The sequence below is a fragment of the Silurus aristotelis genome (assembly GCF_946808225.1).
Source record: "Silurus aristotelis genome assembly, chromosome: 20".
NCBI classification, from domain to species: Eukaryota; Metazoa; Chordata; class Actinopteri; order Siluriformes; family Siluridae; genus Silurus; species Silurus aristotelis.
In genome coordinates this window covers 14,551,077-14,692,913 of record NC_139593.1, presented here as the reverse complement: position 1 = coordinate 14,692,913, position 141,837 = coordinate 14,551,077, and the positions used below count along the sequence as shown (strand labels likewise).

The 141,837-nt window shown below is 38.3% G+C and overlaps 5 protein-coding genes across 21 annotated transcripts; 2 read left to right on the top strand and 3 right to left on the bottom strand.

Moving 5' to 3' along the window:
* The first annotated feature begins 23,093 nt into the window (after positions 1–23,093).
* On the top strand, positions 23,094–27,060 carry LOC310715471 (protocadherin 8). The gene is made up of 3 exons (XM_083521914.1): positions 23,094–25,699; positions 25,839–26,046; positions 26,288–27,060. Exons 1-3 carry the CDS (start codon positions 23,279–23,281, stop codon positions 26,617–26,619), a joined length of 2,961 nt encoding a protein of 986 aa, XP_083378040.1. The 5' UTR covers positions 23,094–23,278; the 3' UTR covers positions 26,620–27,060.
* Positions 27,061–28,354: 1,294 nt separating this feature from the next.
* On the top strand, positions 28,355–39,783 carry cnmd (chondromodulin). 2 transcript variants are annotated; one of them, XM_083522458.1, is made up of 7 exons: positions 28,355–28,511; positions 28,893–29,033; positions 31,514–31,654; positions 33,252–33,365; positions 35,317–35,467; positions 36,863–36,954; positions 39,162–39,783. In XM_083522458.1, the coding sequence occupies exons 1-7, from the start codon at positions 28,443–28,445 to the stop codon at positions 39,384–39,386; spliced, it is 933 nt and encodes a 310-aa protein (XP_083378584.1). In that variant the 5' UTR covers positions 28,355–28,442; the 3' UTR covers positions 39,387–39,783. The 2 variants fall into 2 exon arrangements, with proteins under 2 accessions (XP_083378584.1, XP_083378583.1); XM_083522457.1 differs by having other exon boundaries at positions 28,358–28,511; positions 39,159–39,781.
* A 1,180-nt stretch (positions 39,784–40,963) lies between these two features.
* sugt1 (SGT1 homolog, MIS12 kinetochore complex assembly cochaperone) lies at positions 40,964–68,607 on the bottom strand. Of its 4 annotated transcripts, none has more exons than XM_083522449.1 (13): positions 68,469–68,607; positions 68,334–68,382; positions 61,759–61,849; positions 60,409–60,478; positions 59,724–59,794; positions 59,087–59,161; positions 53,742–53,770; positions 53,353–53,375; positions 53,049–53,145; positions 51,823–51,930; positions 44,353–44,449; positions 44,076–44,248; positions 40,964–41,494 (listed from the first exon to the last, which is right to left on the bottom strand). In XM_083522449.1, the coding sequence occupies exons 1-13, from the start codon at positions 68,480–68,482 to the stop codon at positions 41,393–41,395; spliced, it is 999 nt and encodes a 332-aa protein (XP_083378575.1). In that variant the 5' UTR covers positions 68,483–68,607; the 3' UTR covers positions 40,964–41,392. The 4 variants fall into 4 exon arrangements, with proteins under 4 accessions (XP_083378575.1, XP_083378574.1, XP_083378576.1 ...); XM_083522448.1 differs by having other exon boundaries at positions 53,353–53,378; positions 68,469–68,606; XM_083522450.1 differs by having other exon boundaries at positions 53,353–53,378; positions 59,087–59,140; positions 68,469–68,606.
* A 3,029-nt stretch (positions 68,608–71,636) lies between these two features.
* On the bottom strand, positions 71,637–89,451 carry LOC310715717 (ETS-related transcription factor Elf-1-like). 13 transcript variants are annotated; one of them, XM_083522376.1, is made up of 8 exons: positions 89,235–89,451; positions 83,084–83,372; positions 82,626–82,770; positions 77,279–77,392; positions 74,960–75,058; positions 74,787–74,861; positions 74,500–74,692; positions 71,637–74,375 (listed from the first exon to the last, which is right to left on the bottom strand). In XM_083522376.1, exons 2-8 carry the CDS (start codon positions 83,153–83,155, stop codon positions 73,325–73,327), a joined length of 1,749 nt encoding a protein of 582 aa, XP_083378502.1. In that variant the 5' UTR covers positions 83,156–83,372; positions 89,235–89,451; the 3' UTR covers positions 71,637–73,324. The 13 variants fall into 13 exon arrangements, with proteins under 13 accessions (XP_083378502.1, XP_083378499.1, XP_083378491.1 ...); XM_083522373.1 differs by having other exon boundaries at positions 74,960–75,061; positions 89,235–89,427; XM_083522365.1 differs by having other exon boundaries at positions 74,960–75,091; positions 89,235–89,424.
* Positions 89,452–112,183: 22,732 nt separating this feature from the next.
* On the bottom strand, positions 112,184–124,968 carry LOC310715749 (endothelin receptor type B-like). The gene is made up of 7 exons (XM_083522421.1): positions 124,221–124,968; positions 122,232–122,344; positions 121,398–121,602; positions 120,557–120,706; positions 116,610–116,743; positions 115,224–115,332; positions 112,184–113,789 (listed from the first exon to the last, which is right to left on the bottom strand). The coding sequence occupies exons 1-7, from the start codon at positions 124,584–124,586 to the stop codon at positions 113,652–113,654; spliced, it is 1,215 nt and encodes a 404-aa protein (XP_083378547.1). The 5' UTR covers positions 124,587–124,968; the 3' UTR covers positions 112,184–113,651.
* Positions 124,969–141,837: the final 16,869 nt, after the last annotated feature.

Genomic DNA, 141,837 nt, shown 5'->3' with positions numbered 1-141,837 from the left:
TCTCAGCTAATGTCTCTAGCCCTGTTGCTAGTCACAGGTGCCGTCTGCTAACTACCTTACATAAATGCATGTGAGTGGATAATCTGATATCTAAAGAATCTTCTTTAGAAACCATAATGTGTTATGGTTAAAAAAAAAACATTTCCTTTTTCAAAATCATTTCCTAGACTAATTATTGTCTTCTTTTATGTGCTTCAGTCTACTGACTTACAAACCCGATTCCAAAAAAGTTGGGACACTGTACAAATTGTGAATAAAACCAAAATTCAATGATGTGGAAGTTTCAAATTTCAATATTTTGTTCAGAATACAACATAGATGACATTTCAAATGTTTAAACTGAGAAAATTTATCATAGGCAGCCATGATGTTGTAATTGATGTGGTCTGGCATTGTCATGTTGGAAAATACAAGATCTTCCTTAAAAGAGACATAGTCTGGATGGAAGCATATGTTGTTCTACAACTTGGATATAACTTTCAGCATTGATGGTGCCTTTCCAGATGTGTAAGCTGCCCATTCCACACGCACTCATGCAACCCCATACCATCAGAGATGCAGGCTTCTGAACTGAGCGCTGATAATAACTTGGGTTGTCCTTATCCTCTTTAGTACTTACGCACAGAGATCGTTCCAGATTCTCTGAATCTTTGGATGATATTATGCACTGTAGATGATGATAACTTTAAACCTTTTGCAATTTTTCTCTGAGAAACTCCTTTCTGATATTGCTCCACTATTTTTCACCGCAGCATTGGGGGGGGTGATCCTTTACCCATCATGACTTCTGAGAGACACTGCCACTCTGAGAGGCTCTTTTCATACCCGAACATGTTGCCAATTACCCTAATAGGTTGCAAATTGGTCCTCCATCTGTTCCTTATATGTACATTTAACTTTTCCAGCCTCTTATTGCTACCTGTCCCAACTTTTTTGGAATGTGTAGCCCTCATGAAATCCAAAATGAGCCAATATTTGGCATGACATTTCAAAATGTCTCACTTTCAACATTTGATATTTTATCTATAATCTATTGTGAATAAAATATAAGTTAATGAGATTTGTAAATTATTGCATTCCTTTTTTATTAACAATGTGTACAGTGTCTCAACTTTTTTGGAATCGGGTTTGTACATTGGGGTCCACATACCAGACTGCTAAATTAGATAGAGGCGTATGCTTGTTTTTTTACCTCATGTATTTTCACAATGCCAAAGCAAATTTATAATTAGTTTTTCCATTCAAAAATATTGTTGTTGTTTAACCGGCTTAGTAAGCAGAGAATGGAACTTTTGTGTTTGCCTGCCCCTTATTTCATTGCCTTGGTTACTTTGTTAAATGTAAATTGGCAAATAAATATTGAATAATGAAAAAAGACACCAGTGTACATATGTATTTCACATAAAACCGGGAAAAATAATGAATAAATCATTTCCAAAAATGAGTTCGGCTGGAACTTTTGCTGAGACCTGGCAACCGTTGATTTGCTTTTAACCCCAATAGATGTAAAAAAAAAACAGCAAACCAAAGGTGCAAACAATGCTGCAAATACAGTATATTTGCAAGACAGACTGCGACTACATATTGACACACACTCGGAACACGGATGCAGAAGTGAGTTTGCCTGAATTTGTAAGGTTTGGTGGAGAAATGTTATCATATTATTTTTTTATTAGTTCTTTATTCATGTTTGTGGTATTATATCTCATAATGAATTGATTAAAAGAAAAGCACATGAATGCTTTGTCTGAAATCTCTCCCTATCTCTTATATAGTCAAAAAAATTAGACTACTGTAATGCTTTACTGTTTGGGTGTTAGATCAAGTGCATAAATAAGCGTCAGTTAGTTCAGAATGCAGCAGCAAGGGTCCTTACTAGATCTAGAAAATATGACCACATCACCCCTGTTTTAATCAGTCTACACTGGCTCCCAATCAAATCTCGCATTGATTATAAAATACTACTACTGACATATAAAGCACTTAACGGTCTCGCACCGCAGTATCTGAGTGAACATCTGTACCAATATGATCCTCCATGCCTACTTAGATCAAAAGGTGCAGGCTATTTGTTGGTACCTCAAATAATGAAGACTACAGCAGGGGGCAGATCTTTCTCTTATAAAGCCCCACAGTTATGGAATAGCCTTACGATCAGTGTTTGGGACACAGACACAGTCTCAGTGTTCAAGTCGATGCTGAAAACGTATTTATTTAGTCAAGCCTTTTATCAGCAGATTTGTCTTAGGTAAAGGAGCAGATCTGGAGGGAACATGGATATAGAGTGTTCAGTGAACTGGGATATTTGTATGCTGTCGCCCCCTCACTCAGGTTTGTCGACGGTGGTGTGGTGGGTCGTTTCTTATCCCAGAGATCCCTCATTTCTGCATTACCTTCTGGTTCTCACTTTTAGTTGCACTGTCATAGCGAGTCTTGCCGGAGTCCAAACTGCACAGTGATATTAACTTTCATACAACAATAAGGACACTTAATAATCCATATCCTTCTCTTTCTGTCACCCTCTTCTCTCTCTCTCTCTCTCTCTCTCTCTCTCTATCTCTCTCTCTCTTCCTCATTCAGGGACAAATTAACACTTCTAAAGAAAATCTTATATCACCACATTATCTATGTGAAGCTGCTTTGAGAAAATGTTCAAAATGTTAAAAGCGCTGTACAAATAAAAAAGAATTGAATTGAATATAGTGCACTATGTAGGGTGTCGGCCTTTTTGTAGTGGTGTCTAAAATTTGAGTGAACAACATTCGCTCATTAGGTTGTCCCAACAATGCACTCTGATTTTTATTGAACGTTCCATGAACACTCAATACCACACTATTTCCCATAATGCTTACACAGCGCAAAAAAACATCTTCTCCTCAGGAAAAAAAGTTTCACCAAAACCAAAAATTAGCTAGACCAGGTAGATTTGATGGTGTGTAGCTGTGGAGTTTCAGGACACCTCTCAACAATGTTCTGTACAATATTGCATTGTTTATATGCTTGTGTTTATTCTGGTTTATTTTCTGTTGTTAAATACATAAAATTACCGTGACTTAATTATTTATATACTTATTGTATTTTTGTCAAATAAAACACTGTTTTAGGATACACTGCAGATATTAATACAGGGAGTAGGTCTAACACTCATGACCCAATTGTTCGCAATGCCTCTCCTCTCCGACAAAGAATATTTACATCAGTGTAAAAATTCCATAGCTCATTTTCAAGTCCTATATAGTGCATGCGAGTTGAGTTCACTATATAGGACTTAAAAATGAGCTATGGAATTTGGACTGTATACTAAAACAGTGTTTTATTTAATGATTTCAATGTGGGAGGACTGAACTTTGACATACAGTCATGGATAAATTCATTGGTAATTAAAAGAACCCACAATTTTCTCAAAAAGAACTTGAAATGGACAGAAATAACTCATAATCTTTTATATATAAACACCAATATATAAATGATTTCCTTTTTATGATTCAACAGCATATTTTTCTGCTTTCAAGTCCAGATCTGTAGCAGCTTAATCTAACTGTTTTATATAATCATCACCCAGCAACATATTTCTCTGATCTCTTGTCTCTTTGCTAACTGTTCCTACAGACAAGTGTTCTTATTTCATCTGTGTGAGGATTATTAAACACAAATTCCAAAGCCGAATGTTACTCTTCTTAAATTAAATTCGAATAGGAGGTCTGTAAGCACACGATATATACAAACACAACACAATGATTAGTACTTAAATCTACAGTGTGCAACATTACTGATTTGGAGAAAAAATACATGATGTTCCTGAGCTGCTGTGAGTCACTCTGGCAATTACACAGTAATTCACAGACAGAGCTATCAGGTCTGAATTGGCAGCAATTTTCAAACACGTGCCATATAACCAGCTCACATACGTCCTAAATCACTGTACCTAAAAGAAGTAGCGCTGAAAACCTGTCCTTTAGATTTCTGATATGGCTTTACACGAGCAATAGGCATAGTACCATAGAAGTCTTTCCAAGTTTATTTCTGGCAGATAGCCTAAAGACACACAAAGTGCCATAGAGAGCTTGTGAACTCACTTAACAGACCTGAATTACCATTAAAACACAGAGGCTTCAACAAATCCTTAAGTAGTATCAGGAATACTAGCATTCTCTGGCTAGATTGCTTTCATTGGCAATATCCTGTGGTCTGAGCTTTTAAAACATGTTTATAGACACCGTTAGCTCTTGTGATTAAGCTGGTAATCTTTTAATACAGTGCTACAAGATGGAAAAAAACCAAACAAGCATATTTTCATTAATAGTTAAGGTATGGGTCAGGCTTGAAAACAAAAACAAAAACAATTAAATGTCAATGCCTTAATTGACAACTATTAATAATGTGTATATGTTTGTGTAAATAGTAATGCAAAACCTTTCTGGGTTACTGTTGCGCATGCCTGAACAAAAAATAAATCCTTGGAGAGGGTCCCCATGCGATCTACGATGCCCGTAGTGTCTTTTCTGATCAAGGAAGAATCACACAGCACACAGAATGGCGCATATGTTCTTTAATGCAGATAACAGACAAGTATATACACATAGTGGAAAAAACCCAGAGCCCAGACAAAGACATTCTTATACCTTACATACTCATTTCGTAAAAAGACCCTATAGACACTGAACAGACAACATAGGAATGTGTGTTTAGAGAACTAGTGTGAGGCCCATCCTAATACTAACAGTTACAAAAAGGTTCACGTTTCAAAATGAATTAATTTGATGTTATACCTGTTGTTCACCAAGAGCTGTTTCATACCTGGTAATTGCATGTTTCTTTCTCTTTTGCGCTTGTCTGAGGGGGCTGGTTGTTGAAACTGTGCTGGTTGTTGCATACCATCCTGGAATACAGCATACAGCAAAATGTTATTTCATTTGAGAAGAAGATTTTAGGTTATGGTCTGGTTTCTGGTTTAAAATCTAAAAGTACAGGTCAGGTTGGGTCAGTTCAAATGATCTTTGGTTTGGGCTGGGTTTTCAATTTCTTTGTTATACAGATATGTAGTCAGCACACAAGCTAAAAAAGAGTAGCTTGCAATACCATTTTTTCAATGAAGAACCGAATTTCAAAATCTTGCATCTTGGAGCTTATAGCAAACATAATACAGAAATGTCAAAAGCCTCACTTTTGAAGCCTGTCATTAAACAAAACTCTGACAAAAAAAAATAAAAAAGGAATAAATGTATTTGGGTGCCTTCCTGAGAACAGGAGCATCACAAAATTGTTATAAGTGAACTCAATTACTGCAGCATTTGGCCATAACAACTCTTTCCACTTGAAATTCATTGTCAACTGGATGCTTTACTGCTAAGTTTCAGGATATCTCAATTTAAATCAGGTTAAATTTAAATCCGCTTTTTATCCTCACTAACATATGACTGTAAAATGAGATCATGATTGTACGAAATCACAGTGATGTTAAAAAATACTTGTAACAATTTCACATATCTATATAATATGGAGAATGCATGTGAAACTGTGTGTTATACATTATATACAGTGACCAGTGATAAAAAAAAAAAAAAAAAAGTGTTTGCCTTAGACTGCAACAAAATGTCTTTTCCACAAATGTGATTTCTAAAGTGTTTTGTTCAGACCAGAAGACAAACTCAGGTGTTAGCTTAATGCCAGCATTCTAACAACCAGGCCATTTATAACATTAATTCAAAAAGACATTAAGCTAGCGGGGGTCAGGCTAACACTGTTTCCTGTCAGAAAACCGTTTTAAAGAAATGAACCGGGGGATATTTTTAGGGGACAAAAAACATTTCCTGAGTCAGTGCTGTTTTATTTATCAAAAAATAAATCAGTGTTTATACACATTACTTATGCACATGTGTATTTGACTTAACAACACAGCTGATTCTGGGACTGAGAGTGTGCACCGTGGACGCTCATGTCTATCAACAGAGTCCTCCTCATAGCCTTCCTTGGATGGAAGATTCTCTGTCTACAGAAAAATAGACTACTGGGAGTTTCTTTCTAGGTTCAGCCCTGATCTCAGTTGCCTCTAAAATGCTAACTCAGCACAATCAAACCTATAACATGGTTGCATAGCATTAAAGTGTATAATTATCATGCCAGGAAAATAAGCAATGATAATAAAAAAAAAAAAACTAGAAAAAGAAACCATTAACCATGTAGGACTGCAATATATGGTGTATATAGTAAATTCTCAGTCATTATTTCAACCAATTAAAAAAAGTTGTATTATTGGAATGAACTAAAAATCCTTGAAAACAGAGGGTCCTGACCATGCTGTATATGTAGATCTCACCCTATTTTTTAAATTTCCTCTGCTAACTGCAATCATACCAATCAAATTAAGAATGTGGTTATTCTTTTTGGAAGAACTCTTCCAGCTCCTTTTTTTGTAAAGGTGAAAAAAAAAAAAGATCTAAAGCAAACTCTTCCTCCCATGACAGGAACTGGGGACTTAAGCACACCAAGGGTGTCCTCGAGATTATCCCTGGCTGTGTGCATTCCAAAAAAAAAAAAAAAAAAAAAAGAAATCTAAAAGCTTTTCTATTTCATTTGGACAACCTTTAGCGTTTTCAAACTGCTGGACTACAAATGGTGGACTGAGGGAGTAAAAGGAAAAGTTTTCTGCTCCACATTGTTTGGCGATTTGTAGAAGAATTGAAGAAGAATAGATCTTATAAAATTCTGCTTCATCTATTGCTCTAATTCTGTACACGAGGGGGTGCACTGCAAAATGTATAAGCCTACGCCATAATTAATGGCTCAAAGAGCTTAAAAATCCAAACACAGCATTTTTTTTAACCCTCTGTGTATTTCTACAATAGCACAGGCAAAATCAGTTGCACCATTAACTACATTTTTTTTTCCTATATGCACCATAAGGGTCCTTGGTTTCAGGAAAAGGCTCAGTGCCCTCAACGTGACACATTTGGTCAATTAATGTCCAAAATGATTTACTACACTGTACAAAACTAGCCATGAATAGCAATTGAGCAACTGAGGGCCAGGGAGGAGGGGGTAGTTGTGTCTTCCATTGAGAATGGTGGAGGTAAAAGCGAGGACTTTGAGGCAACATATGGCCAGGGTGAGGGTCAGACAGATAAAATGTTGCCAGGCCAGGACAATTGTTAACCACAGCACGAATTAAATTCTCTAACACATCCACACAGAGTTGCAGATAGATGTCAGGAAGGCGGGCCTGCCTTTTTTCTATGTGCAAGGATGTGGGGAGGGCAGAGGTGTGTGTGTGAGAGAGAGAGAAAGAGAGCGAGGTTTTGAAATGGCCAGACACTCCCCTTTCCCTTCCAGCTCATTGCTGCCTTTGTGCTGAAGCAGAATGTGGGGTTTGTCTCTGTCTACCCCACAATCTGTGCCTCTCCGCTCTGCCAGCTTTCTAATGATTTTCCAATGATTATTTAGGGGTGTTTCTATGTGTATGCATGCGAGTGTGGCGCAGCATTTATTGCACGTCCATTCTCGGGTGTCTTCCTGACAATGTGCTCCCATTCATCCCCCAGTCAAACCCTTTCTCTTTGTGTTCTTCCAAGATTGATTCAGTTCCTCCCCACAACCTTACTGACTTAACTCACTTTAACACATTAGAACGTGTTAAGGTTTGTGTATGTCTCTACAGAAATGCATGTGGCATGTTATAGACAGGCATTTACTTAATATTCATAGCCTGGTGGGCATGCCAGAAAAGCGAGCATGTGTACGAGATTTCAGAAAAATGCCAACCCTTGACATGACGAGTGAAAGTGTTTACAGTTCCCCACCCCCTACCTCTACACACAGAGCTCATAGGGCTCACATTTCACACATTGCACTGCTTATTATAAAGGAAAAATCAGCATATATTATAATATATTTCCGTGTGCTTTTAGTTCATTCGACTTTAATTCAAATCCTGAGCTTTTTTTGCTTCTATAATGTAACTGATGCTATAAAAAATCCTCACCTCACAATTCACTGGCTTGTCCTTATTTTCAACCTGATTGCATGTTGCTTTGTGCATTTTTGCCTTGTTTTCACATTGTCAGTATCAGCAACAATATTACCATGCATCCAACTCTAAAAATTGGCCTACAATGACTTGCATGTGCAACACGTGTGAAAAAGCTTCTGAATCCTTTTGTACCAGCCATCCATCATTTCTAAATTCCCTGTTACACAATTGGGATTTTGAGTGACGCTCAACTTTGCCTCATTTTCCGAAACTTTGACCTCTGATAGTATTCTGAAGATCCTATCATACTTGCAGGCTATTGAATTGTCAGGTGTATTTGCTGTCAGACTGTGGGGCAGATAGAGGCTGCAATCTTGTTGTTCGCATTTGTGTGTGTGTGTGTGTGTGTGTGTGTGTGTGTGTGTGTGTGTGTGTGTGTGTGTGTGTGTGTGTGTTTGTATATGTGTGTGTTCTTCTGCACAGCATATTCACCGGGGCTCCTGCAGAGAGCTAGGAGTGTAAGTATGCGGCACGATGAAAGATTTACAAAGTCTCACGTATGCTACTGCATTACAAAAGCCTTCCATTTAGTTGCCCCTTGCATCCCTAATTGGCCTCGTTTCCCCTAGTGCTGGGAAGGAAGCAGACAGCAGGAGGAGGGCCGAGGTATGTTCGCTTGCATCTCCATAATATGCGTGAGTTGTTTTCCTACTTAGTGTTCTCTCTCTTTTTTCTTTTTTTTTTTACACTCTTTCAATCTTTTTCTCTTTGTTTTTATTTATCCCCAACTAAACATACTATCTAAGACCAAACATTTTTTTTGTAGATAACTTGGGTTAAAATGTCTCTTTTGTTCAAAGTGTATGATCCTTCTTAGCATCGAAAAGCAAATTTGCCATATTGCATGTAATCAGAACCTGGAATTGTTTACAGTCCAGAACTTCTTTCTTCTGTTGAAGTGATAAGAAGACATGACTTTGAACAAAAAAATGGTATATCTCTTTGAAATATTCAAGATTAAAAAATGATGAATGGATTTCTAAGACAACCCAACAGAAGTTCAAAGGGCTGCAGAAACCATGATGGGGAGGGTAAAAAAAGAGAGCACGAGGAAGAAAGGAGTGCAATACGAACACTCCACGAACCAAAAGCTTTAATCAGAACCTGTGACCCCTCCACCCCACCACCCCCCAGAGAAGTAGTGATGGATTTTCCCTCCTCTCTATACACGGGCCTCCTTTATGCTCTGCAGTATACCAAATTTTCATTGTAAAGCCAAGGCAATACTTTCCTTACCTTTAAAAAAGTCTATTCAGAGCCAGTGCTGGGAGGGAAAACTCTGAACCTGGAGACCTTTTTTTTTCTTGACAGCCTTCCATAAATTGCCCTGCTCGTTCAAGTCTACCCTTCCAGCCCACATCAGGTGCCCTGTCAACCGCTGAAAGCATCTGAAGTCCAATTGATATCTTTGGTTTTTGTCCCAGGGATAGATAAATATATAAAACCAACTATAAGTGTATGTATTAAATTGAGAAGCCTCAGTCAAGCAGACTCAAACTGCAAAACAGCACTACAGAAAAGAGAAGGGCACCTTTTTATCCTCCTCACGCTTTAATTATACACCATAGCTTTCAATCCTAAATCACAGGCCAGCTTATTACTGTGTAACAATGACAACATTCTTAATTACCTATCTAAGATATCTTAGTTTAGTATGTTGGCTGTAATCATTTTAGTTCATTTGGTGATGCTAGTAAATGCTAGTTACTTACATGCTAGATACTGCTAGCTACTTACTGTTACTACTAGTTACTTACTTGCTAGTTACTGCTAGCTACTTACTGTTACTACTAGTTACTTACTTGCTAGTTACTGCTAGCTACTTACTGTTACTACTAGTTACTTACTTGCTAGTTACTGCTAGCTATTAACTGCTGGTTACTTATTGCTAGTTAATGCTAGTTACTTACTTGCTAGTTTTTTTATCATCTTTATCTGTATGATATGTAGCCTGATCATGTGTTTATAATGCTGGTTTGTGGTTGTTCTTCACTATAACATTAATATGTGGGTTCACTATAATAAATGTCATATTGACTCATTAATGTAAACCAGAAAATACTAGTATTACAGGTGCAAGTCATACTAGTCTTGCTGTGTTATGCTTGTACTGATATACACTGTATGGCAAAATGTTGTGGACACTACGCAAAACTGCTGGCACACATTTAGAACCACATAATTCTCTAGAATGTCTTTGCATCGTTTCAGATTTTCCTTCACTAGAACTAACAAGCCAAAAACTGTTCCGACCTGATAGTCCCTCTATGCATAAAGCAAGCTCCATGTAGTTTGCCAAGGTTGGAGAACTCACGAGTCCTGACCTCAATCCCACTGAACATTTTTGGGATAAACTGGAACACCAACTACACCCCAGGCCTTCTCACACAACATCAGTGTTTGATTTCACCAATGCTCTTGTGGCTGAATACATACAAAGTACCACAGACACATTCCAAAATCTGGCTGAAGGTTTTTCCTGAAAAATCATATTCAGGTTCAAATAAGCTTGTTATTATTCAACATACAAATATATGAGAACGTTCTGTCTACGAATAATAAAGACCAAAAAAGGATTTTGTTGCCACAACTCTGTGTTTTAATCCCATAGACCAGTGGTCCCCAACCCCCGGGCCGCAGACCGGCACCGGTCAGTGGGTCACTTGGTACTGGGCCGCACAGAAAAAATACTTAACTTACATTATTTCTGTTTTATTTATTATCTGATTTTGAACGATGTTTTATTTTGGAAATTTGGAAATAACAGATTCTCTTCGCCACATCTGTCTATTAGTCACTCTGGATGCATGTCATGATGCCTCGGTCACATGTCTTACCTCCATCCGCTACCTTTTTAAAAGGGCCGTTTCGGCCACTAACACATAATACATTACCGCTAAATTGAAACCCCCAAGCTAGAAAAATGAACAAAAAACAACACAGTTGACTCACGTTTATTATTATATTTAGAAAATACCAGTTTTTATTCCGATTGTATCATTTTATTTTGTTGTATTTATCCGCTACACCTTAAAGGCCGGTCCGTGAAAATATTGTAACATTAAACCGGTCCGTGGGGACCGCTGCCCTAGACCACCCCCTCACCCCTTCACCAGACTCTCACAATCTAGTGATGAACACTCCTTTATGCAAGTTAGAAATTATACATCTTCCCCATTTTTAAAAAGAAAATAAAATTATTTTATGAAAGAATTTTATATACATATCGATTTAAAAGTAATTTCATAAAAGTTTGAGAATGAGGAACAGCCAATGATATCTATGCTGCCTCAACCTTGGTGCCAATGATCACCAGCTGACTTCCAACCTCGTATTCTCATTCATTCTTGCTGACGTAGACCAACGGGGGATGCATATTAAACATACGCACTATGTCTGGCATTAAGTATTCATGCCTGACGTGAAGTCCCCAAATGAAGGTGGGCTCAGCATCTCCAGAAAGATTGACAGGTTCTGAGCTGGGACCTACTGCCTCCTCTCAAATATTGATGCTAATGGGAAGCGGTGGAGGGATACGTGTCAGCGGGACATGCCACAAATCTACACCGCCTGTCAGGCTTGCCAAGCCAGATGGGACAAGGCACTGACAGATGAAGGTCTGTTTTGTGAAAGCATTTCTGTCTCGGCCATCTACAGTTGCCTTGACCTCGTTGAGGTTGAAGACCTTGGAGAGTGGGGCAGTAGTCAAATCGAGTCATTAATTCTTCCAGTGTGATTGTTGGTTGACCTTACACATGGTAGAGACAATAAAAATGGAATTACAAATTGAAAACATGTCTACGTTTTGAATTACAAAAATTTAATTTTTGAAATGCCTGAAAGTCAGATCATGATGCTGAAATAAAGCTTGTTTGTATATCTCAAGGGGTTACTCATGTTAGCTTTAAACAGGGATGCCAGGCCATCGTTTTTACATGAAATCATACTACTATTGGGAAACATTGGAAGTATGCATGCAGACATTTTGGGTTAAGCTTGAAAAAGGGCCACAACCACCAAGATCTTGTTCTAATGAAAATAATGTAAAAAAGGGAAAGTGTAGACAGTGTAATTACAAATGTACAAAATAATTGCTAGTATATTCTGTTTTAGGCAGTGATTAAAAGGCCACAAATCACATTTTTCACAGCTGTTTTCCACATAACAACTGATAGAAAAAAGAAAAGATTCTCTCTCTGTTTGATATCCCAATTTTGGTGGTATAGTTTCAGGCCATCTGGCAACCATTCTGCCAAATTATTTGCCTTCCTCGTGTACACATACCAGTTTCATCTCAAGCTGCTATATCTTAAAATCTTCAACATGTCCTGATTCTATATAGATGAAGATGAATGCAAATAATGATATTGGTCCATAAAGCCTTCACAGGTTCTGAAAGGTAACATTTAATTGCAAGTCAACGTGTTTACCCTGAGACATCTGTAGACATGTTACAAACATGGTTACAGGAAGTCTTCTGAAATACTGGCTTAATGTCACACTCATACCTTCTTGTGGCGAAGCAGGTTTCGAACATGCCGAGACCTGCGTATTTCGTGTGGGCAAGAAAGCCCATTCAGTGGGAAGTTGCTTTTCTTTTTTTAAATCTAATTAAATGAGGTGCCACAAAGACGTGAAGATTAGCTGTGCAGCGAAAGTGCAAATCCCTGGGCAGTCAATTTTGATGAAAATCACATTTATTGCCAGGAGCAGAAAACTGCTTGTTAGAGCTGCTTGCCTGAAGTCATCCAACCCAATGCCCCCCCAACACCAACACATACATACACACACATACACACATATACACATACACACATACAATATTGAGAATGTGTTTGGCAGCTACAATTAATATTCTTATATTTGTCTTGTTTGCTTTGAGTTAAACCATTAAGTGAGGATTTGGATTTGGACTGTAGTTAATGCCAACAGTTTGCTTCATTGACTCAGGACTACAGTCACTGTACCCCTTAAAATTGTTTATCTGTAATAAATGGACATTCGGTGCAACCCTGATGAAGATGGGTCTGGTTCCTCTCAAGGTTTCTTCCTTATGCCATCTGGGGGAGTATTTCCTTTACTCAGTCGCCACCGGCTTGCTCATCAGGGACAAACTTATAAAGAACATATTCATTTTAATCACCACATTATCTGTGTAAAGCTGCTTTGAGACAATGTTAATTGTTAAAAGTGCTATACAAATAAAAATGAATTTAATTTAATTAAATAAATTGAATTGGTGGTGGAGCCTAACCATGGAACACTAAGCACCAGATAAGAATAGGTATCAGAAGAAAACCCACATTGAGAGCATGCAAAATCAATCTAAGATTGGACTAAGGACATCTAAGATGTCTAAGGACATTTGGCCTAAGAAAAAAACCTACTGCACCACTGTTGCTTGGTAGGTAATTATTATTATTATTATTATTATTATTATTATTATTATTAGTAGTAGTAGTAGTAGTAGTAGTAGTAGTAGTATTTTTCTTTGTCTTTCTTGTAGTCTCACTCAGCATAAATTGTGAATTTATTAATAACCTCTTCATGAATCTATTTTTGTTTCTCTCCACATTATTGCACTGCAGAAATAAAAAAAAAAATCACTTTTTAACCCAGTTTATATTCTTCTAAATATAAAGCATGGCCTGCTTTGTGAAATGAGCACCTCTGCTATGGTATAAAAACAATAATTGAAGGAAATTAATGATTTATTTAAATTAGATTAATAAAAAAAAAAAAAAAGGTTCTAATTGATCTAGGAAAGTGTTCGCAAATGCTTTCTTCAGGGTATTGAAATGGGTCTAGATGTTGCTCATTGTTTAATACTCAGTCCATATATTACCATAATATTATATTTCTATTTCAGTAGTTTACTTCTTAAACACAGGATGGTGTGATTAACCTCAGTTTTCAAACGTCGCAGAAAAGTGCAAAGCATTTGATGATTTGAGTAACACCCCTTCACCATCATCGCCAGATAGATGTAAACAAAAAGTCACTTGTTTACACTTTTTTAGTCCCTGCATATGAGTTGTAATGATTTTCTGTCAGGTTCTGAAATAAAAAAAATACATCACAGCAAGCCCAGAACCATACTGTGAAATAAAAAATATACTCTGTCATGTCATGTGTAAGAGTCGTATATAGTGCAGCACTGTTTAAAAGCCGCACCTGAAATAATACAACCATAATCACATAATGACTGTGGTAATGAGGCTGCTCTTGTCAGTAATTTTCAGTCATGTTGGTCTTGAATCATATGTTTGTAAAGCTATTTGTCATGCTCAGGCAGGGGGATGACATACATTTCCTTATAACAAATTATTTTCAGCTAGAATTCTGAGAAAACCAAAGTTGTCTGCCACTGATAACACACTGCGCCCTTGGTTTTTATAAGGTTCTATCTGGTTTATGAATGAATAAACCCCCGATGTTTAGTACTAAGGTCATGTCTTTGCAAACCACAGTAACATTTTTATTCCAAATCTTTCATTTTCTCTTGACTCAAAGTGTTAAAGCGATTTCATGTTCACCTATTATGAAAATAAAGTGTGTGTCTAAAGTGGTTTCTTTTTTTTCGAAAGGTTGGATAATTACAGAAACTTGTGTGTAATCCCATGGGTAGCTGGTAGCATCTCACTCCTCCAGAATCCTTTGTTCAATCCTGCACTCAGATTACTATCCATGTGGACTTTCTAAATATGTGTGGGTTTCCCCAAGGTTCTCCGATGTCCTTCCACCTCCCAAATATGATGCCGATATACACTATGTACATCGGATAGACAGAAAATAGAGGGAATGGTGTCCATTCAAGGTGTGATCCCAGAGGAGGCTCAGATCTATTGCAGTCCTGATCAGGCTGAAGCACTTAATTGCAATGAATAAATGATGGGCGACATGGGAATACACCCTGAATGGGATGCCGGTCTATACACACTCATTAAGAAGCGGTTACATGCTGCCAAACCTCTGGCATGTTTTGCGAGGTAGTTAGAAACTGGAGAACCCAGAGGAAACACTGGACAGAGGGAAAACCAAGGAACCCTGGAGCAACAATGGGTCAATGCTAGCTGCAGCACCTCCATGGTGTCTATTATTTTCCATAGTAAAAGTACATTTATCTCAACAAGAATTCCTAATTCACCTAAATGTTATATTTTGTTCAAAAGCTATGGCTGACTATTTGTTTCAGTGTCTGAGCATAAGTATGCAGTCCCCCCAATCAGAGACAAAGCCTTAACCATTGTTCCTCTGGATTGATGAATGAAACACATTAGTAAATATTTAACCCCTATAGGACTGAAATGGTGGATGAGTGTGTAGGCAACTTGTGTAATTTGTTGCTGTGACACACAAGTCGGCATGCAGGAACAATGGGACCATATTTATTGCCATTTCGTTTTTCGATTCCAGACCAAAAAACATTTAAAAATAACCTAGATTTTCTCAAAAAGATTTGTTATGGATACATAAAAAAGTTAACTATTGGTAAGAAAAAAGCACACATTCTACATGATGTACTGAACGTCTCTATGCATAGGGTACATTTACATTTTTTTCAGTTTATTCATAATTTATGTACGCATATATATTTTTTTAAAAATAGCATTAAGAATAGCAGTAAGAAATCATTCCAGATCAGGAAGCTGACACAGTTTTGGAATGGGCATGCATAACAGGTTCCAAATCAATGGGCGAGACAACGATTTCCCCATGTATAAAAAGTTAAGGGACCCTCTGCAGTTTATTTAAATGACTATCTTAGCTTCCCACAAGTCTGTTTTTTGAATAGCCAGCCCAAGTCAAATCAATGCTTATGCTGTATAACAATAATCAAAGCAGAATTAATTATTTTTCTTAGTTGATGGAAATTGGATTTAGACGTCAAACAATTAGAAAAGGCATTCATGAATTTTTTTTCCGAAGACCTATTCCTTGAGGTGGGTCAACCTCATACATGCCGACCACGAAAAAAATGTGTCTTCTATCTTCTATGTACCCAATACTTTCACCATTATGCCTGCAATTTCAATAACTCCTTTCAATTCAGAAATACTTCATCTAGGTTTCTAGGGATTCCCAAATACCTTCTCCGCATTTTTAGGCTTACCATGCTCTAGGCCTTGACATGAGTCAACTCTCAAATACCTACCACAAAATGGTCACCTTCAATCTCCTACTCGCCCAATACCTTCACCATTATTCCTATTACATTTCCAGTTTGCACTCTTTTCAATAAAAAGGCAAATATTTTCTCCAGGTTTATAGATTTACCCTGCTCCTGAGGCCTTGAGATTGGTCAACTTGTAAATACCAACCACAAAATGTCTTCTATTTCCTACGTACCCAATATTTCCACCGCTCCGCCTATTACAATTTCAATAACTCGGTTTTCACTGTGTCTGCGTTTCTATTTGCATTTATACTCTTTACTGTGGAAATGTTGCAACGTGCATACAGGCGAAGCGTTTTCTCAACACGGATTTGACCACATTTATAGAAAAAGAGCCTGTAAATGGCAACAGACAGCCATTTATTTATAGTAATATTCAATAAGAGCAACACTAAAACAAGGACATGATTGGTTAAATGATTTCTTCAATGACTTTGAATCATCACTCTTAGTCACAAAGCATGATGATGATGATGATGATGATGATGAAGTATTATGAGTGGTGGTGCCTTAACATGTGAGCCTTTAATCAGCATGCAGTTATTGTATTAAATCATGAGTAATTAATAAGAACGTTAATGGAAATGCACAAGACGCTTGAATCCTATCCATACGTATTGTTTGAAATATTCTAGTGGCTCTAGGGGTTACTTTTCTTGGAGGCTTTGTTAGTTGGGGGTCTCTTAAAACACGTAATTAGGTTCTAAAAATTCTTTGACGGCTTTAATTCAGACGTTAAGTGGGCCAGTATTGTTGAAAGAAAAGCGATACCCTGCGGCGGTGTCTTGAGTGGGGAGAATGAAGCCCACGCTGCGCGCGCGCACTGGACGCGCAGCACCCGCGCCGTCCCGCAACGCGCTTTTGTGCGCGTTAACGTGGACGAATGATAACCACGGCGACTAAACGCCTCAAGGCAGAGCTCATTAAACGAGACTAAAGTTCACCTGCTCGTCCTCTGGATTGTTAGTAACTAGATGTTTCTCCTCAAACACAACCCCCCCATACACACATACACACACCCCGTGGTGTGCAGCAGCAAGACACCACGATGCTGTTGCTAAATGGTCTCACAAATATGTCCAAGGAGATGTGCACAGCCCAGTATCTTACTATAATAAGCAACAGCTCCAACATTATCTCAAGATCTTCATAAGGATCTGCATGATCATCAAGTGGTTATTGGTATCCAGAAAGAAAAAATAATAATAATAAAGAAGACAAAAGGTCATAAATGGGTTTCTTTAATAATGTGATAAAAAAAAAGCACATTAAAAACACATTAAAAATGAACGTTATATGCAATGCATTATAAGAAATAGTTTTATCCAAATCAGGATGCACTTTGATTCACTAATATTAAGTGCATATAATATTTCCTGCTCTCAACTAGTCTTGAAAATGTCACTGGCATTATCATAGCCATTCAAGAGCATTTACTAAAGAAAAAAAAAAAAGATTATGTCAGAATAATCAACGGATTTGGAGGTAATCTATGGCTTTGTCATGCAGGGAAAATAGAGGTTCCCTTTTTTAGAACTATTCCATCAATGCGTCATGAATATGTCCACATGAGGCCTTTCATGTCATGGGGTAATTCATGCAGTAATGACCCAGTGGCCTCAGAGAGCCGGGGCAATAAAACGTGCATTATTGTTCCTGTTGTTGACACGGTGCATTACTGATTTTACGCTCCATCTTGACCGGGGTTCTCTGGTGGAACATGTGGACAGAGGGACTCTGTGTGTGTGTGTGTGTGTGTGTGTGTGTGTGTGTGTGTGTGTGTGTGTGTGTGTGTGTGTGTGTGTGTGTGTGTGTGTGTGTGTGTGTGTGTATCTGTGTGGAGGGTTGCCCCCAAGATCTCGGTCCATCTGCCGAAAAAAAATGCTTCCCATCACATGGAGCTCAATTTGCATAATTGCATTCAGTCATGCAAGTTTTCACCCAGCTATTTAGGTGGCAAAGGAAATGCAAACGAAACAAATCAAAGCTAATCCCTCATCATATGTTCAGCACCAAGTTTCTAAGATTTATAATGACTTATTTTCTATACCTGATTTACACAACTTTGTGCAAAGTCCATACCCTAACCCATCCTGTACGCATCTTGTGCAGCTCTCAGCATCGTCGAGACTCACTTTGGGATTGTGGATGAACCCTACAGCAGGACAGGCTTTAGACCTACGTACGCGTCTTAAATTCCCATCATTGAGCAGATTCGAAAGGAAATGACTCCGAGATCCAGACTGGATGCAATCGACATCACTAGACTAGACAGCAGGAGTCTGTGCAACATTACGTCATGCGCGTTGAGGACAGAGGGAGGGAATAGTGTGGGATGGAAAGCTACATGGTCATGATCTGTTGCTGAAAGGAAAAAAAAAAAAGTGGTGAAGGTGTGGGGGTGTTCGAATCATGCTTAGAATCAAATCTTTGAACCGCAGTAAATATTAAACGAACCTATAATTCAGGGAAGAAAACACAAAGTCTTGAATAGATCTGGATAAAGACCAACTTTGATTCCTCCTTGGTGGGGAAATGGAAGTGTTAGAGCAGCATGTGTTGCAGATAAGATAGATAAATATACATATTACAGCAGTATTGTCAAGTATACCAAACGAATGGAAGCAAGGTGAAATGAAGGGCGGTGAATACCGTATAGGCTTTAGCAGCAAACTTTCTAGTGCTAAATGCTTAACACAATTAGCGGAAAAAGGAAAAAATGGCCAGAATGATCTAAATTGATAAAGTAATTTAATATAGAGTAGCTTTTTCCCTTTGATTTCTTCAAATGCGTGAATGTTGTTCCAGTCAGTGTTGATGGATTCAAGGAAGTGATGAGAAGAATATTGCATTATCCATCTATACGCTTTTGAATTATTGCGAATTCACCCTTGCGGATATCAGTCTTTATAGCTTTTTCCTTAAACACTTCGCTGCAGCAAACGGTGGCACAGGGGGACGCAGGAGTTTCACTCCTGCTAATTTATGACCAGTTGATTTGTTGCTAAGACCATTAAAGGCTTTTGTAAATGGTTCAGTCCATTTATTTGGACAGGAGTGTACATTGAATGTATGCAATATGTACACAAAAGTGCATGCTTAAAATAGAAAAATGCTGATTCGACACTTTAGTTTTAAGTCAAGTCAAGTTTATTTCTATAGCGCTTTCCACAACAGACATTGTCTCAAAGCAGCTTTACAGAAATTAACAGTTAAGGTGAATGGTGTGTATTTATCCCTGATGAGCAGCCATGGCGAGTGTAGCAAGGAAAACCTCCCTTAGATGTTATTAGGAAGAAACCTTGAGAGGAACCAGACTCAAAATAGGAACCCATCCTCATTTGGGTGACATTAAGATTGTGATTATAGTTTATTCAGTGATTATTTAGTTTGGTACTTTATAAACCCAGCTTAGACCCTGGTCTGTTGAGAAAGGCTTTTGGTCATGTATTCATATGAAAGTTTTGGATGTTGTCTTGCTTCCCTCTGTGCCTCTGCAAGCAGTAGACAAAAAAAGGAGCATTGGGTGGAATCCACTCAATTCAAAGGCCTTGTCAAAGAGTGAAAAGAGATGAGAAGGCAACTAGGGCTCCCTTAAATCATCGTTGGAAAGTCATTAGAGATCTGGCGGGGAGGACCGCACAGCTTGCGGTGCATCACACAATGTGCGGCGCTCTCTTACGCACAAAGCCTCAAATGAAGCGAGAAAGAGGAGGGAGTGGTTGTGGGACAGCTTCCTTAGGGCCCAGCAAGCACATAAAGTTTCCTGCTCATTCGCATGTGTGAAGTTATATTCATGAGTTGTTAACTGTTTTGGGCCCTTAATGGGGAATTTATTCAAAGTGATCTTTTGGGCTGCTGGGATGCCCAGATGTTTGTGAAACATTACCTAGTTTTGGGTTTGGGTTGGTTTGTTTTATTCCAACATTAAGATTCCCGGCTCTTTTTTAATCATCCTACTGAATAATATCATCCACGTTAAGGTACGTTTAGCAGGATTATAGCTTGCGAGATGAAATGTAAGATTTAATAAGTATTTTAGACACTCTATCAGAGGTCACCTGAGATGCTGAGATGAATCTGAGACAAAGAGACGTTTTGTATGAAGTAGAGGGTATTCTTTCATTTCTTTTCAGAAGTAATTGGGGTCACCGTTTTCCTTTGCTCCACACTTTTCCAGAGGACTAAAGAGCACAGCCTGTTATTTAATTACTTGGAGATGTTTTTTTTGGTTACAGGTCACGGGTCAGGAGCTGTTGATTAAACAAAGCTAAATAACTTAGAATACACGAGAGGGTAAAAAAAAAGCTCGAGGGGCTTTTCATCTTTCTCCAAACTGCGCCAAATGTCTGCAATCAAACCAGTTTTTCTTTGCTGTGATGGTGCGGGGGTGCGGTAACGAAGGCGCTGTCGGATCCGCATCAGAGAAGGTCGGACTAATGACTTGTGAATTGCGTTGAGGGGGCAATTAGTGAGTGGAGTGATGGCACGCGAGGCGAGAGGGGGATACGGACAGGTGCGCGCGTGCGTCAGGGTGCGAGCGCGCGTGCGTCAGGGTTCGAGCGCCAGAGACTTACTTACCCTCCTTTCCTACTGTCCCCCCCAACACACACACACACACACACACACACACACACACACACACACACACACACCATCCGCGATAACCGCCAAGCAACCCCGACACACACCCACACAAATACGCACATACACACATCTCCCCAAGTTCCCATCCCCAAAATGCAAGGGGACAGAGGCCAAATCCCCTCGTTATCATACGAAAAGACTTAAGCCCTTGCTTAAAAAAACGACTCAAACGACCAACTTCACACAACAACGACCAGGCGTTCATGAGAACAAATGCCTCGACAATGGCACGGCCACTCCGCTTTTCTCTTTCGCCTTACAGCAAATGCAAATAACAGCTCACCGAGATGGGATTTTTCGCAGCTCTCACTAATTCCACCTTTGTTCAGCTCGCGTGCAGGCGCCCAGACTGACACGCAGGTCACGTGAAGGTCCACGGCTAATTCTTTTTTTATTTCGAAAAAAAAAGGGCTTTTAAAATACACTTGCAATTGTCCATAAAAAAAAAAAAGCCCATGACAGCCTGGAGAACCTTTTAGAAGAGTCTGGTGGTAGGTTCAGTGCTGAGCATATCAATGAAGGATTTGTTTCTGACGTCATAAACTCCTCGAGATGGGTGGTAATGTGCAAAGTTATATATAAAGAAATTGGATGCATTTCTTACTAAAAAATAACCAGCATTTCCTTATTTTAAAAACTTACAAGGTAGATCTGGGGGTACCGCCATTTCTGCATTAAAGGTAGGGGGTACCACTATTTCCATGCTTAGGGTACTGGGGGTGCCACTATTTCATTTTTAAATTAGAGGTTCTGGGGGTTCTGGGGGAACCAAAAAATATATATTTTTGGAAGTGAGCTTCACTTCATCTTTATATGTGTGCCTTTGAATCTACCACACCTCTAATTCCCCCTTTTTCTGAGAATGCAGGGAGAAAGAATTGTCAGTATGATAGGTCAAAAATCAATTCTATTTAAAAAAGAAAGCTGCAAGAGTGAAATAGTTCCAGTGATTTTTATTTCAATGTAGATAAAAGCTTGGATTCAACCCAACACCATAACCGTAACTTTTATACAAGTATAAAACGATTTGGAGAAAGCATTATAGGGCTATACACACACACACACACACACACACACACACACACACACACACACACATACACACACACACACACACACACACACACACACACACACACACACACACACACAGGAATTTAAAACTTTTTTGTCTATAGCATGATGGTGGCAGATGGATTTACCCTCTTTGTCCTTCTGTTGGACGGCAAGTGTTTGTTCCGCGGATGGAAAAAAAGCACAGAAGAGGAACAAAATCTCTTAAATACCCGTGACCAACCTCATCGCTCCCTAAACGCATTTTAATACGAGGCACCCTAAAGCCCCCCTCCACAAAGCCCTGGCCAATTCATCGACCATCTTGGTGCGGTGAAAAGAGTTATATCGGTGATCGTGGCATGCACAAAAGGAGCGCATGCAGAGGCGCTTCATTATGGTCCACTTAGGCGCGGCAGTGTGTGTGAAAGCGCTGCTGGATGCCTGATGTCTCCAATGGAAAACCCTGCCATGCCATTATCATCAAGGCGTTAACGAGGCCTTCATATGCCTTTGATATAATCTGACTATACAGATCTTTTTTTTTTTTAATCTGCTCGGCCTAAATCCTATTGGTAACGGGGTATTTTTTGTTCACCTGGCATAGCAGGCGAATGGGTATGAGTAAGAGTAAGGGGAAAGGAAGGAGGAGGCGCGCAGACAGCCACATGCTTCATGCATGCTAAACGAGTCCAGAGATTTCGAATTACAAGTCAGCTCACACGACATCTCGTGAGCTGAGGATTTCTAGGAAATAAGCATTTCGTTCGAGATCTTCTGGCTTGACGCACCAGACGCTGCGCAATGTTTACAACGTCTGCGCGTTGGCACACAACGAAAACATTCCCAAGCATTTGTTAAGCACTTTCTAGAAAACAGAAAAAAATTCTGTAAACAAAGCAAGACTGAAATCATTCTTAAATCTGCTCCTTTGGTGAATGCGCTTCACCTAAAAGCGTATAACCTTGTGCGCATTTTGGAGAGCTGGAGAAAAGGGGGGAAAAAGATCATATAGTAAAATCGAGAGTTTTGTACTGTTGTGGCAACTCGTTTGCGTTTATGCAACGTCTAAATAAGCTGAGGTGTCTTTTTAAAAGTCCTATTTTCTCCGTCCAAGACGCGGATTGGTCACACTGGAGCTCATTTGCATGCGCGCGTCTATAAACGGGGCTGTGCCACTGCAGGTTTCTCGAGTTGCTTATTGGAAAAGCGGGCGCTTGTGTCTGAGCGCGCAGAGGAGACACACACTTTGTCCTCACTGATTTCAGGAACCTAATGATAAGACAATAGGATCAAAGATTCGATTTGGGGGTTTTTCTGTGTGTATGTCTGGTTTTATTACATTTCAGTGAAGTGGAGTGACAGATCAGATCATCATGGGAAGGAGCGCATGTGGGCACTGGTGGATGCGCTTTTTCACCTTGCTGGCATTGCGTGTTCTAGTTGTGCGTGCCGCGGGAAGGACCATGAAATATGAAACGTACGAAGAGGACGCACCGGCTACCGTGATCGGAAACCTGGCCAAGGACATGTCCTTAAGCTTGTCCGCGGGCTCCAAGACTAATTTCAGGATGATGAAGCAGGTCAACGCGTCTTTTGTTCGCCTCCGAGAAAGCGACGGGCAGCTGACTGTGGGCGAGAAGATTGACAGAGAGAGAATTTGTAAGCATGCTCTTCAATGTGTTCTTGCTTTCGACGTGGTGAGTTTCTCGAAAGACCAATTCCGACTGATACACATCGAAGTCGAGGTGAAGGACATCAATGACAATGCGCCTGAGTTTCCCAGGAAGGAGTCCACTCTGGAAATCTCGGAAAACACAGTACCAGGGACCCGAATCCCACTCGACGTGGCTGTAGATGAAGACGTGGGCACGAACTATATACAAAGCTACCAGATTTCAGTAAACAGTCACTTTACGATCGACGTGCTGAGCAGAGCGGATGGGGTTAAATATGCGGAGCTGGTGTTAATGAAAGAGCTGGACAGGGAGACCCAGGCGTCCTACGCGCTGGAACTGGTGGCTACGGACGGCGGAAATCCGCCCAGGTCCGGCATCACCAAGATCAATGTCAAGGTGAAGGACTACAATGACAACAGTCCGATTTTCGAGCGCAGCCACTTTTCCGTGGAGATCCCAGAAGACGCGCCGGTGGGCTTTCTGCTATTGGATCTCAACGCAGTGGATCCGGATGAGGGTTTGAACGGTGATGTGGTGTACGGACTCGGTAACCAAGTGCCTTCGGAGATCAGGCAACTTTTCCGCGTCGACCGCAAAAGCGGCCGCGTCACACTCGAGAGTCCGATGGATTACGAGAGCAAGACGACGTATGAGTTCGACGTCCAGGCGTCCGATCTGGGTCCGAGTCCGAGTCCACCGGCCATCTGTAAAGTGGTCGTGCAGGTGCAGGATGTGAACGACAACGCGCCCGAGATCACCATCACGCCAATGACGTCTATGGCAGCGGGGGTCGCGCATGTGACCGAGGCGGCGGCCAAGGACACCTTTGTGGCTCTGATCAGCACCTCGGACAGGGACTCGGGGGTCAATGGACAGGTCCACTGCACCCTGTACGGCCACGATCACTTCCGGCTCCAGCAGGCGTACGAGGACAGCTACATGATCGTCACCACGGCGCCGCTGGACAGGGAGAAAATAGCCGAGTATAATCTGACAGTGGTGGCGGAAGACCTCGGCTCTCCGCCGTTTCGCACCATCACACAGTACACCGTTAAGCTGACGGATGAAAACGACAACGCGCCCGTGTTCAGCAAAACCTCCTACGAAGTGTCGCTTGTGGAAAACAACGCACCGGGGGCGTACGTCACCACGGTGGTGGCGCGCGACTCGGACGCGGGGCAGAACAGCAAAGTGAGCTATAAACTCGCGGACACCTATGTGATGGGATCTCCGGTGTCGACATTTGTCTCCCTCGATCCCTCCACCGGCTCGCTTTACGCGCTGAGAAGTTTCAATTACGAAGTGCTCAAGCTCCTCGAGCTGCGCGTCCACGCGAGCGACGGTGGCGCACCTCAGCTGCACGGCACCGCCACAATCAATCTCAGAATAGTCGACCAGAACGACAACGCTCCCGTGATCGTACATCCGGTGCTCACTAACGGCTCGGCGGACGTCCTTTTGCCTAAAGACGCACCGTCGGGTTACGTTGGCACGCATGTCAGGGCGCGGGACGCCGACGAGGGCATCAACGCTGAGCTGTTGTACCAGATGAGCTCAGCCGAATCCAGCGCGCTTTCGATCAACAAAGTGAGCGGGGAGGTGTACGTGAGTCGGGAAGGTGCGCACGAAGTGGGCGAGACCTTCAAGGTCACAGTAACTGTGAGCGACCACGGCAGACCGGCTCTCACTTCGACAGCCACTATTCGCTTCACGGTGATCGCCGGAGCTCCTAAAGGTGACCGCATCCACTATAGTGATCCTGAGGTCCACGAGTGGGATCTCTCTGTGGTTATCATCGTGGTGCTGGCTGGAAGCTGCACGCTTTTGCTTTTGGCCATCATTTTGATTGCCACCAGCTGCAACAAGCGCAAACTAGACAAGAGGCATGATGAATTCGGGGATGAAAAGGAAGAGGACGTACATTTAGATGTAGAGAAAAATAACAGTGACCCGCTCATTCCAGTTCACAATGAAAACGTGTTTGATGTACAGCCCCACACCAGTAAACCAGGCTTTACAGGATCTGGTCAAGTGGCCAATGATGAGTGCTGCGGCTCTGAAGAAGGGCTCGACACCGGTTACGAGGCAGAGGACAAAAGCCATGGAGCAAAATTAGATGTAAGTCTTGCTTTTTTTATGGTTTGCACGATTCGAGCTTTGTTTTTATGTGCTGCACTCCAGTCTTAAAGTGTTGATATTTCTTCTGGTGTTTGTAAAACTGTACTGGTGTGTAATTCACCTCTGTTTTTGTCTTCAGGGATATCTAACACTGCCTGGTTACGGCAAGGAAGCAGTCAGGCCGATCACAATCTGGAAGGGCAACTCCTATACAACTATTTCAGCACGAGATCCTCAGTTCAGTGGGAAGGACAGTGGGAAAGGGGACAGTGACTTCAACGACAGCGACTCGGACATAAGCGGAGACGGCCTGAAAAAGGAAGGACATCAAAACAGTGCTCCAGACGGTAAGGCCAATGAGCTTCTTGTCAAATCTGTCATATATATATATATATATATATATATAGGTCCATATTTTTGTATATATTTAATACCTAAGTCAGGTAAGCCACCTTCACCTGGTTCAGATTTGTGAAATATGTATGGATGAGATATCACATGGTCTGAAATGGCTAAACAGAGCTTATATGCTGCGGTTAAAAGAAAAACACAGATTGCTAACCGAGCTTTGTGTGGTGTTCATTGCAGCTCTGTGGGCATGCACGAGCGAGTGCAGGATCCTCGGCCATTCAGACCGATGCTGGAGTCCAAACGCCACCAGGATGAACAGCGGCTCCAGACAACATCTGTCCACATTCGCTAAGACAGGCTCACTTCCAAGGGACACTTTGAAAAGAGACACATATTACCAGGCAAACATCCCTAAAACAGTGGGCTTGCAGAGCGTTTATGAAAGAGTGCTGCACCAAGAGTATGTCATCGTCCCTCCGCCTCAGCCAAACAGAGTGCAAGACATCAACGACGTCACAATCCCAGTGTACTCTCCCACAACAGCATGCTGTTCCACAAAAGAAGTCTAATGGTCCAACATAAGACATCTCCCTCAAATACATCTATATGGCCAGATGAAAATGTATTACTATAAATATTTGTCTATTTAAACAAACAAAAAAACATTTTCAGTCTGTGTTGGTCTTAAATTTATGACAATTTGTCAAGCAATCACATGATCTTGTCAGAAATCATATATATATATATATGTGTATGTATGTGTATATATACATACACATATATGATGCAAGTTTGTAAATACAGAGTCTATTTTTTATATTATTAATAAGTAAAATAAAAGGTTATTAAAGATTATTATACTTTATATTAAAAGCATGTCCTTTATTTAAATAAAGACCCTTTTCATGGTCGGAAATCCTATCAAGTTGATAAATGTGCAAACACCGAATGTATGTACGTTTTTTTAATTGATTTTCTCTAACTGTGTTATAAAAATAAACATGGAAAATGGATTTTTCTTTGTCCCTTTTATGTTCACTGAAATAGAAAAAAAACAAAAAAAAAAAAAACAAAGAAAGAAAGAAAGAACAAAACATGGTATTTTTATCCAGGGACAGAAGGTGGCGCTGTTTGCATGATTTGAGGGTAAGAGCATGTTAGGGCTGAAATCAGGGGTTGAAATAATCTTTATATCACAGCACATATACATTTCTATTTCCAGTAATGTAAATGTCACCGAGTTGAGGTGTGTAAGGGATGTCGCTAAGGAAAGTACATTCATTAAGTATTTCTCTCTCTCTCTCTCTCTCTCTCTCTCTCTCTCTCTCTCTCTCTCTCTCTCACGCTCTCTCTCTCTCTCTCTCTCTCTCTCTCTCTCTCTCTCTCTCTCTCTCTTTTTGTTTCTCTCTCACTGAATAAACAAATCAATAAATCGTTATTTGGTTCATTCCCTCACACCAGCATTACACTCGTTCTAACCTCAGGTGCATTAAGGTGATAAGACCTTAGTTAAACCTTCCGTCGTCCTGTTTGACCTTGGGCGTCTGTGGATGCTTGAAAGGCACATCATTCAAATTTGCCTTTGACCTTCATTTGCATCTCCTTCAGCATAAGAAAATCGACCAGTTTCCAGATTGTTATGATCACAACCCGAGATGAGAAGGCTACATGCAAATGGCATTTGGGTTTTGTGCATAAACAGCACAATGACCTTAAGGAACAATGCAAGTTCATTCTACACACTGTAACTGGTGTTTATTCAGCACTGCGTTCCTTCATGATCATTCAGTACCGCTGGTTTTTGCTTCCGTGTTGAAGAAGCATCTTGTTGCATTTAGGCAATCAATCATGACAGCCCATTTGCTAACAAACAAATGTTCTGAACTCATAAAACAGTCTAAGGTTTTTCTAAAAGATTTTTCCCCTTCAATTGTTTCATTGATGCATTGATTTCTAAAAATCCGACAAGAAATGTGCAATATGTGCAATAATCTTTAAAACTATTGTTGTAGTCTGACTTTTCTGCCTTTTTTTTTTTTTTTTTTTACTGCTGCCACACATTTCACTTAATATATACCGTAATATGTGTATTGACGTATATATTCTTTACATTTTTTTACTTTAATTCGAACTTTGATCTTTTACTGTGAGCAACTGCAACCAAACAATTTCCGTATAGGATCAATAAAGTATTCTGATTCTCAAATCCAAATGCTCAATGGGAGGATTGTTGTCCCAGTGCTTTCAAACATTTTATTAAGTCCTGCAAGAGGGCATTCCCAAGCATGTGTAATCTTACACCCTTCCGTCACAAACCCCATTCCTGACTTTTTCCTCCTCTTCTTGCTAAAAGTGAACAAGTGAACACTGTGACAGAAGCTTACAACCAGCCATGGAGGATACTGAGAAGATTCCTATTGCTTTGGCCGGACCTGAGGATTTACAACAATTCATGCCACCGGTAAGTCGACTAACATACAATAATCCCTTTGAATATATAGAATAATGGAACACATTATATATGAAATGTGTACATATAGTAAATATCTCATTAGAAGAATGCATTTTTGTGGGGAAAGGTAAAAACAGCATAAAAAAGAGTTATTTTTAAGTTATAAACTAAAATTCCTATTTCCCACTATATATTTAATACTATTGCTATGCACCATACTGTTTAACCTGAGTTGCTGGGCAGATAAAGTTCTGTAGTTGCTTTAGTGCTCATCCATGTAGGTGCATTCATGAGTCATTCATGTGTAGTTACTTGTACTTGTCTGCTATTAGACATTTCTCTGACTGGAATGCCAGAAGAGCTTGGATAAGTGTTGTATGGCATTTGCAGGCGTACGCCGCTGTCGCCGTGAAGCCCCCGAGCTCCGTGCGAACGCTCAAGATCGCCGTGGGGGCGCTCAGCATCGGGGCAGTGCTCCTGCTGCTCGGAGCCCTGGGTGCCTTTTACTTTTGGAACAGCAACAGCAAGCAAGTAAGAGCATCGATCCAGTTTATCACCTCATACCCTTCTTCTTCTCATTCTTCTTCTTTCTTATTATTTACATTTAAACTCACACAGAAGGAATGATTTGCAGTTTGGTTGGATATCAGTAGAAGGTGCAAGGTCTAGCTGAAGCCCAAGGACCAAGTGGTGGAGAATATTTGGGATTGTACACGCTGTAGTGTTTGGCTTTACCTTTCTTTAGCTTTAGGGTCAAGATTTCTAATAAAACCAAAGGTCACTGGTAACATTGAAGCCTTTAAGTTTACTGTTAATTTTATGTAGAACACTCTAGTGCTGAACTCTTCACTTTGGGATCGAATCTAGTGAAGTGCTGAATTTATTGAGTGTTGACTCCTAAAACAATGTTTGAAGATTTGTGGCCTAAATCAAACTCCAGATGGATACGGTGAAAATTAAACGGCATATTTTACAGTTTTTACTAGTGAATATCTGATATTTTTTATATATTTTCGAATTTTTTTACTCGTCAAACTTTAACATCATTAGAATTATTTCAGTTTTATTTGGAGAGCACTTTTAACAATGGACACTGTCCCAGAGCAGCTTTTACGGAGCTAATGAGGTTATAAAGTTGCACATTTTAGTGCGCCCTGAGATAGTAAGAAACCATTGAAAGGAACCAGACTCAAAAAGGAAACCATCAGTGACGGTCACTTCAATGCAGAACTGTTCATGCAAACTGCGGTCCAATGTCCTAAAGCCAATGTAGCCTACTGTTGATATTCTTTTTAGAGTTTAGTATTTTATTCACTGTGAACGAATTTGTTGTAAAACAGTATTTCTTGTTAATATAAGAACCACAAAAATTAGTTTTAGACTTTTTTTAGGATAACCAACAAAACTAATTTCACAAAACCAACAAATATCAATAATTTCAAGGTTTGATAAAATTTTTTTTTTAAAAATCCACAAATACATCGCAATAACCAAAACGTGTTTATATCAGGATACAAGCTTTTCACTTCTATACAATATGTAATGATGTGAGTGTGAGCAGAACTTCATGCCTTGATGCCTGGTTATGGAAAAAAAAACAAAAAAAAAAAACTGTGAAACAATCATGCTGAGGTTTAAAATTTGAAATAAGATTAAGAGTAGACATTCCAAAAATTGGAATTGAAAATTGTACAAAATGACTGATTTGGGAAAAATGGACCTTTCTGTCTCTAAAATCTTGCAGTAATTAAACCCTCCACAGTGTTCATTTCATTATTGTTCATTTGTTTTCATCAGTATATACGCAGTCGAGCCACTGTAATGCCAATTCAGCACTGTGAGGGGTTCACATTTACCAAAAGCGAGACCAATGTTCTTATAGTTCTGCTCAGCAGTGAAGCTAATGGTGTGGATAAGCTATCTGCTAATATTTTAACAGGGAAATATCGATTTTGGAGTTGCTTTATACCATAAAATGTTGACCAGATAATAGCTTTAGTTTTAGCCGCCTTCCAAGTTGGATCCTCGCCAATAAATAATGGCATGAGTCAATTATTGTTTTATTGGCAACTCAGAAGTTTCAACTTAGAAGCAACCATCTGCATTTCTTGCTATATATCATATGGATGGTGTGAAAGGACCCCTTTATGTAACTACCACCATCCGTTGCAATAACACACAAGCCACCCTGCCAAGGAGAAGGAAAAGTGAACTAGGCTTCATTCAGCTCTAAAAATCTAGCTTCAAACTTCGGTCAGGAAAGTATGCGGGTTTGTTTTCCTCACTTAGCAAAGTTACAAACACACAAGGCTGAAGGATAGCAGTTATACTAATATACACCCAAGAATTCAATGAATGCAATTAATGGAGGAGTGAAAGACGGTAACTGTTTCTCACTGCCGGTGTTTATTATTTACTCATCAACCTCTGTTTGACTTTTCCAAGTGCAGAAAACATGCAAGCAACCATTAAAAATGCATTAACCTACTGTATCTCCGGCAACAATATCTCACAGGAGATTTCTTTGCTTTTAAATGAGCAACAGGTTTCATGGAAGTTAGAGAAAAACAAAATGCGGTTAATGAGCATCCATGCTAATGACACGAGGACATTAGGGACATTCAAATGATCTAAATCGAAGTTTCATCTAAAAGTTAATCTAATTATTTAATATCACAATATCATTGAATACTAATGAGAGAACATACTTTACTTTTTTTTTTCCGAGGGTGACTCATAGAAAAGGGCGCTTCAAAGCATTTGTTAATAGGATTCCGACAATAATGCCAAACAATTTGAATTAATAAAAAATATTTTCAAATAAACGTATATTTAATGATTTGATTTAAAGATAAGGTGTAGTTCACTGTATTTTAGACAAGGACAGGTAAACTGGGTTTTCTAAATGCTGAAGATATGATTTGTTAATGATTTTGCTGTACATTGAGATAAATACACTAGAGTTTATGTTGAAAGATTTTTTTTGACCTCTACTGTATTATCCATTACAGGTGTACAATGTCCACTATAGCATGAGCATTGACGGTAAAGTGGAGAAGGGCTCCATGGAGATTGACACGGTGAACAACTTGGAGAGGTTCAAAACAGGAAGCAAAAACGACGAGGCAGTTGAAGTCCACGATTTTCAGATCGTAAGCTTTCAGAAATCCTTTTCTTCTATTTTAATAAACGCTAAAATCTATGCAGCACTTTTGCATCTACATGAATACTATTCATTTAGCTAATTACAATTACTTCTCCCAGGACTGCTAATTTCCCACAAAGACCTTAAGAGTTACCCCTGTCCTCTTAGTTACCTTTCAAACTAAATCAATCCTTACCCAGTCCCTGACCATTGATGAACAATATCCTCTATCCTCTAAGGTATATAGACTTAAAACAATTACAGAAATAAATCATTTGAAGACACCAATAAAAAAGAAGTTCCATTTTACCTGTAGAACACATAAGAACTGGATCCCAAAATGCAATTCCTACAAAGATAAACAGTGGTGGTAGAACGACCTTAAGTTACCCCTGGCCTATTAGTTACTTCACACACTAACTGTATCTTTAAGTCACTAACCATTGGTTGACAAAATCCTCTATATATGGGTGTCGTAAGGTGTATGAACTAACAACATTTTTCAGAAATTAATGATTTAAGGTCACAAAATGAAAAGAAATCCTATTTGTCCTAAAAGAAAAACCCTGTAGAACTCATAAGAACTTTGGACTGGAGTTAAAATCCAATCTCTACAAAGAAACATGGTGGCAGGAGAATCACCTTAAAAGTCACCCCTGGTCTATTAGTTACTTTGCAAACTAAATCACTCTTTACCTCGTCACTGACCATCCCATTGGTGGACAACATCCTCCATTTATCTGTGAGAAAAAACTGATCATAATGTATATACCAACATTTTCAGAAATGGATGATTTGAGGACAACAAATCAAAAGAATTTCATTTTGCTCCAGAAAATACCTTTAGAACAGATGAGAACTGTGGACTGGAATCTAAATCCAATCTTTACTTGGTGGTGGTAGAATCACCATAAGAGTTACTTTGCAAACTAATTGACTCTTTACAACTAATAAATGGCCATTGGTGGACAACATCCTCTATGCACAACCATAATGTATATAGACTAACAACATTTTTAGAAATTGATTATTTAAGGACACCAAATCAAAAGTAGTTACATAAAAAATTACCTGGAGAATTCTGGACTGGAACTAAGAACTCAATCCAGACAAAGAAAGATGGAGTTACTCCTGTCCTCTTAGTTACAATTTATCTCATCCATAACCACCTTATGGGGTTAAGGGCCTTGCTTAAGGGGCCCAGGAGTGGCAGCGATTTGAACTCACATCTTTGGATTTAAAGCCCAATGTCTTAACCACTAAACTACCATCTCTCCAATCATGTAATCACTGACCATTGCTGAACAACATCTTGGTAAAGTCGTTTTTATTATTTTCTTAAATTATGATTTAAATCATATTCCAAAAGAAGTCAATCATTTAGGCTGCTACATTGACACATTACTTCAACATTATAGGCTATTTTATATAAACTAATGACAAATAAGCTTAATTACATCCATTTCATTTCAAGGTTGAAGCCTTTCAATTGGTTGTTTGTGTTGTGATTCAGATTAGATTATTAACACAAAATCTATCAAAAACTGCAATGCAGTTGCAATGCCTATTTGCCATCTCTTTTAACCAGTATCTTTTATACTCAGGGAATTACTGGGATCCGTTTCGCCGGAGAAGAGAAATGCTACATCAAGACCGAAGCCAAAGGTCACCTTCCAGAACTGGAATATCTGAACAAGGAGACCCTGACCTTTGACTTGGTACCTTGAGCCACCACACTGCACACCTGAAGCTTTCCCCATATACAGTATATCACTATGAGATCAAACCCATGGTGTTGAGCACTTAAAAACTCCAGGTCTTAAAGATAATGGCTATGGTTCAGTGATAAACATTTGTGGCTTGGAGAGGAAGAGTATTTGCTACCAAAGAACCGACTGAACCCCCCAGTAGGATTCTGTTCCTGTTTGTGCTCTGCTCCATCCCTGCTCCATATGTTATTTTTTATTGTGAGAAGACATGAGAATAAAATTGACATGATTGAGCACACACACGTGACTATCGATTTTGGCAGAGCCCACCAAAGGACCGGCAGTTAGTGCCTGAGGCGCATCCATCCAGTTTTTCAAACACGAACAACTCCACAGCTCGGGAGACCCCTAAAAAGCCACTCACGGCTCAATTGGGAGTTCTGCCAAGACCGGGCTCCAAATTAGAGCGCCGATGCCCCCTCACCTCACAGCTGCAGCATTCATTTTTGCATCGCACATTTAAAAAACGATACTCTCAAAACAGCCGTGACTGTGAAGTTGCTTGGGTTTTTTTTTTCATTCTTTCTTCGAGCACACATCCATCTTTAAACGATTTAATGCAAATGGCCACTTGAATATTCATGTGGCGTATGTGTTTTACAACGTGCTTGCTGGGCCTCGCTGATAAGGGTGGTCCTGTCAAAAGCGACGCTTTGCAGCATCTGAGAGCTTTATGTGTGCGGCTGGGAGGAAAGTATAAAATGGATGGGACACAGTCAGGGAAATGAATGAGGGACGGTGTGCAACTGCTTGCTACAATGCATGCTGCTTGGCACATCGGTTTTAGCGCCTTTTGAAGAGCGATGGAAAGAATGTTACACAGTATGGGATCCATGGTCAATTCGAAACAGTCGTACAATTCACCGCTCACTGATCCTGATACTACGTTTTTTTGGTACCTTTTGATACTGACCCTGACACTTGATTATGTCTAATCACTTTTAATCCCTCAGCAGTCAGGGAACATGCCATTTAGCCTTTTCCCTGTTTGGATAGTGGCTATAAAAAGCATGGGTGCAACAGTCAAATCGGTCATCTTTTTTATATCTGTTGTAAATAAAAACAAATGCATTAACAAGCTACACTCTTTACAGTGAGTAGAGTTGCAGTGGATTTTGTCTGTACAGCTGCAAGTAAAGCATGTGTCAATGGCGCCAATGTATCAAAATCCCTTGACTTAAATGATCCATGGGATATGACTTTCAAGAACGATATACAGAGTAAAAGCTGATTAGAGCATCAGACTCTATACTTTTTATGTCGAAAATGTTGTATCAGGTTACTTTTGCACCAGTTCATTAATGTAATTATCCAGTAAAAGCAGAAATAATGAGAAAGTCCTGCAGATAAAGGAAACGAGCTAAGAAGAGGTAATGTTCACATCAGACTTCTAAATAGAGGAGAAATATGATCTTAATGACTTGACCATGATTAATGGTAGCTAAAGAGGCTGGTTTTCAGTATTTCCTGAAATTTCACTTTGCAAAAGTTTGCAAAGTATGAGCGTTTGAAGATGTTGGGAGAGATGTTGGTTTAAGATGACAAGAAGACTAGTATTTCAAAGAGCCACTCTTTTCAACCATGGTGAACAGAAAAGCACCTTCAGATGATGGAGCACAATAGAAGAACACCGAACTGGGTTTGATTCCTATTTTAACAAGAAACAACAGGTTCAGCAACATTAGGCAGAAGATAACAAAGTGGACATTGAGTGTTCTGTATGATAGACAGTTTTATGAAGTATTGAAACATTCTAACAATTCTGGATAAGGAGAAATAAACGAGCCCCTCATACCACAATTGTTTTAAATGAGAGTAAACAAATCTAATGTAGCCTTGGGCCTTGAACTGCAAAAACAAAAGCTATAATGAATCGCATCTTATGTTCAAATTTCCACAGGTGGAAGAGGTCATGCCTGCCAAGGTCGAAGACTCTCTAATCTGGGTCGCAGCCGATCAACCTCTGAAAGACTACAGCCTCCTGAGTGACAAAATTTTGGACCTCTGCAAAGGAGTGCCTATCTTCTGGCTGCGTCCTACCTACCCTAACAGTACAACTGCCTCTTATTGTCTTGACTCTTTGCTATCCATTTTTGTATAGATATTTTTTAGGTTTCCTAGGTTTAAACGGCAGCCTGGCAGCCTTGAGAAAACACAACCTATGACATAGAAAAAGGACATGCCCTGATGTTAAACAATATTCTTTCTGACAGTAGTACAGGTGCCATAAAATCTGCTGCCCTTGCTCATAAGTGAAGTGACTATTCAGTTAATTGGTCTGGAAATGAACAGAAAACAGCAGCGGATCAAAAACCGTGCCAGAAATACAGCTTCGCCTGACAGATCAGATTGCTTTGACTCATTTCAAGCAACTTTCGAGGCTGTTATTTATTTATTTTTTACATATCAGTACAGCATTACATGAATTATATATTTAATCTTTTCTTGTAATGGCTCAGTGCCATAACATCACAGAGTATGAAAAAACTGCATAGATAGATAGATAGATAGATAGATAGATAGATAGATAGATAGATAGATAGATAGATAGATAGATAGATAGATAGATAGATAGTGACAGACAGAAAATGCATGCTGAAGGTTAATGTCATATACAGCATTTATTATGGAATATCTAACTTTATTACTTTATTGGAAAACAAAAATGGAAAGACAGCCAGACAGATTGATTTATTGAAAGGCAGGCAGAGAAAATAGATATATAGACAGACAAACAGAAAGACAGTAAATGCATGCTGAAGGTTCAAAATGTCATGTAAAAAAAATATATATAGTATAGTAAAATATAGTAAGGGTACATAGCAATTAATTGCATCTAGCAGAAGCCCTGTCCTCTAAATTTGGCTCTTTCACCCCAACTACCAGCATGTCTTCCCTCATCACATCCATAAACCTCCTCCTTGGCTTCCTCTTTTCCTCCTTCCTGGTGGCTCCATCTTCAGCATTCTCCTACGGATATACCCCATTTCCCTCCTCTGAACATGTCCAAACCATCTCAATCACACCTCTGTCACCTTCCTCTGCCCTACAAAAATTACCTGTAGAACACTTGAGAAATCTAGACTGGAGATGAGAAACTACAAGATCACAAAAAATGATGAGAGAACAGTCCAATCAGTCAGCATCATGAATTGACAAGCCGCCATTAATCGCGATGCGACGTTCGCTGGTAAATTGTGCTATCACTTCACATAATGTAGAAAGATGATGACATTAAGCCACAGCGCTGGCAGGTCACGTTGTAAATCATTTGGCTAAGGAAAGTACTAGGTACCAATATATTTCCACACTGGAACATCCAGGTTCAGCGGTAGAATCTGCATGTCATATGTCCATCACAAAACTCCTCAAACTAAAGAAACAGAAAATGTGATCGATTTAATTGCTAAAATCTCGCAACGAATCACGTTCCCTTTCTGTTCCAGGAGAGCAAAAGAAACAGGTTCCCAGGGCCAGACGACAGGCTCCGGAAGACAACGTCGACAGCCCTTCATTCAACCCTAACAACCCGTACCATGTGAGTGCCATTTGGCTCGAAAAGTTTTACCACATGGTTGTGTTTTTTTGCACAGATCAACCAGATGGAGAGAGAGAACGAAAGAGACATAGAGAGAGAGAAAGAGAGAGAGAGAGGGAGCAAAATGGGAGAAAAAAGTCTCGGAAAAAAACAAATTAACATGCACAAGTCACATCAGATTTCAAAAAGCGACTTGTGCGTGATTGACAGCTTTAATGTAATAGTAGCTGTACTGCCTGCAGCCATACTTAACATGGCAGTAATTTCAATAAAATGTGAATATCCATTTGGCAAAACTGTCCATCCCAATTGTAATCACTCTGACCCTGAAGGCCCGATTGCAGCACAGCAATATTTCAGGACTGTCAATTCAAAGCTCACCAGTCGATACTCATCTACATCAACTGTGGACCACCAAACATACTATTTTCTTTTTTCTTTTATTTATTTATTTTCACTATTTTTGGCCCATAGCTGTTTTTCTCTTTCTTCACCAAGTAAGAACTTTACCATGTTGAGAATTGTTAATTTATTTTAAATTAAATAAAATTATAATATATAAATTATATATATATATATATATATATATATATATATATATATATATATATATATATATATATATATATATATAAAATTTCTTTTTTTTTTCTTTTTTTGAATGTCCACTTACCATAATGTGCAATTGTATGTTCTGGAACACTATAATAATTTGGGTTTATATACATATATATATATATATATATATATATATATATATATGAACTAGTGTTTTCAATGCTTATATTCTAAAAAAAACAACACTATTTATATAAGCTCAAATTATTCAGTGTATTATTGTGGTCCCGAGTATTTATGTAACTCTTGTAACTGGACACTCCTTTTGTGAGAAAGAAGAGGGCAATATGCCCAGACCTGAAAGCCTGGGCAGATGTTAGGGTCACTGTAGGAGGCCATGCCTGTCACACAGCATCTAATCTCCCAGATTTTCTTTCTAAAGAGCCAGAATCCTTTCATTGAACCTCTCTTCCCCCTTCAGAACAAAAACCTTCACTATTATGTCCATTTGCACAAACCTGAAACTCGATCTGAGGCTACATCATTACTTTTGAGTTTATATAGACTTACGAAGCTATAAACGCTAGTTTTGAGCATCCAGATGGTGCATAGTCGCATGAGATAATTGTTGTGTAGTGGTTTTTTACTTCCAGATCGCAATATTTTTAAAATGTGAAGAACGTTAATATATTTGATTGGTGTGTATTTCTATATAATATATATATATTAACCCATAACACCCACCGATCACCCATAACATTATGACCACGTGCCTAATTTTGTGTTAGTCCCCATTCGCTGCCAAATCCGTCTTGACCCTGAGCATTAACAGTATCTTCAGCAATTTGAGCTACAAGGAGCTCGTCTGTTGGATCGGACCACCCGGTTCAGCCTTCGATCCCCACGTGCATCAATGAGCCTTGGCCGGCCGTGATCCTGTCTTTGGATCCTGTTCCTTGGACCAATTTTGATAGACACTGACCACTGCAGCCTGGGTCTGGTTGCTAGTCCAATGCCCACCCTTTTCCTTTCGCAATCGGGCTTAGGACTATCCATGGTAGAGTATTTTATACCCATTCCCACAACTGAGCACCAAAGAGGGGTTAAGGGCTTTGCTCAAGGGCCCCAGAGTGGCAGCCAGGTATGGCCGGAACTCAAACACACAACCACCAGACCAATGTATTAACCACTAAGCTTTGAATTGTAATGCCAACCGTGTGCCAATCACGCTTGTTCCAAAAATCTAGTAGATAGCCATCCCAGATTAGTCTAGTCTGTTATAGCAGCTCCATAGTAATGCCGATAGTCGTGGAATAGATTGTTCAACAAGCACATCATGGGGGAAAAGATGCCCGGGTGTCCACATACTTTTTGGCGTACCGTGTAGGTACTTCGAAAGCATTTACTACCTTATTTTTGAGGATCACTCACAGCATTTTCTTTACATTCGCTTAAAATTGAACACTATTCAAAAGTTTGTTTAGGGCCAGGACTAAAACCACACAAATGCCCAGAACTCTGTGTAGTTTCTCAAGTTTTTACCTTGATGAATTAAGTGTTTGGACAAAAAAAAAAAAAAAAAAATTAATAAACCATAATATTAATGATCAAATATGATCCATGAATAACGTGTTCTGCCCCAACAGCAGCGTCGTGAGGACGGTGAGGACGGCCCTATGACTGTAGACTCCATGTTGGACCACACGGGTGTGTGCTGCGCCGAGTGTCGCCGGAGCTACACGCACTGCGTCCGTGTCTGCGAGCCTCTGGGGGGCTACGAACCATGGCCTTACCACTACAGAGGCTGTAGGAAAGTCTGCCGTGTCGTCATGCCGTGCAGCTGGTGGATAGCTCGCATCATGGGCATCGTGTAAACGCCCGATAGTGGAAGAGAGGCTGAACTTCAACCGAAGAACAAAGAAGCCTCATCATGAGCATCAACATTGTACAAAAATACAGAAATCATACCATTAATGTGGATGCTGTTAGAATACTGGTTGTATTCCATCTTATTAAGGAAAGAGTTTTTCCTGTCATGTAAATATGTGTTATGTGCTTCCGAACGCACCAGAGACGTCTTCAAATAGTCACAAATGCCTATATGAAATATTTAAAATATATATTTTCTTGCAGTTTTGTTTTCCTGGATTTTGCTTTTTGATGAAACATTAAACTATGTATGGCTTTTTTTTTTTCCCCATATGGGCTTTAGACAAGTACTGCTGCTTTCAAAGTGCGTGTGTTTTGTTTCATAGCCAAAGTGTAATAAAGGTCTTGAAATTTACGTGGTACATTGCTTCATTATGCTTCAGCAACTCTATCATTCAGTGGTGGAAAAAAAAAATATATATATATATATATATTACTATACACACAATATTTCCAAAAGTATTGGGACACCAGGTCATAAATTTGTGTTTTTTTGAAAATTTAATTCCACATTTAGTCCCAATTTGCTCCTATAATTCCATCCACTCTTCTGGAAAGATGTTCCACTAGATTTTGGTGTGTGCTTATTGATATTTGTCTTCATCAGACACAAGGGTGTTATGAAAAGCAGGTACTGATGTAGGTGAGGAGACCTGGGGGTGCAGTCAGTGTTCACATTCATCCCGAAGGTGTTCAGTAGGGATGAGTTTAGAGCTTTATAGCAGGCCACTCAAGATCTTCCTCTCCAAAGCATGTAAACCAGATCTTCAAGGAGCTCACTCTGTGCACAGGGGCATTGCCGTGCTGGAACAGGTTCGGGTTTCCAAGTTCAAGTGAATCCAAAATCTTATAGTAGCTCATCTACAGACGTCCTGTACAATTGAGTGCCTTCAGCTTTGTGGTAACAGTTTGGAAAAGAACCACATATAACAGGAAAGATCAGGTGTCCCAATACATTTGGCATTATAGTGCATGTATATACACACACACACACACACACACACACACACACACACACACACACACACACACACACAGATCACTAGAGGTTGATAAAAAAAAAAAAATAAAGCTTGTTTATCACTTGGTGCTTTCACAGCTTGAGCTCATACCCTTAATGCAAACGGTTGAGTTCCTTTTGATGTCTGAGTGGAGACGCTTCATAAAAGGAGAGCTGAAACGACTGCGAAGTTTACGCTCGCGCCAGGAAACGGTCCTGTCTGATTAGCTTCGGAGATGAATCGTGGGACATGAATTTATCATTTACCGTGTTAATGAAAAGGCTGAAGGGTTTTGGGAGATTCGTATAAAATATTTACTAAACAACTATATGGAACAGAGATTTCTTTTCGGAGCCTTTTTTTTTAAATCTTTAAACGGAAAGTTCAAAGCAGCCGCTTCATGAACCGAACACTATTTATTTCCTTCGTGAAAGATTCGCGATACATATTCCATGTGTGACCGAAGAGAAATTTTCTATCCGCACGAGGCGGCGATGAATACGGAAAAGAATTAAGAACCATTTACAGGGCAAGAACATTTTTATTTACATGTCTTAATATTTAAGGAAAAAAATACAACCCCTTAAAAATAGATTGCAAAATGACCTGATGCATGCCGACCTGAAGTGATGTGGGATACTTGAGAAGGTAAATGTCAAAAATAAGATGTTTCAGACGCCAGTGTCACGGCTAAATAAAAAAAAAAAATAGGTGTAGCTCACATTTATAATGGCATGGGGGCGGTCCTTAGACCAGCTGATCTTTCGTTCTAGGCCAATCATCTATCAGCAGTGAATAGTTATGGGAGATAAAGATGTGCAGTTAGTCCCAGCTTGTGATTATGCAATTAAGTTTGAAAAACAGGACAAATATGAACCAGATATGACGAATGAAAAGAACAAGGCTGTCAGGTGATTATGGAACTGTACGTGTGTTGATGTAAAGTTCCTTCAATACTGCTTAAATTCCATATCATCAGGGGGATTGACATCTACTTTCCTTTTGCTCACGTCCATCCAGTTGGTACTGAGAACTGTGCCTCCCGATTCCATCTGTGAAAAGAAAACCAAAATATAAAACGAGCCGTTCGTGACCGTCTCAACAAACAAGCAATGGATGTTTTGTAAACAAAGCGAGTATAAAAAAAAAAAAAAACTATAATGACTTTTCCCAGACAAGAGAACCGTTTCCTCAGAGATCACACATGTGTACGATATATGTTTAAAAGGGAAGGGCATCCAGCGTAAAACGTGCCAAATCAAATATGCGGATCACGGATCAGAAATTCACACCGTGGTATTGTTGTTAGCCGACAGGGTACCGGTGGAAATTGAGCTACTGTTGGCCAAAGCAGGAGAAGGAGAGGAGGAAGACGTCTACAGAGACAGCAGGAAAAGGAGAAGTGTAGAAAAGTGGAGGTTCGGGTTGGTACTTTAAATGTTGGTACAATGACTGGTAAAGGGAGAGAGGTAGCTGATATGATGGAGAGGAGAAAGGTAGATATGTTGTGTGTTCAGGAGACCAAGTGGAAAGGGAGTAAGGCCAGAAACATTGGAGGTGGGTTTAAACTGTTCTATCATTGTGTGGATGGAAAGAGAAATGGTGTAGGGGTGATCCTGAAGGAAAAGTACAGTAACAGTAGTGGAGGTGAAGAGAGTTTCTGATAGGGTGATGAACGTGAAGCTGGAAGTTGAAGGGGTGATGATAAAGGTCATCAGTGCTTATGCTCCACAAGTGGGTTGTGAGATGGAGGAGATTGGTGATTGGTGCAGACTTTAATGGCCATGTTGGTGAAGGGAACAGAGGTGATGAGGAGGTGGTGGGTAGGTATGGACTTAAGGAGAGGACAGTATAGCTAGACAGCATCACATGGTGGTCTGTAGGATGGTTTTGGAGGTGAAGAAGAAGAGGAGGAGAGTGAGGATGAAAGAAGAAAAAGATGGTGAAAACTGAAGGAGGAAGACTGTAGTGTGAGATTCAGGGAAGAGGTCAGACAGGGGCTCAGTGGTGGTAAAGAGGTGCTGGATGATTGGGCAACTACTGCAGAAGTGATGAGGGAGACAGCTAGAAAGGGGTGACATCTGGCAAAAGCCAAGGAAAAAGTATATGAGGAGCTGTATGAGAAGTTGGACACTAAGAAAGGAGAAAAGATTGGCCAGGCAGAGGGACCGAGCTGGGAAGATGTGCTGCATATTAGAGCAATAAAGGATGGAGATGGAAATGTGTTGACTAGTGAGGAGAGTGTGTTGAGAAGATGAAGGGGAATATTTTGAGCAGCTGATGAACGAGGAAAATAAGAGCGAGAGGTGGGTGTGGGAGAGTGAGTGAGGCCCGATTGAGGGGTATATCGGTAGGAAAATGCTGAGGATGGAGCCTCCAGGAAGATGGAAAAGAGGAAGGCCAAGAAGGAGGTTTTTGGATTTGAAAGAGGCAGATGTGGAGGACAGAGGGGTATGGAGACATGACAGTTTTCCATTTTCTTTGGCCTCAAACCACATGCACAAAACCCCCCCGAAAGTTTGGCTAATTCCGACAGTTTCCTTGCAATTCCGAGTTCGTTTCTCGCAATTCGGACATTCTTTCTCAAAAACATCCAACATTTCTGGTGCATCCACCAGCAACCATGTTGTGGGCCTGAAGTTTGAAACTGTTGGTGTATGAACGAGGCTCCTCTGCTTCATCTGTCTTGTTTCGTCTCCTCCAGGGATCTCTCGATCAGTTCTCTCCAGGGATCAGAGGCTTAGTTTTTCTCTATACCATGAGATCTATTGATTGTAGCCCATTTCATTTTCAATGTGTAAAACTTTCTGGCACTACAGAGGGAGTGACTAATTCTCACAATGCTGACTTTATTCTTTAGCCAATCAGGCAAAAAAAATAAATAAATGTACATACAACCCCTATAATGACGAATATCTTATAGATTCTGTGAAATGACTCTCAAATAAAAGAGTGTACGCTTAAGACCTATATCATAGCACATAGCTGGAAAATACAATCCTTTTCACATCTGTGGCACAACCCGAGAAGAGATTCACCAGCATGCACCAGTAACAGAAAGCTGATTGGCTGCTGATTGTTGGCTTTATTTGTAGTCGTAATACAGCGAATTATATGTGGACTAGCGAAAGAACGAACTGCAACACCGCAGTAACTAACGAGCGAAAACGTTCAAAAGTGCTGCGGGAGCATTTCATTGGGCGCCTGTTTGAAATGATTTAATACTCAAAACAGCGAATTTAAGACTTTTTAAACGCCTAAAATTAGACTGTTTAAGACCCTGAGGAAACCCTGTTATATGTTTTTTTTTTTTTAATACAATTTTTTATTCATTTATAAAAAAGAAAAAAAAAATTGCATCAAGCCAACACACCTTAATGACCAGCAATATAATAATAATAATAATAATAATAAAAAAAACAATGGCAGAAACCTAAAGTTCATAAGAAAACTAATGAGACTACAAACACAATATGCTATATCAGATACATTATCAGGAGTGGCTACACGGCTGCCTGTTCCTCAGGATTCCTTGGCAATCCGAGTACTTGCTAATGCTATTATTAGTACTAATAATATTTAAATATAGCTGCAGAACAATCAAACAGCTTGTATCGAAAAGCCTTTACTTACAAAGGACTTGTTCATGGCCTTCTTGACCTCGTCTGAGCCATCCGAGTAGATCTGCTGGAACAGCTTATTCAGTGCTGCATCCCCCTCCAGCTTCTCATTCTTCTCTTCCTCCTTAATATCACCCACCAACTTGTCCCAGTTGCGGGTGTAGTGGGAGGATGACGGGTATTGGTCTGAAATGAGAACGGAAATAACAGAGAGAAGCCGAAATTGAGAGCGGGGAATTGTCAGGCTGACTTTCTGTCTGAAGAGGAGATATGGGCTTCTTGATACTGACTCTGCGAGGGAGAAAAGTGCTTCAGGTCGGGAAGGATGCCTTCGCCTTCCAGCTTCTCCCACCGGATGGCTTCTGTCTTCTTCATTTTTATCTCAACCTGAGGGAGGTAGAGAAAAAAAAAAAAAAAAAGCAGACAATGAGCCGTTGTCAAATCCAGTCACCTTGACTTGTCGTCGAGGCGTGTAAAATGATCGAGATACCTGGAAACCTTCACAGGCACAACGAGAAGATTCTGATTCGAGCACAATGCAGAACCGGTGCAGCACGACAGAGCCGTGCGCCACAATCGCCAACGGAGCTTACAAAAAAGCAAGAAACATACTGCGAGAAAAAACATACAGGAAATGTTTTCATATAAATGGTAGCAGGAGACGAAATTCGAAATGGAGACGCCAGGGTAGGGTAGTTGTTTGGTTGATTTTTTTTTTTTTAGGATCAAAAAAGAGAGAGAGAGAGAAAAAAAAAAACATCCCATAACTCAGTGATATGTACTCGTTCTATTTCAAGCAATTTTTCAGGTGAAAAATATATTGCATCATCAATATACACTATAAGGTTTAAAGACACCCAACTTTTCCAGCCATATGTGGTTCTTTTCCAAACTGTTGCAGGACATTTTCTATACGCTTGAACCAGAAGACCCAAACCTGTTCGAGCATCACAATACCCCTGTGCACGAAGCAAACTCCATGCAGATATGCTTTGCATGGGTTGGAGTGGAAGATCCCCTGCAATAGAGCTCTGGCCTCAACCCTATTTACCACATTTGGGATGAATGCGAACGCTGACTGCACCCCAGGCCTCCTCACCTCACCTACATCAGTACCTGAGTTTACCAACACCACTGTGTCTGAACCAGCGCAAATCTCCACAATCTTCCCGGGAGAGTGGAGGTTATTATAGGAGCAAATTGGGACTAAAATGTGGAATGCGATCGTCAAAAAGCACATACTATACTTATGATCAGGTTTCTGCAAACTTTTGACAATATAGCGTATTCTCTCATTATCCTCTCCCTCCACAAGTCATCCTTTAAGACCAGGAACAGCAATAAAAACCGGACTAAATTAAAATAGGTTCCGATAGCGCTCCTAAAAGCACTAAAGTGTCTTAAATAGTGATTTAGATGAAGGCAATCAAGCTGTAAATTAAAACCTCAGCCGAGTGGGAATGTGTAAAAGGATGGAGCAAAAAAAAAAAAAAAAAACACTATAAATAAATGAATAAATAAAGATGGATCTTCGGTGAATCGGATAAATTAGAGATGGAGGATATGGGGGTTGGGGTTGTGAGGGTTGCTCTCCGAACAGTAGGTGAACATTTTTTTACACCTCTCCTGCTTTTTGCAGCTTTGAGCAGTTACCAGCACTGCCATGGATGATGATTTTGAGGACTGGCTCGTTTTTTTTTTTTTTCTTCACTCACTCTGTGGGTTATGCAACATTAATCTCCTTCCCGTATCTGTTGGGGCTGGGTGTAAGGGGAGGCGACAGGCACAGCACAACTGCTGAGAATCCTGACGGGCATCAGCGCAGCTGCCTGACAGTGCCATTATAGGACCATGAGGGGTGGCAGGGGGAAAGAAAAAAAAAATAATCCCACCATGCTACCTAAAAAACTGCCTGCCTGTCATCGTCACAGCCATTAGAGCAGCCAGCGGCCATCGCTGGCATGTCACGTATCCTGAGCTTCTTAAACTCGCGCCACCCGAAATACCCGAAAAGAGGTGGATGGGGGGTTGGTTGGTGGGGAGACAAAGTGTCAATGCGCAAGACACTGATGGCTGGCTTTGGATTAAAAGATATCTAATTTTAAAAAAGAGACGGGCAAGGAAATGAAAAGGGGATAGATCTGTTTGCGAGGGAAATGATTAGCAACAACAGCGCAGCCTCTGAACGTGCCCTTTGTCTTCTTATTAAGGGCGCGCTGAATCATCGGTTGGCGATCGTAATCGGCCGATAATTGCTTTGGGAAGTTTGATCGCCGGTGGTCTCTGTAAAGGCCGATTCGATTAAGGTCTTTGTGGTCTTCATTAATCTTTATTTATGATTTCCTCAAATGAAAATATAGTTCACACTCAAAGCAACCAAACAAACAAACAATTAGGTCATTGATGCAAGTAAATTAAATCATACCTAACACAACTACACTTTAATTTTCTTCATTTTTAAACTTGATGCTATTTGAGATCATAAATAATTAAATCGGGGCTGCAACAACTAATCGTTTAGGGCTGTTATGGCGGAGTACAGGGTCAGCAGGAAAAAGTGTGCACCTCAAGTCATTCAAGGCATGAGAGCATTTTATATTCAACACAACAAAGAAAACTGTACCTGGAAGTTATGCAAAGCAGAGATTGTGTGGGATGGAAGTACCACAGTGATGCACGAGCACGTGAAAAGAAAACACACTGGTGTAATCGAACTATCCAGTCTGTCCACTAAGTCCGAGACCGTACACTGAAGAAATGGAGTCTTGTGAGTGGTTAAGACAGTATACTATACAATACATCTTTAATGGGTGTTAAAAAAAAAGAAAAGAAAAAGAGCACAGAATTACATGTTTTATGCAGAAAGCAAACTGATTTGTTTACCCAGTTTCATAGAACACCACAAAAAATCCTGACACACTTGTATAAAAACATGGCGGGTGCCATGCACAATGCAGTATGCTCGCATTAACAAGATTAAGTACGAAAGTCCAACTTTTGACATTCTAATTCACCTCCCACTCGAAATGCCTGGGGCTCTCGGTTTTTCACAGAGAGAGAAAAAAACTCTTATTTGCCAACTCAGAATTCCATGTTGACATTTCATTTGAGACCATGTTCTCTGAAAGTGAAAACCAACCCCAAGGCACTTTATTTATAAAAAAAAAATAATAAAAAAAATAAAATAAAAAAAGCTTTTGCTTTAAGAGCCTGGAGCTTCCATCATTTCCAAGCTCATGATCTGTAGAGAACCACTGACTTAGATCAAGGACTAATTACACAGCTGATACACACAATGCACATAGTTTACTGTTCACTGCAAACAAAATCGGTACCAAAGTCTTGCAACTTTGAGGCAGCAAACTCTTTTTATTGTTTCAGGTATATTTAAGAGCAGGTGGGACGACCCTAAAAATACATCCCTATACATTCTTTAGATTTTTGGCACGTCCCGCTTGTCAAACTCGCTCAAATCCTTACGCGTGCCCATTTTTACTTGCTGCCTAATAAATCCCACCCACTAACAGGTGCCCTGATGGAGATATAATCAGTGTTATTGACTTCACCAGTCATAATGTTATACCTGGTCGTGTATATTAAACATCATTTCCACATAAACAGTAATTGTTTTTGTCGTTTAGCTAATCAGCAGGTCTGATGAAACAAAAGGTTTGTTTTCTCAAGATAACTAATTAACGTGTCAGTAGGCGACCAGACGTTTGCGTGGGTCAATCGGCTACAGGTCTGACCAACGTTCGAGTCTCATTTTGCAGGCTCGGTTGGTGCACTGAAGTGCAAACTAATGAAAGACAGTATGAGGCATTATGAATTTGGAATGTACAGAGGCGTGCATGTTTCAGGACCACACGGTGAGTGCTCTGTGCATGTTTCCATGTGAAATTAAACACTGAACACAATGTAGGATCTGATAAAGCGACTGTGTGGCCAAAAAAAAAAAAAAAGAAACCGACAGTAGCTTCGCTGAAACTGCATGACAACGAAAGCAGAGAGATGATTCGGATTTGCCGTGCCGTGTTTAAAGATCGTGGGTTAAGTGCTGAGCAATGCACCGTGCCAGTGTTTGCTAAAACCAGGTGCTCCTGAGGGGCCCGGCAGACCCGTGGACAAGTGGGGCTTTGTGAAGGCTTGGGTCCAGCGGCCAGGAGTTTGTGTGTGTGTGTGTGTGTGTGTGTGTGTGTGTGTGTGTGTGTGTGTGTGTGTGTGTGTGTGTGTGTGTGAGTGAGGCAGAGAGAGAAAGTTGCACCTCCTTCTCCTCTTCGTCACGTTTAAACAGGGCCCTTGTTACACTAATCTATAAAGGCACCCGTGGTATGCACCTCTGTCCACTGTTGCCATGGTACAGGGTTCAGGGTGGAAGTGAGGTGAAACTGGTGGAGCAGTTCTCAGAGTCTCATATTTAACAAGCGTGTGTTTGTGTGTGTGTGTCACCAAAACAAGCATTTGCTTGCCATTTACCAGGTTTTGCAAAGTGTTTGTTCTACAGAGACTAGAAATTCAACAGCTGGTCAGCAGCAATGGCTGTTGGTTTGATACTCAATACAAAACAAATATCCATCAAGGTTTCTGTTGCTAATTTTGGTTTATAAAAAAAACAACAAAAAAAAACAAAACAATTAGCAGCGCAAAAGTGTTTTTTTTTGTGCTCGTTTGAACACATTATCCAAACTACTGCCCTTTTTGAGAAGCAACCATTCAAGAATATGATAGAGTATCTATCTGTAGGCCAAGTGTCTAGAGAAGCTGTTAAATGTTACAGGGTGCAAAAGAGATGGCCGTTTTAATACTGGCCACACGGAAAACCTTTTAAAGTAATAATCGGTCATAAATCAATCGAGAGAAATAATAATAAAAAAAAAAAAACTTTTAAAACGGATTTACGCATTCAACCAAACACGCATTCCCTACATTTATGGAGCAAAAGCTGCTACATTACCCATCAATGATGTTTTTCTAATGATATTATGACCTTAGAGTTAACAAAAGGTGGGCAAATCTAATTTATTAGCAGCCCGACAGGCAAGGAAAAGCTTTAATGTGTTACCGAGTCTCATGTTTGGGCTGCCCAGGAACTGGCTAGATTAAAAAGCTGGAAACTCAAGAAATGATGTTTTTCTATATAATGTATATTCTATATCTGGTTTGCAGGCTCAGTGCATTAATATAGAATACGTGGAAATGAAAAACTAATTTCAAATCAATAGGAATCTCCCCTCAACTTCTCCTCAACCACCCTAAACCTCGACCCAAACTGTTACCGCAAAGCTAAAGGCAAACAATTGTACAGGCTTTTTTTTTTTTTTTGGATGCAGTAATCTGAGATTTTCCATTCAAGTGAAACTAGGAGACCCAAACCGGTTCCACCATGGCATTGCCCCTATCCACAAATCAAACTCCATGAAGATATGATTTAAATGGGTTTGGAGTGGAAGATCTCCTGCTATAGAGCGCTGACCTCAACCCTATTGAACACCTTTGGGATGAATGTGAACGCTGCCTGCACCCCAGGTCTCCTCACTTCACCATCAGCATCTGACTTTACCAACACCCTTGTGGCTGAAGGAGCACAAATCTCCACACACGCACACACCAAAATCTAGAAGAGTGGAGGGAATTTTAAGAGCAAACTGAAACTAAAAGTGGAATGCGATATACTTATGACCAGTATGATGGCGATATTGTGCGTGTTATGTAGTACGTTGCTTTAACGCAACACGGACTACGCATTATTACTATAAACATCCACTGAAAATATCGTAGGTTGAGACATGGCCTACACAGGAGTCTTAAAGAGTGGTGATCGGTATAGGGTAGCGTATTGTAAAATACATATTTAGCAAAACAGAGCAATTTACATTACCCTATTGTTTTAATACGAGAGGGTATCAAAACGTTTTGAGACTAGTTTTGTAACATGCCAACAGATGGCAGCACAGAGCCGCACACACGGTCACAGAGAGCACCGACCTTCATAAGTCAGTTTGCCAAAAGACATGTACATCGCCAACTGTGCAACTCGTGCTATTCTGACCACATGCTCCTCCTGTGACCGTGCTCTCCTCGCACGTGAGTTTCTCTGGCCCGGAAACAACACGATCTCACTTTTGCACCCGAGGACTTCAAAGATGAAATTTGCCGTTTCGACACCATTGTGGAGATCCAGCATCATCTGCACAAGATGCTTGACAGGCTTTGAAAAAGAAGACATCTGTAGTACATATGTATGAGGCAGCGGGCGCAGATTTGCGAGCGGAGCGTATGCTGCTACTTTTGGCTGGCGTGCAAAACGTTCATCGTTTTTACAGAATGGTCATAGTCAGCGCAATATCGCAAATTCGTAAGTCGAACAAGTCGCTGCATGAGGAGGTAAATACACATCACTCCTCGGTTAACTGGCGATCTTGTGGCTAACAAAAGAGGAACACGGAGTCATCTGTGATTTTCGCCCACATGCTATAGCTCGCATGTACCGGGGTCAAAAAAATTACCCGTGAAAAAATTTAGCAAGCCGCAGACCTGAGCATGATATCATGATGATTATTGTCTTAATCAGGCGTTGTTTTGACACCATACCAGTTTGCTATTGATTCAGAAATTATACTTTGTTTCTAGACGGAATAATTGGCGTGCAAACAGTGACAATCGTTGTACCGTAGGGGTGTAACGATGCATCAAAAAAAAAAAAGTGAGATATTCGCACTCTTAATTATGCATCCCCTGCAATTTCACCGAGCACCGGAGGTCCCAATCTGCACAAACCCACGGAGTTCAAATATGTAAAACCTCAGAGCACGCTGGCATCGTCCTCATGTTCTTTTGAGGCGAGTGTGCGAGACTACCGGGAATCGTCTGCACTCTAAATGGTGCCATGTTGCGCTGATACGTGACCACGTTAAAGCGGATAAAAAAAAATAATAAATTAAAAAAAAAAGAGCTTTTAAACATTTTTGTTTTATTGAAACATTTTGGTAAACAGGTGAAATAAATAAAATGTTACTTTTACTTTATGAAACTGGTCACAGCCATTTAGTTGTAACAGTCAAGTTTACAGGAACAGTCTGATACTACAACTGTGTGTTCAAATATACGGTTTTTATCATATACATTATAACTCATCATGATTAAACCAAACTAGAGAATATAACTACTTAAAATAGGTTGTAATGGTATCAATTAGGGATCTTTCATATTAGGACATACATAAAAATCCTTTACTCCAAGATTATAGGACTGCATATGCATTGCCTATAAATTGGTAACCAAACTCTTTATTGCAGCAATCCCTTGGTCATGGCAACCAATAAGACAAATAACAAAACTGACTCTTTGTGATTCACCTATTAGTAGAAAACCTAGTTTCCTAGTACCTAGTAAAAGTCTTGAGTGGCTAAATCAGGACATGCCTTGATTTGAAACCATAAAAGACGCTTCGATTTTCCTTCTGCCGTTTGTTTGTGATTGATAAGTTCATTAATGGTCTGAAGTCTGAAGGTGGTATTTCACAGTCAGTTATTTCTGGATCATGCGCTTTCCTGCCAGCCGTCTCTACTCTCTCACCGCCAGTCGAACCAATCCGACGTGTATCCCGGAAAAATATAATATTCAGGTGTTCCATCTTAAAATGGTCTTATGTAGTTATTATAAATTCCAACAATTATGGGGCGATTGGTCTTTAAGTGCTTGAGGACAAGACTGTGAGTCAGAGGCAGAGATTTTATATAGAAAAAGGCTTTATGATGTACCTTAGTGGAGAGGATCTTGTATGTGCTCTGCTCAGGAACCACAGGGTGTAGTAGGTGGATATTTAGGCTGCAAACCTCCCCGGATGGAAGTTTCACCATTGCTTTCAACTGGTGGAGGAACAACAACAACAAAAAAAGATTATTTTTTTATCAGGTTGGTCTACAGTGTGTAGTGTTAAGTTAGACGATGTGGGTCAATGATTTAAGGATCTGCGTTCTGAAGCAAGATTGAGCCCTTTAAAATAAAGTTAAATCCAGCTCCCAAAAAACGACTAACAGTCACTGCTGACTAGAGATGCAGCTGCTGCTGTCGATAAGATAAAAAAAAAAAAAAAAAAAAAAAAAAAAAAAAAAGTAGATCAATGAAACTTTGTTGTGCTGAGGCGTTGCTGCAGGTGTGGTGAGAGAGAAGCCGCTAGGTGTGTTTGATGACCCGGAGTGTATCACACATTCGGAAAGAAAGCAGGAAAGAGATGGAAGCCGCCGGTCCTGAAACTTCTCCTCGGGCTTAGCTTTGAAACTCGCTTCAACTCCAAGAGGCTCCTGATCGTGCCTCCTCTCCTGTCTTCTGCTCTGCTTCTCTCCTCATCCTCCGGTCCTTGCGCATATTTCAGGAGGGGGTTTGTATGCGCTTTGGAGGAGGGCGCTTTGAGCTGGCGAGGACTCCTCATTAATGCGGCGCAGACTGCCTGTAGGTCCCGGCGGGGGCCGTGAAAACAGCCCGCAGGCAGGTTCCCCTGATAGCGCCGCATCCATGTTTTATCTCGTCTCCAATGCGTTTGCAACCAAATTATTACACTATACTCGCATTATCCTTAATTAATTTATAGGATCCGCATCAAACAACGGGAGGAACTTTGATCCCCCCCCCCCACCACCCCTTTATTGGGGAGAAAGGGATAAGATTAATGGAGGGAGAGAAATCTTCATTCCGATCTTCTCTCTTTTAATCAGAATGCCTTGTATTAGGAGCGTGAGCGATTGTTCATTACTGTGCGAGGTGAATAACGACAACCGGTATCGACATGCTGTAATCAAAACGATACTTATGTTTTAATAAAAAAATAAAAAGATTACATCGAGATAAAATCTCTGAACTGAACCACACAGAAAACTTGGAAAATCTTGTAATAATTGTATCGACACTAATATTATTTTACTATAAAAGCCACCTCATGACTAAGCACCTGCTGGTTAAAGCCGAGCACGGAAGAAGCAGCTGATACCTCGTTTTCCTGAAACATGATGCGAACGTCTTCCTTCTTGACATTTTTTACCATCAGTGTGACAGTAACCTGAGATTCCGTCTGGTACCAGTCGTGTCTGAGGGGAACGAGAGGGAAAAGTTCAGCACCTGATGTGAACGCTGTGTTTTATTTATTTTTTACCAACTCTATTATAGCTAAAGGATTATTTCTCCAAAAGCACACATGCAATAAATATTCGTTCGACACCGGGGCCGTGTTTCTAGGCATTACAGAGCATTATCTGGTATTACAGAGCGTCGGTGAATAATTCTCTCGCACTTACTTGACATGTGGAGTTGCAGTTCGCTGCTGATGTTGAGAAATGTGGGTGTGCGTTCCGCATGAAGCGAAGGGAAAGAGAAACAAGTTACAGATCGATGAAAACACACCAGAATATAGCTACAATATTTATATTTATATTAATATTTATTAGCTGTATCTAATATCTAGTGGATTCGGCTCGTTTGAGGTGAGCAACAGCGCCCCCAACCGGGGGACGGGACTTAACAACATACAAAAAGTTTTCATAAAAAAAGAAAAAAAAAAAAAAGAGTCTCTGTTGAAAAGCGTGTAAAACTTAAGTGGTCATTTGTGTGATGAAGTTAGTTTTATTAATTTAACTCTGATGAAATACAGTGGTAATGACGTGGTGCAGTTTACAAGCATACGTACCAAATCTGAGGTTTCGTTTCGGTCTTGTGCTGTTACAAGGAAGCAGAAAGAACAACGCATCAGCTGTCGGTAGACCCACAGCTTAATACAATATAAACGTAACTGGTACATTGTATTGCATTAGAATGTAAATAAATACATAAATTAACCGGAAAAGTCCCGCCCCCAAACATTGTACACATACATTGGCAAAATAAAGCATACACCTTGGTGGTCTCACCCACACACCTATTTTTAAGGCAATGGATATAATTCTATAGTGTACAGGAGGTGTTATGGATTTCCAGTGCATTTTGTGGCAGCATAAATATGAGCCTAAGAGGTCCCCCAATCCCACCCCCACCCCGCCAGTATTAAGCTGTTATGTCTCATAAATTATTGAATATTTTCATAAACAGTACGAGATGGAGCTCGCGAGCATCCGACGGTGCATTAATGGCACTTAAAATGAGGTCACGTTTCAAAAAAAGGGGGGGGGGGATGATGGTTGGGGGAGGGGGGGGCTCTAGTTTTGAGGTTTTCATTCTTTTTTTTGTTCCATATTGTCAGAAGCTAGCAGGAGAAATCGAGTGGGGGGGAAAAGAGAAAAAAAGCTAAAGCGCACACAGATGGTAAACGTCCCTTATAACATAAAAGGTCCATGGAACATGTTACAATAAAGGATCGTTTCAATTCAGAAAGAAAGACGACGGCCTTGATCGGTCTAGACGTTCCACCGTGTAAAAAAAAAGAAAATAAAAAAATACAAATGAATTGCTGAATAACATGGTTTTTGTGACCGTTTCGAACTCGACCCTCGGAAAGATGACTTAGGAAAACGTTGATTGAGGACTGACAGTGACAGTCAAAGGACGGCATTCTGCGTGATTCTTTAATCATCCAAAAGAGTGGGAGAGCGATGCTGCTTTTTAAAAAAACGAGCACGCCGCTCCCAGCGTCTGCTGCACACGTGAGCGCGCGAGAGAGAGAGAGAGAGAGAGAGCGTCTGCTGGTGGCGAGTTCAGCGGTGTTGTTTATCATGTACATCAGTGCATTAACAGTTATTTGTTGCCCTCAGGCATTCGTTTCAGCACGCTGCGTCTAAGAATAGACCCTGTTTAAAATATTGTGCGAGTGAGCGAGCTGCTAATGGAAATCTTGGGTCAATAAGCTCAATTTTGACGTGTGCGTTAACTAAGGGTCATTACGATGCGGCAGCCACTGAATCCATACTAATACCCCCCCAAGGTCGCTTCAATCCCTCTCTCAGAAATCTGCAGTGTTTAAAAAATTTCTGAATATCGGGGTGAAATACATTAGATCAATGTGTGTGTGTGCGTGTGTGTGGTGGTGGAAGGGGGGTAATTGCAGTTAATTATCATGAGTAGGATATCTAAACAAAACGTGGCTCTGAGAAAGAAAGAGCGAGAGAGAGCGAGAGAGAAAAAAAGTCTAATCAGAAACCAGATCAATGCGCGCTGAAACGACGCCGGATGTCCATCAACCTTTTCTCCGAAAATGTCAAGTTTCTACACTGTAATTTCACACAATAATTTAAATAGTTCGCTTGAAATACAACCAGGGAAAGAAAATGCACAAAAAAAAAAAACGCACACACGCTAAGGAGGGGTAAATTGATGGAAAGCAAATGTAATCGCATTGCAATCAATTAATTTAGGGCCAATCAGACGCTCTCTAGGACACCTTTAACAGCAGCAAATTGTTAGTATCAAACTCAGACTAGTGTTGCAGTTACGGTCGTGCAGTTCCACAAGATATTCCATCAAGCGTTAAAAAAAATGGTGAGCGTTTGTGTGTGTGTGTGTGTGTGTGTGTGCGCGTGTGAAGCTGATCGTTCCTCCTCTGAAATCTTGATCTCGGCTCAAATATCTTCGACCTTAGTTCAAAAACATCACACGATGCCCCCACTGATCGGTTACGCTCAGCTGGTATTCAGACAGCTAATTAGTCAGTGCCATGGCAGGCAAACAAGCATTTTGAGATATTGATGCATGCCAGTGTGTTTATTTTTCAAACTTTGCTTTTTTTTTTTATTAAATTTTTTACATTTTACTGCCTGGCGTTCAATCGGAAGGAAGCATAATGCCCTCGCAGCCTTACGAGGATTGCCACAAGAAAGAGGGGGGAAAAAAAATGCTGCAGGCGAATAAATGAGCCACGACCCGATGGCAATCTGAGGCTCGGCCAATGGAAAACCTTATATTCGGTTTCTCAAACCAAAGAATCACTAAACGTGCACTTCACCATCGCTGCACAATAAAATCAGTTTTACGTCTGTGGTACAATCCCACAGAGATTCGCACCAATAGCAGAAAGCTGATTGGCTGTTGGTCTCATTTGTAGTCGTAATACAGTGAAATGCATTTGGACGAGAAAAAACTGCAGGACCGAGAAAACAAAAAAACCCAAACAAACAAAAAAGAAACGGTGCTACGGGAGCATTTTAATGAGCATTAAAGGTGGAAAACATTCACATCAAAATAATAAGACCTGTTTAACATTATTTAATAGCTAGAACAGCAAAATGTTCTTTTTTTTCTTTTTCTTTCTTATTTTTTGGGGGGGATTTTGAACACCTCCATTTTATTTACAGTTTAATGTCTGTGCATTCTTATTAAAGAACAAAACAAATAATCAGACATTAAAGAGAAATCGCTGAATCGATTTTAATGTAATTTTGACTCAATGTTGCCATTTGTTTTTGCGCACTAAAGCCGAACACTCTTGTGACATTCATTCTACAGCATGAACCAAATATTGTTCGGAAAATTCTTCCCAACACTGTTGCAGAAGTTCCCACAAATGTGTTGCACTTGTGGGTTTGCTTTGCTTTCACCCTTCTGTCCAGTTCATCCCAAACCCGCTCAATGGGGCTTTAGTCTGGAGACTGTGCTGGACATTCCATGGTTTGAAGCCTAATGTCTCGTACTTTTCTTTGAAAGTGGGTTCTGACACAGCCTGGAGGTGTGTTTTGGGTATTGCATGATGCTGCATAATGCTGTGGTACTAGTTTCGTTTCAGGGAGCCTCTCACTCTGTGCAGGTCACCGACTCTGGATTCAGAAAAAGAGTCCCAGACCTTCATGTTTCTCCTCTATGATTGACAGTTATTGTAACAAATGGTGGACAACGACAAAGTAAATGTCATTTATTACTGTACTCAAGTAGATTTTTTTTTTCACGTTTTTTTTCCGAGTTTTTTTTAAGTAGGTGAAAAGAAGGTTTTTGGCTCATGATAATTGGAATAGAAACGAAACAGTGTCTGACTCATTAATATCATCCTATTAATAGATCGGTGTGCAAAAGTCTTATGACAAAAATAAAAAAATATGATCATAGGAACATTATAGCCATAATAAATCATAGTATTTTGAATAGTTAAGTACATTTGAAGGCAAATACTTTTGTACTTTTAATAATTTTTCTTTTTATTATTTTCTTTTATTATTTTTTTTTTTTTTTTGCGACATTTTTCCAGTTTTTATTGAATTTTACAGTTTAATGTCTCCGTGTGTTCTTATTAAAAACAGAACAAATAATCAATCAGACAAAAGAAATCTATTGAATCGTTTAATTTTTAACATCTATTTTAATGTGATTTTGTCTCAATGTTGCCATTTTTTGCACACTAAATCTGAACACAGTGTTACTCTGTTACTCGAGTGAAAGCTTAAAGAGAGCACTTTTACTGGAGCAATATTTTAACTTCTATATCTCTACTCATCGTCTCATAAAACCAATCTTCAGTAATCCACTGGCTGCGCTCCACGTCCCAGGCAAGCCTTTTTTCTGATTTTGCTTATTTAAGCGGGGGCTTTATTACTGCCACTCAACCTGCCAAACCTGCAACTCCAAGTCTTCTCTTCACAGTTGAAACTGAGACTTGTTTACTTTGACCCGTGTTAAGCTGAGCTTGAAGCTGTGGTCCTGTGTGCCACCTATCACACGAGCGATCAGAAACTTGTCTTCTGATTCTGTTGTGGCTTTGGGTCTGCCAGAACTCATCCTGTCAGAGTTTCCTCCTGTTTCAAAAGGCCTTTTGGTGGCCATGGCAGTCATTCACACTTTGAAACTCAAAGACCTACATTTTAAGGGTTATAATGGTCAGTCTGCCTTCCTTTATTAATTACCTCACTTCAAAACATTATGAAAGCAATATACAACTTCCTGCAGAATAATACTGTCCAAATATAGCTTAAAACGCTGTAGAAAACACAGTCTGTTGCAACGCTGCTTTATACAAACAGAGGATTTGTAAGTAATCCACTGCTGCAGAAGTAAGTTGTTAACCCATTACTTCCAATTACTAAGGATTGATTTGAGCATTTCAGAAACTGTTGGAAATTTCAGGCTATGTCCACACTAAGACCCCAGATCGCGTCCCAAATGCTCCACATCCACACTATCATTTTAAATCGTTTCAATGTCTGGACTGTAGATGCATTTCTGGTCACCGCAGGTATAAAGAGTGATCATTTGAGTTCCAATACAGACCTCTATCTAGAGCAAGGTATACTTTATACTGCAGCAGCTTCTTAAAGCAAAGAGTAAAGATCTGCCCTTCTATTTTTAGGTGACTTTCTACTGGGATAATAGAGAGCATCCTGACCAGTTGTCGTATTGCCTGGTTTCACAGCCTCAAACTGCGAGGCCAATTACTAGAACAGCTTAGATGATCACTGGGGTCTCCCTACTCACTACTAACATCTGCAAAGCCACCAGTATCCTCCTCACAATAAATATATACCCCAGGCTCAATGCTACCGCTTCTACCCTGATGCAGACGGAAAACAATCCTGTCTCCCAACACTCCCAAACTAGTCAAAGCCTTCCAACATCACACTATCGTGCACTAGCACTACACATCCACACTTTTTTTTCTCCACTCCACAGCATGCAACTGTTTGGATTGGTTTGTCACATTCGACTCGTTTAACGTGCGCGGTCCTGTGTATTTATTGTATATATGCACACAATCATGTATTTGCACTGTATGTCATCCTGTATATGTTGTTAATGTCTATACCTTACTTCAATGTATATGTTCTAATATGTATATACAAGTTATATAGTATAATGACAAATCCTGCCTGACCTGACATGCAACAGAACTGAACATTCTTTTGTATTTATACACTGTAATGTATGTAATTTTATAATTTACTATAATTTTATATATATATATATTTGCCTATTTCTTTTTCTTTGCTGCTGTAACAAATTTCTCCACTGTGGGATGAATATAGGTATTATCTTAAACAAACATTCACCTAAAAAAGAGGAAACGACACAGAACCATGTGGGATAAACATCAGTCTCTAAAAGATGTAAGAAGTCTAAACTTACTTGCCATTTTTTCTTCACACTTCTTGATCCATGTTTGGAAGGCTTCAGTAGCACCTGTGAAAAATAAACTTGAAACTAAAAAAAACAAAAACAAAAAGAAAGCGAATGGAAGCAGTTTTTACCCTCACAGTGACTGACGAGGAAGTGCGCTGATCACGGCAAATTTACATTTCGTGGAACAGAAACCATTAAGTTCATTCTAAATATCTAGGGCATGCATAAACAAACAAGTCGATCTCGACACCGACAGAAATACCTCTGCCACCATACCTAGTCCTTCTTATTACTAATCTGTATGCCCTTAAATATACTGAAAATAGAGTAGAAGAAACACTTGACTTTGTTGGGATCCTGGCAAAAGTGTAATGCAAATCTTGAGCATACAGTGAGGGGTTGCTGAAGAAGGAATCAAACTTAGAAAACATATTTCTACTTTAAACATTATAGTATCGATTATTACAAACTGTTTTTTTTATGTGTATTTTCATGATTATGATACCATAATAGTGATTGACGTTTTGGGATCCTAATTAATTAAAATTACAGATATTGCAAAATAAAAATAATTTGTTTCAGGCAAATCTTCCAACTCGATGGCGATAACGCTTTGGTTGCCTTCAAGCAGATTTTGACTCACCTTCAAGCCCTTTTCCAGCTGTGAAGGCCTGGTGTGCAGCACTGATGTTGTTAAGATGATATTCTGCAATTCTGAAAACAAGAATATGATCAACACTGTGATTGCATATAGATTCTCGTCGAAAGCATAGAAGCCGTGCTACTGTTCTGCCGCATGTGCCATTATAATATTACAGCCCGGTTAAATCATTATTTGATATACACTGTATGGACCAAAGTATTGGGACACCTGACCGTTCCTGCCATATGTGGTTCTTCTCCAAACTGTTACCACAAAGCTGGAGGCACACAATTGTACAGGACGTTTTTAGATGCGGTATAATAGAATTGTGATCACTTCTTACATGGTTTGAAGAGGAAGATCTTGAGTGGCCTGCTATAGAACTCTGACTGCACCTCAGGCCTCCTCAGCTCACCTACAGCAGTACCTGACTTTACTAACACCCTTGTGGCTGATGAACACAAATGTCCACAAGCACACACCAAAATCCAGTGGAACATCTACCCAGAAGAGTGGAGGGAATTTTAAAAGCAAATTTGGACTAAATGTGGAATGCGATGTGGAATGCGATGCTCAAAAAGCACATACAATACTTATGACCACTATTACAATACACTATACTCAATATTTACCAAGTGGCCCTGCAGTGAATATGGGTGATCAATCATTTAGTGCAGAAACTCACCCTGTTCTCAGGAATGCGAGTGCCATACCAGGCTGAAGCTGCTGTGCCTTCTTAGCATCGTCAACTGCACCTGAAAGAACCAATCAAATGCAAATGTTTATTATTTTGTGCAAATGATGAAAAACCCTAAAGCCTCATGTCTCATGTGGTCATGCATTATGTTGATATGATGCTTCCGAATCACAAATCGCTGGTGTTCACTGTTCACCGATTCGCGAGCCGTCATCTGGACTGAAAGACTACAAACTTGAGCTCGACACAAGGTGTAGATGGTTCATTCTTTCATGAAATTAAGCATTTCCACCGATTCGAGTCCATTTTGGTCCATTTTGAAAACGTTGCATGATATTAAGTGTATACTTGTCAAGCGGTAGCAAAGTCGAACACACGTTGCAGGTTTTGTTGTGCAAATTAATGAATCCAAGCATTCTCGATTTACAGGACGCATGAGATAGCGGTGACTCTAAAGGGGGGTGGGTGGGGTTGTTTTAGACTAAAAGGTAATAGAGAGCTCGAAACACCTGTGCAAATATTTTCAGAGTCGTATGATGATCACCTTTAATCGGTGAACAAAGACTGCTCTGCTGATGCATTTATAATCAACACCTCCTACCAGTGTATTGTGATGCTGAGCGGCGGAGGTCCTGCAGAAACCACTTACAGGACGGCGGGTAACAGAACATATTGGTCTGTATAATATAATTGAAGTAAACCTCACTGGATTTTGTAGCAGAGTCAAACTATGCAGAGATATTGAATCATGAAGCCTAACTTGCAGTGTGCTTTCTTCTGACGTAACTATGTAAGCATGGTGGGCTCGCTTGTTTGTGCAGCATAGCTAGGCATCATGAAGAAGCTGGTTATAGCTCAACGCTGTCACACTGCAATATTTGAAGCGCTTCCCCTCATCGAAGCCGAGCGTAAAAATGTACAACGCGGATCTACTCTCTGGTCCAGCAGACGATAAACTGGAGCATACTTCAACATCGGACTGTGAGAAAATAAAATTCAATCGCTTGCTTGATTGAAGTGCGAGTTCTTAAAAACGAGCCTAAAATAGTGTGATGGGCAATGGGGGAGGAAAAAAAAACAATCGTTCTGGGTGTAAAATGAGATTGCGAATACTATGATCAGTGCATTCGAGTCAGCGTTATGGTACTTTGAAGTCCTCTCATATAAGCAGTAAATGAAGACACAATATGACAAAAAGAAAAAAAACAAAACTTAAAATCTACTCTCGGTTTGGAAGAACATGATGCAACAGAACTGTTTATATATTCAAAAAAAAAAAAAAAAACCTCTGCAGGAACTTCATAATAAGATACAGAAAAATCTAAAACGAACACTTACTGGCAAAGTCTTTGAGCAGGATGTGCGCGTACGCTCGCTGACACAGCCGTTCTGCGTTATCGGCCGTCTCGCCTAGAGCCTCGTTCAGCTCCTGTTAAACGCAAAAGCGAAACGTTATTAGTGACTCAATTAGCCAGGTTCGTAAGTCTGTAGTTGTGTTAATATGATTTCACTCACTCGCTGTCATTTAAATGATTGGACGGACACATAAATAGTAGGGCGCCATGAGCTGGACCAAAAATAGCACACTACGATTATATTACTACACACTGTAACTGTGATGTGTCTAGCAAAAAGCCAGGATTGTTTTTTTTTTTTTTAAACCATGCCAATGCAGCATTTTAATATGCACATGCACAGAATAGTTATTTCAGAATACAGAGAAAAAAATTAAGGTCAATTACACCGCTGCATTTCTATTATTCAAGGGATTCATTGATCCTAATAATGCAGAGGCTAATAGATTAGTAATAACCCAATACTACTATATTCTGGACAGACACGTAGACCAGAAGGAGGACAGACAATCTGGTGGAACAACAGAAAGCACACAAAGCTACACAAGTGGACCGTATAGAAAACTTTTAATTAAGGGAAACACAATGGGGTACATTGTTACATAAAAATAATCAATGTAATATGATACGAGCTGAATTTTTATGTTACCGCACTGAATTTCGATTCATTTTCCGGCAATGCGTTCACAATAATACGGTTACAATATTGAATTTATTAATAAATACTTTAGTACCATGTGCTATCCAAGTAAAAAATAACACACAACAGACTGAATGGTCAAAAGAACACAATGCAGATCAGAGGGATGTGATGGAAGTGTTCAAGCGCAGGCACTTCGATGAATTTCCAGTAAAAAAAAAATAAAAAATACACCTGTGTGTGTGTGTGTGTTGCAACAGCCTATTTTAGCCAAAAATTTAAAGGGAAATTCATATGCATACAAATAAAAACATTTAGTTTGGTCAGATGCTGACTTGCATGCAAACTAATACACAAAAACTAATTTGATCTTATCGTTTTATTCTGTATTTTTAATCAAACAAACGCAGGCTTTAACGAGTGTAAAAGACTTTCGAAAATAGTAATGTGACCACTACTGTACTACAGAACACATCCTAGCAGAAGGTAGAAGAAAAAGCGTCACAACTTGAGCTAGCTCGCCTCGTAAACGGTCAAAGTAATATTGCAAGCTTACGTTTAATTTGAAACAAATGCACGTCATATTTATGTAATTGACGTGAATTCACGCAAAGGTTGACACTGACGTTATCGTGTGTGCGAGGTTTGAGAACTCTGTGTTACATAATGAAAGGTTGCACAGTGCAGGTAGAGGGAACAGCCTTGAAAGCCCTACAGTAAACGTGCTGTATGCATCTAATTGATCAATGCGCAGGGGGGAAATTCGAAAAGTAAAAAGTGCAATAAATCTGGTTGTTTTCACCAAAATTATCCTGCAAAATTCTCTTTTTCAACTACATTCAAGTTCCCTGTTATAGGCTCACCTGGAGTATTGTAAATCCACAGTTTATTCCCATATACTCCTATAAATTCCTTTACGTTCATGTTAATTCATATGGAAAGTTTCCCGTCTTGAAAATTCCTGGAATTTCACAACCCTAGATATAATCAATACTAAAGCATTTCGGGTGGCAACATGTTGAAATGTAAACCTGTTGAAGCAAAGTGATGAGCTCAAACTAACTGATTCTCCCAAACAGCAGAATACAGGGGTGTACAGAAAAATTTATGATGATGAAAATAACAACCGCATACTTTGAATAAGCAGACACACACACACACACACACACACACACACACACACACACACACACACACACACACACACACACACACACACACACACACACACACACACACACACACACACACACACACACACACACACACACACTTTTGCTGAAGCGACTGTCTGATAGACCTGCAGTGCATTATTTTCATATATAGAAGCCTATAGCCTGGAGCGTGTTATTTCACTTATAACACCGTGATTTGTCACCAATTACGATTCATAAACTACACGTTGTGCATTTAAATGCTTTACAGTTCGGTTTAATGTGGTGGAATGTCTGAAAGGCAAGTTATTTCCTGTTCCTATTTATGTTACATAAACAGTCACCCGAATCTCCTTTTCTCATGAGATTCAACTTGATCAAATCTCTCTCTCTCTCTCTCTCTCTCTCTCTCTCTCTCTCTCTCTCTCTCTCTCTCTCTCTCTCTCTCTCTCTCTCTCTCTCTCTCTCTCTCAAAAAGTAAAGCTCGGCATTTTACAGAGAAGCTGGTAGGTATAAACTCGTTTATCTTTTCCAGTGCTGATAAAAATGTAAAAAACCCTGTCATAAATTGCAACGTGGTTACTACACAGACTTTGGTATTGAATGCTAAACAAAAAAAGGTCATATTTTACTGTGGTAAACAATATTTACACGTTACATCTTCTGTACTGTGAGTCTACAAGCTGCTATAGAAACAATAAAGTATTAGAACAAGCACATTAACTTAAACCTGTAGTACATGTTACAGCTAAAACTACCGGAACAGTCGGAGACGGACTGCAACACAAAAAAAATGATGCACTGCTCCTGACCAATCAGATTCCAGAACTTAGCCATGCGTTAGCATAAGTGATGAGAGAGCTTATTTGTTTGCAATGAAGGGAAAAAATAAATAAATAAATAAATAAATTGTACAGTTAATTAAAAGAAATACAAAAATAAAATCACATTTAATGGCCATGTTTATTTTAGAAAAGTGCTCACTGGACCGCTGTTCGTAACCAGGACATGTTCATATTACAGCCCTTTCCCAAGTATTTAAGGCATTTCTGACCAATCAGATTTGAGGATCCAAAAGCATTCAGGCAGCGATATAAAATAACTGTAAAGCCAAGTTTTTGCACTTGGCATGTGGGAAAAAAATATATATATATAAATTACAGTACTGTGCAAATGTCTTGGGCCAACAATAGATTTGTTTAATGACCATTTGTTATAAGTTCACACTCTGATACAACCATAAAATACATACGGTAGCTCAAAAAAGTGGGTACACGCCTCACTATTTCAGTATATCTTCTCCAGGGACAATACTGAACATACAGCCATTATTGTCAAAATAGCTAGCAACAAAAGTTAGCACACCCTAAGAGATAACAGCTGTACGTCGCTCAACCATGCAAAGCCACACGTCCTATTCATCAAGTTCATGTTTTTGTCTGCTTTACAGGACCATACACATTTATGTATATTGTATAAGCAGTGGTGCTTTGAGTACAATTCCCTCATACTGACCACTGGATGTTCAATGTGGCACCTCATGGTAAAGACTCTGAGGATTTGAGAATTAGATTTGCTGCTCTCTACAAAGATGCCCAGGCTATAAGAAGATCTGAAACTGAGTTACAGTACAGTAAACCTAGCAAGGGTCAATCAAAGAAGTCAAATCCTCGTGCTGCGTGTCAGGTGCAGAAGCTGCTTCAAAAAACAGACGCATGAGTGCTGCAGCATTGCTTTAGAGGTTGCAGAAACGAAGGCTTGTCAGCGTTTAGACGCCGCACACTGCAACAAGTCGGTTTGCATGGTGGTGGTAGCATCATGGTCTGGGGCTGTATGAGTGCAGCTGGTACTAGGGAGCTGCGGTTCATTGGGAGAAACAAGAATCCCAACACATACTGTGACATTCTGAAGCAGAACACAATGGCCTCTCTTCAGAATCTGGGCTGAACGACATTTTTCCAACGTAATAACGACCACAAATACGCCGCCAAGATGACAACTGCGTTGCTGAGGAAGCTGAGGGTGAAGGTAATGGCGTGGCCAAGTATTTCTCCATACCTGAAACCTATTGAGCACCTATGGGGCATATTCAAGCAAAAGGTGGAGAATGTACCATATGTGTAACATCCAGTAGCTTAGTGATGTCATTGACTGGAAGAGGATCCCAGCAACAACCTGTGCAGCTCTGGTGAATTGTAGTAGAATAATTATACATTTGTACACCAATGGATATTTTTTTTCTTTTTTCTTTAAGCCGGTTAGCTTGCTGAATCTCTCCGTCCCATTTCTTTTTTAGCTTTTGTCTACAACAGTAACTTCGTTATCAAATGCGGTTTGCTGCGACTTTACTAAGTTAAATTGCTCAATGTTTGCAAATATTTCATTTATGCATACAGTGGAACATCGGTGTAAGTATATTTTGTTATACAAACAAAAATATACGTGAATTTCTGTCTCGTTATACGTATGAAGCTTTGTTATACGAACATCGCGCCGGTACGTTGGTTCTTTGCGCACGCTTCCCAGCTCAGCGGCAACAGCCAAGAACTCTCATTAGATCGTTTTTTATTAAACGTTGAAAAGGAAATCGATTCAAGGGAGTCAAAAACTGAAAGGGATATAAAATAAAATATATATATATTATATATATATTTGTCAAAATAACGTATTATATTTTATATCGATTTCTTGCCATCTGCAAAATACAATAGAAATGTTGATTTACACAAATTGCTTCACCCTACAAAAAAAAATTTTTTTTTTTGAGAAAAAAAGAAACATCCCAGTATAAATGAATTTGTTCAAAGGAAAAATCCCCCATTCTCTTCTCACCAAGCAGCTACTATAAGCTTTAAAATGTCTAAATAAAAAATTGTTGAATTCAATACCTGGCTTTTGCATTTGTTCAAATACACTTTTATACACAAATACCCTGAATTAGGATTTTATATAGATGCAAAATGTAAAAAAAAAAATTTCATGTGATTAATCGGAGAAGCAATCGTCCGATTAATCGATTATCGAAATAGTCGTTGGTTGGAGCCCTAAATATAACCAGTCTGCAACAATAGCTTAGGATTGCAATTGGCATGAACAGTTCTGCATTTAAGCATCTCTAAGCGAACAGTTCACTCAACCCCACACCTCAACGATGATAGAACTGTACTGTATGATTATTGGTGCCACCCAGATGAGGACGGGCTCGTTTTTGAGTCTGGTTTAAGCTTTCTTTCTCAAAGCATTTCAGCGAGTTTTTCCTCACCACTGGCTCACTCATTATAGATAAACAAACATCTTTAAAAAAAAAACACAATTTGCCTTCATTTCAAATCTCCAAGAAAACTGAAATACCCATGGATACAGTGGTTGCAGAACTCAAAAAACGCACAACAAAAAGAAAAGGATTGTAGTTGTCATTTTATGAGGTTAATATCGATGCTCCTGCTAGCTATAGATGATGTATGCGGCTGTGGCTGCAGTGAAAGGAGACTTTCCTTAAGGATCTCAAAACTCTGAATTTCAGTAGTTCCTAGAATAGCAAAGTCCACTAAAAGTGGTAGAACATTTTCACATTTAGCTCTTAAACTTTGAAACAGCCTTCCTGACCGTATCCAGGACTCAGACACACTCTCCCAGTTTAAGCGCAGATTAAAGACGTATCATGAGTGTGCTCCAGTACATCTGATCACATGCACATTATCAACTTGTGCTTGTTAATATCATGAACAGCAGCTATGCTTATTCCTCTCCACTGCTTCTTTTTCTCTACCCATCCCCAGGCACCCTGAGGTTGCGTCCCACCTCATGAAGATTTTGGACCTTTGAGGAAGTACATGCCCGAAAACATCCCGAACCATCTAGAGACGTACCAGCGCTATTTGGATTCCACTTCATGTAGAGTTTGGACATTGGACCTCTTTTAGTGTTTAAATGCTCTGGCATGGAGACGCTGGTGTTGGATTTATGATGATCTCAAATGTTCAGCTATTTTATGAGTTGCTCAGTAGCTCCTGGTTCCATAATCTTAAATGACTTTATAAGACTGTAGAAAGGACATTACTCGTAATCTTACACTACGGTCTCACACTCTGGTGTTTTGTATTGGTTTTAAGATTAACAAACACTTTATATCACCCAAATGAGGATGGGTTCCTCTTTGGAGTCTGGTTCCTCTCAAGGTTTCTCTCTAATCACATCTAAGGAAGTTTATCCTTGCCACAGTCACCCCAGGCTGCTCATAAGAGATAAATACACACGATTCAATTTAATTCTAAAGTTCTGTAAAGCTGCTTTGAGACAATGTGCGTTGTGGAAAGCGATATAGAAATAAACTTGACTGAAGGTCTCTGTGCTATACAGCATGGTGAAACATGGTGGTGGTAGCATCACGTTTTGATCTAACCTGCAGGCCTCAGTTAGACAGCTGAAGATGGAGAAAGCACATTAATAAATGATCAGCACATGGATCATAGAACATCTTCACTTCACTTCACTCATTCTTCACCTATAAGAATGAAGATTTCTATGACGCATGTGCTGATCATTTATTCATACAGACCAGAGTTCATACTGATGATCTCGAAAGCAGGTACTGAGGATCAAGCAGTCTAGTGAGCTTACAGTACAGGCTTCAGAAATCAGTGTACAAGCACATAACGATCGCACAACGATCACAAACTCACATCACACGTATTAGCATAACTATAGTGACTTAGCTAATCAGAACCCCAACCTCGGAGCTAGCTAGTTAGCTTCCATCAGTACCTCAAGCGCCCGAGCTGGGTCCGCGTCTATGAAGCTGTCAGTAAAACTCCTGCAAACGAGAAATAAAATAAAGAATTGATTAGACTAATATGACTTTAAAGCGCATTTTAACATTCCAGCTTCATATCCACGCACCTGTCGCTTGCCATGAGCCCGCTTTCTCTTCTCCTGCTTCTCGAAAGTTCTAGCTTGTGCTTGTGTTTTCCGGTATTTTGTTAACCCAGCCCTCGTGCACTGTGATTGGTCGAGTCCTGACGACAAGCCAATCACAGTGCTGCTGGGTCAACCTAACAACAGGTCCAAAAACGGGTGGAATGACATACACATAACACAGCACTTCATGTGCTTCATGTCTAAGCTTCATATCAAAACGAGGAGCAGAAATGAAATATATTTCAAAATAAAACATGTATATATTTTAATAGGTATTTAAAGATATATACGGTGTATGAAAATAAAATAAACCTCAAAACACGTGTGGGACTGAACCCGGAAGTTGCAATTTGAATCACAAATTCTATAAATTATCCTTTTGACAGTAAGTTTAGTAACGATATGAAAGTAAAATTAAAAGTAAGATACAGCACATGTGAGGCGTGTAAAATGTTATTATATATATAAACAAATCAATAAGTGCTATTAAACTACAATCCAAGCAGACTAGTTAGGTTGTAATTGGTTTCTTAATTGTTGCTACACACATTATGATAATCGACATACTATACATTTTAATGTTATGCAAACTAAAAGAAAAAATTGTTGCTCTATGCGTAAAAACATAGCAGGCAGCATATAATAACCAAGTGATATACAGTCTGCACATTTTTCTTAAATGCCACAGCCTTAGAACCATTTACTTGTACTTCTTAACAATGTCCACACATCTCTGCACTGCTATAGCCCTTATATTTATTCACTGTACATATGTTTACACACACACACACACACACACACACACACACACACACACACACACATATATATATATATATATATATATATATATATATATCATGTAATATATATATATATATATATATATATATATATATATATATATATATATATATATATATATATATATATATATATATATGTGTGTGTGTGTGTGTGTGTGTGTGTGTGTGTGTGTGTGTGTGTGTGTGTGTGTGAACATATATCTATATATATATATTACATGATGTACATATGCTACATAATTATCTGCATTTGTCTATTTGCACAATTGCTACTGTTTGCACTTCTGGTAGATGCCAAGTTGTTTGTATGTATGTATGTATGTATGTATGTATGTATGTATCTATCTATCTATCTATCTATCTATCTATCTATCTATCTATCTATCTATCTATCTATCTATCTATCTATCTATCTATCTATCCAAATATCTATCTATAGATAGATAGATAGATAAATAGATAGATAGATAGATAGATAGATAGATAGATAGATAGATAGATAGATAGATAGATAGATAGATAGATAGATAGATAATTCATCCAAATGGGAAATTTACATTGGAATAAGCGATAAAGCTGCATACACACCTTTATCTTCTGCACTTTTCATCCTACTTCTTTCCCCTTTATTTCTGAATTGGGCTCCTTTTTTTTGTCATCCATAGGTTGAATTTGGATTCAGTCTTACTGACGTGACGTCACTCCAGGTCTTAGCTCTCTTACAGGAATTCCTGAAGGCTGATGTGACGTCACCCAACCCCGCCTCTCCTTTCTGAGCGTATGAGTGAGGAAACTCCTCCGGGTGGTGAAGGTGGGCGACAGGTTCATTGAGCGTGACGAGATACGATAATTGACGCGACCGTGCAAATTAGTGTAAAAAAAAACAAAAAAAGAAACAAACAAACCACTGATCTTTTCCCAAACATACCACAAAATGTGTATTAACAAGATAATAGCTGCTTTATACATATAAACATAAAATGGTTTAAAATTCAGAGTCCTACCCTACCCTAAGTTTTTGCAAGCATGGGCTGTTCAGCTTCTCAGTGGTTCTCTGAAGAGTTGTTCACATCCAGAAAAAAAATACTATATGCTATATTGTCCACTATATGGACAAAAAGTATTAGGACACCTGGCTTTTGCAGAAACATGTTGTTTGTCATCGAACTGTTACCACAAATTTAGAGGCACATAATTGTATTGCATGTCTTTGGATGCAGGAGCATGAAATTGCTCCTTTAATTCAATACAATTTTATTTGTATAAAGCTTTTTACAATGGACATCATCTCAAAAACTGTCTATCTATATCTACGATGAAGTGTGGGCTGCACAGTGGGTGTACATAAATCCTAAGGTCCTTAGGGTTCCATCCTTAAGGTTTCATCAGGGTTTTATTTCCCCTTTCCTTTTCTTTCTCTTTTTAGTACTTACCTTTTTCTCTTTTTTTCCCTTCTTCGAACAAGACTGAAAAAATGAGAAAGCAAGAAAAATGTCTGCAAAAAAAAAAAAAAGAAAGAAAGAAAGAAACACTTCCTGCAATATAGTGAACAATAATAAAGTAAGAAGAAGCATTTTTTTTGATAGTGTTTGCAATTTTTTTAATTTCATTAGTTTTTCACCTCATGAAATAAAATCTTAAAACATGGACTTGAATGTGGAATGGGATGTTTATATGGACATTATGGGTGTGTGCTTTTTAATTTATCAATCTATCAATGGACAGTTTTAGCAGTATATCTGTACATCTCACCCTATATTTTGCAAGTGAAAAAAAATAAAAATAAAAAAAGGTGTTGCCGCCTTTTTTTTTTTTTGCAGTGGCTGAGAAAAAGGGGATCCTATAAAAGGAAACTGAAAGACAATAACAGAAAAAACACCAGGCCAAGTGCAAGGTTTACTGGCTACGCCCTGTGGTCACAACTTCACACTCAGCATGAAACAGCAGCTAACGCTCTAAAATACAGTACTCATGCTATATTGTGCAATTTAGTCCAGCAAGTCGAACAGTTAATACTCATAAAACATTACAAATATACTGATTACGGCTCCAAAACACAGGATCTGTACATCCATTATCAGACCGCGACATATGCACCAGTCTATTCTACATTTTATCTCTTAATTTCTTCCCCTTAAAACATTTATTGGTTTTAACTTGAATTCCGTCGGTCGCTAAATCACATTGGCCTTTAAGCTTCAAATCAACATTGAAAGCAGGCTGAGAAGAAGGGGAAAAAAAAAATCATTCTCCTTAATGAAAAGGCGAAAGCTATTTTCATGAATACATAACCAAAGACATTAGTGTTACGGCTCGGGCAAAAACTAAACAAACGAACATAAGGTGTATTCGAGGTTCGTTTAATGATGTCATCAAGGAAAAAAAAAACTTCCTACTGAAAGCAAAACAGTTCCATAAAAAAAGTGAAAGAAAATGTTAGGCATTTTTACTGACATTTAATCAGAAACAAACATTATGGCTTTGATATCCATGAGCATTATACAGGCTTTTCCAATAAAAAAAATATATATAAAAAAAAAAAGATCAATAAAATGGGAGTCACATTCAACCTTTACAGTTATCAGAACTACAGCATGTTACACAGACAGAAAAAAAAGATTATAGATTAAACAACTGGCATATACAAAACAATAAAAAAGAAAAGAAAGAAAAAGAGGAGATATTAGTCGGTAGGTTTGGAAAAGGAATCCATCATCTTTTCAGCCATGGGGTTACTTTAATGGCTTGCAAAGTCTATAATTTTTGACATTTTTAGACATTGTCAATATATTCAAATTTTTGGTGGGAACAAAAGACCCCATATTGAGAATCCTATTAAGGTTTTGACTTATGCGTTGATGAATAAAATCTGTACCTTCAGGAAAATTCAGTTGTGTTTGAAATGCAAATTGTAAACCCCAAATTTTTTCCAGTTTGTACAGTGTTTAATCTAAAACCTGATTTTCTTTAAAGCCATTAGCCTAAATCCAGGACCCTGGACAGATCCTTAAAACGTATACGACGAAATACGACTTGTGATATGGAATGTTTATCGAGATTTCTCTCACAACAGGCTGCAGTGCATGATTGCGAATCTCTTTTTTTTAACCCGATGAACATCTATAATAAGTAAAGCAACATGAAATGATTGTCACATTATCGCAACACCTGAATTTCTCAGTTCCATTTTGGTCACGTAAATATATATATATATATATATATATATATATATATATATATATATATATATATATATATATATATATATATATATATATATTTCTCAAACCAACAATTTACAGCAATACAGTTAACAGCACTAGGTCAGCTTTTTAAAAAATAAAATAATAATAATAAAAAAAAAGTAACATTTTTTTAAGCAACATTTTATTTGGTCAATAAAAATACAGCTTTTATTATTATTTATAAGCCATTTGATCCAGGTATGAATAAGGTCGTTTGTGAACGCTTGTAAAATACCGATTTAATATCAGTTACCACGTCTGCATTTTTTTTTTCTTTTTTTGTCTGTGCTTTTTTTTTTTCCAAAGTAGATATGCGTCTACATACAGTATCGCAAGTATTACATTTTATGCTCCGGTAATAGATTTGCTAAGGATAAAGTCATCATCCAGAAAAAAAAAAACCATTAGGTCCTTCCTAGCTCTGGAAAAGGTGACTGCAGTTGGCCTTCCATTACATGGCGACGTAACCGACACATTACCCGTTGTGTCAGAGGAGAACCCTGAGGAAAAACATTGCAGTACATGATTTAGGGCACTTAAGTAAGGCAAAGAGGATTTAAAGGTCAGAATAAGCTGCATAAGAATGATTGGTCCTCCTAAAAAAATAATCTTTGCATGGCATAGCAAGGCAAAGCTGGTGCAAACAAACAACGAAAGACAGAAGAAAAAAGAAAAAAAAGAAAAAAGGAGTGCCTGTAAATTCCAGTGCATGTGCAAGTCCCAAAGGAATGTGATGAGTAAGGCTTTAATGGCATTGGACAACATGAGGTTACAGTCTAGCCTGAGTTTAGCCTGACAACTCAGTGGTTTCGCTGGGAGTGTAACCCACCCATGAGTCATTAAGAATGACCACACTTAATGGCTCCACCTTTATTTCCGGGAGGTTCTTCTTTTCCATGTCTGGACTGTGTGGGACATCGTGGGAATTTTCAGGAGTGTCCCAAACCTCTTTGGGGTCTGGGTCACTAATTTGACTTGATAGCTTTGGTTCCGTTGCCTTAACTACAGAATGAATAACGGTGCCAGAAGGCTGAGAAAGCAGCTGTTGCCCTCCGGCGAATGTCACTACCGAGGCACCGCTTGACGCTGAACTGGAGACGACGGCTCCTTTGCACTCTTCCTTGACAACGTCTTCGCAAGAATCTGAAGACGCCTTGTCCAAGGTGACGCTCTGTACTAAGAGGGTTACTTCCTCTGGGATGGTCTCTGGTATAGCTTGCATGATGAACTGAGGGGAAGTTATAGATCCCTCCATTCCATCGTCAGTGGAAGATACAGGGACCAGTTGGAGCGTAACGATCTGAGGCGCTTGACCCTCTGGCTGAACCTCCAGCTGCTCCTGCTTGACCTCGATGCTCTCTTGTTTGTCGCGAAGGCTTTCCAACAGCTGAGCTGTGCGGAAAACCGAGCCGTGCTGGCCTGGCTGGATGGACTGGACGTTCTGGAGAGTTTTAATCATCTCTGCAGAAACAATGGGTAGATGCTGTTGCTGGATGAGACCTAATGAACGAGCTGGTTTGGTGGCTCCTGGAGCCTCACTGGGGAAGTTAGCTGGTTTAACCTGGCCTCCGTTCACAGCCTTACGAATTTTGGTACTCACAGGTGTTTTGGAAGTGTGCGATTTGAATTGGGAGGGAGGGGGAAAGTTAAAGGGTGATAGTTCAATGATGGACGCCTCACTGGAGTGATCGTCATCCTCATTTGAAATGTTGATGTTGTTGCCACCGGGGCAGTCGTTGTCGTCACCTATGTAGACGATGTTTTTTGGCATCTCGGCAAACTGATACACCAGTCGCTGCCCCTCGACTTTATTCAGGATACCACGCTGATAGTAGTATCTGTTAGAAGAGACAACGAGGCAAATCATGAATATATCATTTTTTTTTTTTACATGGACCCTAGACTGATGTTTTGTTTTGGTTTCTTTCATTCAAACAGAGCGTGAATGGGGAAAAAACCTACCGAAGTGCTCTTCCCATCGTCTCATAGTTCATGTCTGGTTTGTTTTTGTGTTTGCCCCATAACTGTGACACAGCCTTGGAGTCCACAAGCTTAAATATGCCCTTTTCCCAATTGGTCCACTTGATGTATCTGGGACAAGCGTTCTTGTCCTGCAGCAAAGCAATCAAAAACTCCCAAAGGTACAATGTATTTCCTGCAGGTAAGTAAAAATGTAACATCCGTATAAGCGAGGACGATTATTAACATGCGTTAAACCGCGTACGGTAACATCTATATTAAAGCCTCACCTTTGCTGTCCTTGCTCTTTTTAATAGTTATATCAGGCATTGGAGAATGTGCCCTTGGTCGTTTGGTCCTTCTACCTGAGAGTCACGAAAGGCACCAATATAAATGAATAACAATAAAAGTGGATGCAATTTTTAGATCGTGTTCAGGGTCTGTATTAAGCTGCTTTCGTCACCTTTTTTAGCCTTCGGTTTGTCCTCAGGCAGAGACCCTTTTTGAAGGTGGATCCACTGTTGCTGTCCGACGACACCGTCCGTGAAATACTGGTTACCTTCTACTAGAGATGACGTCAAGAAAAACATTTGAGCTACGTGATCGGAGGAAAAACAAAGAGCGAAATATGAACATGGCTGCTAAGAATGATTGATAATGCAGGCATTTTAAAACTGGGTTCAAAAAGAAGACAAGCTGAGGTAAATTATTATGGAAAAAAAAAAAAGAAAAAAAATATCTGGGTTGCTCTAGTTTCACAGTTAGTCATGGTGTAATTTTGGGTGGTTAACTCAATGCAAACTTTTTCCTAATACCGATTAACACGCACTTCTATTTCCAACTCGTCTTCATCAACTTATACAAGTTTAGAGATTTTTGTATTAGCCTACGATTTCTCTCAGGAAAAAAACAAATAGGTAGGATTTCATAAGCTCCTCCGTCATGAATCCAAATCATGTCCCCGTGACCTCAGTGCAGGGGAAGGCGGACTACACTGAAAACCTCTTGGAAGGCCGATTCGCTACCGCTGTAAACATCGCACTTCTGCGTCTGATATTTCTAGTGTGCTTGTAACCTGACCGTACACGATGGCTAGCAAAACACGCTGACCAGGAAAGCAAATCTATATTTGGCTGCACTCTTCACCAACCTTCATCACCTTCGAGTCCTCTTCCAGCTTCGAAAGATGATGCTATAAACCCTAGCACTGTAAAAGATTTGACAGAAATCACCGTCCAACGCAAAATCTCTTTTTAAACATGGCGTTCTAAAATGTAATCCCTTTTTACCGTTATAATAACCTTGATTTTTGAAGATAGGGATTTGCAGATGCATGTAGGAGCTTTTCCGTTCATCCCGAAGTTGTATATCGAGGGTGAGGTAAGCGCTCAGTGCAGGAGTTTCTTTCACACCACTCTTGCTTAACCATGCCTATTTTGCGCATTATGTCATGCTGGAACAGGTCCGGGCCCCAAAGTGAGCACAACTGTAATGCTACAGAATACAAAGATAGACTATAGAGAATAAAGAAACACGTACACTGACCAGGCGTTACATTATGACCTGTATAGTCTATAGCACGTGAACATTTTGTCCTCAAAGTTAATGTGTTAGAAGCAGGAAAAATGGGTGAGCGAAAAGATTTGAGAAAGTTTAACAAGAGCCAAATGGTACGAAGGATCAGTGGTCCACAATGTTACGAAGGATCAGTGGTCCACAATGTTACGAAGGATCAGTGGTCCACAATGTTACGAAGGATCAGTGGTCCACAATGTTACGAAGGATCAGTGGCCACAATGTTACGAAGGATCAGTGGTCCACAATGTTACGAAGGATCAGTGGTCCACAATGTTACGAAGGATCAGTGGTCCACAATGTTACGAAGGATCAGTGGTCCACAATGTTACGAAGGATCAGTGGTCCACAATGTTACGAAGGATCAGTGGTCCACAATGTTACGAAGGATCAGTGGTCCACAATGTTACGAAGGATCAGTGGTCCACAATGTTACGAAGGATCAGTGGTCCACAATGTTACGAAGGATCAGTGGCCACAATGTTACGAAAGGATCAGTGGCCACAATGTTACGAAAGGATCAGTGGCCACAATGTTACGAAAGGATCAGTGGCCACAATGTTACGAAAGGATCAGTGGCCACAATGTTACGAAAGGATCAGTGGCCACAATGTTACGAAAGGATCAGTGGCCACAATGTTACGAAGGATCAGTGGCCACAATGTTACGAAGGATCAGTGGCCACAATGTTACGAAGGATCAGTGGCCACAATGTTACGAAGGATCAGTGTCCACAATGTTACGAAGGATCAGTGTCCACAATGTTACGAAGGATCAGTGTCCACAATGTTACGAAGGATCAGTGTCCACAATGTTACGAAGGATCAGTGTCCACAATGTTACGAAGGATCAGTGGTCATAATGTTACGAAGGATCAGTGTCCACAATGTTACGAAGGATCAGTGTCCACAATGTTACGAAGGATCAGTGGCCACAATGTTACGAAGGATCAGTGTCCACAATGTTATGAAGGATCAGTCGCCATAATGTTATGAAGGATTTCCATACCCTTTTTCCTATACAGGGTCATGGGGAGACCTGAGTCTATTCTAGGAGACTCAAAAGAAACCCCATATGACAACCCATCAAAGTGCACATCTACACACACTCATGCACACACTATGGACGATTTGGAAATACCATTCAGATGACCAGTAACATATACACAAGCTATGAGTCAGTTTCTTTGCACAACGCAAACACTTACGGATCGGCTTCTCATCCAGTGAAAGAGGAATAGCGGAATCAATGTTCATCAGGGCTTCAGCTGCTTCTGCACTCTCCATCATGGCATCTTCATTACCACTCTGATAAGCTTCCACTGAAAGATAAACAAATACATTACATCAGCAACTGATCTCTGCTCTATTTTTTTCCCCCTTTAGCATGTGGTCTCATTTTATTTGTATTTATTGTATGTACAGTCTCTGATTTTTTTTTTTTTCCCTTTTGCATGTAATCTTTCCACTTGAATTTTTTATTTTGCACGTGCATTCTCTACATTTGATTGTAATTTTTTCCCCACATGCATGTAGTCTGATTTATTTTTTCCCTTGAGCATATACATTCTGACTTTTTATTTGTTATGGACAGACTCTTTATTTAATTTCTTCCCTATTGCATGTAGTCTTTTTTTATTTTCTCATATTTTTATTTTTTGCATGCACAGTCTCTCTATTTGATATATTCTTCCCTTTTGCACGCATGTTTATTTCTTTTCACTTTTTTTCGCATGTATGGTCTTTCTGTCTCTTGTGCATGCACATGTTGTGTCATACCCAGACTGTATTTAACACACACACACACACACACACACACACAGAGAGAGACAGAGAGAGAGAGAAAGAAGAAGCTTCTAGGGGCTGAGATCAACGTCAGCTGAAAGCCAAACACTTCTCACACTTTACTCACCAACAGCTAAAGGTTTTTTATAGAGCAGTTTTAAAAGCTGATGAGGATTTACATGATACTATATTATATTATATGCTGTATTAAGGGCAGCAGGTTAGTTCAGGCAGAAAACACACATTTCTCAGCAAAGTACTCACTCTGAAGTGTACTGAAACACTACCAGAAGTGCGAATGGACTGAAGTCTGGTCCCAGGAGCCGTAGTTTTGTTCAAACTATCTTAAACGCTTACATTTTGGTACTTTTCTCACACTCCGGCGCTCTGTAGTGGAGAAACAGCGCCGACCTCAGTGTTTATGCTCCAGGCTACTGCGTCCTTGTTGGCCGTCCACGTGAGTACTTGGCCCGGGGTGCGGCTCTGAAGTTGTGTCTCAAATATACTCCTCGTTCACTATATAGGCGCCCTACACAGGGTGAAACTCAATGGCTCGAGCACCCTTTCCACTAGTGCACTAGACTGCAAAAAGGAAGGCGCGTAACCTCGACCTGCTGACTGCCTGCTTGTGTTTACTATGGCGTAGGACTGACTGTTCCTCTGCTCTACCTTCATCAACAAAAAGTTAGACAGGGTTTTCTATATAAAATGGCTACATGTGAACACTAAAACCTCTTGCAACGTAAATGCAATGTTTAGAAACTTCATATAGACTGCATTCAAAAGATAAAGCGTGCAGTTGTAGGAAAATAATCGACAGACAAAAGGTTGTCACTATTTTTCTTTCCTATAAATTAACATCCAGAAATGTTTTTTTTTATTATTATTTCTGTTCCACTTTATCATTTGTCCACGATTTTTTTTTTTTTAGCAATTATCAGCCATACATCATACATTAGTTACATGTAATATGCACCTGCCAGTCGTAACATTATGACCACCTGCCTAATATTGTGTTGGTCCCCCTTTTGCTGCCAAAACAGTTCTGACCTGTCTTCAGCAATTTGAGATACAGGAGCTCGTCTGTTGGATCAGACCACACGGGCCTGCCGTCACTCCCAACGTGCATCACTGAGCATTGGTCGCCCATGACCCTGTCGCCTGTTCACCACCGTTCCTTCCTTGGACCACTTTGGATAGATACTGACCACTGCAGACTGGGAGCATCCCACAAGAGCTGCAGTTTTGGAGATGCTCTAACCTGGTCGTCTAGACATCACAATTTGGTCCTTGTCAAACTCACTCGAAACCTTACGCTCGCCCATTTTTCCTGCTTCCAACACATCAACTTTGAGGACAAAATTTTCACTTGCTGACAAATAAATCCCAACCACTAGCAGGTGCATGGATGAAGAGACAATATGTTATTCAGTCATAATGTTACGTCTGTTCGGTGTGTGTTATAAACAACGAACCATGTAAGTTCGTGTTATCACTTACACTAAGCAGCTATAAACCGTCATTCCCCTCTTACAAGCATCCGTATTTTTCTATATATTTTTTTAAAGTTTTTTTTTCTTCCTTTTGCATGTACCACTTTATATAGACCACATCCAAAATATAAAGTGTGTAGTTGTGGGAAAATAATCAACAGCCATGAGACTTTAATGTGCTACTACAACTGTGTTTTTACTTTCATATAAATCAACATACATTGTTTTATTCTTTTTACTTTCACACTGCTTTATTTGCCCACAATTTCAATGTTTTTATGATCAGTTATCCAAGTCATACATCATATATCAGTTACATGTAATATACATGATGTTAGAATCCTGTCTTCCCTCACCACATCCATAAACTTCCTCCTTGGTCTTCCTCTTTTCCTCCTTCCTGGCGACTCCATCCTCAGCATTCTTCTACTGATGTACCCCATGTCCCTCCTCTGCACATGTCCAAACCTACATGCGCTGTCCCTATAATAAACTTGTTTCTAATCCTGTCCATCGTCGTCACTCCCAACGAAAATCTCAGCATCTTCAGCTCTGCTACCTCCAGCTCCACCTCCTGTCTTTTACTCAATGCCACTGTCTCTAATCCATACAACATCGCAGGTCTCACCACAGTCCTATAAACTTTCCCTTTCACTCTCGCAGATACTCTTCTATCACAAATCACTCCTGCTATCACTCTTCTCCACCCACTCCACCCTGCCTGCACTCTTTTCTTTACTTCTCTAACACACTCTCCATTACTCTGCACTGTTGACCCCAGGTACCTGAACTCCTCCACCTTCTCCACCTCTTCTCCCTGCAACTGCACCACTCCACTGCCCTCCCTCTCATTCACACACATGTACTCTGTCTTACTCCTACTGACTTTCATAATTAACCTGTTACTCTACAAAACCATATAAAAAATAGCCAATATTTTTAAAACCAAGATTAATCATGTCTTTTCCACCTATAATATAAAATTCAAATTAATATAAGTGAATATAAAAGGAAATAAAAAAAGTCACCTGTTTGCAAAACAAGCGTTTTTATAATCCGAGATGAAGCTGTAATCAGAATGAACCAATCACATTCAATCTCATGTTTAAAAGAACTAATCATCATAAGGATCAGCTGTTTCTAAAGAATGTCTTCACATTTTCTCAGTTGTTGAAAGCCATGCTCTGCAAAGAGCTTTACAAAGCAGGCACTTGTTGAAAGGTATCCCTCCAAAATGTATAAAAGGGACAACCCAAGACAAAAACTCATCAAAAACTCCTAAAAGAACCAACAGCAGCATTGAAAGAGGCTGCAGGATTATCTGACCATTATACCAAAATTTTTTGAAGATGGACATAAAATGCTGAAGAACCCATGACGCTAGCATTGGTGTACCATGTACCGAACCGAAAGCGTTGTATCGAAAAATTCCGTGTGCCGTTACACCCCCTAATGAATATCCTATGTGACAGCAAATATACCTCACATATTCCTTCATGTCTGGGCAATGGGGAAGGGTGGCTAAGAAGCTATTTCTTACAAAACATATTAAAGTTTAGATAAATCACCTCAGTGGCAATATGTATTATGGACAGATGATAACATTTCTGCAAGGTACACCAGTTCCAAAATAAAAAAAAATGGTTTTAATGGGGAAAAAAAAACGCATATCACCATAAGAACCCACTCATCATACCCACTGTGTAGCATGGTGCGCTTATCAAGATTGAGGGAACCATGACTAGCCACAAATATCAGTTGATGTTGCTAGTAATGAAAATAAACTTAACCTTTTAGCACAACAGTCACCCAAATCATACTTCCAAATCAACAAACTAATAGCTTAACTAAAAGATCAATGTTTTTGAATGACTACCAGAACCCAGACCTGTAATAAATGCCCTTACAATTTGATGGAACCAAATGGTATCAAATATATCAAATATATATCATATAAACTGTTACCCAGAAAGCTACTTCAACAAAACTCCATCGTACATGTATGTGCATATATGTATAAATATATATATTTAGGGGATGTAATGTATGTGTAATGAATAGGAAGCTTTGTCCACAATGGTTTAAATATCCTGTATGGCATAAGTTAACATTTTGTTTAATTAAATATTTGTATCTGTAGGTTAAGAAGATGAACTTGGGCATCAGCTTGCTTTAAATTCCTTTTTTTTTTCCATTTTTATTAGTTTGAATTTCACATTGAGGGTTAATTTGCCTTTTTTTTTTTTATCGATTAAACCATTTATATTTACTGATACATATTTTTTTTCCTTTAATATATGTCCCGTGCATATGTCCAATTCATGTGAATATACACATGTATTTTGACTTTGTACTTCTAAATATAAACAAATAGTTTTTAGTTAGAAGCATAAATAAAAAAGTAAAATTTTTGGAGAACAAGTATTGCAACACTACAAATTAACAAGATTTTTCTGTAAACTTGTTGGTAATTACAGCTTTAAGGTATCTATGGTAAGAAATATTGCGTTTTTTTGCAGCCCTGTGGTTAAATTATTATCTCGTTTGATCGATCGATCGATCGATAGATAGATAGATAGATAGATAGATAGATAGATAGATAGATAGATAGATAGATAGATAGATAGATAGATAGATAGATAGATAGATAGATAGATGCTCCTCACTTTACGAATATTCACTTTACGAACTTTTGCGGATACGAACAAACATGTCCTCAAAGGAAATTTCAAAGTAAAAAAAAATTCAAAACGCAGGAGAGCTGCCACGAGCTAGTCGTCTACCATAACGAGTCCGAATGATGCACACTGGACTCAGGCCAATTAATGTTTTAAAGTAAAATATCATTATTACTTAATACAAAATATTGTTTGCAGTATTTCGATTATTTCGATTTGTTTAAGTATATTTTGTTGTTTATTTGATAGTATTTGTAGCTCTAACATCATTAGGAGATAAGCGTAGTCGATAACGAACACATTAACAACTTACAAACAAATTAATGGTACGAACGGTCTTTAGGAACGCAACTCGTTCGTAAGGTGGGAAGTGTCTGTATGAGTACTAAGATAAAAGACATTTTGTGTGTAAATTTGAAGTGAATTCATACAGTATGCATTGGAAGTACAGCATTCGTTTTCATTAAAGGCGATTGAATGCTTACACACACACACACACACACACACACACACACGTGTCACTTTAAAAAAAAAAAGTGATAAAAAATGTGATGTGAAAGACTCGTAAAATTTCTGAGGAAATCATTTTGTGCACCAACCTGTCAGCTGTGTCAAGTCGTCAACAGTATCTCGGTCCAAACCCAGTCTTAATGGCTGGTCACAAGTCAGACCCGAATAATTGAGCAGGTGGCTATGTGGCATTTGCTCCACAATTACGGCCGGGAAAGAGGATGGGTCTGCCAACTGGAGGGGCAAAAAAGAAGGGAAAAGAAGATGAAATTTGGTGAATATTGTCAGACAGCTCTTTATAAAGCAATGAGTGAAAACCCCTCCTGTCATCAGCATTAGCTTACTTCATAATAGAATTGGGTTGAGTGAATCAAGGTCATGGCAGCTTTCATTATGTTGCCCACACAGTGAAGCAGCACATGAATAATTGAAAATAGAAATGGGCTTTCAGCATTTTAAACCCCCATTTCACTTTGGACGACAACTAGTTTAGTATCACTTTTGACTTATAGAAAGGCATTGTGAAATGTAGAATTGGTAATACTACCTGCAAAGGGTCGTCTTCTTGTTTGATTGCGCCATCCCAGGCGCCCTCGGTCTGCTGAACCACAGCGGCCATGTTGAACACAAGCAATATGCCTAAGAAGTCATCACAGTGGGCCTTTTTTTGGCGTACAGGCGCTGGTTTCAGTTCCAAAAAGTTTGAATTTGACTCAGTTCACACTTCACGCTCTATGAAAAGGCAACATGTTTGAAAATCCATGTCCGAATAGCACCAGAGAGGCACTGGCAAGTTTTAGTTCATTGCTGTTTTGAGTGGTTAAGCAGATGGGAATCTGCAAAAGAGGAAACCTACAAGTTAGTTTTTCTCCCAATGATACCAAAGTCTGCTGTTTGCTATCATGTCAAGTTGTATTCTTTAGGACATTTCAGACCAAGAGCATATTTCGCAAGTATAAACAGTTGTACGTAACTGGTTCCACCTTATCTACTCGATCAGCAGACCAAAGAAATTCAGAGTACACGTTACATTACAACTTAAGGTTGCTTCTCCTTCCCTTCACTGTTTCATCAGTCCCGGTTCTGTCGCATTGTGTAAACAGCCTTTCTCACTCGTCCTCCATGACTGCTCTAGCTTCACTAGCTCCCTTATCTTTCTTTGTAGACATACCACACAAGAAACAGGAAGGAAATGTACTGTTGACGTCACGGCAAGCTAGAGCGGGTTAAAACAGCAGCTGCAGGCATGATGGTGGAAAGGCCCTAACCAATACAAACCAAAAGCCCTAAATATACTCTATATACGTTCTCTTAAAAGCTTTAAAAAGATATTGATTCATTGCTTGTTGTTCTGGTGATCATGTTACAGTCACAGACTCTTTGGTGGTTGAAGTAAAAAAAAAAATTAAATCCATTACAGTGGCAGTGAATAGACGTCCACATAACATGTGTTAACGGTCTACTAAGTAAATAATAAACATTGTTTGCATATAAGGACATAAAGAAACTATAATACATAATGCATGAGCAATGCTAATCGAGATACTCCAACATCAACTGACAATGTACAATAAGCTCATGATAAATATGAATTGACTCAACCAGCAAGTTAGTTTTTCTCCCAATGATAACAAAGTCTGCTGTTTGCTATCATACATACTTTGTTTTTTTTTTTTTTTTTTTTTTTTTTTTTATAAACTGTGATTACCACCATCCAGTGAATCAAGATGAACCCAGTTCACATTCTTAGGTCACAGAGCAGTATCCTAAAAGTTCAGCAAAATACGCTTTTTTTTTTTTGGACTACACTAAAATGATTCATGCAGATTATGAGGTTTGAACATTACCTGACATGTCAGCATACTTTCTGTAGAATCAGCTGCTCCATTGACGGATTGTCAACCAAAAACTATTTTTCTTGTCCCGATTTGATCACTATATAATGACCCTCATCTCTTGTTTACCCTTTGTTTTTAACAGTCTGGAAACACACAGGCATAAGTAAATGTTTTGGGTTTTACCTGAAAATCCTGTTTTGAGCTACTCCATCGCTGTTGTCCTATGAAAATCTCTCTCTCTCTCTCTCTCTCTCTCTCTCTCTCTCGCTTGCATTTCCCCCTCCCCCCTTACCTTACCACTCCCTCGTTCCGTGTCATGTTACAGGACGTAAGCATGGTGACAGCACCTTGACAACCGAGGCACACCTGGACTACCAAAGCTGCCTCCAGCTCCGAGGCATTTACCTCCCTAGGGTTATGTTTCTGTTCTCCCATAGTTCTCCCACCTGTGTCTGTGTGTACGGTAGACTGTGGTGTAAATATGTATTCTCTCTTCTCTGGAAGATCCGCAGGCAGAAAATATTTGTCTGCTGCTAGTTCTATAGCAGGAAACGAAAAGAACAGCGGTGCTCTGAGCGAGAGGCCCTCACGGTGTGAGTCTTCTCATCAGCAACAAAATACGTGTAGATCAAGTTATTAATGAAGAGCATTTCTGGATATTCTATACGCCTAATTTCATAGACTTTGACCATACTCATCAGTGTGTTTTCGAGAAGCTAGGGAACGACTGAAGTGAAAAAACTTAGTAGCTAGAAATAATAGTACATAGATCTTAATCTCTCATCTTTTAATATCTTGACAGATGCAGATCTTTTGAAGGAATGCAAGTTGTACACATTGATATTGTACTCTATCGTACAACCACACACCTACTACCAACTCCACCATAACTACTACTATTATAACGACTACTATTACTAATATTCTCCCCACTATTTATAGTATTCATCCCACTATTTTTATTATTACTACCACTGATACTACTAATACTACTATCACTACCATTACCACCACTACTACTTCTACAACTACTGTATGTGTATCAATAGTGATCTCTTTACAACCATCACCTCTACTACTACAACTTCTAATAACTAATAACAATAATAATAATAATAATGATACGAAAAAGAATAAGCTGCATCAGCTACAGGTAACAGATTTGATTCTAATTTGCCATCAAAACAATACAATGCAGTCCAAATTGGGAATCACTGACTGAAAATTGCAAGCAACAGCAGTCTACGTTTTCTCAGAACTTGCTGAACATATCAGAAATGTGCTCCCCAATTATGACAACTAAGATATCTCACATCTCGCCACAGTGTAAAATCCCTACTTCTGCAGTAGAACAGTTTTTAAGCCGATTTCAACACAGTATTCTGATTATTTAGCGTTGCGCGTCAAACTATATATCTTCTACAAATAAATGCACACAAATCATTCGATATTTCTTGACTTCCCGCTTGAACTAACATGCTGATAATGTGAAATGATTGACAGAATGTCCAAAAATACGCGAAAGCATCGAATAAATCCAACAGCGCCTCAAAGATCTGTACAACCTGTATATTTTTATATAGAATTAATAGACTAGAACCGTTTTTACCCTGTTGATAATCTTTTTGTATGATTACTGGAAAGAATATGTTTTGAAGAAATTTCAGAAACCCTCTGATAATTAGACAACAGGATGCTTCTGAACATGATGATCAAAAATAAAAGTCCACTTGCGCTCAACTGTGTGATTATGTGGATATAGTGTGAAATGTATGAGGTTTCTATCACAATACTGCACAGTAAGCTTTTAACAACCTTTTCTGGTTTGCTGTTTGTTCAGTACGGTCTGACGTTCTGACTCAAAGACCCCCACTGCTAAGTGTAAAAGTTAGAGGAAGCAGAGAAGAAACTTTTGGGCTATAACAAGCAGCCACATAGACGCATTTTTTTTTAAGCTCCTGCAACCAACGTTTACAACCTACTCATTCAATGTTAACAATGAATCCATCCTATTTTTCTGCACAGTATGGAAATGGCAAGTAAAAACGTTCTCATCTCTTTGCTGAGAAAGAACGTTTCTAAAGAACTTTTTTTTAGTCACAATTAAGCACTATAACTGACAGAAACGGAAATGGTGGGTGGGAAATGTTTCACTAAGTTTAACCCCCTACGTTTCTGTTTCATGTTGAGGTATGTCGGCGTAAAAATCTATTCCCCCTCATGCAATGGCTTTCACTTCAATAGTGAATTGAATGGGCTGAATCCAAACCTCATTAACCTAAAAACTAGTCAAATTCCACATTATGTCAGCTTGGTATGAAAAAAAAAGCTTTATGGCTTTAAAATATCCAAAACATTATAGTGCATTACTTATTTAAAAAAAAAGGCCTTACATTTGAATAGCTAGATTAGGTTTGTGAAGTCAGAGGAATTTATCATTACTTTAGACCTTATGAATCTTTAAATTAAAGCGTGCCCTGGCCCTGACTACAACTTTCCCTAATGAGCATAAATAGTCTGAAATTAAATTATTTCAATATTACTTAGCATGTCATTGGGAGTTTTTTTGGTTTACATTTTTTTCCACCAATGTAATCAATGAAAAATAAAGAAACAATTAAGAAAAATATTCATAAATGAAAAATTATACAGAGTATATTCTTATCTATTTTACAACTGCAATGCGCTCAATCTAAAAACCCCAGGCAGCAGGATACATTATGCAGTGCTGTTCAAACATAGAGTAGATCTTAAGCAGACTTTGACCCATTGCTGCTGAAGACCACGTCTTGCATAAATCCAAGCTCGGAATCTGCTCTGCCCTGCCTCTGACATAATGTTTATCAAGTTCGAAGTCGGTCAAACTCTTGGCACGAGGCTGAACTTCTTCTGCCTATCATTACACGTTATGCAGAGCAGCAGCAACTCTTTTCCACCTCGACATACACATACACATTACGCACACCACCCATCGCTTCTATACTCCTCATGGAAAAGCCAGTGGTGCTGCAATGATATATATCAGCAGTCTTGTTATCAACCATGACCTATTTTTGGGAAACGAGGTTGTTGGATGTTTTGATTATGATGTTAAGCCTTTGCAATAAGTCCGTGTCCCCCCAAGGCCTGTTTGATCGAGCCTCGTGTCTGGTGATTATACATATCAAAAGCATTCGGCGAGGCAAAGAGACGAAGCCTAGTCACACAAAATTAGCACTGAAGTATAGCCAGGTGTGGATGATGCATTCTTTCCTTTACTCACTAACCCCAACCACCCCACACACACAAACACACACATATCGAGAGAGAAATTAAGCCAGTAAGAATCGCATTAGGCCTGTAATTGACATGGTATCTCTGTCTATTGATTTCCAATAGGAATCGCTAGACTTTCAAGGTTTTTTTTTCTCCCCCTTTTGGATGGAGCTTATGTTCTAATCTCTTGTAAATACTGCAACATTCCTAGAATTTATAAGGATTTAAATAGGCAATTGATTTTAAATAGAGCCATAAAGAAGCAACTCATTACATGTATTCTAATTAACGTACAAAAAGTAGTTAATTGAATTAAAAAAAAAATTGTCATTGGCCTTATTTTGTTGCCGAGCAGAATTTTTGAACAAATTTCAAGGCAGAATTCCATATGAATCGGAAGATTCTAAGATATCATAGTGGACCAAATCAATGTTTCAAATGAGTAACAATTGAGTAACACAGCAGGCATTAAAAATACCATTGACTGGTTTAATTGCTTAAATCTAATTGGCCATTTGTTGTTTATTAATTTTCTATAAGAAACAACAGAACTATATTAATGCACTTGTTCCAATATATTATCATTTCTACAGTAGAAACTCATTCACATAGACTGATATAGTGGACATAAATGGATTAAAACAAATCATTCATATTCTGCAGCTTTCTGTAAGTTGATTCTCCAGTGTCAGTCATTTCTAATGGTGAGAGATATTCTATTTAACTAGTACAGTTTTGCAGGATGAAGGGTTTTGTGGTTTGAGGTTTCCCAGTAACATGACAAGATACATTTTTTTCTTTTTAACTTAATAAAAAATGAATATTTGCAACTTTTTACATCAGAGCTTCTCTGATGTAAGTGTCAAGAGGAATTTTTTTCATTGCCTTTCTATAACATAACTCTAGATAAAATGTATGATAGGTTGCTCTTAAGTACTTAAATACAGTTATTGTCGGCAGGTTTTTGACATTAGAGAGAGAGAAAATGTTTGGGAATCAGCGGCAGAAGTAGTAGTATTAGTGGGGGCCACTACGCACCATCCCGCATACCCTCAGGTGTTTTATTCCTTACACACAAAAAAAACAACAATCCTTTTCGTAACGTGGGAATTTCAGCTCAATTATCAACTCAGGAAGTAACCATTTTAGGTGAATACATTCTGTATTTGTACAATCAGCTACGTCCAAGTGAATACACCATGCTTCTTCATGAAGCGTGATACCCAAGTTCTTTGTTTTTTGAACAAAGAAACTTGACACTTGCATAATGAATGGATAGTCGCAGTCTGTTCAACTTAATGTGTTGTTTCGTCTCAACGTACCTTGCCCTAGCCTGTCTGGTAATGTGAGAGAAAAGAGAATGTAGTCACTCATTAACCATCAAGGTAAAGTTTCAGCAGTGGAAAAAAAAAGGAACCCACTGAATAACTGACAGCCCAAAATGTCCCCTGTCAACCACAACCTTTATAGCACTTTCACTTTCCCAACTTCCTTCCTTTATCTACCTTCACTCTTGGCAAGAGACAAAACTGCACTTTTTAAGCTGAAGTTTTCATACTTTAACTAACAAATACTTTCTATCTAATTATTAAAGGTTAAACGTACCTCAATGTTTGTTTCCACAGAATTTGCCTCCCAGCCCTCTGGCCTGTGGCATGCGGCCGACACTTGTAATGCTTGTTTGCATTGTAAGGTGAGTTTCTCCTTCTGTTGCATGAAAAAGGAACGCCTACTTCTGCTTTTTATTGCTGACGTCAAACAGTTGAGTGAAAACCACATCGCCCATGGCAACTGTGAGCTCAGCCCTCATAGTGGAGGAACAGAGATAACATGTTGCTTGTTAACAGGCAGACAAGTGCAAAGAGCATGTTAAAGCAAGAGAAATAAAAGACAACCTTGGCTTGTCTCTGCTGACACCCAATGGCTGCTTTAGAGCTTCAGGATAAGTAGGTCAATGTAACTGGACTTTAAAATGGAAGCTACTATTGATATAACTGGACAAGCTGTTCGATTTTGAAACCAATACAATTCCTATTATAACCATTAAAACTTTTATGAGTTTCTATTGTATTCTTGTCAGCCAAGTGAGAACGGTCCCTATTGGTGTTTTCTGCCAGGCCTTAATGGTATCCACTAGACATTACATGCCATCAGTAGAAGGCAACAAATTGCAACTACAGACCTAGAGGGACCAAATACAGTTTTCATTAAAATCAATGCAATTCCCATTATACCCATTAAGACCATTAAAACTTCTATGAGGAATTATTTTATTTTTTTTATCCAGGTGAGGATATGTAATAAGAATTAATTGAAGTGAACCATTTTTTAAACAAAAAGGTTAATATTAATCCAGAATTAAAGCTAATATTTGAAAGTACTTACTGTAGGTCAATGTAACTGGACTATTACAATGGGGATTTTTAAGGTATGTCTTTGGCACTTCAGTGATTTGAATCACATAATGTAGTATCCTGGTATCCTAGTATTTTGTTATGTTACAATCTTTTTTCTAAATTTTTTCCAAAAAACTTTCTTCAAGATTCTTCAAACAATACCCCATAATCACAATGTGGAAGAAGCTTGTTTGAAATCTTTGCAAATTTATTACAAATAAAATGACAAAAATTAGATTCATGCTTCAAGCTTTATGATTTGAAGGCACACACCTGTCTATTTGAGGTCCAACAGTTAACAGTGCATGTCAGAGCACAAACCATGCAATAAAGTCCAAGGAATCCTCTGTAGACCGAGACAGGATTGCATCAAGGCACATATCTGGGAAAGGGTACAGAAAAATTTCTGCAGCATTGAAGCTCCCAATGAGCACAGCAGTCTCCATCATCTGTAAAATAAAAGAAGTTTGGAACCACCAGGACTCTTCCTAAAACCCGGCCAAAATGAGCAATCAGGGGAGAAGGGCCTTAGTCAGGAAGTTGACCAAGAACCCGATGGTCATTCTAAAAGAGCTCCATGGTTTCTCTGTAGAGAGAGGAGAACCTTTCAAAAGAACCATCTCTACAGCACTCCACCAATCAGGCTTGTTTGCCAAAAGGCACTTGAAGGACTCTCAGATCATGAAAACAAAGATTGAACACTTCGGTCTCAATTGTCTCAATTGTCTGGAGGAAACCAGGCATCGCTCATCACCTGTGTTGTACACCGCAATGTACAGAGACATCCTTGATGAAAACCCGCTCCAGGGCGCTCTGGACCTCAGACTGGGGCAACGGTTCATCTTACAGGACAATGACCATAAACACACAGCCAAGATAACAAAGGAGTGTCTAGACCGAGCCCAGACTTAAACCTGATTGAACATGTCTGGAGAGATCTGAAAATAGCTATTTTTTTCTTTTTATTAAATTTGCAAAGATTTCAACCAAACTTCTTTCATGCAGTCATTATGATGTATCATTTGTAGAACTTTGAGAAAAATAATAAATGTAATCCATTTTGGAATAAGGCTGTGACATAACAAAATGTGAAAAAGTGAAGCGCTGTGAATACTTTCCAGATGCACTGTATATAACCATACACAGGATCATTCGTTGAATTTTTTATTTTTTTTTAATGACTGGTCAATGACAAAATGGAATGAAGGATAGAAATTACAAATTAAAAAAAGTAGGCAAATAGAACTTACACTAATAATAGAATTATAGAAATAGACTATATAGTATCCATTAATAGCAGCAGTTACATTTTGGGGAAGCAGAAACACTGTGACTTATGAGTTATTTAATAAAGTTGATCAGATTCTAATTTAACCCCTTATCCAATAAACCAAGGCAAGTACCGGAGCCACCATGTTAGTTGTATGATGACAATACTGTTTATAATGAATAAATGAATTAAGTGTGGGTATACACCTATAATACAACATCTATACTACATATTATTGTTGTAGTTAGACAGCAGCTACAATACTTTTGTGAATTACTTTCTATTACATTCTTGTGTCATTTATTTTAGAATAATTTTTTATTATATTCAATTTAAATTGTTTCTGATTCATGGACTTGCTATGATAAAATATAATTAACTTCAATTCATTTTTTTTTGTATAGCCGTTTTAACAATGGACTTTCTCTCAAAGCAGTTGTACACAGATAATGCTTTAATAAAGAATGAATAAGATATTCATAAGTGTAATTTTGTCTCCAATTAGCAAGCCGATGGTGACTGTGGCGAGGAAAAGCTCCCTGAGAAGGCCATAAGGCATAACCTTGAGAGGAACCAGACCCAAGAGGGAACCCATCCTCATCTGGGTGGCACTGAATGTCTGTTCATTAGAGCTAAACGATGTTGAGGTGTGCAGTGATGGTGATCAAATTCGAACTGTAGTACTGAGTCAGTGTAGCAGACTGTTGACATTAAGTACAGTCCAAATCCACCCTCAAAGCTCCTGTGTTACTCTGTAATTTCATGGATCCCGAGGGCACTGATTAGAAACTATCCCCAGCTGCACAGAGTGGCCTTTAATCGAAGAGAGATGAAGTGGGCAGATCCGAGGAGAGGGGCAGGGACAGTGGTCACTGGTACCTCAGGAGCATGTTTAACTCGACTGAGAGAGAGAAAGAGAGAGAGAGAGAGAGAGAGAGAGAGAGAGAGAGAGAGAGAGAGAGAGAGAGAGAGAGATGGATTATTAAGTATCCTTATTGTTGTATGAAAGTTAAGGACACTTAGCAGTTGGGACTCCGGCGAAACTCGCTATGGCAGCATAACTAAAAGGAAGAGCCAGAAGGTAACACAGACATGAGGGATCTCTGGGATAAGAGACGCCACCACACCACCGTCAACTAACCTGAGTGAATGTGTGAGAGTGAGGGGGCAACAGCATACAAATATCCCAGTTCATCAAACGCTCTATATCCATGTTCCCTCCAGATCTGCTCATTTACTTCAGAAAAACCGACTGATAAAAGGCATGAGTAAAAAAATATATTTTCGACCTTGACTTGAACACTGAGACTGTGTTCTATAACTGTCTGGCTTTAAAGGAAGGTCTGCCCCCTTACTGTAGTCTTCATTATTTGAGGTACCAACAAATAGCCTGCACCTTTTGATCTAAGTAAGCGTGGGGGATCATATTGGTACAGAACTTAACTCAGATACTGTGGCGCGAGTTCGTTAAATGCTTTATACGTCAGTAGTAGTGTTTTATAATCAATGCGGGATTTAATTGGGAGCCAGTGTAGACTGATAAATACAGTAGGGACTCTTTTAACAGTACTTATGTCTTCTGAAGTAGTTGATATAGTTTTGTCTGTATAGGGTTACACAACTTCTGACCACTTATGACCATTGGATAAAATCATACACTCATTTGTCTATCCATCCATCAAATAATATAAGAGATTTTATACTTAAAAAGAATATTTTATATGTTTTATATGTGCTTGTATAGATTATTGCCCAGCTGCCAAAAAAACCAAAATTTCAAATAAAAGCGTTCTCTACTAAGCATTAAAACATTAAAAATATTATCCCCTTATGTACAATTTTAAGTGTACATTTCAAATCATTTCCATCAAACCAAAGAAACCATTATAGAAATCTATTGTAATCTAGAAGCTTAAGGACATCCTAATGGTCCATATTGGTGTCCAGTAGAAACTATCACCTGATCCAAGTTTTCCATTAGGCCGTAATGGTATCCACTAGACATAACATGCCAGTAGAATCAGTAAAAGGTATTAAATTGCAAGTAATAACATACACCGTTTTCATTAAAACTAATATTTATTTCCTATAATTATTAAAACCATAGAAAACATTGAGGGTTTCTATTGTTTTCTTTATTCAGGTAAGGATATGTCATTAGAAATAAATAAAGTGAAACACTTTTCAAATAAAAAGAGAGCAAAAACTATAAAGCTAATATTAATCCAGAATCAAAGCTAACATTTATCAGAACAGAACAGGAATATTTTCTTATGTCATCCAATAGACGACTTCTTATTAAAGAACTTATTAAAGCAACATATCTGGCGCAATTCAAAAGGCATGTCTGAATCAATCATATTCTATCATACCACAACGCAGTTTCTTTCTTTAATGTAATACGTTCACAATTTATAGTGCATTTTAAGCATTGCCGTGTAGTGCAATGTAATAAAAAACTATATGGACAAAGTATTAGGATATCTGACTTTTCCAAACAGATGTTGTTGGGGGTTTTCTTTGCAGCTCTTCAGGCTTTTCACAGATAAAAAATCTTTCGAGGGAAAAAGGGAATGTAATTTCTGGCCAGTTTTTAATACATTTTTCACATATTAGAATGTTGTTTTATTTAGTATATTGTGTATTGTACAGCCAACAAAACTACAATCTGATGTTGGCTGATTAGAAACAGAACCCTTGTATCAACAAGATAAGAGCTGCAATATATACAATGGATTTTAATTCAGAAATCTACCCTACCCTAATTCTTTGCAGTCATTCAGTACCGAGCTCAAGAGCTGCATACACTATGTGGACAAAAAGGGATGTCTAAAATTTTTAGCCACATGTGGTTCTTCCTCAAACTGTTACCACAAAGTTGGAGGCAAACAGATGTACAGGATGTCTTTGGTTGCACTAGCATTACATTTTCCCTTCAATTGAACTAGAAGACCCAAACTTGTTCCAGCATGACAATACTCCTGTACACAATCCAGCACCATGAAAATATGGTTTACATGGTTTGGAGTGGCCTGCTTTGAAACTCTGATCTCAACCCTATGATGACTACAGCCCAGGCCCCCTCACTCTACACCAGTACCTGCCTTTACGAATGCCCTTTGGCTGAATGAGCACAAATCTTTACAAGCACAATCCAAAATCTAGTTGAACATCTTCCCATAAGAGTGGAGCAATAACAGCAAATGGGAACTAAATGTGAAATAGAGCTGTTCAAAAATCACATATGAATCTTATGCTCACAGGGTCCACAACATTTTTGTACATATGTATTTCTTAAATTGTAATATCAACAATGTGTGCTTTACTTAATCAAGTCAAGTCAAGTCAAGTTTATTTGTATAGCGCTTTTCACAACAGACATTGTCTCAAAGCAGCTTTACACAAATCAACAGTTAAGGTGAATGGTATGTATTTATCCCTGATGAGCAGCCATGACGACTGTGGCAAGGAAAAACTCCCTTAGATGTTATGAGGAAGAAACCTTGAGAGGAACCGGACTCAAAAGGGGAACCCATCCTCATTTGGGTGACATCAAGAGTTTGATCATAAATCTTTCAACAATACAGAACACTGGAGAGTGAGAACTAACATGATTACTGGAGTATAAGATTATAAGTGATGTTCTTTCTGCAGTCTTATACGGTCTATATGGTTAGTAGCTCCTAGTTTTATAAGCTTAGCATTTGTAAACATCACAGATCCAGCATCAGCTTCTCCATGCCAGAGCCTTTAAACACTCCAGGAGGTCCAATGTCAAACTCCACACATGTAGCGGGATCCAATTGGCACTGGTATGTCTCTAGATGGTTCGGGATGTTTGCGAGTTCTGCATCTACTCCTTCGTAGGTCCGTAATCATCACGAGGTGGGACGTGACTGGAGCTGGCCAAACCTCAGGGTGTCTCGGGATGGGGAGAGAAAGAGAAGCAGTGGAGAGGAATTAGCGTAGCTGCTGTTCATGATATTAACAGCACAAGTTGATAATGTGCATGTGATCAGATGTTCTGGAGCACAAGGTTATGATGTGAGATGTATGTTATGTGTAGGCTTTGCTAAAAAGATATGTTTTTAATCTGCACCTAAACTGAGTGTGTCTGAGCCCCGAACACTGTCAGGAAGACTATTCCAGAGTTTAGGAGCTAAATGTGAAAATGCTCTACCACCTTTAGTGGACTTTGCTATTCTAGGAACTTAATGCATGAATTATAATGTTATAACTGTATTCAAAAGACAGTCATTGTAGATAAGGCCTAAGGACTTCTAATTGGATGGTCATGAGTTCAAATCCCCACAGCACCAACTTGCCACATCTGGGCCAATAAATAAGGCCCTCAACCCTCAATTGCTTACAATTATAATTGAGATAATCATAAGTCACTTTGGAGGGTCCCTGTTGGTTTGGTGGTTAGGATGCGGCGCTCTCACTTCGATCACCAGTCAGGGAACCAACCCCTAGCCACTCTTAGTGCCGGTCCCAAGCCCGGATAAATGGGGAGGGTTGCGTTAGGAAGGGCATCCAGCATAAAAACGTGCCAAATCAAACATGTGGATGATCCGCTGTGGCGACCCCTAACGGAAGAAGCTGAAATAAAGGTTTTTTTAGTTATAAGTCACTTTGGATAAAGGCATCTGCCAAATTCAATACATGTAAAGTATGTACCTGTAGAAGAAACTGATAAAATCTAATTACTATCCACAAATGTATAGAATGTGTTGCTATTTATATGTATATACATATTGGTAAAGATTTTGTGACAGATTATAAATTATAAAAAGAAATCTGTCAGACCGCCACTATTGGGGGTTTAAACAAGACCTTTACCCTCAAATTATCAGGTTCTCCATATAACGATTGACCTTGTGCTCTGATTATGTTTTTTTTTTTTTTTTAATGATTCACATTTTATTTAAGGGGAGTGGTGGCTCCAGCGGTTAAGGCGCTGGGTTGCCGATCGGAAGGTCTGGGGTTCAAGCCCCGGTATCGCCAAGCTGCCACTCTTGGGCTCTGAGCAAGGCCCTTAACCCTCTATGCTCCGGGGGTCCCTTACGAGGGAAATATCAAGGTCCGTGATGTCGGAGTGAAGTGGGGCCGCCTTCCCGTGGGCTCACCACCTGCAGGAGGGACCGTAAGGGATGGTGCTGTAGAGGATTGGGCAGCAGTCGAAGGCGGGGGCCTGCTTAGACTGCTGCCCCCGTGACCCGAATTACGGATAAGCGGGAGAAAATGAATGAATGAACATTTTATTCAGTTTTACAAACCAGGCACAGTTTAAGGTTACAGTGGGGTCCAAAAGCCCATATCAAAAAAACTGAATTTTATTTTTTGTATATAAATTGGATATATATTAAAATAATTTTTAAGAGTCAATATTTTGCATTATTTCAATTGATCCCGATTCAAATTTTAAGGCAATTTGGTATGTTGTCTTAGTTTAAGGTAAAATTTGTACCATGCTTAATCGCTTTTATTGAAGCATGTATTTCAATGCCACTCTGATCTACAATGGATCATAAAGATTTTAAAGCTGGTCAGACAAACTTTGGATATTATTAGTTAGACTGCGTTATAAAATCGTAAAGCTATGAGCACTTTGTTATACTGGTGCAGCTACTCGAGGGCTTTTCACACTACACCCTGGGTAGAGGGTTGTTTCACACTTGTAAATTAGAAGATGCGTTAGTACTGCTTTTTACCCAGGGTCATAAAACATTGGTCCAGAACACTGCTTTTGCAGTATTAACCTTGCATTGCAATGCCAAACATGAACAAGAGTGAAACGATGCTGCGTTCGAAGCTTAGCAACAGACACCCAACTAGAACATAAACAGCACATTTATGTGAAGTCAGAAAACAATGAAGCTACAGTACAAGTAAACACAAGTCTTAGACCTAAAACAGCCAAAGAGGTGAGATATTTGTCACTGATGCAAAAATGCGAGACAAGACTTTATTTAAACGGCTCGCATGCTGTATTTTTCCATGCACGGTTGTTGACATTGCAAATATGCAAATACGAGCTTTAACATTGTTCATCAAGGGTAAACGTAGAGCAGGATAACACAGGATTTCGTTTACCCAGGGTTTAAAGCAGGGGTGTCCAATCTTTTACACAATTGACTGGTGTGGATGTAGGATTTCATTCCAACTAACCAAGGGACACACCTGATAGTCATCGACAATGCAAATCATTAGATTTATTTGCTGTGGACTTGCATGTTTGGAATAAAAATGTCCACCCACACCAGCTTTTGTGGAAAAGATTGGACACCCCTGGTTTAGAATGACCCAGATTAAACTACTATATACACAAAGGTTTATGGACAAAAATTCCAATGTGCTTTTTGAACACCCTATTTCCCATTTATCTCCATCTGGGGAAGGTCTTAGCTTAGCGGTTAAGGCACTGCAATTTGGGTCTGAAGGTCATGATGAAGGTCTATATTATCTCACATTGTCTGTTTTGTCTTGTATAGTCTGTTTTTGTCTTGTCTTGTCTGTTTTGTCTTGTATAGTCCAAGCTGAATGTATAGTTTGATTTATGTCTGTACTTTGAGAGTCACTAACAGCTGGAACCAAATTCCTTGTGTGTCAACACACACTTGGCCAATAAACCTGATTCTGATTTTGATGAGTTCAAATTCCAGCTACACCGAACTGCCACCTCTGGCCCCCTGAGCAAGGCCCTTAACCCCATTGCTGTTGGGTTATACTGTATATATGAGATAGGTGTAAGTTGCTCTGTAAAAGGGCATCTTCCAAATGCTGTAAATATAAATTTGCTATTCTAAAAACCCATGCAAAGCATATTTTCATGGATCTGGCTTTGTGCACATTAATTCAAGTAAATGGAAAATATATTGCTTCTGAATCTAAAGACAAAGTTCTGAATTTATTTGATGTTTAGTGCAACACTTATCTTGTTAATACAAGGGTTTTGTTTCTAATCAGCCAATATCAAGTTGTATTTTTGGTGGCTCTACAATGCACATTGTAAAAATGAAACATTCTTTTATGTGACAAATGTATTAAAAACTGGTCAAAATAATCACATTCCCTTTTTCCAGAGGTTTTTAATCTGGGAAAAGTCTACAGAGCAGAGGCAGAGCTGCATATCCAACCCACAGTAAAAGGTGAAACTCTAAATATACATTTACCATTTATTCTAATTCCAAATATACAATATCCACTTTTTCAGTATAATGGCACTTATACAGGAGTAAATAAAAACTCCTTTTTTATTTTTTTTCTGCGTGTGACTGAGCTTGAGCACACGTCTCAATTAAAAAATGAGACCAAGCAGCCAAAAGACCAATCATCACCATCTTTATGCCATGTAATTATACTATGTCATTGTGCCATATCATATATTACAAGATATCAGTTTGGATTATCTATATTTCTTTGTTGCGTTCCCCAGTTTGAAATGTGGCGAGGGAGTACATTACAGTAGATTTTCTCTATAGTTGAACAGATATCATGATGCGTTATGCAGTCAATAAAACGAGGGGAAAACAGCCTGCAACTATTTTGTTTAATGCATCAGTTCACTAGAACAGTCTGTGTTACTGTTTTATAATCAACATTAGCGTGTATTCCAGTGGATATGAACATGTGATCTGCTCATGGAGAACAGGCTAATATGAGCTCCATTGACAAACTGTATCTGCACCATAAATTTACACACACTGAGACATTTTGCTTGTTTGGTATTTTTTTTTCACTTTTATTCTTTTAACAAGCAGATTTAGTCCACTTCAGCCTTAAATAAATATCCCTGACTGTGACCACAATGTAAACTGCATTTTGGTATATAAAAGAGTGTGACAAAATACAGTACAGACCAAAAGTTTGGACACACCTTCTCATTCAAAGAGTTTTCTTTATTTTCATGACTATGAAAATTGTAGATTCACACTGAAGGCATCAAAACTATGAATTAACACGTGGAATTAAATATGGAATTATATACATAACAAAAAAGTGTGAAACAACTGAAAAATGTCATATTCTAGGTTCTTCAAAGTAGCCACCTTTTGCTTTGATTACTGCTTTGCACACTCTTGGCATTCTCTTGATGAGCTTCAAGAGGTAGTCACCTGAAATGGTCTTCCAACAGTCTTGAAGGAGTTCCCCGAGAGATGCTTGGCACTTGTTGGCCCTTTTGCCTTCACTCTGCGATCCAGCTCACCCCTAAACCATCTCGATTGGGTTCAGGTCCGGTGACTGTGGAGGCCAGGTCATCTGGCGCAGCACCCCATCACTCTCCTTCTTGGTCAAATAGCCCTTGATGCCTTCAGTGTGACTCTACAATTTTCATAGTCATGAAAATAAAGAAAACTCTTTGAATGAGAAGGTGTGTCCAAACTTTTCATCTGTACTGTATTTATAATATATATGTGCATATATAATTTTTTGTTTTTGCTGTAATGTCATGCACCATGTACCATATTTTAGACTATATATCCATATTATAGACTATATGTCACTTCTTACATGTTACATCTAGTGTGCCTGTAAGAAGCATAGAACAAAAAAATTAGATGTACAACTGAAGTATAACATAGAAAGGAGCTCATAGATACACAAGTAGATCTGAAGTAGAAATGTGCACACATTCAACAATAACACTATTATGTCTGCTTAATAATGCATTAAAACTCTTTACCAAATATTGACATTGGCAATATCACTGACAGTACCATTGACTGACATTGTTTGATTAACAAGAAGTCAGACATCTTTCTCACCCTACTGATTCTTGTATTAAGGCAGGATTAGTAAACTTGACTGTTCGACAATATGCTGGAAACACAGAGATTTTGCCCATGCTTCATCACTCCATAAAGAAAAAAAGTCTGGTTAAATACCTTATAGTCGGTCTTGCTTTCTCACGTCCCAATCCGTACGCTCTACTGAATCCATCATGCCATCTCATTGATCACTGTCTCGCTGGGTTGAGACTCTGCTGTAACTTTGTGCAACATCATATAACAACATTACACAATTTGTTTTCAACCTCCCCAAGGTCTTTCACACCACCCCATTGCCACGTTTCCTCAACAGGCTTCCTGTAGCTGCTTGCATCAGATTTAAAACACAGACGTTTGCCTTCAAAGCAGAGCAGCAGCTTAATGCCTAGCTTAAAGCACTTATCACACATACCCATTTTTTGCCAGAATATACTTATTGATAGAGACTTCAAAGCACTTCTGCAAGTCACTCTGGATAAGGTCGTCTGTGAAATGCTATAAACGGAAATAGAAATTGATAATCTTGTTGTAGACTGGAGATGTGTACACACTAAAAACTGCTGCTGTAATCAGAATAACTGTCTGTTACTCATCCCAGGGCTCTTATTCACAATCTTTATTACATCGCACTCAGTACTCTATGTCTCTTAGTACTGCTAACAGATAGTCTTCTAAAGCTGTATACTGTATGGGTCCAGGTTTTTCTCCTCTGGTCATCTCAGGAAGCTTTTCCTTGCCATCATTTCCTTATATTTAGCTTGTACACTATAATATTGTAAGTATATTGTATTTTGTGTGTATTGTGTTTTACATACCATTAGCTTACTCTCCCTTTGCTGTAAACATTTCAGTGTTCAGAGTTGCCATATTGTGAAAATAATAATAAGACATGTGTTGACTTGAATAGGAATCTAAAACTCAACTGAACTGACACAATCGGTTTCTTTTGATGACAACATGTACCTTTTAGAACGCACAGACATATTTTGATATGATTTTGACACTGATTTGTGTTCACATAGACAGCAACTCACAGTGAGCGGAGACTGTTTTCAACAATAAAAGAGTTGTAAAAAAGAGTGATGAACTCACTGCATAAGTAAAAGTACTATAAAATTGATACATGTGGAAGTTTGCAGTCTGGCCACTCAGTTTAGCTCATTCCTAACCTTAGCTCCTGTGACTCACATTCTTAAGAGTGGGAGAAATCCTGCAATCCAATAATCATAATCTTCAACATTACATTAACATGCAGAATTTATATACATATATGGACAAAAGTGAGGTTCCCTGGTGGTCAAGTGGTTAGGATGCGGCGCTCTCAATGCTGCGGCCCGGGTTCGATCCCCGGTCAGGGAACCAACCCCAACCATTAGGGTTGCACAAGCCTTAGTGCCGGTCCCAAGCCCGGACAAATGAGGAGGGTTGCGTTAGGAAGGGCATCCAACGCAAAAACGTGCCAAATCAAACATGCGGATGATTCGATTGTGGCGACCCCTAATGAAAGAAGCCGAAAAATACACATACACACAATACGGAAAAAAAATACTGGACTTTCCCAGCTTATATTTGGTTCTTTTCCAAACTATTATCTCAAAGTTAAAGGAACACATTTGTATGTCTTTGGATGCAGTAGCATTAAATTTTCTATTCTCTTGAACTAGGAGACCAAAACCTGTTCCAGCATGACAGTGTCCCCAAACTCCATGAAGATATGATTTGCATAGTTTGGAATGGAAGATTCCTTGCTATAGAGCTCTGACCTCAATCCTATTGAACATGTTTGGGATGAATGTAAACACTGGCTGTACCCCAGGCCTCCTCACCTAGACCTACATCAATACCTGATACCCTTTTGCTAACACCCTTGTGTCTGGATAAGCATAAATCTCCACAAGCACACTCCAAAATCTTGTGGAACATCTTCCCAGAGCAGTGGAGGTTATTATTAAAGTAAATCATGACCAAAATGTCGAATGCGAGTCTCAAAAAGCACATACTATACTCATGAAACAAATGAAAACAAACTTTTTTCCAAATGAAATGACAACAGATCACAAGGATTACAGTCTAGGCCTTTGAACAGGTTCAGCTTGTTAGACGTGTAATACCTGGAGCTTATATGTAATAACTGGAGCTAAACTGTTCTGGGGTGAAGAACACTAGAGAGGCAACAAAAATGGTGCAGTATGATTGGCCAAAAAGGAAACCTGTTGATTGCCCAGTAGGGGTCACTATGAGATTTGTTCATAGCCTTGGACCCTGGAGGTTCCCAAAAATGAGACATCATAAAGTTAAAAGGTGTTGAAGACTTTTTAAATGACATTTTGGATCAAATTTCTATGCTCCACAAAAACATTATTCATAGAAGATCTAAGTAAAAAAAAAAAAAATGATTAGTAACGTAAATTTTTATAGGTAAATAATTGCAAAAAGCAGATCTGGATTGATCTTAATTAGCAAAGATTTTAAGTCAATTCATTGTCTAGAATCTAGCATCAGAATTTGATCAAAATCTGCCTATTTATTTCCTTAGTTAATAGCTAAAAGTAAACAAACAACAGACATATAAAGTACAACAACAAAAAAAAAAAAACCTGGCAGCACATGTAGGCTCACACGAGCAAAGGTGATGAAAATGTTCCTTGTTATACCAGCCTTGACTTTACACCTCATCAACTTTTCCCTGAAACCTCTTCCACTTGTTGCCAACTCTCTTTTTCTGAAGAAACGTGTGTTGGGTGACCCGATTTCTGCACCTATAACAATGGCGTGGGTGGAAAGAACCTGAAAAACTCTTTCCTTCTCAGCCTGTGTCTTGAACTCAAACTGATCTCACATCTGCGCCAGTATCGCCTCCTGTCTATTCTCAACTAGCTGACCAGAAGCCAAGAGACATTAAAAAACACATTTTTTTTTATTGTAGGCTTTGTGCATCAGAAATTTATACTTTAAAGGCTTTTTAAGAAATGATTTTTTATTTGTGTAGATCTGAGTGACTGGGGAAAGAACTAACATCATTTATGCAGAACTAATATATTTATTTATTGAATATTATGCATGAGAGCCGTCACAAGAAAAACAGAGCTTCTTGATCATTTGTAGTTTTCCCACCAAAGTCCAATTCTACTGGCTCATAATGGTTTCAAATTTTTTTTTCTTTTGTATATATATATATTTTTTTTTCATCAGAAAATATTTGTGTTTATATGAAAGCTGTTGGAATTGATTTTTAGTGGTTTTAATCTGACAAATCAGACATATGATAATCAAACTTCATATTACCAGTATAATAGTATAATAATAATAGTGTAATAATAAAAGCTGTAGTTTTGTTCATTTGAGGATTGCCATGTACAGAATCGAAATAAAATGCAGTGTTCAAACTTCCGTATCGATTTCTGAGATCTACACAATATTACGTTTGCAGAAAGATGGCAACAATGTTTAGAAGAAGCATATTTTTTTATCTGATTAAGTCCAGGTATTGCAAAAGTTCTTACTGCTTCAGTCCTCCGAGAGCTACTGCTTTATCACATTTAAATATATATTTTTTAATAAAAAATGAAACGGATCTCAACGCTCTCTGTTTTTGCCCTGAGCCCTTTGTGGTCTGTATGACTTCGTAAACACGACTACAATGAATTTAAATGGAAATGCAAGGCGCGGTGCAACTCTGTGTTCAAAATGAGAACAACAGTCTGATCTGTTCTGCCAAACTACACTTGCTTATTTTTTCCAAAAGCTGCATTTGAATAACCAACAACAAGACTTATCTATATATGTTTATAAATTTGAAAAAAAAATGAGAAAGAATGGTCTTTCTCTTTTTTCAGGTCTTTCTACACTTCCATTTGGCAAACAGAGATAGGGAGTGCACACAAAATTCCTCAGGTCGCTCAAACCTTTCTTTGCCTCGTGTTCTCTTTCCCACCACTGAGCTTTTCATTATTTTAACATTTTTTCTCCCAAATGTTTGAACGACTAACCCAGAAGTATGTACGAGCCCATTATCCCTCCCCTCTGCAAATATTAGTGCAAGCTGAACCGCTTGCTGAACTTTTTTTTAGCAGAGTTAGAATTCAGTTTGTTAAGATAAACCATATTACTTGTTGGGGGACATGTGTATTACCCCAAGATAAATACTGCATTTTTTTTTCTTTTCAGATATTTTCGGTTTTTAAAGCTTTTTTGAAAGACATTACATTAACCATGTTTTCTTCATTGACAACTTATCAGTTTTTAAATAAATGATTTCGAATTTTCAAACATGTGCATGGCAATGCAATCAGCTGCACTAAACAGCTATTGTTATGAGGCTTTTACTTGTCACGTTTACATTATATTATAGTGAAATTCTTCCTTTGCATATCTCAGCTTGTTAGGAAGCTAGGGTCAGAGTGCAGGGTCAGCAAATGAGAGCTTGGCAGTGCTGCCTGGTTGCACAATTCGTTGCTGATCGTTGAAGTATTGTGTTGTAAAAGCCAAGCATCTACCCAAGAAGCAAGCTAATTCATCTTCTGCTGGTCATAGAACAATGCATGTGACATTTATTATTGCACTTTATATGAAAATACAGATCCATTGAGGACACACTTGGGGCCCTTGAGCAAGGACCTAAACCGTTTGTGCTCTAGGGGCACTGCAACATGGCTGATCCTGTGCTGATCTTATTTTAAAATTCAAGCAAACACAAAAATCCAACAATTGTTCTAAAATCTCATATTATTCTTGTGCTTTTTCCTCGTCTTCTGGCCAGGTTGTCTATGGCAGCCTATGGAACCATCTGGTAAAAACTTGTGAGATTTGCCACAGTGATTTGGAAGGGTATGAGCAACATTATGAACAAATGTATACCAAGTGCTTTTAATGCTTTAACCGCACCATCAGGTCAAATTTTGGTCGTCATTTGGAAGAACGCTTTAGTAATTACTTCTTAACTCTTTTGAATGCACCCTATAACATCAATTTCTGATTCGATTATTAATTCGCCACACTGTTTCCTTTTTTCTTTTTTACTTACCACAAACTTTCCGTCATCTTCACAGTAAGCCTCACAAATGATATAAGAATTTTGCATAGTCCAGATGGTTTGCCCGTTAGCGAGTTATCAAATCTGACATCGAAGCGGCCAAATAGTTTTTAAGGACGTGTCTCAGCAAAGATTTTGTGTACTGATACAAAACTTGGCTGGCGTCTTCATGACCAGTGGTTATGCTACTGTACAAATTTCTTGCTGTTTACATATCACTGCCATCAGTGTTCCTCCAAATTTAGTCAAATCTACACCAGATTTCACTGACATCATCTTGACCAGCGGGGGACAAAGCACTCAAACACTCACTGATTTTTTAAAATGTAGTCGAGTAAATATTAGATTTTTACATTTATTGTTAAAGTCTCCCCAAATTGAAATACTTGAGTAAAGTACAGATACGCAAAAGAAGCTGCTCAGCTACATTAACGAATTACATTTACTTCCTTATTGTCCACCACTGATCTTGATTGCTTATTTTAAGATCCAAACATGTCCTCTTCCTTTGAAATGATCTTACATATTACTCTTGAATTCCTGCTCTGGGATTGTTTAGGCTGCAATTTTAGTGCATCTGTGCATCTGGATCACCGATGTCTGGCTCTCCTCGTTTTTTGACCTTGAGTTTAATTTTATATGCTAGTAAATCCCGAATGAGTGCACAGAAGTCAGAATACATGTGGTTCACATGTTCACTGAGCAGTGTCGGCGCCACGAGCGGGCCCTGGGGGGGGCGTGGCCCGGCCACTTGAGTCACTGTGCCCCCTTACTTCTCAAAATAATAACGAACTTAACCTCCTAAGACCTGAGCTTTGGTTTGGCTTGCATTTTAGATTTTTTCCAGTTATTTGGGGTTAGGAAGAACCAAAAATTATAATAACCATATATTTTCTTTGAACATGAAGCTCTTCTTGGAAAAAAATCATGTCACTTATGTGGACACTCGGTCTGTATCTACAGAAAACAATAAAGACACCATTGTGCACAATGTCCACGTATGTGGACACCCAGGTCGTAGGAGGTTAATAATTAAAAAAAAAATTACAAATTGATTTTATTATACCATGAATACTGCTTACAAAATGGAGAGTATAAGTAAATAAAAAAAATGTACTAACCCATAATGCAGTGCTAACATAGAACATAAAGTTCGTCTAAAACATTCACCAAAACACTGTTTTAATTAAAAAATCTTTAAAAATAGATATAAGAAAATGGTTTGTCTTGTTCTTCAAAAATGTAATTCCTCCTCCTCTCGTCGTCTGCAGCTCTTCTAAAGGTAAGATGCTCTTTTGCTTTAGTAGCTACATTTGGTTATATGCTGGTGGTTAATTTGCGTGTGTTTTTAGAGTTATGATCAATTATGGTTTACAGTGAGTGATACATTTAATATGTAATGTTTATTGAAGTATAATAATTATTATAATAGTAATAGTATGTGAACGAGATAGCACCCCCCAGTTAAACATGAGGCCCCCTCATTCTGTATTCTCTGGCACCGACACTGTCACTGAGGTTTGTTGACAATGAAGTGGCTTTATTTCTCAGGGTGCCCTCATGTCTTTTACCTTCTGCATTTCTTTTTAGTTATGTTGTTATAGTTAGTCTTGCCAGTGTGTCTGCTTGCACTTTCCACACAATGCACATTTCCTTAACCATTACATAACAAAAACATAGCTATATTTGCTTACTCTTAAGACCGCCCTCCCTCTTTCTTTTCTCTCCCTGTCAAGCTAAACATCCTGATTTCCCAGTGACCCCTGTCCCTTTCTGCTTTCTAGACCTGCCTGATTCATCCTGATACCCAACTTCTAGTTAGAGTTCTCATCACCTGAAATCACTTGCTGACGCTAAAAGCAGCCCCCACACATGACAATGTACAGCAATATTCAAATAAATATGATTTGAAATCCCATCACCACCAGATTGCCACTGTTGAGGACATTTTGCCTCCTACTTAGTTGTATCCTGCACCATCCAAATGTACTGGAATTATTTTCATGATTGATGATGATTCAACTTTATTGTCATTGCACATTTTTACGGTACAAGGCAACGAAATACTGTTAGCATCCAACCAGAAATGCATCGGTAGCAGTGTCAAAAATGTACATATGTACAGGTTGATATATAATAGATAAATATAAATGAATATATAATGCGAATAATAAGAATATAAATAAACAGTACATGTAAAGGGTGATTATATACAATGAGTACAATAGTCATGGAGAGTGCAATGATGGAGATATTGTATACAGTGTTTATGTAAATATAGATATATTGTAGAATTATTGCCTTGTTGAATTAAATGTATGTTGCTCGAAATATAGGGAAATATACTGTAACAATAACATGAATTGCACGATTGGGCTATTGGGACACCTGAAAGTTCCAGATTCTCTCCCCTAACTCTTTGCACTGGAAAATACACTATATGGACAAATATTATTGGGACATCTGACTTTTCCAGCCATATGTGCTTCTTTCCCAAACCATTACCACAAAGTTGGAGCCTCACAATTGTATAGGATGCATGCAGTAACATTACATTTTCCCTTCACTTGATGTAGGAGACCCAACAAAAGGCGAGCTCCACGAAGATATGGTTTAAAGGCTCTGGCATGGAGAAACTGGTGCTGGATCTGTGATGATCACAAATGTTGAGCTCAGTAGCTCCTAGTTTTATACCCATAAACACTGTATAAGACTGTAGAAAAAACATTACTTATAATCTTATACTCCAGTACTCATATTAGTTCTCTCTCTCCAGTGTTCTGTATTGTTGAAAGATTTATGATCAAACTCTTGATGTGACCCAAATGAGGATGGGTTCCCCTTTTGAGTCTGGTTCCTCTCAAGGTTTCTTCCTCATTACATCTAAGGGAGTTTATCCTTGCTCATCAGGGATAAATGCACACCATTTACCTTGACTGTTGTTTTCTGTAAGGCTGCTTTGAGACAATGTCTGGTGTGAAAAGCACTATAGAAATAGAAACTTGACTTGACATGAAGTGGAAGATATTGAGTGTCCCGCTATAGAGTTCCGACCTCAACCCTACTGAACACCTTTGGGATGAATTAGAACCCTGCCTGCACCCCAGGCCTCCTCACCTACATCAGTACCTGCCTTTACTAACACCCTCGTGGCTGAATAAGCACAAATCTCCACAAGCACACTCCAAAAGCTTTTTATTATTACCGCAAATGGGAACAAACTGTGGTAGACGATGTTCAAAGCGCATATACGAATCGTATGGTCAGGTGTCCACAAACTTTTGTCATTATAGTGTATCTCTAGATAAGATATTTCAGCACTTTGGTGTCAATATGTATTACAGATACTTATTGTAAATGTAAAGTACTTTACTGGCAACTTCGTTGATTGTTTCTCAGTAAAAAAAATTGTTTTAAATTGAGAACACCTGCAAGGAACGCTGGCTTCTGAACTTCTGAACATTCAACGCAACAGTTTTCACATGTTCTCCAACGAGACGATAAAGTGGAGAATGTAACACTGGACCCGCTTCCAAGAACCTCCTTTGAAGATTACCTTCTGCACAATATTAGAATTCTTTGGCTCATTGTATAACAAAAAAAAAAAAAAAAAAAAAGAAAAGTAAAAACGTAGGAATTGAATCAGAATGGACTCGCACTATACACAGTAACAACATTTATACTAGGGCTATATCGCAATGCCTTCTTCTGTTAGTATCTGTACAGATTTGATACTTTTCTCTAAAATGACTGAACAAGCAATTTATACATTAGTGAATATTAATTAAATTACAACTGACAATTGACTGGGAACAATGTAGAAAGTTGTACTTGTTATCAGACCTGTTTAAGAGTGTTGCAAGTTTCACGTATTGTAGACACATTATATACTGTAAACCAAAAAAAAAGTAACTTTCATATTTGTAAAAAAAAAAAAAAAATGCATCTAACTGTGTAGTTGTTGAGTTGCAGTGGGAATTTTGCTACAAGTGCCAATCTTTTTACATGTAAAAAACTAAAGCAAAAGCAAAAGCCCTGTACCAAAAATGAGGAGGCCTGAGGTGCAGTCGGCGATCCATTTCATCCAAAAGGTGTTCAGTAGGGATGAGATCAGAGCTCTATAGCAGGCCACTCAAGATCTTTCTCTCCAAAGCATGTAAACCAGATCTGCATGGAGTTCGCTTTGAGCACAGGGCCATGTTGGAACAGGTTTGGTTTTCCAAGTTCGAGTGAATGCTAAATTTTATTATAGCGCATCTACAGCCGTCCTGTACAATTGAGTGCCTTCAGCTTTGCGGTATCAGTTTGGAAAAGAACCACATATAGCAAGAGTGACCCAATACTATTGGCAATATAGTGTGTGTGTGTGTGTGTGTGTATACACACACGCTGGCTTCTTATATGTACTGTATATGTTATCTGTTTTTGCACTTTTATAGCTACCACCTAATATTAACTTACTATAAAAATGTCAATACAGCAAAATTGCTGACATTGGCAAAAAATCAGCTTGTGTTTTTATTACTTGAAATTTTTTAAGTTTTTTTTTATTTAACAGTTAACTCTTTTTGGATGCCACTGCAAGTGTAATAAACTGTTTCTACTGTGTGAACTTTTCTTTGTGTCCCGTGCTATTTCCATGGTGAAATGCCCCTGGAAAGTAATCTACTTGGTCACCAAAGGGACTTTGGCCATTCTAAATTGACAAGGACCGTGAAGGGAGAGTGCTGCTGATCAGTGGCACCACTCTTGCCAATTTCACAGCCCCTGAGGGAGGACAAAAGTACCCAAGAGAGATTTCACAGCTTTAATGTACTGTGTGTGAGCAGAGAGTAAAATGAGGGAGTCTGAGAGGTGGCAGTGTATTCCATCTCTCTGACATGCTGGGAAAGCTTGTGCATGAACCGTATGACCTCTGCATAGACAATTGATTTTGGTACAACCGATTTTGTTCTTTCCAAAATTAGCAGCGTCTGTGAGTATTCTAGTCACAGCCCAATTGTACATCAGACTATTCACTTCACTTTAAATTCTCTCTATTCAAATAAACAAAGGCAGGAGGTTGAAACCATTTCAAAGTTTAGTTTGAAAGCCTGACAAAAGCAGTCACTATGCCATTCTCTCATTCTTTGCAAAGTTGGAAAACTAAATGACAAAAATAAGTTTATTTTGGTCCAGAAGTAAACATGTAAATCAAGCTGCATGGGTTCAGGCTTGGTTTTCATCAACTGAGATGAATTGAGCTTTGCCACCTGCTGATGCGTTTGTCTCCGACCCAGTTCTGTCATGTGTTTACTCGAACACCGTGCAAGCTACAGGTTAAAGATTAAAGTTAATACACGATAATTATTGATATGACTAAGAAGTTGGGATTATATGTGCAGATAGAATTCATGTCGGTCATATCTTGCCCCCATGCTAACACAATTAAAGTAGCCTTGTTTCAAAGCAGACATATTATACGGCTCTTGCAATTGTCTGATTTTAATTCATAGATACTTGATAGGACCTAGTCGCATTGCAAGACATATTAAAGTATTACAATCTTTGCAAATGACATGCTGACTTTTGTGTCTTGCGCTGAGGAGAGGCTTCCATCTAGCCACTCTGCCATAAAGCCTAGATCAGTAGAATGTTGCAATAATGGTTGAACTTCTGCAAGTTTTTCCCAACAACACTCTTACCAAGGCCCTTCTCTATTCGCCCTTGGAAGAGTTCTAATTGGTCCAAACTTGTTCAATTTAAGAATTACGGAGGTCACTGTGCTTTTGTGGATGTTCAATGCTGGATATTTCTGTATCCTTTTTCAGATCTGTGCTCTGAGAGCTCAGTACTCAGTTCTCAGGTTTTTATTCTGATCTGCATTTCCAGCTGTTGGACGCTACATATAATGTATATAATTGCAAGAAAGTATTTTATTTACACACTATCATTTTCAACTGGGACACACTGTCCCCTTGCACAGCAATACAGCGCTCCCAGCGTTCCTGCCACTTCTGGAATGCGTCCTGGGAGTCTTTTTTTTTTAAAGCTTCTTAAGCACCTTCTGCGATTCGCGCTGGATCTCTGCAATGGTGTCAAAACGGCAAACTTTTAGCTGTCTGTTCATCTTTGGGAACAAGCCGAAGTCTGCTGTAGACAAATCTGGAGAGTAGGCTGGGTGCAGAAGTGGGATCATGTTGTTTCCAGCAAAAAAAGAACATGTAAGAGAGCTCGGTCACAGGATGCACGGTCAGAATTGCACCAGTTGCAAAGCTCCCTATGTACTGTACATAGGACAATGTCTTTTGGCACATGGACTTCCTGTGTTTGTGTGTGCAGCCTTGTGCTCGCATCTGTCGGCCATGTTACAAAACTAGTCTAGAAACTTTTTGATACCACCTCGTATAATGTATAATTTATTTATGTAATATGTATTTGCTTTAGAAATAAGTTTATTAGAGGGACAGCACATGTAGGATGTTTTGGAGACAAGGTGAGGGAGGCGAGATTGAGATGGTTTGGACATGTGCAGAGGAAGGACATGAGTTATATTGGTAGGAGAATGCTGAGGATGGAGCCACCAGGAAGGAGGAAAAGAGGAAGGCCAAGGAAGAGGTTTACGGATGTGGTGAGGGAAGACATGCAGGTAGTTGGTGTGAAAGAGGCAGATGTAGAGAACAGGGGGGGTATGGAGACGGATGATCCGCTGTGGCGACCCCTAATGGGAGCAGCCGAAAGTAGAAGAAGAAGATAAATATGTATTTGCTCAAAGTCCAGAGTATAGAAAAATCCGATAGATTATCCAGAGAAATTTGATGCACCTGAATTCAATTTGAAATGCCATAGCAAAGGGGTATGATTAATTATACCAAAAGTCAATCTTTTGCTTCGTCCTTATAAGGTATGGAGTGTACATTGATGTGAAAAAAGTAAAGCATTTTAGCATAAAACTGCAAAATAACAAACTGTTAAGGAAAAAAAAAAGAACGGTCCAAACACTTTCTGAATGCACTGGATACATAGATACAAAAAAATGACATACAGTTTCAATATACCAACTTGTGTAGCAACTAATATCACAACATTATATCAAATACAAATCATTTAACCAAGATATTTAATGGAAAGTCAAAATACATATATACGTCAGAAGAAAACAAATCACAGTAACTGATTTAAATATGTGATAGTAAAATAGCAACGGAGTTTGATTAAATAATAATACAACAGAGTTTGTAATAATTCTGTACAAATCGTGAACCACATAGTATATTAGTAAAAATCATACCAAGCTAATAGAAGACACATGCAAGTATGTTTGTGCTTAACGGCATGGAAAATCATTCCTGCAACTTTGAACCTACTGTGGGAACATTTTCTTATGCCTTATATACTAAAGTGGTGTTGAATTCTTGAATCTGATTGGTCAAAACATTTCAATCTATAGATATCTATAATGATAAATATATACAAGTATCATTTTGATCGTATTTATAGAGTTATACTAATAAACCTACTCTAAAGACTTACACAGGAATGCTGGATACTGGACACTCAGTTTCGAAGGCATAATTGCTGATGGGGTCACTTTTTATATGGAAATGGCTTATTAGCATTCTTGAAAGGAATTTCCACTCTCAGCACTTTGTAACACTCAGAGGTAAAGCTCTGTGTTTAAGTGTTTACGACGCTGGAAAGATTGTACGCAGGAGGCTTTCGTGGTTTAACACAACAAGCTGCTTTTTTTGGTCTTAATAAAGTGAAAGAAAAAAAATCAACTTGGTCTACTGACATATCACACCGTTAACGGCAAATGTGAATGAATAGAATGTATATTGTTCTTTTGTTAATGAATACAAATGGTAATTTTGGGGAAATTGCTGTAAGTGAAACAAAACACTTCAGGATGGTGACAGTAACTTCGCTTTATGGCAAGCGGATCCTTCATTATCTAAAACCACATCTGTATCAAATTTTTTAAACAGCACACTCGGTGATCGTTCATTGTGATATTATTATGATATCATGACATCGCATGAATCACATGTGAGACCAATTTAGAAGACGATACCAAAACATAATTTTAAAGAACGAGTGAATTCAATACCTTTGGATTTTCAAGGCATCTTTCAAAGCAACATCAACATGGTTTACACTGATCTCAGTTACACAGTGTTTACTATACAAATACTCCCAAACATGTGTTTCAAGATGCTTTTTTACACAATTTGTTAGACATACCTGCACCATTTTGCACATTAAGTGTTCTCATGTCCATCTAAAACATCATGACATTACTTTACCAGTCTGGAGATGCTAGAGATTTGGGTGATTTCACCTACCAGGGGACTCTCATTTGATTTAGCTTCATGCGAGTTTGATTTTATTATTTTATTATTTTTATATATGTGACAATGTAGGTATAATTGAATTCCTACTCCTTGGAGATGTCACATGTGCTGCTAGTGGGGTAGATGACGCACACTTCTAAGTGATGATTGGAAGTGAACAAGTGTGTATTGCAAACAGTACTACACTTTAAAACATACTGAATTGCCCTCAGGTTAGCACTTAAACCGAGGTGTACTTGTTTGTGACTCGGCTGCTGCTGTGTTCCAACCCGTGCTCTGCCGGTTTCAGCTTTACGCAAGACTGCTGTTCATCTACTGATAGCACTTCGGGAGGTAGACACCAACAACACAGGCAAGACTAGGAAAAAAAATCAAAGGGTATTTTATATATATATATATATATATGTTTAAACACACACAGAAAACATTTGCAAGAATATAGCAAGATGAATTGTGTAAATTTGTAGAAATACAGTACACTGTATCACATTTATAGTGAGTACATGTACTGTACAGTATACAGTTTCTCTGCTTGTTTATTGGTTGAAGTGTCCAATGTCGTCAAAAATGAGGCTGCGTTAAAGATACACGTCACCGCATTCTTTACTTTCTGTACTGTATTGTATTAACAATTTACTTCATTTAATAATAAATAATTATATTTTTATTAATACATTTCATTATTTCAACATAACTCCATAAAAACAATTCCCTATAAGTTGTTTGGTCTATCGTGCTAGACACGAGACACCGGGAAAAATCAGCGAAACAGATTAGTTATTTGGCAAATGCAATTCCGCGATACACCGGGGCACGAGATTCGAGCCACGGTAAAGCGGGGGGATTACTGTATATAAATAAATTTTCTATATACTGTTTTTGGTTTTGTTATTGTCATACTTCATTACATTCCATACAATATGTACTTTCCTTTTGCAACTCTAAATATATTTATTTTTATGTATTTTTAACTACGACTTTATCAATAGCGAATATATTTCCTCATAATTTATCTTCATTTCTTTTCTTTTCTTTTCTTTAATTTTCTTTTCTTTTCTCATATTTCTCAGATTATACATTTTTAGATCCTTTTATCTAATGCACAATTTGTTTATATTTCACTGTGAGTTGTATTCTCTATATAACCATGTTTGTGACAAAAACAACAAAAATATAGTGGAATATTTATCTAATGCCATTTAGCATTTAAAATCGTAAATTTGATTTAACCTCTTATTTGTTGACCGCCTGATCAAGCAACACTACATGGCCGAATGTTTGTAGACAGATACAAGTTATAGAGAATGCCTTTGTATTCTGTAGCTTTGTAAATCCATTTCACTGAAACTAAGAGCCCCAAATACGCTCCAGCATGACACCGTGGACAAAGTGAGCGCCCTGAAGACATGGTTCAGTAAAGTTGGTGTGAAAATCACCTGCACTGAGTTTAACCTCAAACCTACTGAACACCTTTGGGATGAACTGAAAAACTAACATTACTTATACTGTTATGCTCAAAATCCTGGTGGAGACCTTCCCAGAAGAATGAAGGTTATTACTGGTAGCAAAGAGGCAATGAATCTTGAGTGGGATATTCATAAAGCACGTATGATAGTGATGGTCAGGTGTTCACAGACATTTGGACACACAGTGTCCTTACATACTAAGATATACTATGTTAATATTTTGTCCAATTTCCTTAAACCGGGCCAGTCGTTGGATTTGATATATTCTGAAGTGTCACTATAGGTGTAAATAAAGACTGTAAAAAGGACAGAATGAGTTTTCTTACCCTGAAGCAGCTCTTAAAACGTTTGCTGACCATATATAATGCTATTGGGTTGATGCAAGAGTTCACCGAAGCCATGTTGATCCCGATATAATCGAGGACCAGGAAAAAACTGGAGCAGAAGTTACACATCAAACACATTAAAAGAAAACAAACATATACAAATATATTAGTCAGTAAAAAGGTTTTAATTTAAAAATTATAAAAAAAAATATGCAACTGGACACAGGTATGTGTGTTCTAGGCTTTTCATTAATATGTGTCTGGAGCTCCTAAAGTGTGATGGGCAGGAACATACACTATATGGACAAAAGTATTGGGCCACCCGACATTTCAAGCCATATATGGTTCTTCCCCCAATTTTTACCTCAGAATTGGAGGCACACACTTGTTAAACGTTCCCTTTTCTTAAACTCAGAGATCCAAACCGGTCGTAATCGAGCTCCGTGAAGATTTAGTGTGCATGGGTTGGGGAGGAAGATCTCGAGTGGCCTGCTACAGAGCTCAGACCTCAACCTTAATGAAAAAAAAAACTGACTGCGCACCAGGCCTCAACTTAAATCATGTAACTGGCTTTACTAACACCTTGGTGGATGAAGGAGCACAAATCCTCACAACCACAATCCCAAATCTTGTCAAATATCTTAAAAAGTAAAGGTTATTATAGTAGCAGATGGAGACTAAATGTGGAATAGGATGCTTAAAAAACACATACTAAACGTTTGTTTACCGTATTTTCCGGACTATAAGCCGCTACTTTTTTCCCACGCTTTGAAACCCGCAGCTTAAACAACGAAGCGGCTAATTTATGGATTTTTCCTGGGTTTTTCCCGGTTTCACAAGCCAATTGGTCATTAGACCAATGAAATTGCCGAAAATGCGAATCATTCGTCACGCTGAAAACAACCGGGCGTGAAAACACACACTTCACCTGTGTTCTGAGCTGCACGGCATCGGGAGAAAAGCTTTACCGATGGTGATTTTTAAACGAAGAAAAAAACTCTCGAGAGAAATTGTTGTGAAAGGAAGGAGGAAGACAGTGAACAATGACTTTCTTGGTAGGCTACTGTTTAGATACAAGCCGTGTTACAGACACTGTCTTTCATTAAAGCCTGTGTAAAGTTCATTAGTTTCAGTGTGGACACCTGCGGCTTATAGACAGATGCGGCGTATTTATGTTCAAAATAAAAATCTTTGTAAAATTCAGTGGGTGTGTCTTATATTTGGGTGCGCTTAAAAGTCCGGAAATTACGGTAGGTGTCCACAAACTTTTTTCTCTACCCATATTCTTCTGAAATCTAAAATCTGATTTAAAATATATCTGGTGAGCTCATATGCGTCAGAAAAGTGGCATTTAGCGTTGCTAATGTGTGTATGTTTGTGCGTTACCTCAGAAGCTCACATCGGTTTGGATCGTCCTCATTATAAAGGGTGAGTTTGAGAATACGGCTCAGATGTAGAGGCAACCAACACAAAGCAAAGACCAACACCAAGCAGAAGACGGTCTTGGCCACTTCACGTCTCTACATTGAAAAAGAAAAAACACATTCAGATATCGATGTTGTATATGTAAAGAATATTTTGCAGTATTAGCAAGCATGATACTAGATATGGGTGATGGGGGGGAGAGCTGATTATTTTTTAAACTTCGAAACGGGTAACATAATAACTGCTTCTCCTGCTGTTTGCCTCCTCATCGCTCTCCCACAGGAGCATGCAGAGAAACACACAGACACATGAGACGAGTTAATGAACCGGCGCTTCTCTCGTACACAGAGAGATGGAGAACGAATGATCATTTGGAGTGATCTCACTCCATTTTTTCCATTAACTAGCAATTTATCAAAGTGTGGTATGTGCCAAAAGACTTCACAAACACAAGAAAATCAGCCACATAAAGAGCGTGATGAGCTCAGGCGGCAAGATCAGAGGGGGCGAGAACACAGGAAAATGAGTTCGTGAGTGGAACAGTGTTCGCTGGTAGAATCCTTTCAGGGAGCATTCGTGTAATATAAAGATCTATTATTTAGCCGTCATGATACACTGGCACTTTTGAACTTTCGGTTTTGAAACTAGATAATTTTATGTTATGCTATTATTTTTATTAATACAGTAAATATACAAGACAAAAAAAAAAAATAAACTAAAATATACACTGCTCAACAAAATTGAGGAAACATTTAAATCACACATTAGATCCGGATGAACAAAATAAAGAATTGTATTATCTTTACTTAGAATTATGTGTAAAACACGGTATATTTTATATATATATACACTTTAAATTCTACGGATTTATGTATCAGGACATAATAAAAATCAAGCCTTCAAATATAAATACAGAAACAACTCAAAAACACCACCACATGACATATTACACCATGTTATGATTTAATTTTATTTAATTAAAGCCAAAATGAAAAAGCCATGGGTGAAAAATGAAGTACACCCTTAGTGCTTCCATAGGATTTAGAAGGTTAAGCAGCAGCCAGGTGCAGCTAATTGAATGCTATTGATTGATTGATCATCGGCAAGTGTCAGCACCTTCTCTAAGTTCTAGCAGTTTGTGGTCTGGAGCATTCAGATGTAAAGACATCAGCAATGAGCAGTCTTTCACAAATAAATTGTTGCTGCCAAACAATCTGGGAGGGTTTATAAGGCCGTTTTATATTTAACGTCCATCATTCTATAGTGAGGACCATTATTTACAGATGGAAAGCATCCAAAACGGTTGCCAATCTGCCCAGAAGAAGTTTAACTCAATGTCAGACAGTTAGCATGTTAAAGGTTGAAGTTAATGACAAAATAATTAGAAAAATCTTGAACAAATATAGTTTGCTTGGAAGGGTTACCTCTTTTCTTTATTAAAAAAAAATACAGCACAGCTTAGGTTCGCATCAAAAAACAACCAGATTGATTGAAAAAATCTTTTGGACAGATGATACCAAAGTGTTTTGCCATAACGTACATAAACGTACCAAAATCAGCCTATCAGCACAAACACCTCACCTTCACAGTGGTGAATGGGGGATGATTTGGACTTATTTTGCAACCAAAAACCTGTGCATTTTGCAGTCATTGAGTTGACCATGAACTCTTCTGTAGACCAAAAGTATTCTAGAGCCTGACAGCTACAGCTTGGCTGGAACTCATCTATAACAATATGGCTGCAAATGAAGAATCAAGGTTTTACAATGGCCCAGTCAAAGACCAGACCTCAACCTGGAAGAAATGCTGTGGCAGGACCTTACCAGAGCTGTGCATAAACAAATGCTGGCAAAACTAAATGCACCAAAGCAACAGTGTAAAAAAGGAATGAGCCAAACTTCGACTACAGTGCTGTAAGAGACTGATAGAGTCACACAGAAAGTTCGAGGTATATTTAGAACAAAAAACAAATGTGTGATTAAATTGCGATTAATCACGAGTTAACTCATGACAATCGTTCGATTATTCGAGATTCAATATTTGAATGGATTGACAGCCCTAATTTTCACTCATGGTTTCTCCATTTTGGCCATATTCTTTTGTAAAATAAATAATGGCATGCTGTAATTGTCATGTGTTGTTCATCTGAAATTGTATTTTCCAAATTCTAAGACCTTTTATGGACCAGATGATTTTTATTTTGTCTTTATACTTAAAAGACGTCTTTTTCAAAGTATTGAAAGATGTATGGAAGATCGGATTGAATCTCATTCATCAAAATCAACAAAACAAATCTTTTTTTGTCATTTAGTTAGTCATTTGATAAAATGTTACACTTGCAATAAGGAGATCCTTCAAAATGCCAACATACACAAACTTTGACTATAGTTTCAATAATGAAAAAAATGGCAATGCAGCTAAAGACAAATTATAATAAACAGGATAAATAGCTCACCTCTCCTATATTCTGGTCTGTGTCATTGGCTCTTTTGTCATGTGACTCCTATAATTATTGTAACAATAATGTCAAGAGTCGGACCAAAAAAACCCTGATTTATTGCGAGTCACGTGACAGAAGAACGAGCGATTTGGACCAGAGGACCCATGAGATCTCAATTCTGTTTCCTGTACATAACCTACAGGAAAGAGATGCTTTGCTCATGCGTGTCCAGTATAAAATGAACAATTCACTTATTGAGAATGCTCTTTTTTCCGAGTCACATTAAAGTCTTATTCGAAACGAACGAATCATTCATAAACGACTCAAGCAGATTCAACTTGCACCTGGAGGACCCCAGGGCCCAGTGCACTTGTGTAAGGTCTGAAAATGGACTTCATCCTGGTACCCAACAGCAGTAGGGGTACTGTTGGCTAACACATCCCTACAAGGCTACTCCTCCCCAAACCATAATTGACCCAACGATAAACCAATCATGCTGGATGATGTTACAAGCAGCATAACATTCCCTATAGCATCTCCAGATTGTTTTCATATCTGTTTGCTTAGTGTGAACTTGATTTCATCTTATCCATGAAGAAAACAGGGTGTCATAGCCAAACCTGCCAATGCTGGGCTGTGATCACAGATCCCACTAAAGCATGTTGTATCTTTTACACCCCTTATAAAGTCAGAAACATACACACCAGTAGTCTACTCTAGATCATTCTATAGGTCTATGGCAGTGCTTCTCCTGTTCCTCCTCACAAAAAGAGCAGATACCAATGCTGGGTTGTTGCCCTTCTTTGGCCCAATCTAGCTCTCATCGTTAAATGGGCCATCTCCATAAATTATCTACAGGCACTGTCTACAAGTAGTGTCAAGGACCCTAACAAAGCACATAACTAGATACAAGTCAGTCAGGATGCATAAGTAGAGAGCAATTGTCTGTGGCCACCACTTGCAAAACCATTTTCTTTTTTAGCGCTTGTCTTGCTGCTGCCTCTCCTGTGCACCAGTTGTCACTTTCATTTGCACCACAGCCGTCGAAACGAATTCATAGACGCTAATGCTTTCTAACGGGAGAAACTGATTTTTCTTATTTTTGAACATACTTAGTGTTATACTTTGATAAATAACGAAAATGCTAAAGACATTGGAGATGTGCAGTATTTATATAATATTTTTATAGTATATTTATATCGGTGGTATCACTAATTCATAACTAATACATGATTAAAACGTTATTTATTGTTACTATAGCGATTATTTTTTTTTTTCATTATTATTTTTACAGAGCTCCAATCAGCAGTGGTCTCAACAATGCTTTGTCCACACAGGAACTCCGTTCAGCTGCCATGAAGAGATGAAAACGTACTTTAATGGCCCAAACTGCCATTTACTGATTGGGGATTAGAGGGTTTTAGAGCACTGGATTTAGAGGTCGTGAACACTCATAGAGTATACCAACATGTTTCAGGTGGTCGTTCAGAGCAATCTGCACACTGTTCTTCTTTCGCAGCATTTCGCAGGTCATGAGGGAGTAGAAGATGGCAGTGCAGGCCAGCGGCATGCAGAAGTAAAAGCTGAAGAGCCACCAATCTTTTGCTGACTTATAAAACTGGGAACAGATGAACACACCATATCAATAATAAGCATCAGATTAATTCTTGACTGAAAAAGTTAAATGAAAACTTATGTCGTTTCAATGCACTCATTCGCCAAAGACATTTCCTGCCAACATAAATTTGCCACTGTGTTTCGATTCAAAATAATTTTCAAGAATATAAATATTTTATAATATAGATCAAATGGATTGACCTTGTTACCAAACATTTCAGGAATCCCAGGAAAATAATATGGTTGATTGTCCATTAGAAAACTTGGCCCATGCACATCATAATTCATTTAAACCATTTGCAAAATTGTGCATCAAAATGAGTCATTTTCACTTGAACACACTTTACAAGGTGAAGTGTGTAATAATGTAATGGCTGTCCATTTGAATCTGACCTCACACATCGACTCCATTATACATTCAGTGCAGTCAGTGTATGACATAATTCCAATCCACTGTGTGCTTGTGTGGAAATGTGTATATATTCCTGTACAGACTCAAATCAAGATACATAAATCTTAATTTAAAAGCTTATGAATTCTGAACTCAAACCATTTTACAAAATGCAACTTGCTTTGTACATTTAATAATCACACACACACACACACACACACACACACACACACACACACACACACACACACACACACACAAACACACAAACACACAAACACACACACAAACACACACTGACCTTCATAAACTGGTTCTTTTGCATGGGATGCAGCAGGCAGATCCTCAAATGATCTCCCTTATAATCCATAGTGATCATGTCAAAAGCGATGACCTCGGGCACTGCCAGAATGATCGAGAGCAACCATATCAGTATGATCTTGATGGTCGTACACTTTGGCACACCGATTCCTTTGATGCTGCTCCAGGATGCTACTGCGCGGTATCTTGAAAGAAAAAAAAAAAGAAAGAAAAAAAAAAAGTCAGACAGTTTGATGATGATTTACAATAGATAAATGAATAAATACAATCTCCTCATTCATCACCACTCTCCACAATCATATCGTCAAGGCTGTGCTCATATTTCTTACTTGACTTTCAATGTGATAGATACTTATCTACAAGCACTTCATTGCATGGACTGCATGTTAATAATGTTGAATGTTGGAGACTGTTTTGAGGCATATCTCCCTTTATAAAGTGTTGTGTATAAAGTAGAAATATGTATTTGAAGTATATTATGGAGCCCAAGACAAAAGAATAACTCTTTATTAAGGTACACAGTGTACACATTTTCGCCTTCTTCAGAAAATCAAAATCACTGTGGTTTAAATTCGTAAATGTTTACAAATGTGAACAATCTCATTTAAAATCATTTCCAAGCTGGTAAAAACCAAAATCCACCTATGAGACACCTACGAGGGGCATATTGGATATAGCATATATCCATTTTGGTACAGCAGAATTAGTGTACACTGTTGCAATGTCACTTTAAATTACAGATATATACTCTACATGCATTTGAAACAAAATAGAACAATAACGAATGATGTAAATAATGTGAATTAAGATGTACCTGTCTATGCTTAATGCACACAAACTCAAGACAGTGATGCCAACTGATGCCTTTTGCACAAAAGGAACCAGTTTGCAGATTCCAACACCAAAAGGCCAGTCTTCAGCTAGAAGCTAGAAGGAAATATAGTTAATTTATAAATGTGCACAAAAAAAGCTGACTAAAATATCAAGTGAACTTTAAAAAAAAATGCAATTTAATTTCAACAGTTTTTCATTTTTTGGAATAGCAAAATCTTGAAATGTCATCTATTCTAATAAATGTCATAGTAAAATAAATATATTATATTGCAGACATTTTGGAGAAATTGGAAATGATAGCTACTGACCATAAACCTGCCTTACGCTGCTAAATATTCTCAGGAAAATAATTTATGAAATAACTGAGGAAAGTTCAACTTAAAAACCATGAAAATGGATTTGGACTGTAATTAATATAAACAGTCTGCTTAAATGGCTTAAGACCACAATTGCCATTAACAGCTTTTGCATTTAGTATCCCATCAGTGGTCAGTTGATAACCTCAACGATGGTGGAACGATAATGAATGGACATTGTGTCACCAAGTAGAGGATGAGCTGAGTCTGGTTCATCTTAAGGCTTCTTCCTCAAACCGCTTCCATGCCACTATTACCACTGGCTCACTCATTATAGAAAATCTTATAAGGAATAACATATAACATATATAGGGACTGATTTATACTGATATATATATTGAAAGTTATATTTGTAATCTATTTAGTTCAGTAATGCTGCTTTGGGACGATTGTTAAAAGTACTCTACAAATACATTTATATTTAAAAAGACATTTAGTACATCCATAGCATATAGATCAATAACCTACCCGTGCATTTCACCTCAGCATTACCCTATAAAAATATCACAATACACACAAAATTGCACTGATGTGATACCTAAGGTATCACAAACATTTATTGAACAGTCCCAGGGCTGTTTAGTTCCACTAAAGATCTTTGATAGGTCAAAGTAGAAGCCTGGGAACCTTGATTTCTTCTACATCTAGGCTCATTTTGGGCTTCAAGATATCATGCCATTACTCCATGAGATACATGGTTCTATATCTATTGTATATTTTGTGATCATTCGAAAAAAATCACTTTGTTTAACCAATGCTCCGTGGAAGCTTTTTCTATATACATAACACAGAGTTACATAACAAAGAGTAATGTATACTAATGCAATTTAAACATGACGTCACTGCAACTAATCACCTCAAAGTCACAAAATAAGTTTGACATCATGTTCATGATATAAATGTACAATGCAAGAAAAGCTAATTATGAATATATACGAACAATAAACATAAATATGTTTTAAGTCGCATTCAAAAAGCATAAGAAAGCAACTTTAATAATATAAATATTATAATATATATATAATTGTATTGTTTGTTTTTTTATGTTTTTATAAAACAATGAAAATAGCCAGAATTATATATTTGTTTTTAAATCTTATTGCATTATTTTACTTTTTTAACCTGTATGAGTTAATATGATGTTTTTCGATCCAGTAATTATCGCCAATGCTAATTCAAATGCATTAATTAATTTGTTTACTAATTAACTGATTGATTTTTATAATAATTGATGCAAATCATTAAAGAGATCATGCATTATATTTTATTCTTGCTTGTTTTTTTGTGATCACAGCTTAATTTTCTGGTGATCTCGACATAACAAAAGTTGTTTTCTCTGATCACGACTTAATGTTCGCGTAATTTTCATATTACGAATATAGTTTTTTTCGTGATCAGTACTTTTTTTTTCTGTATTTTCATAACCATAAACATTTGTAACACGTTAACGAGTAACACTCAACGAGGAACTCCTGAAGAATGAAATATATAGTTAGTTCAAATTTAAAGTAATATAAACAAACAATAAATAAAACAAACGTTTCCTTACTTTCTGTAAAAGAAGCTGAGTGATTATGGAGTAAAGAGTGCACAGAGCACGTGAACGCACCCACCTTGTACACGTTCACCGGGATCCCGATCACGACGTGCACGAGGTCGCCGAGCGCCAGGCTCGCGATGAGCAGGTTGGGCCCGCTGCGCATGCGCTCGTTCGCGTGGATGATCCGCAGCAGCGCCGAGTTGCCCACGAGTCCCGCGGCGAACACGAGACACGACACGGCCGCGTTGACGTACTTGAACGCGTCGCGTACCTCCGTGGGGCCCGTGCACATGGGCGGCGGAGCGCGGGGCTGCCGCGCCGCCGTGACGTTGAGCGCGCGCCGGGCGTGAGGGTTCCCTTCTGCGCTTCCGGCTTCGGCGCAGGTTAACACCAGCAGCGCGAGCGCACAACATGCCACTCTAAACTCCAATGCAGGCATTTTTTAATTATTTTGTTAAAACGGTAATTAAAAAGTGTTTTTTTTTTAAATGTATATATTATCCGAATACTATCATATCAGAGTCATGTGGCGTGAGGAAAACTGAGGTCCTCCAGGGTAAAAATTTTTCCATCAAACACTTGTTGCTCCTCCTAATGTTCCTGAAGTGACTTCCAAAATGTCCAAAAGAAGAAAAAACCCATAAATATATATATTAAAAAGCAACCCCAAGTTTTTCCCTTCCCTTGAGTTTCTAATAAATTAGGATATCATGCCATGTTTCTTTCTCCTCTTCCTCTCCTTGTTCTTCAGAGTACAAGCTGCTGATGTATGTTCTCCTTTCCAAAGACATGGGTTATGCTGAAGTCCTCCTTCGCAAGAAGTTTTGCAAAACTTTTTTTTTTTTAGCTAAGCTCCATCCCACATGGCTGACCACGACCAGAGGGTGCTGTGGGGAGGAGGATGAGGAGGAGACAAGATTTCATATGTACATGTTCTGCAGAGGTTAGGAGACTTATCATTAAACCCGAACCAACGTATTGTTAAAAAAAAACAAACAAACAAAAAAAAACTATTGTGACTGTTGATTTTACATTAAGTATAATAGAAGTGCAGAAAACATCTGTATGAACTGTAACAATTTATTCCACCATCATTTATTTATTATTATTTCTACTTGACCACATTACAGTACCTGCTGTTTTTTACTTCTCTCGACTGCATTATACTGTTTACATGCTGTTTTTTACTTCTCTCGACTGCATTATACTGTTTACATGCAGTTTTTTTACACCTCTCGACTGCATTATACTGTTTACATGCAGTTTTTTTACATCTCTCGACTGCATTATACTGTTTACATGCAGTTTTTTTGCATCTCTCGACTGCATTATACTGTTTACATGCAGTTTTTTGCATCTCTCGACTGCATTATACTGTTTACATGCAGTTTTTTTACACCTCTCGACTGCATTATACTGTTTACATGCAGTTTTTTTACATCTCTCGACTGCATTATACTGTTTACATGCAGTTTTTTTGCATCTCTCGACTGCATTATACTGTTTACATGCAGTTTTTTGCATCTCTCGACTGCATTATACTGTTTACATGCAGTTTTTTTACACCTCTCGACTGCATTATACTGTTTACATGCAGTTTTTTGCATCTCTCGACTGCATTATACTGTTTACATGCAGTTTTTTGCTTCTCTCGACTGCATTATACTGTTTACATGCAGTTTTTTGCATCTCTCGACTGCATTATACTGTTTACATGCAGTTTTTTGCTTCTCTCGACTGCATTATACTGTTTACATGCAGTTTTTTGCTTCTCTCGACTGCATTATACTGTTTACATGCAGTTTTTAACATCTCTCGACTGCATTATACTGTTTACATGCTGTTTTTTTACTTCTCTCGACTGCATTATACTGTTTACATGCTGTTTTTTACTTCTCTCGACTGCATTATACTGTTTACATGCAGTTTTTTACTTCTCTCGACTGCATTATACTGTTTACATGCTGTTTTTTACTTCTCTCGACTGCATTATACTGTTTACATGCAGTTTTTTACTTCTCTCGACTGCATTATACTGTTTACATGCTGTTTTTTACTTCTCTCGACTGCATTATACTGTTTACATGCAGTTTTTAACATCTCTCGACTGCATTAAACTGTTTACATGCAGTTTTTTGCATCTCTCGACTGCATTATACTGTTTACATGCAGTTTTTTACATCTCTCGACTGCATTATACTGTTAACATGCTGTTTTTTACTTCTCTCGACTGCATTATACTGTTTACATGCTGTTTTTTACTTCTCTCGACTGCATTATACTGTTTACATGCAGTTTTTTACTTCTCTCGACTGCATTATACTGTTTACATGCAGTTTTTTGCTTCTCTCGACTGCATTATACTGTTTACATGCAGTTTTTAACATCTCTCGACCGCATTATACTGTTTACATGCAGTTTTTTACTTCTCTCGACTGCATTATACTGTTTACATGCAGTTTTTAACATCTCTCGACTGCATTATACTGTTTACATGCAGTTTTTTGCATCTCTCGACTGCATTATACTGTTTACATGCAGTTTTTTACATCTCTCGACTGCATTATACTGTTAACATGCTGTTTTTTACTTCTCTCGACTGCATTATACTGTTTACATGCTGTTTTTTACTTCTCTCGACTGCATTATACTGTTTACATGCAGTTTTTTACTTCTCTCGACTGCATTATACTGTTTACATGCAGTTTTTTACTTCTCTCGACTGCATTATACTGTTTACATGCAGTTTTTTGCTTCTCTCGACTGCATTATACTGTTAACATGCAGTTTTTTGCTTCTCTCGACTGCATTATACTGTTTACATGCAGTTTTTTGCATCTCTCGGCTGCATTATACTGTTTACATGCAGTTTTTTGCTTCTCTCGACTGCATTATACTGTTTACATGCAGTTTTTTGCTTCTCTCGACTGCATTATACTGTTTACATGCAGTTTTTTACTTCTCTCGACTGCATTATACTGTTTACATGCAGTTTTTTGCTTCTCTCGACTGCATTATACTGTTTACATGCAGTTTTTTACTTCTCTCGACTGCATTATACTGTTTACATGCAGTTTTTTACTTCTCTCGACTGCATTATACTGTTTACATGCAGTTTTTTACTTCTCTCGACTGCATTATACTGTTTACATGCAGTTTTTTACTTCTCTCGACTGCATTATACTGTTTACATGCAGTTTTTTGCTTCTCTCGACTGCATTATACTGTTTACATGCAGTTTTTTACTTCTCTCGACTGCATTATACTGTTTACATGCAGTTTTTTGCTTCTCTCGACTGCATTATACTGTTTACATGCAGTTTTTTGCTTCTCTCGACTGCATTATACTGTTTACATGCAGTTTTTAACATCTCTCGACTGCATTATACTGTTTACATGCTGTTTTTTTGCATCTCTCGACTGTATTATACTGTTTACATGCTGTTTTTTTGCATCTCTCGACTGTATTGTACTGTTTACATGCAGTTTTTTACATCTCTCGACTGTATTATACTGTTTACATGCTGTTTTTTGCACCTCTTGACTGCATTAAACTGTTAACATGATGTTTTTTTGCACCTCTCGACTGCATTAAACTGTTTACATGATGTTTTTTTACTTCTCTCGACTGCATTATACTGTTTACATGCAGTTTTTTACATCTCTCGACTGTATTATACTGTTTACATGCTGTTTTTTACTTCTCTCGACTGTATTATACTGTTTACATGCTGTTTTTTACTTCTCTTGACTGCATTATACTGTTTACATGCAGTTTTTTACTTCTCTCGACTGCATTATACTGTTTACATGCAGTTTTTTGCATCTTTTGACTGCATTATACTGTTTACATGCTGTTTTTTTGCATCTCTCGACTGCATTATACTGTTTACATGCTGTTTTTTTGCATCTCTCGACTGCATTATACTGTTTACATGCTGTTTTTTACATCTCTCGACTGCATTATACCGTTTACATACTGTTTTTTTGCACCTCTCGACTGCATTATACTGTTTACATGCAGGTTTTTTGCACCTCTCAACTGCATTATACTGTTTACATGCAGTTTTTTTTCATCTCTCGACTGTATTATACTGTTTACATGCAGTTTTTTACATCTCTCGACTGTATTATACTGTTTACATGCAGTTTTTTTGCATCTCTCGACTGTATTATACTGTTTACATGCAGTTTTTTACATCTCTCGACTGTATTATACTGTTTACATGCAGTTTTTTTGCATCTCTCGACTGTATTATACTGTTTACATGCAGTTTTTTACATCTCTCGACTGTATTATACTGTTTACATGCAGTTTTTTACATCTCTCGACTGTATTATACTGTTTACATGCAGTTTTTTTACATCTCTCGACTGTATTATACTGTTTACATGCAGTTTTTTACATCTCTCGACTGTATTATACTGTTTACATGCAGTTTTTTACATCTCTCGACTGCATTATACTGTTTACATGCTGTTTTTTTGCTTCTTTCGACTGCATTATACTGTTTACATGCTGTTTTTTACTTCTCTCGACTGCATTATACTGTTTACATGCAGTTTTTTTACATCTCTCGACTGTATTATACTGTTTACATGCAGTTTTTTACATCTCTCGACTGTATTATACTGTTTACATGCAGTTTTTTACATCTCTCGACTGCATTATACTGTTTACATGATGTTTTTTTGCATCTCTCGACTGCATTATACTGTTTACATGCTGTTTTTTTTGCTTCTTTCGACTGCATTATACTGTTTACATGCAGTTTTTTACTTCTCTCGACTGCATTATACTGTTTACATGCAGTTTTTTACTTCTCTCGACTGCATTATACTGTTTACATGCAGTTTTTTGCATCTTTTGACTGCATTATACTGTTTACATGCAGTTTTTTACATCTCTCGACTGCATTATACCGTTTACATACTGTTTTTTTGCACCTCTCGACTGCATTATACCGTTTACATGCAGTTTTTAACATCTCTCGACTGCATTATACTGTTTACATGCAGTTTTTTGCACCTCTCGACTGCATTATACTGTTTACATGCAGTTTTTTACACCTCTCGACTGCATTATACTGTTTACATGCTGTTTTTTGCATCTCTCGACTGCATTATACTGTTTACATACTGTTTTTTTGCATCTCTCAACTGCATTATACTGTTTACATGCTGTTTTTTACTTCTCTCGACTGCATTATACTGTTTACATGCAGTTTTTTGCACCTCTCGACTGCATTATACTGTTTACATGCAGTTTTTTACACCTCTCGACTGCATTATACTGTTTACATGCTGTTTTTTGCATCTCTCGACTGCATTATACTGTTTACATACTGTTTTTTTGCATCTCTCAACTGCATTATACTGTTTACATGCAGTTTTTTACATCTCTCGACTGCATTATACTGTTTACATGCAGTTTTTTACATCTCTCGACTGTATTATACTGTTTACATGCAGTTTTTTGCTTCTCTTGACTGCATTATACTGTTTACATGCAGTTTTTTGCATCTTTTGACTGCATTATACTGTTTACATGCAGTTTTTTACATCTCTCGACTGCATTATACCGTTTACATGCAGTTTTTTTGCATCTCTCGACTGCATTATACTGTTTACATGCAGTTTTTTTGCATCTCTCGACTGCATTATACTGTTTACATGCAGTTTTTTACATCTCTCGACTGCATTATACCGTTTACATGCAGTTTTTTTGCATCTCTCGACTGCATTATACTGTTTACATGCAGTTTTTTTGCATCTCTCGACTGCATTATACCGTTTACATGCAGTTTTTTTGCACTTCTCGACTGCATTATACTGTTTACATGCTGTTTTTTACATCTCTCGACTGTATTATACTGTTTACATGCAGTTTTTTACTTCTCTCGACTGTATTATACTGTTTACATGCAGTTTTTTGCATCTCTCGACTGCATTATACTGTTTACATGCTGTTTTTTACTTCTCTCGACTGCATTATACTGTTTACATGCAGTTTTTTACTTCTCTCGACTGCATTATACTGTTTACATGCTGTTTTTTTCCTTCTCTCGACTGCATTAAACTGTTTACATGCTGTTTTTTTGCATCTCTCGACTGCATTATACTGTTTACATGCAGTTTTTTGCTTCTCTCGACTGCATTATACTGTTTACATGCAGTTTTTTGCTTCTCTCGACTGCATTAAACTGTTTACATGCTGTTTTTTTGCATCTCTCGACTGCATTATACTGTTTACATGCAGTTTTTTGCTTCTCTCGACTGCATTATACTGTTTACATGCAGTTTTTTGCTTCTCTCGACTGCATTATACTCTTTACATGCAGTTTTTTGCTTCTCTCGACTGCATTATACTGTTTACATGCAGTTTTTTGCATCTCTCGACTGCATTATACTGTTTACATGCAGTTTTTAACATCTCTCGACTGCATTATACTGTTTACATGCAGTTTTTTGCATCTCTCGACTGCATTATACTGTTTACATGCAGTTTTTAACATCTCTCGACTGCATTATACTGTTTACATGCAGTTTTTTAAACCTCTCGACCGCATTATACTGTTTACATGCAGTTTTTTACACCTCTCGACCGCATTATACTGTTTACATGCAGTTTTTTTACATCTCTCGACTGTATTATACTGTTTACATGCTGTTTTTTACTTCTCTCGACTGCATTATACCGTTTACATACTGTTTTTTTGCACCTCTCGACTGCATTATACTGTTTACATGCAGTTTTTTTGCATCTCTCGACTGCATTATACCGTTTACATGCAGTTTTTTTTCATCTCTCGACTGTATTATACTGTTTACATGCTGTTTTTTACATCTCTCGACTGTATTATACTGTTTACATGCAGTTTTTTACTTCTCTCGACTGTATTATACTGTTTACATGCAGTTTTTTGCATCTCTCGACTGTATTATACTGTTTACATGCAGTTTTTTACTTCTCTCGACTGCATTATACTGTTTACATGCAGTTTTTTACACCTGTCGACTGCATTATACTGTTTACATGCTGTTTTTTACTTCTCTCGACTGCATTATACTGTTTACATGCAGTTTTTTACTTCTCTCGACTGCATTATACTGTTTACATGCTGTTTTTTTCCTTCTCTCGACTGCATTATACTGTTTACATGCTGTTTTTTGCATCTCTCGACTGCATTATACTGTTTACATGCTGTTTTTTTGCACCTCTCGACTGCATTAAACTGTTTACATGCTGTTTTTTACTTCTCTCGACTGCATTATACTGTTTACATGCTGTTTTTTTGCATCTCTCGACTGCATTATACTGTTTACATGCAGTTTTTTGCTTCTCTCGACTGCATTATACTGTTTACATGCAGTTTTTTTGCACCTCTCGACTGCATTATACCGTTTACATGCTGTTTTTTTGCACCTCTCGACTGCATTATACCGTTTACATGCAGTTTTTTGCACCTCTCGACTGTATTATACTGTTTACATGCTGTTTTTTGCACCTCTCGACTGCATTATACCGTTTACATGCTGTTTTTTGCACCTCTCGACTGCATTATACCGTTTACATGCAGTTTTTTGCACCTCTCGACTGCATTATACTGTTTACATGCTGTTTTTTGCACCTCTCGACTGCATTATACTGTTTACATGCTGTTTTTTTGCATCTCTCGAACTGCATTATACTGTTTACATGCAGTTTTTTACTTCTCTCGACTGCATTATACTGTTTACATGCAGTTTTTTACTTCTCTCGACTGCATTATACTGTTTACATGCAGTTTTTTACTTCTCTCGACTGCATTATATTGTTTACATGCTGTTTTTTTTAACATCCCTCGACTGCATTATACTGTTTACATGCAGTTTTTTTTGCATCTCTCGACTGCATTATACTGTTTACATGCAGTTTTTTGCTTCTCTCGACTGCATTATACTGTTTACATGCAGTTTTTTACTTCTCTCGACTGCATTATACTGTTTACATGCAGTTTTTTTTAACATCTCTCGACTGCATTATACTGTTTACATGCTGTTTTTTTTAACATCTCTCGACTGCATTATACTGTTTACATGCAGTTTTTTACTTCTCTCGACTGCATTATACTGTTTACATGCAGTTTTTTTACACCTCTCGACTGCATTATACTGTTTACATGCTGTTTTTTACTTCTCTCGACTGCATTATACTGTTTACATGCAGTTTTTTTTAACATCTCTCGACTGCATTATACTGTTTACATGCTGTTTTTTGCATCTCTCGACTGCATTATACTGTTTACATGCAGTTTTTTACTTCTCTCGACTGCATTATACTGTTTACATGCAGTTTTTTGCACCTCTCGACTGCATTATACTGTTTACATGCAGTTTTTTGCACCTCTCGACTGCATTATACTGTTTACATGCTGTTTTTTTTGCACCTCTCGACTGCATTATACTGTTTACATGCAGTTTTTTGCTTCTCTCGACTGCATTATACTGTTTACATGCAGTTTTTTTACACCTCTCGACTGCATTATACTGTTTACATGCAGTTATTTGCACCTCTCGACTGCATTATACTGTTTACATGCAGTTTTTTGCATCTCTCGACTGCATTATACTGTTTACATGCTGTTTTTTTTAACATCCCTCGACTGCATTATACTGTTTACATGCAGTTTTTTTTGCATCTCTCGACTGCATTATACTGTTTACATGCAGTTTTTTGCTTCTCTCGACTGCATTATACTGTTTACATGCAGTTTTTTTTAACATCTCTCGACTGCATTATACTGTTTACATGCTGTTTTTTTTAACATCTCTCGACTGCATTATACTGTTTACATGCTGTTTTTTACTTCTCTCGACTGCATTATACTGTTTACATGCTGTTTTTTGCATCTCTCGACTGCATTATACTGTTTACATGCTGTTTTTTTTAACATCCTTCGACTGCATTATACTGTTTACATGCTGTTTTTTTTGCATCTCTCGACTGCATTATACTGTTTACATGCAGTTTTTTACTTCTCTCGACTGCATTATACTGTTTACATGCAGTTTTTTTACACCTCTCGACTGCATTATACTGTTTACATGCTGTTTTTTACTTCTCTCGACTGCATTATACTGTTTACATGCAGTTTTTTTTAACATCTCTCGACTGCATTATACTGTTTACATGCTGTTTTTTGCATCTCTCGACTGCATTATACTGTTTACATGCAGTTTTTTACTTCTCTCGACTGCATTATACTGTTTACATGCAGTTTTTTGCACCTCTCGACTGCATTATACTGTTTACATGCAGTTTTTTGCACCTCTCGACTGCATTATACTGTTTACATGCTGTTTTTTTTGCACCTCTCGACTGCATTATACTGTTTACATGCAGTTTTTTGCTTCTCTCGACTGCATTATACTGTTTACATGCAGTTTTTTTACACCTTTCGACTGCATTATACTGTTTACATGCAGTTATTTGCACCTCTCGACTGCATTATACTGTTTACATGCAGTTTTTTGCATCTCTCGACTGCATTATACTGTTTACATGCTGTTTTTTGCACCTCTCGACTGCATTATACTGTTTACATGCAGTTTTTTGCACCTCTTGACTGCATTATACTGTTTACATGCAGTTTTTTGCACCTCTTGACTGCATTATACTGTTTACATGCTGTTTTTTGCACCTCTTGACTGCATTATACTGTTTACATGCTGTTTTTTGCATCTCTCGAACTGCATTACACTGTTTACATGCAGTTTTTTACTTCTCTCGACTGCATTATACTGTTTACATGCAGTTTTTTACTTCTCTCGACTGCATTATACTGTTTACATGCTGTTTTTTACTTCTCTCGACTGCATTATACTGTTTACATGCTGTTTTTTGCATCTCTCGACTGCATTATACTGTTTACATGCTGTTTTTTTTAACATCCCTCGACTGCATTATACTGTTTACATGCAGTTTTTTTTGCATCTCTCGACTGCATTATACTGTTTACATGCAGTTTTTTGCTTCTCTCGACTGCATTATACTGTTTACATGCAGTTTTTTGCTTCTCTCGACTGCATTATACTGTTTACATGCAGTTTTTTACTTCTCTCGACTGCATTATACTGTTTACATGCTGTTTTTTTTAACATCTCTCGACTGCATTATACTGTTTACATGCAGTTTTTTTTTACACCTCTCGACTGCATTATACTGTTTACATGCTGTTTTTTGCACCTCTCGACTGCATTATACTGTTTACATGCTGTTTTTTGCATCTCTCGAACTGCATTATACTGTTTACATGCAGTTTTTTACTTCTCTCGACTGCATTATACTGTTTACATGCAGTTTTTTACTTCTCTCGACTGCATTATACTGTTTACATGCAGTTTTTTACTTCTCTCGACTGCATTATATTGTTTACATGCTGTTTTTTTTAACATCCCTCGACTGCATTATACTGTTTACATGCAGTTTTTTTTGCATCTCTCGACTGCATTATACTGTTTACATGCAGTTTTTTGCTTCTCTCGACTGCATTATACTGTTTACATGCAGTTTTTTACTTCTCTCGACTGCATTATACTGTTTACATGCTGTTTTTTTTAACATCTCTCGACTGCATTATACTGTTTACATGCTGTTTTTTTTAACATCTCTCGACTGCATTATACTGTTTACATGCTGTTTTTTACTTCTCTCGACTGCATTATACTGTTTACATGCTGTTTTTTGCATCTCTCGACTGCATTATACTGTTTACATGCTGTTTTTTTTAACATCCTTCGACTGCATTATACTGTTTTACATGCTGTTTTTTTTGCATCTCTCGACTGCATTATACTGTTTACATGCAGTTTTTTTACACCTCTCGACTGCATTATACTGTTTACATGCTGTTTTTTACTTCTCTCGACTGCATTATACTGTTTACATGCAGTTTTTTACTTCTCTCGACTGCATTATACTGTTTACATGCAGTTTTTTGCACCTCTCGACTGCATTATACTGTTTACATGCAGTTTTTTGCACCTCTCGACTGCATTATACTGTTTACATGCTGTTTTTTTTGCACCTCTCGACTGCATTATACTGTTTACATGCAGTTTTTTGCTTCTCTCGAATGCATTATACTGTTTACATGCAGTTTTTTTACACCTCTCGACTGCATTATACTGTTTACATGCAGTTATTTGCACCTCTCGACTGCATTATACTGTTTACATGCAGTTTTTTGCATCTCTCGACTGCATTATACTGTTTACATGCTGTTTTTTGCACCTCTCGACTGCATTATACTGTTTACATGCAGTTTTTTGCACCTCTTGACTGCATTATACTGTTTACATGCTGTTTTTTGCACCTCTCGACTGCATTATACTGTTTACATGCTGTTTTTTGCATCTCTCGAACTGCATTACACTGTTTACATGCAGTTTTTTACTTCTCTCGACTGCATTATACTGTTTACATGCAGTTTTTTACTTCTCTCGACTGCATTATACTGTTTACATGCTGTTTTTTTTAACATCCCTCGACTGCATTATACTGTTTACATGCAGTTTTTTTTGCATCTCTCGACTGCATTATACTGTTTACATGCAGTTTTTTGCTTCTCTCGACTGCATTATACTGTTTACATGCAGTTTTTTGCTTCTCTCGACTGCATTATACTGTTTACATGCAGTTTTTTACTTCTCTCGACTGCATTATACTGTTTACATGCAGTTTTTTTACACCTCTCGACTGCATTATACTGTTTACATGCTGTTTTTTACTTCTCTCGACTGCATTATACTGTTTACATGCAGTTTTTTTTAACATCTCTCGACTGCATTATACTGTTTACATGCTGTTTTTTGCATCTCTCGACTGCATTATACTGTTTACATGCAGTTTTTTACTTCTCTCGACTGCATTATACTGTTTACATGCAGTTTTTTGCACCTCTCGACTGCATTATACTGTTTACATGCAGCTTTTTGCACCTCTCGACTGCATTATACTGTTTACATGCTGTTTTTTTTGCACCTCTCGACTGCATTATACTGTTTACATGCAGTTTTTTGCTTCTCTCGACTGCATTATACTGTTTACATGCAGTTTTTTGCTTCTCTCGACTGCATTATACTGTTTACATGCAGTTTTTTACTTCTCTCGACTGCATTATACTGTTTACATGCTGTTTTTTTTAACATCTCTCGACTGCATTATACTGTTTACATGCAGTTTTTTTTTACACCTCTCGACTGCATTATACTGTTTACATGCTGTTTTTTGCACCTCTCGACTGCATTATACTGTTTACATGCTGTTTTTTGCACCTCTCGACTGCATTATACTGTTTACATGCTGTTTTTTGCATCTCTCGAACTGCATTATACTGTTTACATGCAGTTTTTTACTTCTCTCGACTGCATTATACTGTTTACATGCAGTTTTTTACTTCTCTCGACTGCATTATACTGTTTACATGCAGTTTTTTACTTCTCTCGACTGCATTATATTGTTTACATGCTGTTTTTTTTAACATCCCTCGACTGCATTATACTGTTTACATGCTGTTTTTTGCATCTCTCGACTGCATTATACTGTTTACATGCAGTTTTTTGCTTCTCTCGACTGCATTATACTGTTTACATGCAGTTTTTTACTTCTCTCGACTGCATTATACTGTTTACATGCTGTTTTTTTTAACATCTCTCGACTGCATTATACTGTTTACATGCTGTTTTTTTTAACATCTCTCGACTGCATTATACTGTTTACATGCTGTTTTTTACTTCTCTCGACTGCATTATACTGTTTACATGCTGTTTTTTGCATCTCTCGACTGCATTATACTGTTTACATGCTGTTTTTTTTAACATTCTTCGACTGCATTATACTGTTTTACATGCTGTTTTTTTTGCATCTCTCGACTGCATTATACTGTTTACATGCTGTTTTTTTTAACATTCTTCGACTGCATTATACTGTTTTACATGCTGTTTTTTTTAACATCTCTCGACTGCATTATACTGTTTACATGCAGTTTTTTACTTCTCTCGACTGCATTATACTGTTTACATGCAGTTTTTTTACACCTCTCGACTGCATTATACTGTTTACATGCTGTTTTTTACTTCTCTCGACTGCATTATACTGTTTACATGCAGTTTTTTACTTCTCTCGACTGCATTATACTGTTTACATGCAGTTTTTTGCACCTCTCGACTGCATTATACTGTTTACATGCAGTTTTTTGCACCTCTCGACTGCATTATACTGTTTACATGCTGTTTTTTTTGCACCTCTCGACTGCATTATACTGTTTACATGCAGTTTTTTGCTTCTCTCGAATGCATTATACTGTTTACATGCAGTTTTTTTACACCTCTCGACTGCATTATACTGTTTACATGCAGTTTTTTGCTTCTCTCGACTGCATTATACTGTTTACATGCAGTTTTTTACTTCTCTCGACTGCATTATACTGTTTACATGCTGTTTTTTTTAACATCTCTCGACTGCATTATACTGTTTACATGCTGTTTTTTTTAACATCTCTCGACTGCATTATACTGTTTACATGCTGTTTTTTACTTCTCTCGACTGCATTATACTGTTTACATGCTGTTTTTTGCATCTCTCGACTGCATTATACTGTTTACATGCTGTTTTTTTTAACATCCTTCGACTGCATTATACTGTTTTACATGCTGTTTTTTTTGCATCTCTCGACTGCATTATACTGTTTACATGCAGTTTTTTACTTCTCTCGACTGCATTATACTGTTTACATGCAGTTTTTTTACACCTCTCGACTGCATTATACTGTTTACATGCTGTTTTTTACTTCTCTCGACTGCATTATACTGTTTACATGCAGTTTTTTACTTCTCTCGACTGCATTATACTGTTTACATGCAGTTTTTTGCACCTCTCGACTGCATTATACTGTTTACATGCAGTTTTTTGCACCTCTCGACTGCATTATACTGTTTACATGCTGTTTTTTTTTGCACCTCTCGACTGCATTATACTGTTTACATGCAGTTTTTTGCTTCTCTCGAATGCATTATACTGTTTACATGCAGTTTTTTTACACCTCTCGACTGCATTATACTGTTTACATGCAGTTATTTGCACCTCTCGACTGCATTATACTGTTTACATGCAGTTTTTTGCATCTCTCGACTGCATTATACTGTTTACATGCTGTTTTTTGCACCTCTCGACTGCATTATACTGTTTACATGCAGTTTTTTGCACCTCTTGACTGCATTATACTGTTTACATGCTGTTTTTTGCACCTCTCGACTGCATTATACTGTTTACATGCTGTTTTTTGCATCTCTCGAACTGCATTACACTGTTTACATGCAGTTTTTTACTTCTCTCGACTGCATTATACTGTTTACATGCAGTTTTTTACTTCTCTCGACTGCATTATACTGTTTACATGCTGTTTTTTTTAACATCCCTCGACTGCATTATACTGTTTACATGCAGTTTTTTTTGCATCTCTCGACTGCATTATACTGTTTACATGCAGTTTTTTGCTTCTCTCGACTGCATTATACTGTTTACATGCAGTTTTTTGCTTCTCTCGACTGCATTATACTGTTTACATGCAGTTTTTTACTTCTCTCGACTGCATTATACTGTTTACATGCAGTTTTTTTACACCTCTCGACTGCATTATACTGTTTACATGCTGTTTTTTACTTCTCTCGACTGCATTATACTGTTTACATGCAGTTTTTTTTAACATCTCTCGACTGCATTATACTGTTTACATGCTGTTTTTTGCATCTCTCGACTGCATTATACTGTTTACATGCAGTTTTTTACTTCTCTCGACTGCATTATACTGTTTACATGCAGTTTTTTGCACCTCTCGACTGCATTATACTGTTTACATGCAGCTTTTTGCACCTCTCGACTGCATTATACTGTTTACATGCTGTTTTTTTTGCACCTCTCGACTGCATTATACTGTTTACATGCAGTTTTTTTACACCTCTCGACTGCATTATACTGTTTACATGCAATTATTTGCACCTCTCGACTGCATTATACTGTTTACATGCAGTTTTTTGCATCTCTCGACTGCATTATACTGTTTACATGCTGTTTTTTGCACCTCTCGACTGCATTATACTGTTTACATGCAGTTTTTTACTTCTCTCGACTGCATTATACTGTTTACATGCAGTTTTTTACTTCTCTCGACTGCATTATACTGTTTACATGCAGTTTTTTACTTCTCTCGACTGCATTATATTGTTTACATGCTGTTTTTTTTAACATCCCTCGACTGCATTATACTGTTTACATGCAGTTTTTTTTGCATCTCTCGACTGCATTATACTGTTTACATGCAGTTTTTTGCTTCTCTCGACTGCATTATACTGTTTACATGCAGTTTTTTACTTCTCTCGACTGCATTATACTGTTTACATGCTGTTTTTTTTAACATCTCTCGACTGCATTATACTGTTTACATGCTGTTTTTTTTAACATCTCTCGACTGCATTATACTGTTTACATGCTGTTTTTTACTTCTCTCGACTGCATTATACTGTTTACATGCTGTTTTTTGCATCTCTCGACTGCATTATACTGTTTACATGCTGTTTTTTTTGCATCTCTCGACTGCATTATACTGTTTACATGCAGTTTTTTACTTCTCTCGACTGCATTATACTGTTTACATGCAGTTTTTTTACACCTCTCGACTGCATTATACTGTTTACATGCTGTTTTTTACTTCTCTCGACTGCATTATACTGTTTACATGCAGTTTTTTTTAACATCTCTCGACTGCATTATACTGTTTACATGCTGTTTTTTGCATCTCTCGACTGCATTATACTGTTTACATGCAGTTTTTTACTTCTCTCGACTGCATTATACTGTTTACATGCAGTTTTTTGCACCTCTCGACTGCATTATACTGTTTACATGCAGTTTTTTGCACCTCTCGACTGCATTATACTGTTTACATGCTGTTTTTTTTGCACCTCTCGACTGCATTATACTGTTTACATGCAGTTTTTTGCTTCTCTCGACTGCATTATACTGTTTACATGCAGTTTTTTTACACCTCTCGACTGCATTATACTGTTTACATGCAGTTATTTGCACCTCTCGACTGCATTATACTGTTTACATGCAGTTTTTTGCATCTCTCGACTGCATTATACTGTTTACATGCAGTTTTTTTACACCTCTCGACTGCATTATACTGTTTACATGCTGTTTTTTACTTCTCTCGACTGCATTATACTGTTTACATGCAGTTTTTTTTAACATCTCTCGACTGCATTATACTGTTTACATGCAGTTTTTTACTTCTCTCGACTGCATTATACTGTTTACATGCAGTTTTTTGCACCTCTCGACTGCATTATACTGTTTACATGCAGTTTTTTGCACCTCTCGACTGCATTATACTGTTTACATGCTGTTTTTTTTGCACCTCTCGACTGCATTATACTGTTTACATGCAGTTTTTTGCTTCTCTCGACTGCATTATACTGTTTACATGCAGTTTTTTTACACCTCTCGACTGCATTATACTGTTTACATGCAGTTATTTGCACCTCTCGACTGCATTATACTGTTTACATGCAGTTTTTTGCATCTCTCGACTGCATTATACTGTTTACATGCTGTTTTTTGCACCTCTCGACTGCATTATACTGTTTACATGCAGTTTTTTGCACCTCTTGACTGCATTATACTGTTTACATGCTGTTTTTTGCACCTCTCGACTGCATTATACTGTTTACATGCTGTTTTTTGCACCTCTTGACTGCATTATACTGTTTACATGCTGTTTTTTGCATCTCTCGAACTGCATTACACTGTTTACATGCTGTTTTTTGCATCTCTCGACTGCATTATACTGTTTACATGCTGTTTTTTTTAACATCCCTCGACTGCATTATACTGTTTACATGCAGTTTTTTTTGCATCTCTCGACTGCATTATACTGTTTACATGCAGTTTTTTGCTTCTCTCGACTGCATTATACTGTTTACATGCAGTTTTTTGCTTCTCTCGACTGCATTATACTGTTTACATGCAGTTTTTTACTTCTCTCGACTGCATTATACTGTTTACATGCTGTTTTTTTTAACATCTCTCTACTGCATTATACTGTTTACATGCAGTTTTTTTTTGCATCTCTCGACTGCATTATACTGTTTACATGCAGTTTTTTTTTACACCTCTCGACTGCATTATACTGTTTACATGCTGTTTTTTGCACCTCTCGACTGCATTATACTGTTTACATGCTGTTTTTTGCACCTCTCGACTGCATTATACTGTTTACATGCTGTTTTTTGCACCTCTCGACTGCATTATACTGTTTACATGCAGTTTTTTACTTCTCTCGACTGCATTATATTGTTTACATGCTGTTTTTTTTAACATCCCTCGACTGCATTATACTGTTTACATGCAGTTTTTTTTGCATCTCTCGACTGCATTATACTGTTTACATGCAGTTTTTTGCTTCTCTCGACTGCATTATACTGTTTACATGCAGTTTTTTACTTCTCTCGACTGCATTATACTGTTTACATGCAGTTTTTTTTAACATCTCTCGACTGCATTATACTGTTTACATGCTGTTTTTTTTAACATCTCTCGACTGCATTATACTGTTTACATGCTGTTTTTTACTTCTCTCGACTGCATT

What these genes read in the sequence shown, in the direction of transcription:
- LOC310715471 (XM_083521914.1), top strand. Translation starts at nt 23,279, where the DNA reads ATGGGAAGGAGCGCATGTGGGCACTGGTGGATGCGCTTTTTCACCTTG. An exon ending in GCCATGGAGCAAAATTAGAT is followed by an intron (nt 25,700 to 25,838) that starts GTAAGTCTTGCT and finishes TTTTGTCTTCAG; the next exon opens with GGATATCTAACACTGCCTGG. An exon ending in TCAAAACAGTGCTCCAGACG is followed by an intron (nt 26,047 to 26,287) that starts GTAAGGCCAATG and finishes TGTTCATTGCAG; the next exon opens with CTCTGTGGGCATGCACGAGC.
- LOC310715749 (XM_083522421.1), bottom strand. Translation starts at nt 124,586, where the DNA reads ATGCCTGCATTGGAGTTTAGAGTGGCATGTTGTGCGCTCGCGCTGCTG. An exon ending in AACCGATGTGAGCTTCTGAG is followed by an intron (nt 115,333 to 116,609) that starts GTAACGCACAAA and finishes CTTCTGCTCCAG; the next exon opens with TTTTTTCCTGGTCCTCGATT. An exon ending in GTTTTAAGAGCTGCTTCAGG is followed by an intron (nt 113,790 to 115,223) that starts GTAAGAAAACTC and finishes TTTTTTTCCTAG; the next exon opens with TCTTGCCTGTGTTGTTGGTG.
- LOC310715717 (XM_083522365.1), bottom strand. Translation starts at nt 83,155, where the DNA reads ATGGCCGCTGTGGTTCAGCAGACCGAGGGCGCCTGGGATGGCGCAATC. An exon ending in AAAGAGCAAGGACAGCAAAG is followed by an intron (nt 74,693 to 74,786) that starts GTGAGGCTTTAA and finishes ACTTACCTGCAG; the next exon opens with GAAATACATTGTACCTTTGG. An exon ending in ACGATGGGAAGAGCACTTCG is followed by an intron (nt 74,376 to 74,499) that starts GTAGGTTTTTTC and finishes CTCTTCTAACAG; the next exon opens with ATACTACTATCAGCGTGGTA.
- cnmd (XM_083522457.1), top strand. Translation starts at nt 28,443, where the DNA reads ATGGAGGATACTGAGAAGATTCCTATTGCTTTGGCCGGACCTGAGGAT. An exon ending in TACAACAATTCATGCCACCG is followed by an intron (nt 28,512 to 28,892) that starts GTAAGTCGACTA and finishes TGGCATTTGCAG; the next exon opens with GCGTACGCCGCTGTCGCCGT. An exon ending in GGAACAGCAACAGCAAGCAA is followed by an intron (nt 29,034 to 31,513) that starts GTAAGAGCATCG and finishes TATCCATTACAG; the next exon opens with GTGTACAATGTCCACTATAG.
- sugt1 (XM_083522448.1), bottom strand. An exon ending in AGCTGGAAAAGGGCTTGAAG is followed by an intron (nt 59,162 to 59,723) that starts GTGAGTCAAAAT and finishes TGTTTTTTTTAG; the next exon opens with TTTCAAGTTTATTTTTCACA. An exon ending in GAAACGAAACCTCAGATTTG is followed by an intron (nt 53,379 to 53,741) that starts GTACGTATGCTT and finishes TCTCAACATCAG; the next exon opens with CAGCGAACTGCAACTCCACA.